General features: G+C 37.6%; 1 protein-coding gene and 2 long non-coding RNA genes across 4 annotated transcripts; all 3 read left to right on the plus strand.

Moving 5' to 3' along the window:
* Positions 1–28,036: 28,036 nt before the first annotated feature.
* Positions 28,037–51,244, plus strand: LOC120536244. The gene is made up of 3 exons (XR_005635083.1): positions 28,037–28,096; positions 28,573–28,701; positions 50,876–51,244. It is a non-coding gene; the product is annotated as an uncharacterized LOC120536244 (long non-coding RNA).
* Positions 51,245–80,967: 29,723 nt separating this feature from the next.
* Positions 80,968–90,471, plus strand: LOC120537305. Of its 2 annotated transcripts, none has more exons than XR_005635293.1 (5): positions 80,968–81,236; positions 83,429–83,482; positions 87,435–87,545; positions 88,349–88,445; positions 89,408–90,471. It is a non-coding gene; the product is annotated as an uncharacterized LOC120537305 (long non-coding RNA). The 2 variants fall into 2 exon arrangements; XR_005635294.1 differs by having other exon boundaries at positions 80,968–81,178.
* Positions 81,243–82,635, plus strand: sox3 (SRY-box transcription factor 3). The gene has a single exon (XM_039766148.1). The coding sequence runs from the start codon at positions 81,465–81,467 to the stop codon at positions 82,383–82,385; it is 921 nt and encodes a 306-aa protein (XP_039622082.1). The 5' UTR covers positions 81,243–81,464; the 3' UTR covers positions 82,386–82,635.
* Positions 90,472–144,179: the final 53,708 nt, after the last annotated feature.

The following is a 144,179-nucleotide window of genomic DNA, read 5'->3' on the forward strand; positions in this document are numbered from 1 at the left end:
CTTCCAGAGGATGATACGGTATCAGCTCGAGTTTCTTTATATCTAACTGATGTCTCAACCTGGAAGAGGGACCACCATGTTCAGCTTAACCTGGCAAAAAACAAGCATAATGTGATCCTGGCCAGCCAGTCTGATCAACTCCCCATGTCTGAACAGACTGACTCACTGTCGCTAACACCTGCTAGGTCAGTACACAACCTTGGGGAGGTGATTGATGAGCAGCTATCTTTTTCTAACCACATATCTACTGTTTCTTGTACATGCAGGTTCACGCTGTACAGCATCTGCAAGATCAGACCTTATCTGACAAAGTATGCAGCACAACTTCTGGTTCAGGCTCTAGTCTTGTAAAGTCTAGACTACTAAACCTCACTACTGGTAGGAGTAGCCGTGTGTTATCAAGCCGCTGCATATGATCCAGAATGCAGAGGCCCGTATCAAGTCTTAATCCAGTCTCTTTTCCTGTGTCGTTTCAAGTTGGTGGAATGAGCTACCCATCTCCATCCAAACTGCTGGCTCCCTCAATAGATTTAAGAAGCAATTGAAAACCCACCTGTTCTGGGAATATCTGTCTGATTGATTGAAAAAAAAACTTTGCTCTATGATCTTCCATATTCTTGGTTGATTTGTTGTTGCATTAAGTTAAATTGCTCTATCGCATGTTAATCTATGATTGTAAATATATTAGTTATTACATCTTTTCACTTGTGGCAATCAACTTTTGCTACCTGTCCTACAACACTTGTTGAACAAACAGGCCCTTGGCTAATGATACTCGATTACGTAACCTCTTTTGTAAGTCACTTTGAATAAAAGTGTCTGGCGAGCAAATAAATTTAAATGTCATGTAATTTTCCTTGTGTATTTCTTCCACTAGCAGTAATATTAATTTTGTCACATTTCTAAAATACAGTGAAATTCTCCTTAAATATCTGACCAACTTCCAACATGCAGCTCTGACTCAACAGTCTTTATGATCAGCAATGTCATCCTGCTAAATGAGCAATAAATTAGCACTAGACAGTAAAGCACATCTAGCACAATTTGAATGAAAGATCACCCATCAAAATATAAAAATATAAAAAATGAATATTAACTAACAATAATCAATATTTGTCAAAATTTCTTCACTAAATTTGCCTTTACATGATGATTACACAGAGTGTGAAGTAGTAACCTGTAATAACTCTTCTCGAGGGGCTCTGAATTTTGCAAGAAACAGCTCTGCTAACACAAACACACACACACACACCCCTAGCTGGCAATGATGAGGTAAAACAATACAAAGCCTGAGGAAAAAGCAAAGGTACCCAGGTGCCAAGAAGAAAAGACATTTAATTAGTGCCTGGTGCAAAGCGTTTGGGTCGGGGGTGTGACTATTTCTAATTAATAACAATTGCTTAGTTTAAGTGGCAGCTTTAATTAAATTCTTTTGGAACAAATGTACAGCTGTTAAGAAAGCAGAGGCAAACTGTGCTATGACAAATTATTCAGAGTGAGTACAAATAATTTTGTTTTGCATTTCAGATATAAAAATTGTGGTTAATACAATATTTAGACCTCATTTTGGCACTCAGACTTCCTTCTGCCCATTTTCTTACTCTGCTTGTCACAGTGCAGGATCATAGGACTTTAAAATGTGAATTTTGAAAACACAGCATCTTTAATGACAAGTGTTTTTTTGATAATGTAGTGCAGACCCAATGAACTTCCCTCTGATACTCTATATTAAAACAAAAAGTATTTGTTACTACATTTTAAATGTTTGATTATTAATTGGGATTGATTATTTTAATTATTCCAAATGAGGATCATGTACAGCCTAAAATCAGGATTGTGTTATGACAGTGGAATGAAAAAACAACGACTGGCAACATGAGAATGATCACAGATCATAAAGACTTGTGTTTAGTACAGCAACAGCCTTAGAATAATTCCAAAGAGGTAAGAATCTGGCCATTTCAATACAAACGAAGGCTGATCCAATATTTAAATAACTAGATTTTTCTACCAATGGCTGCACTTTCAAATCCCACGACTGGTTCACTAATTTCTCGCATTCTCAGTTTATCAGCTTATGATTGAAAGATTTCCGTGCTCACTTTCTTGGAATATATTGTTTAATGGTTTGACTTTTAAATGCATTTTTTGTATTTTTCTTACTGAGATGATTATTTTCTGGTGTGATCTTGCACTACACCTTATTCATGTGAGATGCTTTGTTTTGCTTTAACCAGGACTTCCCAACTTGGAGGACCAATTATGGAAGTTGGATTTCAATTTAAACTTTGATGTCTGATTCTCTGAAACTGTATACAGACTCAAAAATAGGCTTCAGTCAGATGGAAAGGGCAAACTATTTTATGAAAATCAAAGAGTATCCTGCCATCTAACCTTCTTTATTTTTTAATTAAAATGAAACTACTTAAACTATGCTATTGTTTTATTGGCCACAAATTTATTCAGCCAATAGAAAGTGAGAACTGACTTAGTATAACCCTAAAAGTCTCTGTCTGCAGTCCACTACACTGATAACAGACAAACGCAAGCTCATAAAAAAAGAAGATGAGCATGAAACCTACTGCTTTCAATGTGACTCATTTTAATAAAAGTCCTAAAACTAAATGGAATTAAAGACAAGACCCTCTGTAAATAAATGCATAAGTTCTAGGAATCTGCTAACAATGGAACATAAAGCATACTAATAATATAAAGAAGACATTGTATTATATAATTCATTATATGTAGACAGTATTTTAAAATATTCAGGTTTAAAAGAACATTTAGCAGTCCTGCCTTGCAGCTCCAAGAGATCCTGGTCTTGTCTTGACCTGTGCCATGTCTTGTATGTTCTTCTAGTTTCTATGTGTGCTTTTTGTCTGGGTTCTCCTACCAGATCCTTAAGCTGTGCCAATTAAATCAGTTAGTGGATTTAAATTGTGTGAGTGTTGGTGTTTGTGTAAGCATACCCTACACTGAACTGCTTTTTGCCTAGTGCTGCTGAGATACATACGGTATGTGTGCATAATCCTAGCTGGAAATTCTTCTTCGTCTTTCAGTTGCTCCCATTAGGAGTTGCCACAGTAGGTCATCTTTTTCCATCTCTTTCTGTCCTCTGCATCTTGTTCTGCTACACCCACCACCTGCGTGTCCTCTCTCACCACATCCATAAATCTTCTCTTAGACCTTCCTCTTTTCCTTTTGCCTGGCAGCTCCATCTTTAACATCCTTCTCCCAATATACCCAGCATCTCTCCTCTGCACATGTCCAAACCAAAGCAATCTCACCTCTCTGACTTTGTCTCACAACCGTCCAACTTGAGCTGACCCCCTAAAGTACTCATTTCTAATCCTATCCATCCTCATCACACCCAGTGCATATCTTAGCATCTTTAACTCTGCTACCTCCAGTTCTGTCTCCTGCTTTCTGGTCAGTGCCACCGTCTCCAACTCATATAACATAGCTGGTCTCACTACCATATAATCCTAGCTGCAACAATATTAAAAAAAATAGTTTACATTTCATTAGCAATTACTAAGGACATAATCCCTGCAACCCTAAACAAAAAGAGTGGGCTAGAAATTGGATGAATGGGAGTTACTTCTGAACACTATGAATGCTTTAAAATCAAATTTGAGTAATTAACAAATCAATAAAAGTATTTGATTGGTGGTCAGCATACTTTTCCGACACTGTAATGTTTAATTATCTGATTGTGGGTTTACTGAGGTGTGATTATGAATGGTTTACACTACTAACTTTCAGAAGTATTTAATTTAGGGACAGACATTATAAGTATGCTCTTTTGAAACTTTACATTCTTCAACTATTTTACTAAATGAAGAGCACATGCTCCTAAAAATAGCCAAGAGGTAAAAATTATAGTGCCATGGTATTTCTCAATCTACATGATAATATTATATCTGAGTATTATTCTGTTTTGATTAGGAGTTTATAATAATAATCTTATCTTTCAATACAGGTAATAAAGCTGATTGGAAATGTTAAAATTCACTCTTCATTTTACATGCATTTTTATTACTATTTAATTTAATATTGTTTTTTTGTATCAGTTGTGACAGATTGGGGGCACTATCACTCCCTTGAACCCCTGTCCACGACTCCAGCCACCAGGTAAAAGTCCAAACTTTGACTTTATTCAATCGCCACAGTGCACAAAGCACCCTCTCCTCCACTATACTCATATACAATCACTAACCAATACAATAAATCAATCCTCCACTCCCAGACGCGTTGCCACCCTTCCACCCAGCTCAGCTCGCCGTCTGGGAGCTCCCACAGTCCTTTTATATATCCTGACTCGGAAGTGTTCCCAATCTCCTGTCCATGTGATCTCAATTACTTCCGGGTCAGGTAAAAAGTCCTTTTCTTCACCCCGGAAGCACGTCATTCCCCTTGTCCATGTGTGCTTCCGGCGCGTAGGGAAAATATCTGTTGTTCCTCCCTGCAGCGTCCCCTAGTGGCCCCCACGGTATCCAGCAGGGCTGCGTATAAAAACTACAATGTCCATGATGCCCTGCTGGTCTTCTGTGGACCGCCATACTGCAAGGAGGGCTCCACCTGGCGACTTGGGGGTATTGGCCGGGATAAATGGCCGGCCATTCACCACACAGTATACTGCTGCTGGATTATGTGAATTTCCCCTTGGGATTAATAAAGTATCTATCTATCTATCTATCTATCTATCTATCTATCTATCTATCTATCTATCTATCTATCTATCTATCTATCTATCTAAATCTGAAGCCAAAGCAAAAAGCAGTGTGGCCAAGGCAGAATTTCACCTTTTATCTCATGTCACACATGCACATCAGAGGGTCAACTACTTGGCTCGTCAAAGGTAAACAGTACCACTCCGGGACACCAGGAGGCGTGATCACTGACTTTTCTGTCTCTTTTTCCACCCACAGCTCAGAGAAGACACCCATTGAAAGCTACTGACTCTGCCCCTTCTGTTCCACAAGCTATAAAAGCAAGGTGCTCCTGAAAGAAGGCATCTAATTTGTGAGATGTGTTACCTACCCAACGGAGCTCCGACCCTGAAGCCTGACCACTCTAGAGCTTATCAACTGCAGCTAATGGCTGAGTAGACCTTTTTCATCTTTACTGTTCCATCGTGTGGCTGTTCTTTTGCCTCACCTTATTATTTCAAATACAACATTTCATTTAGACTCTTGCATTATTACGGTCGACAACACCTGATACTTGATTTTTTCCGCAATGTTCACTTATTGTCTTGTATTCAATTAAAAATATAACTGAAGACAAATTACTAATCTCTTAATTATGAACTAATGAAATGGAATCAGCAATTAACATTTTATTATGTTTTTACCTGCAATAAAGATCAGCTTTTCAGCCAGCGTCCTGTCTATCTCTAGCCATCTTTATAAATGTGGTGCTGTTTAAGGATACTGTAATTATTAAGTAAATAAGAATGAGAAGTTGTGTGTCACTTCTTAAATTGTTGCTGTATAAGCAGTAAATTTTAGAAGGCAAAGCATACTCCTTACCTAAAAAACATTGATGCTTAATCTTTAACTTAAGTTGCTATAAAATTATTTTTCTCAGTCACTTTAAAATTTTCAGTCTAATACAGAATTTTAAAACAAAAAAAAAAACAAAAAGTGAATTCACCAATTTTAAAACTGAGAACAAAGAAATCAGAATTTGTGAAAAAATGATGTCAGAAAGAGCAAAAATGAAATAGAAGGGAATAGCAGGGAAATTATAAATTCAAATAGGAACAAAATTAAATTGATTTTATAAAACATTTTGCCAGATGCTAAATAACTTTTCACTTTAGCAAATTCACAGAAAATCAAGAAATAGAATTATTTGCATATTTTTCTTAGGATATTGAAGAGCTTAGCTCTGCGATTCTTTTCAGCTAGATGCCTGTTAGAAATCCAAATAGAAAAATGATTTTGTTTTGAATGGTGCAGAAGGCATGCATTCAGCTCTTCAGTCTTCCGTGCTCTAAGAAATATTAAAGTACACTTAAATTGAAATTACTAATGCAATTTACTTTTAGAAAGAAAAAATATTTTTTGGAAACCACGTTGCATATTCACATATACAGCATGCATTGTCATGTCATTTTTTCAGAAACAGAGGGACAAACATACATCTTGACTTGTTGGCCAATGGCAAAAGCAGCCATGTATGCAGAAATCATATTGCCTCTGCATTGTAGAACACTATACAGTATTGTTCAATTTCCCACAATTGTCAGGCTTTGTTTTCAGAACATTTAAGTGAATTTCTTCTGCCACTCTGCTTTAAAAGTTGCAGTATAGATTTCATTTGCCTTCATGTGGAAGCTTCCCTCTGTGTGTTTCTGCCTTCATTTTGATTTCCACCAGATAATCTCATTTAGAAGGAAATCAGATTTAGTTAAACAACTTGCAGAGAGAAATTCCCTGCCTGGAAAAGCCTTTTCACTTGACGCATATCTCTTAAAAGCCTTTAAATGACAAAATGATTTCAGAAAAGAAAGAGAAGCCAGGTTACAGTTTGCAGACTCCTAAAAGTAACATTGATTTTAATTATTTTGTTTTTTCTGCCTTGAGTGCATATTTAGTCGTGGTAATCTACTCAGAGCTGTATTAGATTGCTGCTTGCATGGTCCGGAGGAGAGGAGAAAAGGAAGGAGAAATGTTGTGACCACTGCTCCTGGAGTCCAGCCTGACTGTTCAGGAACAGCACCTCTGTTCCGGAAACATGAGAAGACCTGTCATTTTCCAATTTCTGTATAATGCATCACACTCAAGAATGAACGTCTCTTTCCCACAGGGCTGCACAAGTGCCACCAGAGAGGCAAGTGCAGAAAAAAAAGAAGATCTGTGTAATGCTAGAGCTAAATGAATGCTTTGATGCTGGCTAATAGTTTATGATAGATGGCCATGACAGGAAGGCTTGCGGGTTTGCTGGGAAGGGCACAGCAGGAGACTTCTGCCTCCTCAATGCTGAAATACCTGGTAAGATTATACCTGGCAGTCTGGCAGGGCCCCTGAAAGCTGCAATTTTACTGATGAATATAATTACACCTTCCCACTACATTGAAGATGCATAGAACCAGTTTTCAGATTGCTTTACTCTACCACAGGCTTCTTCATATAATGACACAAATCCAATCCGTGTCATCCAGTTAAAATGTCTGGTGGGCATGACCATGCTGTGTCTAGCCTAATTTTCCGATCCCTGCGCCTCTTTTAAGCCACCTAGGTAACTCATAAAGTACATGCTTTCTTTCTTTTACTGATCTCCTATATGAGTTGAGAAATAATAGCATGATTTTTTTTTAATTAACATTCTTGTGATGTGGATAAAGGTAGTGAAGAATGCAAATTGAATACGTCAAGCCTTATTAGACTTTTCAAAAGCTAGTTTAACTTTGTAGTCACTGTACAGCAAAGATTTTTATGTTAGTAAGGCTGCTTTGATATTTAATTTCAGATTTAAACTGACGATTTATATTGATTTTAGAAAAAAATATATTTTTATTCTTAAAGCAACTCTCAGGGTTATCTATTCAAGTAACATGGTTATAACTAAGGCTGCTTCTGGCTTTTTTTATGTCTCTAAGCCAGATGTTTATTTTGGGCCTCCTATCTCTTTTCCATCCACTTATTCTTCTGTGGTTTAGGTGGTCCCTTCGCTCTCCATGGGGCCACAAGCAGTTCCTCACCTTGTTTATTCTATTAAGCAGCCCTGCTGGGGTCCAGTGGAATGAATGAGAAAAGGAGTGTGTAAAGCAGAGAAAGACTGAGAGAAAAAAGAGGTCTGGCAGGGTGTGGGGTGTCATTAAAAATAATTAGTTTTCATTCATTTATCTTCTCAACCCATTTATTCCAATACAGGGTCATGAGAAGACAAATGTGGATGCAAAGCATGACACAACTGTGCTTTCGTAAACTACAGTTACGGCTGAAGACAGTGAGAATCAGATATCCTGTTATTCTAAAAAAATAATTCATTGATGAATTGGTTTTTAATATGGTGCCTTCCACAGTGAACATCTTCACAAGATGATTTAAAGGGCAAGTATTAAAACAAGACAAAGCATGGTGGATTAGAACATAACGTAAATTCAGGAGAAATCACAAGATCATAATGACAGAATGGTAAGAACCTGCCAACTGTATGTTCAATCAAGTAGTAATATACAAGTAGGTTTGCAGTAAGACACCATAGATAGCATGACAGAATTAACAGTATTATATTGTTCTGTAGCAAACCCCACAATATAAGTGAGGTTTCCCACACGTCTGTTATAAACACTACTCTTAAAAGGGTTGACAATTGTTCACTGTTCAAGGCTAACCAACCCCAATGACAATCATCACTCTTAGTAGCCCCGAGAACACAGATTCCAACATACCCCAATATAAAAAATATAACTCCAAAATAGTGTCAGAAATGCATTTAAGTATATATATAGAAAAAATAACCCACATTTTTGTAATGAGGCAAAACACGATGATAATCACCACTGAGCTTTAAACACTTAAACATTAAGTTTGAATTTCAACATATTTTATAAGCCCAATGTAAAGTCCCAAAGTACACTACAATTTCACCCAAGGTTCATCACACCCAGTAGGTAAAAAAGTTAGGTTCCAAGGCAAAAATATGAGACCAGCAGATCTAAAATGCAAAAGAGAAATACTTGACTTCTCAATTGGGATAAGAATATCATAATTATCGAAACATATAGACTGATTTCCACATGGCAGGAGTACAAGCAGTATTGGAAGAAGAGTAGTTGGGTTTCTGGGACTACCAGAGACCATAATCTCTACTTCTGGGGTGGCCATATATTGGTATTGATTCATTAACTGTTCCTGCTCCTTTCCTTTGAAAAATAGCCTGGGAAGAGGTTCTGAGAAATTCTGATTAGAAACTACGTGCCTCTTTAAAATGGTGTGACTGGGTGCCAATTGTCACCACCGTTACATGTATTTGAACTTTTAAGGACCTTGGATATTACTCAAGGATGAAAGTTTTGGGTAGAATAAGGCCTTTAGATCGGAGTGAGAGACAGAAAGAAAGGAGTTTGGATGCATCTTTGTGTTATGGACTGGCATCATTCTCTTGTAGTTCCCTGGAAGCTCCACGAGGTCAGCAGCTGCAATTTTTCATCTGCTTCCAGAACAAAATGTGTAGACTTTGTTTGACATGCAATATGAAGGTACATAAATGTAGATACCACATGGCCTGGACCAGCAATGCAGCCAGAAGAGGGAATGGTTCCTGACCCAGACAGGAGGCTTCTCAAAGGCAGACAGACATCCCAACCAGGGAAGAGAGATGAACTAGAGCTAGAAGTGATGGCCAGAAGAAATGCACAGACAGCCCACTGGAAGGTCACAGGGGACTTACTATTCTCCCCAAATGATAGATGGCAGAAGTCCTCCATGAAGCCTCCCATTAGGGAACCAGTAGGGAATTCTGGGAGATGTAGTCTGGCAATACAGCCTTGCTGGGGACCATGGGCACCACAAGGGGGTGCTGTAGGGAGATGTGCTACCCAATTTATGGGACTTCCGTGTGACCCGGAAGTACTTCCATTGGGCAATCACAGGAAGTATTCCCAGGTCCATAATAAAAGGGACCTCACTCCCTTATCCAGGCAAGTCAGAGCTGGGAGGATGTAGAGCAACACTCGACTGGAGGAGGGCAGTGTGGTGGTGAGAAGAAGAGAAGTATTGAGAAGAGAGATAAACTGTGTTTGTGCTTATGTGACTTTGTGGAGGAATTGATAAATAAACCTTCCATTATTTGAACCTGGAACTCGGTGTGATTGTGTTTGGGGGTTTGGGGCTCACTGACGCTCCGATTTCCATCACAATGTCTACATCTTCACTTACTTCTTTCAGTGTATAATGCATATATTAATGTATCCCCTTTGTGTATTTTTTGGAAGTTAAAACATCTTCATAACTATAAAAGATAGGATTTAAAGTAAATATTTTTTGTTGGTTGACTGGTTGATAAGCTTTGTCTTTAAATGAGAAATCTGGGCATCATTAACCATATGGTTTATACAGTTATGTCACACTGTTACTGTTAACACATGAGTCGTGTTATCAATCAATCAATCAATCAACATTTATTTATATAGCACATATTCATACAAAAAAATGTAGCTCAAAGTGCTTTACAAAATGAATAGAGAAATAGAACACACAATAAAAGATAAACATAAGTCAACATTAATTAACATAGAATAAGTAAGGTCCGATGGCCAGGGTGGACAGAAAAAAAAAAACTCCAAAGGCTGGAGAAAAAATAAAATCTGTAGGGGTTCCAGACCAAGAGACCGCCCAGTCCCCTCTGGGCAATCTACCTAACATAAATCAAACAGTCCTCTTTGTATTTAGGGTTTTCATGGAAGGACCTGATGATGATGGTCACGTAGACTTCTGGCTTTCAGTCCATCAATGTTGGTGCATCATGATGCTTTGAGTAGGTGGTGGTGGCGCAGGCCGCCACCACAAAGAAACTGGAAAAAGAAACAGAAGAGAGAGTTGGGGTCAGTACGGATTTTAGAGCCACCATGAGTAGTTATTATGATGAATTGAACATACAGAGTATCAGGATTAAGTTAAAGTGAAGTTATAAAAAGGCCATGTTAAAGTAATGTGTTTTCAGCAGTGTTTTAAAGTGCTCTACTGTATTTGCCTGGCGAATTCCTATTGGCAGGCTATTCCAGATTTTAGGTGCATAACAGCAGAAGGCCGCCTCACCACTTCTTTTAAGTTTAGCTTTTGGAATTATAAGGAGACACTCATTTGAAGATCTAAGGTTACGATTTGGAATATAACGTGTCAGGCATTCCGATATATAAGATGGAGCGAGATTATTTAAGGCTTTATAAACCATAAGCAGTATTTTAAAGTCAATCCTGAATGACACAGGTAACCAGTGTAGTGACATCAAAACTGGAGAAATGTGTTGGATTTTCTTTTCCCAGTTAGGATTCTAGCAGCTGCATTCTGCACTCGTTGCAAATGATTTATGTCTTTTTTGGGTAGTCCTGAGAGGAGTGCGTTACAGTAATCTAGTCTACTGAAAACAAAAGCGTGAATTAATTTCTCAGCATCTTTCAATGATATAAGAGGTCTAACTTTAGCTATGTTTCTTAAGTGAAAAATGCTGTCCTAGTGGTCTGATGAATATGCGATTTAAAATTCAGATTACAGTCAACGGTTACCCCTAAATTTTTACTTCCGTCTTAACTTTAATCCTAGTGCATTAAGTTTATTTCTGATAACCTCGCTGAATCCATTATTGCCAATTACCAAAATTTCAGTTTTCTCTTTATTTAGTTTGAGAAAATTACTATTCATCCATTCAGAAATACCAGTAAGACATTGTGTTAGTGAATCGAGAGAGTCAGAGTCATCAGGTGCTATAGATAAGTACAGCTGTGTGTCATCAGCATAGCTGTGGTAGCTCACGTTGTAACCTGAGATAATCTGACCTAACGGAAGCATGTAGATTGAAAATAACAGCGGACCCAGGATAGAGCCTTGTGGAACACCATATCGGATATCATGTGTCTTTGAGATTTGATTACCACAACTCACAAAGAATTTTCTCCCTGCCAGGTAGGATTCAAACCAATTTAAGACACTGCCAGAGAGGCCCACCCATTGACTAAGGCGATTTCTAAGAATATTATGATCAATGGTGTCAAATGCAGCACTCAGATCTAAGAGGATGAGAACAGATAAATGGCCTCTGTCTGCATTTACCGCAAGTCATTTACTACTTTAACAAGTGCAGTTTCTGTACTGTGATTTGTTCTGAAGCCTGACTGAAAAGTATCAAGAATAGCATGTTTATTTAGGTGGTCATTTAACTGCATAATGACTGCCTTCTCTAGAATTTTACTTAAGAAGGGTAGGTTAGAAATGGGTCTAAAATTTTCAAAGGCAGAGGGGTCAAGATTATGTTTCTTAAGAAGGGGTTTAACTACAGCAGTCTTAAGACAGTCTGGAAAGACCCCCGTATCTAATGATGAATTTACTATGTCCAGAATATTGTCAATTAGAACGCCTGATATTTCTTTGAAAAACCTGGTTGGTATTGGATCAAGGACGCAGGTGGAGGGTTTCAGTTGAGAGATTTTTTTCTCCAGCTTTTGGAGTTTTTTTTGTTGTTTCTGTCCACCCTGGCCATCGGACCTTACTCTTATTCTATGTTAATTAATGTTGGCTTATGTTTATTTATTTTTATTGTGTCTTCTATTTTTCTATTCATTTTGTAAAGCACTTTGAGCTACATTTTTTTTGTATGAATATGTGCTATATAAATAAATGTTGATTGATTGATTGATTGATTGATTATACTATGTAATTCAGGTAAATCTATCCTGGTGAAAGCATTTAATTTGTTTATAACGGAGTACCGGGGCTTTGGAGGTTCTGCAGTGTTGGGGAGATATACTATGTTATCTCTAATATCATTAATTTTTTGAGTGTTAGTAGAGGAAACAATATTTAATTATTTCGATGTTAAGATGCTGACATAATAAATAAGCAAAACGGTTAAATTAGCAGTGAAGATTTGTTACATATGGAGTGACACATGAATGGGATGCCAGCCACTCACACAAATCACCTCTTAAACTAGTGCACACATCTTTGGAATGGAGGAAAGTGTGGAAACTGTAGTATCTGAAGATAAAACAGAAGCAGGGAGAAGGTGCAAACACCACACAGAGAGTGTCCAGACTACATTCTGAAGCCAGACCAATGGAGCCTCAAAGCTCCATAATTCTGGGTTTGAATCCTGGCCAGGCATGCTGTGTGTCTCTGTGGAATTGTATATTGTTTCTGTTTTCACATTTGTATTCCCCTAATACTTTGGTTTTCTCTCACTTCCCAAAGAAGTACAGGTCAGATTATTTGGCAACTCTAAATTGAGTTGAGTATGAATGTGTGAGAGTGAGCTTTCTCCTGAGTTGTCTCCTACCTTGCACCTAACGCCAAAGTAGACTCTTACAAGTACCCTAAAATGGACTACATATCAAGAGTGAGATTATTCCATAGTGAAAAGGGTGGAAGTGTCCAAATTGTCTCTTCTGGGATAGCACAAAAGTGCCTATCCTGGAAGAATTGAGGTGACTCTGACTTGAGTCTGCCCATCAGTGGACCCTTAAAAGAGGTTCTTGATTCATCAAGAGCAGTCTGATGACAGAGGAGGGTGAAGAAAATGGCTCTTTGGAGAATAAAAGAAAAATATGTGCTGTGCTGAAACATGAAAATCTGCTGTGTGAGTTAATATGCTTTAAAGGGAAAATATCGATACAGGTTATTAAAGAATAGTTTTCCATATGTTTATCTTGTTTCCTGTTTTCATTTCAATATAATATAATATAATATAATATAATATAATATGCTTGTAGTGGTGGAGTTGGGGTAAGGGCTCTACTTGCAAGGAAGCAGAAAACTCACTTAGCCGCTAATAACACAAGCAGAGCCAGCACATCAGCAAAATGAAACCTCAGAAAAGAAAAAGGTGCTGAGCCACTAACATCGGCAAAATGGTACCCCTTTTACCTATCTATCTATCTATCTATCTATCTATCTATCTATCTATCTATCTATCTATCTATCTAATACACAACTGAGCCACGCACATCGGCAAAACAATACCCCTGAAGACAAAGTAGCTTAGCCGCTAACAGCAAAACAGTATCCCTTTTACTTTTCCTCCTGCCGCTAATGCACAAGCGATGTGAGCACGTTGGCAAAACGAATCCTCCTAGGAGAGAGATGCCCAGAGTAGTTCCTTTCAATTACCTGACATCTCTACATTTCAGTCTTTTTTCTGACGATTTCAATAGTTTCTGGGACCCTGTGCTTTTTACAGCACAGGCTTACACAGTTAGTATAATATAATATAATATAAAATAATATAATATAATATAATATAATATAATATTGTGCTGGGCTGGCGCCCTGCCCGGGGTTTGTTTCCTGCCTTGCACCCTGTGTTGGCTGGGATTGGCTCCAGCGGTCCCCGTGACCCTGTAGTTGGGATGTAGCGGGTTGGATAATGGATGGATGGATAATATAATATAATATAAAATTAATATAAAATAATGTAATATAATATTGTGTTGGCGGGGATTGGCTCCAGCAGACTCCCGTGACCCTGTAGTTAGGATATAGCAGGTTGGATAATGGATGGATGGATAAATTAATTATAACAGCCTTCCCCTCGCTCAAACACTGAACCTAAAATCACTAAATAAACGCCCTGATGTTAAGTCAGTGTTTTAATTTTTATAGTATGCGATAAAGGCGCTATATAGCGCCCGACCCGGCACAGACTACACAGAGGCACGTGTACAAATCACACAGTCTTTTATTTTTCTTCACCCGTGGGCACATGTCTTCCCCGTGTCCCACAGGCCTAACACAGTCCCAAAAACACTTAAACACAAAAGCAACAACTCTCCGCCTTGCACCACCACTCCTTTCAGGTAACCTCGTCCTCTTCCTCCCGATTCCGGCCTTTTAGTGGTGGAGGCTGGCCCGTTTTATACCCCACCCGGGAGTGTTCCAGGTGCTTGACCACCTGGTCCCAATTGCACCTCCGGGTGGGGCTGATGACTCGTCCAGCCGGGTTCTTGAGTCTCTGCAGCACCCCCTATCGGCCACCCCATGTCCCAACCAGGCTGTGGAGGACTCCATGTACCATGGAGCCACGCGGGAGTGTGGGATATGAATATTGGCCAGGGAGGCTGCCACCTAACGTCCCAGGGGAGGTATTGAGTTGTCCATGGTGGCTCCCCCAGAACATATGCAGCAGGGGCGTCCCAGCTGGGCATGGGACCCGGCTGTCCATCACAAGTATTTATTTAATTTTAACCCTACCTACAACAAATTAATGGCCTTTCCCTCGCTTAAATACTGAACTTAACGTCAATAAACAAAAGAACATCCATCCATTATTCAACCTACTATATCCTAGCTACAGGGTCACGAGGGTCTGCTGGAGCCAATCCCAACCAACACAGGGCGCTAAGCAGGAAACAAACCCCAGGCAGGGCACTAGCCCACCGCAAATAATATAATATAATATAATATAATATAATATAATATAATATAATATAATATAATATAATTCTTCTTCAGCTGATAATTGCATAAAAGACAGGTAAAAACAGAAGTGTAAAAGAGGCTTTAGGAAGTAATATTTCTTTTTTTTTCCACCCCCAAAAAAATAAATCTATAAACCCCTCCCCCAACCCTCTGTTAGTTTCGTGACTCTGTATGCAAATGGAAACGTACCAGCTTCACTCATTACTAGTCTTTTTTAAAAACTAAATAGTGGCCTTCTTATTGATCAGAAGTATAAATGGTTATCGAAAAGGGTGACACGAGGCTTTTAAAAGGATATGATTTAGGAAGTGAAAGTACCACAATCTGCAAAATAGGATATTTCTTTTTAGTACTGGCTTTCACTAGCCTTGCAATGTTTTTGTTCTGCCATGCTGATAATATGTCATTTTTGGGGTATAACCCTGAAAATTTCAACATCATAATTAATGTTAAAAAATATCTTCCTTAAGATTAGTAAATGGAGAACAAAACTATGTGCTGAAAAACAAAAAATACACTTACCATTCAAAATCTGAACATCCAGTGAAATATTTAGCTATTGCAATACTTTTTTTTGTAATTTCTGTACTTACTGTTGTGTTTTATGACCCACATTATCAAACTGCCCTGAAGACATGCAATGAAACTCCTCATCCATCAGAAAACTGATTCTAAATGAGTGAAGGTGGGTGGGGTAAAAGGAGAAACAACACTCCTCCCTGGCTGTCCGAGGGACTCGAAAACACATCACTCATTTGGGGCACCACCTTTGAGCTTGTCAGCTCGGTCTACGAAAGATGTCTAAAGGACACGTTCACATGGAAATACCCGTAAATTGCTGTCACTCACTTATCCTTCACTTGCAGTCTAGAGTTCCTAATAGCCAGTCTGCATGTGAATGGGTGACTGATGAAAATATCAAGTCAGGGATAAATATCCCGATTAATCTGAGCACAGGGTATTCTGTTCTCTTGAAGTGCAATGAGTGGCTGGTATAGGCTGAGTAAGATGATCACATTTGTGAAAATAGATCATTTATGATGAAGTGCTGAAGACTGATCCATTTAAATGTTAAGATGAACTTTTCACTCTTACTATGTTTGGATGTAAGGGAAACATTTTGCAGTATATGCACGAGTGAGGCAAGTTTAAAATGAAAGGATAACATTCATAGAAACAGATCAATCTTTGTAGTAAAAGTATACATCTCTACAAGGAACCACATCACTGGAACTGTATTATTACTGTAATATAATTTTTTTTTTTTAAATTAAAGTCTTTCTGTGTTTTCTTTATACTATTTATTGCTACTGAAGCTAAAACAAGACAGAGAAGAGCCCAGAGGTTATGAATTATGAAATTGTGGCCTGATGGAAAATTGTAACTACTGGTTCCAAGAAATTTCTCGATCTGACACCAGCTCTGATAATAACGATTAATTTTGTGTTTTGTGTTCGATTATCACTTCGTTTGATTTGCTCCATCCTGATAAATGTGGCAGTTTAGATTGTCTTAGAATTTCATTCTAAAAGCTTAAAAGAACAGAACAGAAAAACTTACGAAATTAAGCAAATATTGCAGAGGGACACTATGGCACAGATCTAATGTCCTATGTTCAGTTTGTGGAGTCTGCATGAGTCTGTGTGGGTTTCCTTCTAAGTAATCCAGCCTACTTTTGACATTCCCAGGACATGACGGTTAGGCTATTTAGCAATTCTGGCCATGTACTTAAGTGGGCCCTGCGATGGACTAATTCCTTGTCCTGTTTATAGCACATGAGTTGGAACTGGATTTAAGGGGGTTGGAGAAGTTAACGTAATGTATTTGGAAGCAGTATAGAGTAAGAGTTAGTGCTTCTAACTCACAGCCCCCGAATCAAATGTTTGAATCATAGCTCAGTCACAGTCTGTATGGGCTGTATGTTCTTTCATAGTGCCTGAGCAGGTTTTTCTCTGGGCAATCTGGCTCTCTGATCTCCATATTAAAAAACATGTGTACAAGAAAGCCGATTTGTGACTTTAAACTGTCCCCACAGACAACATTAGCTCCTGTCTCACTCCTAGTTTAACAAAAGCTGAACTAGGTGGAGTGAGTTAATGACAGGGTGCAAGGGCTAGATCTTTATACTGTAGAATCTGGGGGGCAGATAGCTCAATAAACCTCTAAAGAATCCAAAAAGTAAAAGTGTTATACATTGTGGTTTTGTTTTCTCAATTGCCTTACATGGTTCTCCCTTATTTACTAGCAGGTTTTCTCATATTTGATTTAAAAAATAATTAAAACCAAAACCACTTTGTTTAACTCTGATTTTAGGCAGCCATGGAAAGAGACATTTATTAATGGATAATAATTTTTTGTCAGTTTAAAACTCATTTTTATTTTATTCCGAAGAGCCACGTCTACTGTCTATCTCATCTGAGGAGGCTGTAGTTTTACACCATTCAAATGATGTTCTGGGGTCAATCTTCAGCATTGAAAGCTCAACATGAAGTGCAGATTGCTTCATTTAGAAAAGAAAGGCACCTAGTAGGAGTACAGATATAGAAACATCCAAAGGCAACACTTGAATAATAAGCATTGAAATTACTTTACCATATCATTGTGACTTAAGCCTTTATGCTTTTATATAACATAGATGGGTAGCAAATTTAGGAAAATAGAAAATACAGGAATATCAAAAAAGTACACTAATAGACACATTTTTAAATGTTACATCAGAACAGTTTTTTATTGAAACCTGAACCTTATATGATGCAATCAGAATGAGTATATTTAGTTAAAAACAGAAGTTTACTTAGTCACATTAAATTAGGTAGACTCACACTCACACAGGACCAGTGAACATAACCTGCATGTCCTTAAGTATGTGCGCAGACAAAAGGAGAACATACAGACTCAACAGGCAATGAGCAGGCATGTGATTCAAAACCAGCATGCTGACACCACCATACTATCCAAGCCAGGAGGTTAAAATAAATAAATAAATAAATACTTACAAATAGTTTCAAAATCTATTTATTCCATTAAACAGATGCAAGTAGCTTCAGCCTTTATTTTAAAAGACTCACTCCAATTGTGATGAACTGCTCTGAGCATAGAATATTCCAGATAGACATAATCACCTCCAGATGGCACATTGGATGCTGTTGAAAATATAAGCAGTATAAATGTATTGGAGTGACTGTCACCAATGAACTGATGTGGGCACAACATATTTCGATTCTTGTGAAAAAGGCTCACCAACGCTTCTACTTCCTCAGACGCACAAATTTTAATGTCTCTCCTAATGAATTTCTACAGATACACAATGGAGTCCATTCTTACTCGCTACATCACATTCTAGTACAGCACCTGCTCAGCTCAAGATCATAAAGCACTGCAGAGGGTGGTGAAGGTCACACCTAAAATTACTTCCATTTAAGATATATACAACATTCAGTGCACTGCTTCAGAAAGTCAAATAGTATAATTAAAGATCTCTGGTATACTGCACAGCTGCTTTGCTCACTCTTCCCTTCTGATAAATGTTTATGGAGTAGCCAGGTTTATGTTGTCCTTTAAATATTATTTTGTTTTAGAATATGTTTTTTGTCTAGTGTCTTATGCATATCATTTTGTTGATTAATCATATTTTGTTTTCTTATTGTGTCTGCTGTGTAATTATGTTTTACAGTTGTGCTTGAAAGTTTGTGAACCCTTTAGAATTTTCTATATTTCTGCATAAATATGACCTAAAACATCATCAGATTTTCAATCAAGTCCTAAAAGTAGACAAAGAGAAACCAGTTAAACAAATGAGACAAAAATCTTATACTTGGTCATTTATTTATTAAGGAAAATGATCGAATATTACATATTTGTGAGTGGCAAAAGTATGTGAACCTTTGCTTTCAGTATCTGGTGTGACCCCTTTTTGCAGCAATAACTGAAACTAAATGTTTCCGGTAACTTTTGATCATTCCTGCACATCGGCGTGGAAGAATTTTATCCCATTCCTCCGTACAGAACAACTTCAACACTGGGATGTTGATGGGTTTCCTCACATTAACTGCTCGCTTCAGGTCCTTCCACAACATTTAAGGTCAGGTCTTTGACTTGGCCATTCCAAAACATTAACTTTATTCTTCTTTAACCATTCTTTGGTAGAATGACATGTGTGCTTAGGGTCATTGTCTTGCTGCATGACCCACCTTCTCTTGAGATTCAGTTCATGGAGAGATGTCCTGACATTTTCCTTTAGAATCCTCTGATATAATTCAGAATTCATTCTGTTCACAGAATTCCTTCATTGAAGGCAAGCCGTCCTGGCCCAGCTTCAGCAAAACAGGCCCAAACCATGATACTACCACCACCATGTTTCACAGATGGGATAAGGTTCTTATGCTGGAATGCAGTGTTTTCATTTCTCCAAACATAACACTTTTCATTTAAACCAAAAAGTTCTATTTTGGTCTCATCCGTCCACAAAACATTCTTCCAATAGTCTTCTGGTTTGTCCACATGATCTTTAACAAACTACAGACAAGCAGCAATGTTTTTTTTGGAGAGCAGTGGTTTTCTCCTTGTAACCCTGCCATGCACACCTTTGTTGTTCAGTGTTCTCCTGATGGTGGACTCATGAACATGAACATTAGCCAATGTGAGAGAGACCTTCAGTTGCTTAGAAGTTACCCATGGGTCCTTTGTGACCTCACCGACTATTATACGCCTTGCTCTTGGAGTGATCTTTGTTGGTCGACCGCTCCTGGGGAGGGTAACAATGGTCTTGAATTTCCTCCATTTGTACACAATCTGTCTGACTATGGATTGGTGGAGTCCAAACTCTTTAGAGATGGTTTTGTAACCTTTTCCAGCCTGATGAGTATCAACAACTCTTTTTCTGAGGTCCTCAGAAATCTCCTTTGTTCGTGCCATGATACACTTCCACAAACATGTGTTGTGAAGAGCAGACTTTGATAGATTCCTGTTCTTTAAATAACACAGGGTGCCCACTCACACCTGATTGTCATCCCATTGGTTGAAAACACCCGACTCGAATTTCACCTTCAAACTAACTGCTAATCCTAGAGGTTCACATACTTTTGCCACTCACAAATATGTAATATTCGATCATTTTCCTCAATAAATCAATGACCAAGTATAATATTTTTGTCTCATTTGCTTAACTGGTTTCTCTTTATCTACTTTTAGGACTTGAATGAAAATCTTTATTTATGCAGAAATATAGAACATTGTAAAGGGTTCACAAACTTTCAAGCACAACTGTATGTATCTTGAATTACATATTGAACCCAAGGAGGCAGGGTCCCCTCACATTGAAGTAATGGGACATCTCTCAGCCCTATTTAAGGGGCTAGAAGGCCATAAGCTGTTCTGTAAATACTTCTCCTGTTCATTTTTCTTCCTGAATTATTGGATGTCATCTTTTGCAAGTGCTCTTTTGATTTTCTGATTTTCACTCTTTTTTGCAAGAGGGTGGCACAGTGGAGCAGCAGTAGGAAGGAGTTTGCATCCTGCGTGCTCCTTGTGTGAAGTTTGCATGTCTGTGTGGGTTTCCTCCATGTGCTCCAGTTTCCTCTCACTATCCAAAGACATGCAGGTTAGGAGGATTGACGATGCCAGATTGGCCCTCATGTGGGGTTGGGGTATGCATTTGGGGGTGTGTGTTTCCCTTGTGATGGACTGGCACCATGTCCATGGTTTATTCCTGTCTTGTGCCCTATGCTAGCTGGAACAGAGTACAGCACCCCCTGCAACCAAAGTATGGAGTAAGTGGGTTAAAAATATTATTTGACTTGACCTTTTTGCATTTGTTTTTGGCTTTTGATTTTTGTCTTGGACTGACTTTGAGGGTTACCTTTTAATACATATCCTTTTTTGTTTAACTTCTTGTTTGTTTTTGACATTTTCTGCAAAAAAGCCCATTTCTAGAGTTTGGGGCCATGCCAGTTTTCAGTTTCTAGTTTTCATCTGGATCCATAAAGCCTTTTTTGTTAAACGCCAGATTTTTAGTTTTCAGAGCTTGGCAGTGGCTGGACTAAACAACAAGTCACTAAAATGGGAAAGGAGCAGCCCTAACTAAAATGCCCCCCTCAAAGACACAAAACACTTTTAGGAACCTGCCATTTACACATATGAAAAATGCATTATGATGACTTGTCCAGTGGGTAACGACTGCTAGGTATTAAGTTTTGCCACAGGAGAATTTAAGGGCCCAGTGCTACTATAACTGAGAAAGATAGAGAGCGATAAATGCAGACTCGAAGTAGTAATGTAAATCTGCATGCTTGAGCAATAGGAAGGCCACAGTTAGGGACAATAAGCCCTATAAGTCTACTAGGAGTTGCAGAAATTAATAGGAAGTGTCGTGACCTGGCATTTGTTTTTGTTTTTTTATAATTTCACCTGGGCTTCTACAAATTATTTTGACTTTGTTTCAAGGATTTTAAAGGACAAGGAATCTCATGATCACAGTTGTTTTTGTACCTGATATGTTTTAATGATTCTGACAAATAAATAACATTCTCCAGTGACTCCATGGGGTTTTTCTTGTGGCCATCACCATTTTGAGAGCTTTTTGTAGACACTTACTATGCTATTGCTAGGTAAGGAAGAGTGTGCCATGTGACATTATTGGGTCATATAGGCATAAAGGTTAAGCTGTGCACTTAGTGTATGTCCATAATTATGGATTCTCCTAAAAGATCTTTGCATTCATTCTTTGCTGTTATTGAATTCCTGGTTACAAATGTTTTTGACCTTCTTTTTGTCTAGGATTTGGCTCTGGTTATGTGTTACTTTTCCACACCATTTCTATTTCCATTTCGCAATAAGTACTAAAGAAAAGGGGAGAGACAGCTGCGATTTAGAATTTAGATTGTTTTACCAATATGTTTATAGGCAAGGAAGCACAAAATATACCACAGGTGTCTGAAGTCAAGGACAGAAAGACAGAGACAGAGAAGTGCCAAAAGGAATTGGCAGGTCAGGACAACTCCTGACTAACAGAGGGCATTTTAAAAAAAATCATTCATTTTATGACTTTTTTGTGCATTTTAGGGTTTTAAACAATAAGAGTTCAAATTCTGATATTTATTTTACATTTGGCGTTAAGGCTACAAATTTTAATTTCATTAAAATCTATTATTATCTTTATTAATGTAACCCAACATGACTATTATTGTCACACTGGTGACATAAAGGAAGTGACGCTATAAATATGACAGCAATGACACGATATGATTGTTATGTTTATTCATGATTCCTTTATGTCAATATTATTATTTATTAACTATGTATTTATTAGCTTATTTAGTTTCTGTGTGCCTCTTTTTGCTCTGCTATGTGTGTTTTGTGCGAGGTTCCCCAAGGGGTGGGCCACCTGCCTATCATTGCATAAGGACTGACCGCGCCTTATAAAAGCTGGGGAAAACAAGCAGTCCTTTGTGGTTCATTGAATGTGCTTTGTGGTATTGGAGAATTCTGCTTTACTGTGCATTTAACTCTTTGTATTCCTGGATTTTGTGACCTTTTCGCTTTGATTTTGACCATTCATTCTGATTTCGTATTGGGATTTCTTTGCTAATGAATTGCCTATTTCAAACAATTCCTTCTAGGACCTTTGCGCTCCTCTGAGCTTCCTCTCTTTCAGAGAATTTTTGTAAGACAAATATTTGTATTTTTAAAGATTCTTTCTTTGCCCCTTTTACTTTAAGCCAATTTAGTTAAGAAGTACTCCTCGATTCATGAGAGTGTTAATCTTGGTAGATGAACCTTTTCTCAGACTCCTTAGTGTCAGTTAGCTTATTTTTCAAAATTGTCTTATTAGTAAGATTTTGTTTTTTGGTTTTTAACTGTTTTGTTTAAGACGTTCAGATGTTGTTTTGTCTAGGTTGCCTTTTCTGGATTGATCTTATGATTTCAACCTTTTTTGTCCTTGTTTTTCTTATTATCTCCTTGGTATTTTAAAGTGCTCACAATAATCCTTGGGTGTGTTCTTAACACACATTACATGCTGTTGGCTTACAAGAAAACTATTCTGCCCTGGCATGAGGGCAGGTGGTAACAAATAGTCCCCAAATATAAGAAAAAATGGACTGGAAGCTGCCATAGTTTATCTCTTTCATGGATATATAAGATTTACAGGGCACTGTTCTATACGCAGTCACTAGATGGAACTGTTCTAAAATTTTTCCACCTGCAACTGACCCTGGATATTACCCCAGCTTAAGGCTGTAAAGCCACTTGAAGTCATAGGCTTAAAGGGGTCTGCAGTTAGTGTACTGCCCAAAGGGAACTGAACAGAGGGTGAGAACACACAATGGAGTTGAAAAACAATTGGGTATAAGGTCTCAAAAAGAACCACAACTGGCAGGGCAGGATCTTTACTGTCCTTCCCAGAAGAGACACAACTTCAGCCAGAACTACTCGATGGCTTCAAAATATAACAAAAGCCCCATAAGTGGTGGTGTGACCATAAACCCTTGTTTTATATTAAACAGGGCAAGGAAAGAATCTTTATAAATTAAAGATTGTATTTAACCAAAAAATACAAAACTTTTGGGAAGTGCTCTAATAAGGAAAAAGGCACAAAATTATTTCTCGAAAAAGGAAAAAAGAAAAGTCCTGAGTCTTCCCAGCACACTTATATAACTTGAGGGAAAGCTCAGGAGTCGTGATATAAGAGATGGCCCCACCTCCTGAGGCTCCACCCACAATGAGCAAGGAACATAACATCATTTAAGGAGAAAGTACACAATTACAGAATTAGAATTGAAACCAACAGAAATAACACAAAGACATGAAAAATAATAACTCAAAATTATAAAAACAACAATAAAACATAACAAAACATTTTCACTGATGCTGTTATGGTGTAGTTAAGCATGAGAAAAGAAGAGAGGTTTGAGACCAAGAAATGAAAGCAGGTGGAATATGAAAGCTAAAATCATCACAGAGACAGAGAGATCAGAGAAATCAAAAATAACTAAGCCAAAATCATTAACCAACTTTCTAGTAGAAAAGCACATGGAGGAAAACTGAAATTAGAAAATCAGATCTACAGTAAGTAACGGCAGCACGGTGGTGCAGTGGTAGCTCTGCTGCCTCGCAGTAAGGAGACCTGGGGTTTGCTTCCTGGGTCCTCCCTGCATGGAGTTTGCATGTTCTCCCCTTGTCTGCATGGGTTTCCTCCCACAGTCCATAGACATACAGGTTAGGTGCATTGGCGATCCTAAATTGTCCCTAGTGTGTGCTTGGTGTGTGGGTGTGTGTGTGCCCTGCGGTGGGCTAGCGCCCTGCCCAGGGATTTGTTCCTGCCTTACGCCCTGTGCTGGCTGGGATTCGCTCCAGCGGACCCCCGTGACCCTGTGTTAGGATATGGAAATGACTGACTGACTGTGATCTAAGTAACATTACACTTTGAGGGATTTTAGATAATTAAATATGCATCATGTCAACTCAAGTCAAGTTGAGTCAAGCCGCTTTTGCTGGTGTATAATGTGTTGTGTTATGTCACATTGTGTAAAAAACACTCCCCAGTCACCAGAGCTAGCTAACAACCGACTCACCATATAGTCCTAAGGTACTTCATAGGAACAATATCATTTCCACAAGAAAAAATGTAACTAGCATTTAAAGAAGACCAGAACATAATTTAGAAAAACAGTGACATTCGAAACAGAACCGTAACATCAACATAACATGTTGCCCATATGATGAGGGCTCTGGATTCAGATACAGGGTAAGTAAATTCAAATGCTTCTATGATTTGTTTCAAACTTAAGTTTGAAAAAAATCAAGTTTACATTTCTTAAAGACAAGCCTATTAATATCAACTTCTAAACATTTTACCCTTTTGTTGGACTGGTTTCATTTACTGCTTTTCTGTAATTAAGACAGGATTACATTTGTTCCAGGTGTAACAGTCACAAGATGATGCTAAAGCCTGAAAAGGACGCCATTCCTCCACTTAGTTCTCTAGGCCAGTGATTCCCACGTTCAGTACTGGATGACCACTGTGGCTTCAGATTTACATCTCAACCTGTTTCACAATCAGTCAGTCATTTTACCTTGAAATGATGTAATTGTTTAATGAGCCAGTCTTCTTTTTGTTTTATCTTCTTTTATATAATATTAAAAAAAACACAATAGTGTGAAATTTTCATTTATAATACATTTACAGTAGAAACATCTGCGTTTTTGCCATAGCACATAAGTCTCTTTTGTCATTTTCCTGTTAACACAGTTTTTGCTTCCTTAATGGCATTCTAATAATGATAATTAACAATGAATGAAGTACACACCGGGACAGACAACAGAGAATGGTAAAAGGCTGAACTTATGTGAGTGTCAGACCCACTAGTGTGCTCATTAGTAAATACTTTAATAGCCAGGACAACTAGAAAATTGGAATGAAAATCATGATAAGGATGATGAACATTTTAAAATAAAGATACAAACATTATTGTGTCTCCATGTAACATACACAAATCAATACACATTTAGAAATCCAGTTTGGTCATCTTTGTAAACACAGATACAGTTAAATGACAGCTTGTTTAACTCTTTGAGGCCTGAATATTTTGTTTTGAAAAACCCAATCCTCCAAAAAGCACACAAAGCTATGGTTTGCTGTGTGCTGTGGCCACCAGTTCATCGGGAATGCATGGCTGGTTGGCTGCCAGGCTGTCTACGCATTAGGAGGGTGGTCGTTGTGCATCACAATCTGGTTTGTACCTCTTGTCATTGTTACCGTAGGTATGTCGGCTACACCAACCTGTTCAGCAACACGATCAGCTGGGAACCGATCAGCTGATTCTAGTATCTCACATTTGTTTTCGATCACAAAACTGGAGTCTGACAATTGTAGGTGTAATACATCAACAATATGCAAAACATCATCCACGGAGTATTTTGCTTTATGCAGTTTGCTTCGATCTCTCACCAGATGTCAATGCCATTTTCGCTAGTGTCTGCTCCTCTCAGGGAATCTCGGTCAAACCAATGAAGCTAACTTTCCTTCTAGCAAAGAGAGTCCAACTAAAACATAACGGTGGGCTTTGTCACCGTTTACAGTTGATTACCACCGTCAGCCCCTTCTTTCGACAAAAGTCGACATCCGACCCAGAAAGAGTTAATTAAGTAAGGAGTCCATCCATCCACCCATTTTCTAACCCGCTGAATCCGAATACAGGGTCACGGGGGTCCGCTGGAGCCAATCCCAGCCAACACAGGGCACAAGGCAGGAACCAATCTTGGGCAGGGTGCCAACCCACCACAGAAGTAAGGAGTCAGATTATATAATTTGAATGTGACAAATAAAATTTGTTTTAATTTGATTAAAAGCAAAGGAATAGATGGTTGATTGGGATGAAAACCTGCAGCTGCAGTGGTCCTCCATTACCGAACTTGGAAACCATTGCTCTTGCGTAATCCCCAAATTGAAGTCAATTTTATTTAACACAATAAGACGACCACTTCAATTCAGACTAAAGACTTGTGTCAGTAACGTTAACTGTTATTTCCCAATAACACCAAACATTTGTTGTAGCAGTCTTCAGGGACAGGCAGAGATATTTCTTTTTAATTAAGGTTCTGTAGATAAAGAGGGGTGGCACGGTGGCACAGTGGTAGAGCTGCTGCTGCTACACAGTAAAGAGACCAGGGTTCACATCCAGGGTCCTCCCTACGTGGAGTTTGCATGTTCTCCCCATGTCTACATGGGTTTTGTCCAGGTGTTTCGATTTTCTCCCAAAGAAATACAGGTTAGGTGGATTGGTGATCCTAAATTGGCCCTAGTCTGTGATTGGGGTGCGTGTGATCACCCTCCGATGGACTGGTGCCCTGTCCATGGTTTGTTCCTGCCTTGCCCCCCAGGCTTCAGAACTTCCCGCCACCCAGTTCAGTACCAAGCAAATTGTGAAACTAAAATCTCAGTCCTATCAAATGTCAAAACCTTATACAACAACCAAATAGTGAAATCAAAAAGGAAAAGTTTGGAAAGTGGGTGAAAAGATCAAAAGGAAAGAATAACAGATCTAAAGTAAAGATATCTACCCGCTTTCTACAAGACTTAGCTCAAAAAAGGGCTCTGCCTTCAATGTGGATCACATCAGTAGTGCATACACTCAAAGAAAATCCATGAACAAAAATAGCCAATAAAAGTACATATCAATTCACGAAAATAATGTTAAATTACAAAATAAACCATTTATAATATCTAATATTGTATTCAATCATTTTATTGCCTTGATATTCTGGCTAAATACTGTGCATTCAGGGCTGCAGTTCTCCCCACTTAGTTTTGCTCCTGCATATACAGCACAGATGCTTGTTTAAAAATGTACGTTTTTCACATGTGGGTAGACCCTGTAAGACTTTATAGGTATACGTGAATGGGAGCGTGGGAGCCAGTTTGCCCTGAGGCAGTCTGCCTACAGCCCATGGATTCCTGCTCCACAGGGTCTCACTCTTTCTCATTATTCTTTAAACAGTGAACTCCAGGTCAGATCCCCCAGCCGAGTTTTCCGGCCTGCCATATTGTCTCTTTGGCTCAGCTGTTTAAAAAATGTTGAATATCAACAAAAGCATTCAGCAGTGCATTGTCAACTTTTCTATGAAGCAATCTTGGTTGAATGAGATGGTCCCAGCTCTCATAGCTTTGTCTGTCAGCGCTGCGGATCCTAGACATTTCAGGGTGTGCTGTTTCTGCTGCTAGAAAATAAGGATAAAATAAGCATCATCTTGATATACTGTTATCCACAATAAATTAACAATTTCTTTCTTTTTTTTTTGTATTTGGTAAGTATCTATAGTTAACAACTTTCAAACAAGTGCTGCGGTTCACTGCCATATTCTAGTAAGGGCTGGAATGTTTTCTGTCATTGCAGGACCTTATTCAAGACCTGAGTGCCTTCACATCGGGGGGCAAATTAAGTGTGCATGCATGAGAGGTATGGTACATTATCTCCCTAGGAAAAGTTATTAAACTTCTAATTTTTAATTGGTGCACTAATCCTTAAATGTGCTCTGCATGTGTGTACGGAATGATCCATTCGGAAATGTCCTGTTCATGAAACTGTACCATTTGTAAACTACAGACATAAAAGGAAGACTTTAAAGCTACAGGCTGAGACGCTTTTTTAACTTTATTACACAGTGTATCATGTATGTTAAAGCCTCTAATGGAAGAATGTTATATCTTTTAAATTACTATTACTTTTAATTATTTTGAATATGATAACACATACAATAATTATAACTGTAATTCAGTAATTTCTTTGTTGCACTAATTTTTATAGGTTATCTTGTATATCCAAAAAAGAATAATTCTTCATAAAGAGACCACAAAAGCATTTATTTAATCTGAACTAAAAGGTGTTTACATATAATACCTATTGTAATAAATAATATCTGTTCATGTGTTCAGGGTAGACTGAGATTTTGAAAGTGTCACTAAATAGTTTGCCACGTACTTAACAGACGGAGCAGCTGTCGGCTGTCAGCCCTGCCGAGTCCTCGGTGAATGTGTCCATCTCTCCTTTTTCCACTGGCCACAGTAAGTAGCCTTGATGTTAATCGTGATTATCTTTTACAGTGCTCAGTTATATCTTCTGTGCTCAGCTAATGTCAATCATTCAAATGGGTGTTTTTGTATTTTCTAAAATGCATATGCACTTCAGGTTATATGTGCAGAAACCCCTCATCGCATTAAAGTTAGAAACTGACAAATAGGATGTGCATCGTAATTTAAATAATGCTTGCAATTGAGAAGAATATACTGTGTACCTGCACTGTAAAGGTGAGGAAGCCTTTTTGCTTGGATGACAGTTTACAATTAATAATAACAACGGTAATAGTATTAGTTTTCTTTTTCTTAAAACAGAGTTATTAATAGTATGTTTTAAAAAGGGTAAATACAAAATGAAACTGGACACAACAGCTAGTCTGAAGAATTGTGTAGAATAATATTGAATGAGAGAGCATCTGCATTAGCTCAACTGTATGATAAACACAAGCAAACGAGACGAAGACAAAACATTTTGCCAGTTTATGTTTCATCACTGTAGCTCTCGGGAGGCCACAATGGCTGCCTTTTTCAGTAGTCAATGCAGAGATGACCGGCTAGATTAGTGAATCGTGATCAGGAAGTATAATCTGTCAAAGGGCTTTGCTTTTTTTGGTACAACAAACACTGGAGCCTGCAGACATACAGCTGATAATATTAGTGTGTTTATGTGTGTGTAGATTTTTAAAAACATGTCCAGAAACTTTTTATTCTATACACGCTGTGCAATGTTGCTTTGTCTTATAGATACTTTGGCCTACGCTATTTTGAAAAGATTTGCTTATCTTTAGGAGATTAAGAAATACTACAAATCAGGAATAATTTAAGGAATATTGGAGATGTTACGTCCTAATGATGTTACTGTTTGTGTCTCCAGTTCTTAAAGTTCTGGCACCTAATCCTGCTCTTTGTTTTCACACACAAGGGAGTGCTGTAATAATTTATGCTACATGATTCAAAATGTTTTTTAAGAAACAACAGCATGTGTTGGTAATTCTGTTTTCTGCCAATATATTTCCTGTTCAGTCACTTTAACCTTGGCTTGGTCAAAATTATTATAAACCATAAAAGTAACAATAGGTGAAAAGAATCAACTGGCTAGGAACGTTTGAAAAGGCTGACCATTTGTGTTGTGAATAACATTTTACAAATTTGCATTGGTTTAATTAGAGATTTAATTAAAGCCCACAGCCCTTGGCGAATAATGGAATTACCCTTGTTGTATTGGAGTAAAATGATAGCCTCTTATTAATAAACAAGACATTCATTAATTCGTGGCCAAAGAGGATGCCACCCATGCGGTCATTTAGCAATTCCTTGATGGGCAGCTTTGTCTGAGAGCTCTAGTGGGCAGTTACCTCGCAGAACACCACTATGGTCACCGATTCAGTCTTTTCTCGGCAGCATTGAGATGTCAGTCTCAAAGCCTTTCAGCTGTCAGCCCCACAGTTTCTGCACTCGCTTCTTTTCTTTGCCACTTTGAAAAAGCCAGCCTGCCTGCTCTCTACGCCCGCGTCTACCAGCTAACAAAGGCTGCTGTTACCAACGCATGTTTGTATTCGATTTTCAATGCATTACAAATAGCATTTAATGGGAAACATGGCTATCCTGCGAAATACAAGATTGAAGTTTTGTTCCAGTGCAAAATAACAGCCATTACTGGCATTAAATTTTGCAACACATGAAGCACACTTGTTTCGATTAAAATTTCCATTCACCAGTAATTTCTTTTAATACTTGTTCATTATTTTAAATGCTCACTCAGTCCTTCTTTAATGGCCTTTATGATAATGTCACCATAATTGCAGGCATGTTCACTTCAGCTATGCAGTGATTATTGATTAATACTTTAGAGTCATTACAAAAAATAATACAAATTGATGAAGATGGATGTTTTTATTGCCTCATTCAGTCAATCAGTTAATGAGGCAGTTGGTATTTTTCATAAAAGGTATCCACGTGCCAAAAGCTTATCATATAAAGCTCAGGAGAAAATAAAGGAATCATTTCTCAGAACTGATAAGAAACTGAGCTCCAAAATGCATGCAATACAAAAGCCAAAGTCATAAAAACCACAAGAAGGTGCTATCACTGAAGTAAATTTGTCCTCATTTGTGTGCCATTATATATTTTACTGCCTTGGTACTGACCAGCCTATAGAAAATCATCATATCCATTACAGAGTTATGTGGAGCTGGAGTCTTTCTCTGTAGCATCAGGAACATGTCTATCACATGCTATGACAATTTCATCCATTTGTCTACAATTTGAATTATTGTATATTAAGATGGACAGTTGGATTAACATATTCCTAGGTTGTATAATTTAATATTCCACTTAATCTAATTTAGTGGCAGGGAAGGAATCACAGTTAGCTCCGCAGTATAAAGCACAAGGCAAGAACCAGCCCTGGATGAGGCTCCTGTCCCCACTCATGATAAGCACCCTGTTGCAATTCTGGCAACACAAAATAGTGAAAGACTTTCAAATAGACCCACAGATACATGTCAGAATCCTCACTGGCCTGCCATAATTTAGGTCTCACCCCAGGTAAGCTCGAACTTGATAGGTTTTTGTAAGTCCAAAATATATTTTACCGAGGAGAGAAACTGTAAAAACTCTGGATGTAAGACAATCCCAAAGTAAGAGTCTTTAATAAAGGAAGGATTTATTTAACAAACTAAAAAAAGTAAGAATTTGCCTTAAAGGCAATCTGGAGCAAAATAAGTTCAAAATGAAATCAAAAAGCAAAAGCAAAAGCAAAAAGCAAGCAGCAAAATTCCAAAACCAGAAAATTACAGATAATTCATTCCAGAATAACAATCAGACAATGAACTGCTTGGGGATTCATTTATAGGCCATAGCCCTCATGGGGTTCAACCTACAAAATACAAGGAACATCAGAGAACACATCATACATAGATAATAAATAATAAATAAAAAGAACAATATTAACGTAAATTATATAACACACATGAAAACAAACTTGAAAATAAAAAAGGAGAGACAGAAAAGGAAAATTCACATAAGCCTGTGAAAAATTCCTGGCAAAAACATAACACATCCACACTCACATGGAGACAATTTAAAATTTAAAATCGACTAAAGAGATATCAAAGAAAAAAAACAAAACAGAGTACTGAGGGACGAATGCACACAGTCACAAGGTGAATACGTAAATGTCAGAGAGACAGAGACCATCAATCAATCAATCAATCAACATTTATTTATATAGCACATTTTCATACAAAAAAATGTAGCTCAAAGTGCTTTACAAAATGAATAGAAAAATAGAAGACACAATAAAAGATAAACATAAGTCAACATTAATTAACATAGAATAAGTAAGGTCCGATGGCCAGGGTGGACAGAAAAAAAAAACTCCAAAAGCTGGAGAAAAAAAAAAATCTGTAGGGGTTCCAGACCAAGAGACCGCCCAGTCCCCTCTGGGCAATCTACCTAACATAAATCAAACAGTCCTCTTTGTATTTATGGTTTTCATGGAAGGACCTGATGATGATAGTCACGTAGACTTCTGGCTTTCAGTCCATCAATGTTGGAGCATCATGATGCTTTGAGTAGGTGGTGGTGGCACAGGCCGCCACCACAAAGAAACCGGAAAAAGAAACAGAAGAGAGAGTAGGGGTCAGTACGGATTTTAGAGCCACTATGAATAGTTATTATGATGAATTGAACATACCATGTGCTAGCGGGAACGCTAGGTGACATTTCTAAGCAAACGATGTGAGTGTGAGATATGTTACATTATACTTTTACAACTCTATCTTTATTTCTCTTGCAGTTCATTTTAATTCAACAGTACTTTTTCGCGAGAAGTAATATAGCATTGCCAAACCTTAAATGGCAACAGTAATGTAATAAACCTCTCAGTGACAATAAATGATAGCAACACACTACCAGAAGGTGTATGAACCTGGAAGAGGAGCTCTCTAGTTTTAACTGAAGCAGAAAATAAAATGGGATATTAATTAAAAGTCAAGAAATATGTCTGTTCATCTGCGGGCTCTTTGCTTGTGACACACTGTGACTTATTGTGCTGATAGTAAATGCATTTCCCTCTGCTAAAAATATTTCATTAGGCCCTTTTCATTGGGTTTTGAAGATTAGTAATCAGATATTAAAGTCTAATGAGATTTTCTCTTCTGATCTGGGCACATTTCTCATAAAGAAAAAGAAAATGTGTTGCATCACATCTGGTTATTTAATAAAATCTTTTCAAGTGAAAAGTATTTATATCATGGCATTAAATCTTGTTTTCCTTATTGTAAAAATTATCGACTTATCAAAAAAATTGTATTTTTGATTTTTCAGCTTTAAAAAATCTTGTCAAGTAAGTTTTGCTTGCCCCATTGGAAGGTATTTTTGCTAAATTTAATTTTTTTTCTCTAATACTTGTATCTGCATTTTTTGCAGTGTAGGCAGCTCATTTTAAGTAATCACTGGGAGTACTTTCAGTGTTTCAAAGGCATCGCCCGGGGACACTTCCAGGTAAGGCAGGAGCCCTGAAAAGTAGGACTCACTAGTCCCCACAGCACCCCTTGGCAGCATCCATGGAAGCCAACAGGGTTCAGTCAAAGATTTCCAACTCCCATGATGCCCTGTGGGAATCTAGGGTGCTGAGATAACACTCACTGTATGTTGTCTCCTCCTGCTCTTCCACGTTGAGGGTGTCCTGGTTGGCAATGGGTCCCAGCCATCCCTCACAACTTGAAGCTGCCAAAAACAAAGTGATACAGGCACTGGAGGAGTTGGTTATAACTATCCTGTAGACCCTCCAGGATGGATGAAAAGGTAACTTAATCAATGAAGAGTAACTAACTGGATAGACTCATTCCTTGAGTACAAAAGGTCTGTGCTGACCATCTTGGTGGTCTCCTCTGTCACCACAATAAAAAGCACAACACACTCCACAGCTCTCTGGGGTCAGCAATTTATGTTTCCTGCTTCTGAAGTTAGCAAAGATTTAGAGGACTGTGATGACATGATAATGAAAAAAAGGAAACACAAGAAATTCATTTGGTTGAGAGAATGGAAAAAACAACTGTAAGACAGTAAGGTAATCTAAGGAGTGGGTTTTATTCTGCATGGAGTTTGTTGTATTTTTTCAGTTCTTTTTCTTCTTTCCCTTGACCTAAAAGATCTCCATCATAAAGAAGGAAATACAGCATTGTCTGCTATATTTGGATGATTTCCTCTAAACAAATAAAAGCACAAAGTTGGCAAAAGCACAGAGGTATACACTTCCATCAATTCCAAATCTGCTTGGATCAGTGCTGCACTGCAAAGAATGCATATACAAATATTAGACAAAAACTGCAAGTGGTAGTTGTTTTTGCTTTTATTTAGCAAAAATATCTGCCAATGTAAGCAAAATTTATTTGACAAGATTTCTTAAACTAAGCTAAAAACATGTATATACAAATTTTTTGATAAGTTAATAACAAAACTCACTAATAAAATAAGGAAAGCTTCACAAAGACAGCAAGGTATCAAACCAGAGTTAGAGAAGAAGTACACAAGTAGAGCTAAACACTGCACCATCATGCTGCCACCACAATTTGGCAATCTCAAGAGATTTGACAAATAAAAGTACTATGATGCATTCCCCTTGTATTGGAAGGTGTGTTGAAGGCCTTTGTTATGTCTCTTTCTCTGTTCTATTTTATTTTGTTGCCTGGTTCACATTGACAAGCTTAGTTGTACTGCGTGACCTGATTGCCGGTGACTGACACCCATGTTATGTGAGGTATGTTTCCCTCTTGCTCCAAGGCCAGGATATGCAATTGTTTCCATAGTATTATTATTGGAATGAAGGGAAAAGGAAATATTTATGCATTTGTCAGTATTGCTAGTATGAAAAGAGCTTGTCAAATGTCTTAGAAATCTTTTTATTTCTTTCTACCTTTCTGTTAACATAGAAAACAAAATAGACCTTAATTCTTTATTCCCATTTTGGGAACAGGCATTTTAAACCAGCTAGATCAAATGGCAGCATTTAAAGAAAGTTCTCCTAGCTAAATTTTAAAAGTTTCAAGTTTTTTAGCCAAAAATCTAAAACATTATATATTTAGTCTTAATGATAACATTTTTTCAAAAGGTAGCATGATTCTGTGTGAGTTTATGCTGCCATTCAAGAAACAATTAAATTTAGAAGTTAATTTATTCAATTCTGGCAATACTGCGTTAGAAGTCCCCACCATTGTTAGAAATTAGAGAAATTCCTGTACACAGTTATTATATATTGGGCAAAATCTGTTTTTTTTTTCCACTTTAGTTTACTTACATATAACTCCATGGAAAGTATAATGAATGGGTGTGATTTTGCGTTATTTCATACAGGTACAGGATTTACGTATTTTACGTGTCCCTGAAAACACCTTGGCTGTTTTTGGAGCAATGTCTGTCTGTGTGTTTCTGGGTGTCAGGATAAGAGGCACTAGACTTCATAACTCACTGAATCACAAGGCTGGCATAATTGCTAAAATTGCAAAATGCGAAAAGTTGATTGATTGAAAGTAGCATCACACCGGACGGTGAGATAATGATGTTGTGTTTCATTTTGCACATATTTTGCTGCAAACTCAGCACAATAGAAAAATGAGAATATAACTTTTTCAACAAAATATGATTATTCTATTTCTTTTCACATAATGAAAAATACTTTACTATAAAAAAATCTCAGCTTTATTAAAGAAAAGGTGTGTTCAGGAAAAAAACAGATTTTTCCAATAACAGCATAATTTGTATGTGCAAGATCAATGATCTTACTTTTTTTTATACAGTTAAAGGAAAAAAGAAAAAGCCAAACTGTCAATGCCTCTCTCTTTAACTTCATCTGTCCATCCTTCCTTCCATCCATTGAAATGGTTTAATGTAATTCCTGTTTTTAGTGCCGGGACCTATACTGGTTATATCAAAAGAATGTACTGAGTAATACAACAGAGTAGCCTGTCACAATTAGCAGATAGGCAGAGTAGTAAAGTTTGTGTTTGTGTGTCTTTTTTGTCTTCAGTGAATAGCAATAATATAATTACAAATGTAAACTGAGTATATATATATATATATATATATATATATATATATATATATATATATATATATATATATATATATATATATATATATACATATCACCCAACATTTAAACAACAAACAGGTGAAGTAAATAGCAATTCATTATACAATGGCACCTGACAAGTGCTGGGATATATTAGACAGCAAGTGAACAATCATTTCTTGAAAATGAAGTGTCAGAAACGGGAAAAATGGAGACACATAAGGATCTGAGAGACTTTGACCATGGCCACATTGTGATGGCTAGATAACAAGGTCAGAGCATCTCCAAACTGGCAGGTCATATGGGGTGTTCTCAGTGTGCAGTGGTTAGTACCTACCAAAAACGGTCCAAGGAAGGACAACCAGTGAACCACTGATAGGGTCATAGGCGCCAAAGTCTTGTTGATGCATGTGGGTAGCAAAAGCTATCCCATCTTGCCAGAGCCCACAGAAGAACTATTTTAGCACAAATATCTTAATACTGGCCATGAGGGAAAGGTGTCAGAACACAGAGTGCATCACAGCTTGCTGAATTTGAAGCTGTATAGCCAGAGAAATTTTGAGTGACCATTTTAGTCAGATTGACCATGCTGACCCCTGTCCACTACTAAAAGTGCCTACAATGGGCAGGTGAGTGTTAGAACTAAGGACCTTGGAGTTCCTGAAGAAGGTGGCCTGATTTGCTGAATCATATTTTCTTTTCAATCATGTGGACAGTCATGTATGTTTGCGTTGCTCACCTAGGGAAGAGATAGCAGTGGGATGCACCTTGGGAAGAGGGCAAGTCGGTGGTGGCAGTATGATGCTCCGAGCAATGTTCTGCTGGGAATCCTTGGGCTCTGGCATTTATGTGGATGTTACTTCACGTACCCCTACCTCACCTACTTAAAGATTATTGTAGACCATTGACACCCATGGCATTGTAAAGTGTTATATGAGATGGGTAAGCAATCAAGTCATAACCATCTAGAAATTAATCTTGTGCTTCAGAGTAACTAAGGCAAAGTTTAATCCTTTAAAAATGATGGACTTCAATTACTTAGGTAATGAGGATATATATTACATTAATACTCGAGTGAAAGTGAAAGGAATGCATACATAAAAACTCTGGATTTCCTTAGGATGTAATAGACATATTGGAAGCAAGGATAATTTTTTAAGTAATCTCTAAGTAATATACCAAAACATGTTTGCATAATTCCAAAAATAAAATATACAGAAGAAAAATATTTTAACAGCCATCCTGTATGTAATGAGTTGAACCCTTTCATGTGCTTAGCTTGTTGAGGAGGCTGATGACCATGGGTAAGTGAGAGGATGCTCTGCATGATGTCAGATGGGACAGTTTTAAAATAAAGAGGACATCTGTGTAATGGCTATTCAATCACCCACTTCTTTGTCCTGGGTTTATGAACTCCTGCGATTTTCTTCAATGGAGTGATGAGTTTAAAATTCCATCAGCAGCATAAAAAAATGGTTATACTTCATTTGTACAATTATAATTTGGGATACATTCTTCCATCTACACACTCATCTATTCATCCAGTATGTGAAGGCACTTAATCCTAGTAGGGGTCACTGGATTGGACTAAAGATTTTTAAAAAATGTAACCAATGAATAGAGGATTTAAAAAGTTGCATACATATAAGGAAAACATTTCTTTTACAAGTAAGAGTAAAGTTAAAATGAAACAATTGAACAATAATTTATACATATGCTTAAGAATTTCAACACATCACATAACATTATCAAATCCACTTGATCCAAGAGTCCAAGGTCCACTGCAGGTCAGTCCACTACAGTACCCAATTCTCCTCCAAATGCCTACACAGGACAAACTTAGAGTCATAATTTAATTTAATACAAGAAATCTTTATAGATAGTTAGAGGAGGACCTATCAGACACAAGGAGAACATTCAGGCTCAATATGGGTACTAACCAGGTACTGGATTTGAAACCAGGATTCTATTATTAAATCCATGATGCAATGATGCCAACCACCAAATCTTCAACAAATATCCATAGCAAATGCCTGAGCCACATTTAGCAAACGTTGTTAGTTTCATTTATGAATTATACATTGTATCCCAAATTAGAAAGAATAGATATTAAAACATCCATCCATTTTCCAACCTGCTGAATCCGAATACAGGGGTCTGCTGGAGCCAATCCCAGCCAACACAGGGCACAAACCAATCCTGGGCAGGGTGCCAACCCACCGCAGGACACACACAAACACAATGTAGAATCGCCAATCCACCTAACCTGCATGTCTTTGGACTGTCAGAGGAAACCCATGCAGACACAGGGAGAACCCGGGTCTCCTAACTGCGAGGCAGCAGTGCTACCACTGCGCCACCGTGCCGCCCTAAATAAATATTAGATTAAATATTCGACTAAAAAGAAAAATGAAATGTAGCTGACAGTGTTCCAGAAAATTTCAGAATTATCACATTGAATTAAACAACTATGAAAAGAATACTTTTGTCCACCTTAAATATTTGCCCTGTTCCAATGAATGAAGTATGTTTTATAGATAGATAGATAGATAGATAGATAGATAGATAGATAGATAGATAGATAGATAGATAGATAGATATGGGTTTAACAGAAGCTACTTAAATAAATAAATACACACACACACACACACCCAGGCACACATACGCACACTATAGTAAGAACACAAATCACAATGTCAGCATTAAGTAGGCATATTGCTGTTAGTTTAAAGGAGCCCCAGTAGCATTACTTGAAGAACTTCTGCTGAATTAATTCAGTGGCTGAAAGCAAAAGCCTATTTGGAGCCTTAGGCGGGATGGACGGATGTCGCCCCACGTTATCAATAGCTGGTAGTTTGTATTATTAGACTTTGATGACTTTTGTCCCTCTTAGTTTCTGGAGCGCACATTCTTTCAGTAGCACAAACAGCACCCTTTTGTGTATGTACTGTGGACTTTAAAGGGCTTAATGTACGAAATGTGTGCACTTTTACTTTAATAAATGGTGTTTACGTCATCAGAGTTCATTAATATCGTCCTTCTGATAATGGCATCCTAGTACTCAGTGTTTCAGAGCGAGGATGTGCAGCATTGTTTAAAAAGGCAATCAGTTGTGTGTTCATTCATTCTTTCGCTACAACTTCCAAGAGGTCCAGAGTAAATCCCGTAACTCAGCCTGCCCTTTTAATTAACTTGTTGATTCAGAGGGCCTCTCTTGAACTGATGTTACCAGCCCAGCACACTACAGAACAGAAAATTACACTTGCCATCACAGAAGACCCTGCTCATCCCTTTCTTATATAGTTCCTTTGTTTTCCGAGACCAGCTCAACCTGTCATTAATGTAACAGTACTTGTAGGAGTGCACCACCACTACATCCATTCCATGAATATTGACCAGACACAGTCAATAACTAGTTCCTTGGTTTTGCTGATGTTAAGATATAGACAGCTCTCTTTGTTGTGGTGGGCTGGCGCCCTGCCCAGGGTTTGTTTCCTGCCTTGTGCCCTGTGTTGGCTAGGATTGGCTCCAGCAGACCCCTGTGACCCTGTAATTAGGATATAGTGGGTTGGATAATGGCTGGCTGGCAATTCTCTTTGTTCCAAGAAGCAAACTTCACTTGACATAGTCCTTGAGTCTCTCAAACTGTAGTCTGCTTGACAGATAGTCCATTATCCAAGATATTATATCCTCATCCATCTGTGTATCTATGAGTTTAACCACTGTAGAAATCAAATACATAATCCTCACATAAGCCAAGTTTTTTCAGATGAGACTAAGACTTGTGGAACAGATAGAGAACTGCATCCATCCTTCATTCCAATCTTTGTCCGATATGCACACTGCAGTGGTTCCAGGTGTTGAACCAAAAGAGGACTCATATAGCGCAGGATCAGTCTGTCAAAGGTCTTCAGGATGTGAGACATAAGTGCCACTAGTTTGTAGTAATTAGGTGAAGAGGTGACTGTCTTCTTTGGAACAAGAAAAGTACAGGATGTTTTTCCACAGCAGTGGCTCTTTCAGCAGCCTTAGGGAGAGACTGAACAGGTGACAGAGGACACCGCAAAGTTGGTCAATACAGGCCTTAAGAACTTGTCTCGTTTTTTTGGCCTTGCAAATTTTTGTAGTTCAGAAACTATATTTTTAAGGAAGTATAAAATATAGGATATTCAGACTGGAGTTATAACCAAAACAAGTAATTTGAATTCATGATAAAAGAAGAATTTCTTAGGTAAAAGGTTTATTGGCTTACGATCAAGTGTAGCTGATATCTGAATCAAATCAGGTGTCAGTTGAAGACACGTAAGATCTCTTGTAGGCTTGGGACAATGAAAGGAATGTGTCACATTTGAAAGAAACAGAGCCAGAAAACAAACAATGACAAACAGAGCTCCCAGTCTGGTGCAAACCATAGTGAACAATGTGTAGCTGTGAAACTACAAGAACAAAGTGTCTCACAGAATCTCTGCACAATGTATGAAGGCCATGAAGACAACAATCCAATTTCTTCCTTTGTGTAACAATAATGTTATCTTTTAATCAAATTAAATTAAAATAAAAATGCTTGGAATCATTTATAGAAACAGAAGGATTTATACAATATTGCCAGAATTGTATTATACTAAGATGCTCAAGATCATGTATGCAAAAAACTAGCAGCATAATCATAAACATTATTTTAACATCCAACACATATCAAAGTTATACAATTAGGAAATATACACTTGTTTTAGTTATGGTATATTGTTTATGTTGAGCTCTTTTAAGAAATACATAATTTTATTTATACAATATAAAATTTTCTGGTCATCCCTTGCCGCCCATACCACATTTCCAATTATTATCCTACTTTCTCTTCTCATAAATAATATTATACAATTCTAAGGTAAAATGCCATGCTGGGATTTTCTGTTTTGATGACCTTTATTTAGTTTTTTTTTTCAAATTTCATAGTAAAGCTACTGCAAAACATGCAGGGTCTTTCAAAACTCTCCAGGCCTCTGATTGCACAGTAAAGACAGACATCCTGTAGAGTGGAAGCTGAAGACAAAGCCAGAGCTTGTGGCCAATGGAGTCTGGAGATGAGTAGCATCTCTCACAAGTCAGACCCATTCCTGGGTAAAATTTTAAATGCTTAGCTCTGAGCTTACTGAGCTTTGAGAGGTTTCAAAGGTGTACAATCTGAAATTGTTTAAATACATGTTTATCACAAATTGATCATATTTTTTATTTGTAGGCAAAGTATCCTTCAACTCATCACTCATGACTATACATATAGGGGCTTCTTCAAAGTGTTGCTTCAACATATATCATTTTGTGTCAACCTCAGGGGGCCCTTGCCCACCTAATCAAACTGCTTGACCCATCCATTAATATTTTTTAATGACAGTAAAAAATATTCTTTTGTATAAATAAACTGTATGCATTTTTGTGGATTACAGGAAACTAAAAGCCATCCTGTATGTAATGAGTTGAGTCCTTTTATGTGCTTAGCTTGTTGAGAAGGTTGATAGTTGCGGGCAAGTGAGAGGATGCTCTGTTTGATGTCGGATCGGACAGATTTAAAATCAAGAGGATATCTGTGTAATGGCTATTCAATCACCCACTTTTTTCTGGATTTACAAGAAACTTAACAAGCAAGTTTTAATGAAATATATTTTATTTAATTTCAATTATTTTGAAATGAGTGCTTTCTTAAAATTGTTCCTCGGAGCCAAGAAGGAAGTTAATTTGATTTTATATTGGAAATTCACGTTGACCAGTGCCTGCCCACAGAAATGCCAATACCCAGTGTAAGATTAGATTGGCTGCAGTGTCTGGTCTACTTTAACTGAGGCATATTGCAAAGATAAAAATCTCTGATGTGTATTTCTACCTGTCACAAAGATGTTTGAATGGTGTGAAAATATCATCTATAAATAATTTACTATGGTCTTGACAGAAGCTAAATACTGGAATTTTCAATGAATGTTAATCACCTGATTTAGTTTATAATTAAAAACATCTAATCAAAACATTGTCTGTATCAGTATCAGACTCCAAGTGTGTTTTAAATCACTGGACTGATGGTTTAGTTATTACATTTTTTGAGGTAATGGGGAACATAAAACACCATAAGAAAAGGAGGAAATATTATTCTCCCTTTTCATGTTAATCTATGTAGAAACAAACTTCTTTCTGTCCTCTGCATCTTCTTCTGTTACACCCATCACCTGCATGTCCTCTCTCACCACATCCATAAACCTTCGCTTAGGCCTTCCTCTTTTCCTTTTACTTGGCAGCTCTATCCTTAGCAATCTTCTCCCAATATACTCAGCATCTCTCCTCTGCACATTTCCAAACCAAAGCAATCTCACCTCTCTGACTTTGTCTCCCAACAGTCCAACTTGAGCTGACCCTCTAATGTACTCATTTCTAATCCTATCCATCCTTGTCACACCCAATGCAAATCTTAGCATCTTTAACTCTGCCAACTCCAGCTTTCTGGTCAGTGCCACCATCTCCAACCCATATACCATAGCTGATCTCACTACAGTCCTATAGACTTTCCCTTTCACTCTTGCTGATATCCGTCTCTCACAAATTACTCCTGACACTCTTCTCCACCCATTCCACCCTGCCTGCGCTCTCTTTTTCACCTCTCTTCCACAATCCCCATCACTCTGTACTGTTGATCCCAAGTATTTAAACTCATCCACCTTCGCCAACTCTCCTCCCTGCATCCTCACCATTCCACTGACCTCCCTCTCATTTATACACATGTATTCTGTCTTGTTCCTACTGACCTTCATTCCACTCCTCACTAGAGCATATCTCCATCTCTTCAGGGTCTCCTCCACCTGCTCCCTACTATCGCTACAGATCACAATGTCATCAGCAAACATCATAGTCCACGGGGACTCCTGCATAATCTCATCTGTCAACCTGTCCATCACCATTACAAATAAGAAAGGGCTCAGAGCTGATCCCTGATGTAATCCCACCTCCAGCTTGAATGCATTCATCACTCCTACTCCTACTCCCACCTCACCAGTGTCACACTTCCCTCGTACATATCCTGTACAACTCTTACGTACTTCTCTGCCACTCCCGACTTCCTCATACAATATCACTGCTCCTCTCTAGGCACCCTGTCATATGCTTTCTCCAGGTCCACAAAGATGCAATGCAACTCCTTCTGGGTTTCTCTATACTTTTCCATCAACATCCTCAGAGCAAACATTGCATCTGTGGTGCTCTATCTTGGCATGAAACCATACTGTTGCTCACTAATCATCACCTCACGTCTTAACCTAGCTTCCACTACTCTTTTCCATAACTTCATGCTGTGGCTCATCAAATGTATTCCCCTGTAGTTACTGCAGTCCTGCACATCCCCCTTATTCTGAAATATTGGCACCAGTACACTTCTTCTCTACTCCTCAGGCATCCTCTCACTTTTCAAGATTCCATTGAACAATCTGGTTAAAAACTCCACTGCCATCTATCCTAGAAACCTCCATGCTTCCACAGGTACAGTATGTCATCTGGACTAACGGCATTTCCATTTTTCATTCTCTTCATAGCTGTCCTTACTTCCTCCTTGCTAATTAGTTGCACTTCCTGATTCACTATCTCTGCATCATCCAACCTCTTCTTTCTCTCGTTCTCATCATTCATCAGCCTCTCAAAGTACTCTTTCCATCTGCTCAACACATTCTCCTCACTTGTGAGTACATTTCCATCTTTACCCTTTATCACCCTAACCTGCTGCACATCTTTCCCAGCTCGGTCCCTCTGTCTAGCCCATCGGTACAGGCCCTTTTCTCCCTCCTTAGTGTCCAACTTCTGAAACAGCTCATCATATGCCTTTTCTTTAGCCTTCGCCAACTCTCCCTTCACCTTGTGCCTTATCTCCTTGTACTCTTGTCTACTTTCGACATCTCTCTGACTATCACACTTCTTCTTTGTCATCCTCTCCCTCTGTATACACTCCTCTATTTCCCCATTCCACCACCAGGTTTCCTTTTCCTCCTTCCTCTTTCCAGATGTCACGCCAACACCCTTCTTGCTGTCACCCTTTCTACATCTGCTGTAGTTTCCCAGCTGTCTGGTAACTCTTCATTGCCACCCAGTGCCTGTCTCACCTCCTCACTAAACTCAACCTTGCAATCTTCCTTCGTCAACTTCCACCATTTGATCCTTGGCTCTGCCCTCACTCTCTTCCTCTTCTTGATCTCCAACGTCATCCTACAGACCACTATCCTGTGCTGCTTAACTACACTTTCACCTGCCACCACTTTGCAGTCTTCAATCTCCTTCAGATCAACTCTTTTACATAGGATGTAATCTACCTGTGTTCATCTTCCTTCACTCTTGTATGTAATCCTATGTTCCTCCCTCTTCTTAAAATACGTATTCACCACAGCAATGTCCATCCTTTTGGCAAAATCCACTATCCTCTGACCGTCTTCATTCCTCTCCTTGACAACATTCCTACCCATCACCTCCTTGTCTCCACTGTTCCCTTACCAACATGCCCATTGAAATCCACTCCAATCACCACTTTCTGTCCTTTGGGTACATTGTTCATCACTTCATCCAACTCACTCCAAAAATCTTCTTTCTTGCCCATTGCACACCCAACTTGCGGTGCATATGCACTAACAACATTCATCATCATACCTCCAATTTCCAGCTTAATAATCATTACTCTGTCTGACACTCTTTTCACCTCCAAAACATTCTTGACATACTGTTCCTTCAGAATAACTCCTACCCCATTTCTCCTCCCATCCACACCATGATAGAACAATTTGAATCCACCTCCGATCCACCTGGCCTTACTCCCCTTCCATTTAGTCTCTTGCATGCACAATATATTAACATTCCTTCTCTCCATCATTTCTGCTAACTCTCTACCCTTACCAGTCATACTGCCAACATTCAAAGTTCCTCCCCTCAGTTCCACTCTCTTTATTTTCCTCCTCTCCTCCTGACTCCGGACACATCTCCCCCCTCTTCCTCTCCTTCTTCTTCTTCGGCCAACAGTTGCCCAATTTCCACCAGCACCCTGTTGGCTAACAGTACTGGTGGCGGTTGTTGTTAACCCGGGGCTCAACCGATCTGGTATGTAAATTTGTATTATTGTCCGCATATTGATTTTGCAAAGTTTTACACCGGATGCCCTTCCTGACATAACCCTCACCATTTATCCGGGCTTAGGACCAGCATGAAAAAACACACTGGTTTGTGCATCCCCTGTGGCTGGGAAACTAAGAAAGAAAAATAAATCAGTATAAAAATTCCATAAAATAGCACCAAATTTGCTATGTCGTAGATTTCTGACGTAGTGATTTCCGCAATAAGGCAATTTATTATTCCAAATAAATAATTGCCTAAAGCATTTTATGAACAGGAATACAGCTGCTCAGGAAAACCACTAGAAACCCAAGAGAGCTCCTCTGAGTTATAACCATTTTCATAAACCAAAAAATATACTCTTCCCCCAGCATGACAAAAATTAGGGATCTTCCGCATCACATATAAAAAATATCAACATTTTACATAGCTAAGAGATGTATAGAAGACTGAAAATGGAGAGAATTCAACAGCAACAGGTTTCAAAAGTGACACCTGGAATGATGGAAATAATAATAAAGAACAAGTCCATGTGCATCAATGAGAAGAACAAAGTGAAAAGCCTGACCCTCAGATAAAGAAACAAAGTCGGATCAGTCTACCACCTTATATCCTGCTCTTCTACAAATACATTCACACTGTGAGCCAAGTATGGCATGTTTTTCTATCATGAGCTTGTTCATAGTGCTTTACCGCACTAAAGTACAGAGTGAGAAGAACATTTTATACAACAGGATCATAAAAGAGGTACATTTAAAGTTTAAAGGAATGCTAACTCTTATTAACACAAGAATTTATTATAACAGTTACCAGGCTATCGTGGATAATTCTGAACACTGATAGCTTGTGCTAAAGATAAATTGTGACATATTAACATAAGAGGTTGGATAAACAAGAGAAGAACATCATCAATTCATCATGCCTGTGTGATCACCTAATAGTTAACTTGTCCTAATTTCTTATCCAGATACTTTTAGAAGTTGTCATTGTGGCGCACTCAAAAAAAAAAGAGTGTCCACAATAGTTTTTTTTTTTATTAATGTACTAAATCACCAAAAGTGAGGCTATTTAGGAAACAATAGGTTCCTATTGTAGAGTGGACCGTGAAAAAAGACTGTGGAATGGATTGCAGTGAAGGGCCGGGCTTCTATCTGCTCCTAAGACGCAACATGGACAATGAACTGAAAGCAGTGTGCTCTCATTGCTGCTCCACTTTACCTATATTTCACAGACAGAAGACTTCAGGGCCAGATCCCTGGATTATATCACCATTGAAGTATGGTGGGTTCAGTTTCAGACCTGGTTAACATAGCTTATCCTCTGGTGGAGGCGAAGTTTGCATACACTTCAGGATTGGTTGCTTTGTCATTTTTGTTGCTGTGGCTCACTTGTAGGGCCCATAACATCATGTTTTCCACTTCAGCTACATGACTGGATAGTTTGTCAGGCATTCCTCTGACTCTTTGTGTGAAAAAGTGCATTCTGGCTTCAGTCCTTGAGTACATGATTCACTATTTACTCAAAAAGAATTCTGCTGGTTCAACTTTATCGGTGCCTTTCAGAATTTTGAAGATCTGTATTAAGGATCCATGAAGCTCTCTCTGCTTAGTGAGTAAAGATGTTAAAATTGCATGTTGACCTTTAGTCATGGGATACACATAGATGGTCTCCTGTGCACAGCTTTTAGCGCTACTATGTCTTTTAAATAATATGAGAACTGCAGACAGTACTCCAGATTAAGTTAGTGTAATAGGCTATGATTTAGAGTCAACAGCTTTTATAATATAACCTAACATTTTATTTGTCTTTTAAAACTGAATAGATGATGGGAATAGTTCGGCAATATAAACCCCCAAATCCTTTTCAGAGGTCGCCTCCTTGCAAACCAGCATCTCTGACAATGTTTGAACACCTTGTATTTATAAATGAATGCTTCTTTAGTCTATAATGTTTCACACTTTTCTACATTATTTTGAAATTTCCAAGACTTCTATGGTTTTAAAAAATGTCCAAGTCTTTTGGAACTGTTTTTTCCAGCCCCCTTGGTATCTTCTATTTCTCCAGCTTTAGTTAGAGCTGCCAATACAGGTTACTAACGAAACCGAAATCAGAGTCCTTAACTGACACTCCAAAGACTCCACTGATAACCTCACTCCATATTCCACACTCTGTCTCTGGCCAATTGACCTGCTAGAAATTCAGTTTTATAAGTTACCTGTGCTGAAAATAGCTTCTATGCTTCACAATGAATATTTGGTGTGGAATTCTGATCAGGGCTTTTTGATTACTCTACTACACTGCTTCACATCAAAACCATAAACGCACTAGTCTCCCTCCTGTCATTTCAGAAGTCCTTGTAAACCAAGTCTTGTCCCAGTGTTTTTATTAGATAGATAGATAGATAGATAGATAGATAGATAGATAGATAGATAGATAGATAGATAGATAGATAGATAGATAATTTATTAATCCCAAGGGGAAATTCACATACTTCAGCAGCAGCATACTGATAAAAAACAATATTAAATTAAAGAGTGATAAAAATACTGGTATAACAGACAATAACTTTGTATAATGTTAATGTTTAAACCCCCATACCCCCCCACCCCTCACCCCCACCCGGGTTGAATTGAAGAGTCGCATAGCGAGGGGGAGGAACAATCTCCTCAGTCTGTCAGTGGAGCAGGACAGTGACAGCAGTCTGTCTCTGAAGCTGCTTCACTGTTTGGAGCTGATCCTGTTCAGTGGATGTGGATTCTCCATGATTGACAGGAGCCTAACTAATTAATTAATTAATTATGTTTATGGATTGAAACTGAGACATTATTCTTTCGCAAAAATTTTGAAAGGTAGAAAGAAACGATACATCATTATGACTTCCAGAGTGGGCCCATAATCTGGAAGTGAAGAACCTGCGACGCTGCTCCCTAGTGAGCTAATTCTTGTTTCCTTTTCTGATAAGAAAGAAAAAAAGATAAATTTTTATCTTGCCCTTGTGACAATAAGCAGATTTTTATTTTTTAATAGAAATGAATGCTATAATCAGTGCATCTTAATAGCATGGCAAACCACTGAGATTTTAGTGTATTCTAAGCTACTTCAAAAACAGACATTATATGAGACACATATTAAAATCAAGTAAATTATGTCAAATTACAATAAACTGATGTTAAAAAAATGTACTGACACAAGCCCTGTTGTAATTAATCTATTTGTCAAATATAGAAGTTACTGTTTCACATCTGTAAACTGTCAATAATTTGAAACACTGCACTCATGGCCACAGTAGCTGCAGATTTTTGTTCAAGTTATTCAAACCAGTTTGTTCAAGATAAAATTACCCATTATTTTTTTTATTACCAATTAAAAATGCGATTCAAAATTAAAGGTAACCAGCACACTGAATCTAATTTTGCCTGCATTCTGTATCCTCTTCAATAACATTTTCAGAAAGAAATATGCAAGAAAAATGATGAAGAGAGAAGCAATAGTATTCTTTTAGAATGCAAAACATTTGAATGTTGTTCTGAGAAAAGCACAATCAAAATAGTGAAAAATAAGTGCACTAGCAAATTGAAAAATTGAATTGTAAATCATTTTTAATGCTGTGTTACGGTGGCAGTTATTATCACATTTTAACATTGGACTGGTTACACACAAGTCACAGGTATCTGATGTGTACGCAGGTTAATATCTTATGTTGTCCTTGAGCACCGGCATTTGAATTTAAGTATCAAAGCAACTGAAACACAATTGTATTGTAGTCTATCAAGTAATAAATGTTTGTGTAGCACATGCTATATTTTTTTCTTTGATGAGACAGATGATGAAATACTGTAATTTTTTCATCTTTGCAATTTTATTATAAAGTGATAAAACTTAACATTGAATAAGTCAGTAAAACAAAAATAATTCAGTATTATATGAGAGTTTAGAGAAAGCTGAGGTTCAATAAAAAAAAAAGCTTACATCATATACCAGCATGGTAAATAATCAACTCCCAATTCATTACCTGCCCCATCCATGCACGTTTTTCTTTCAGAGATAAACAGTATGTTCTTTGTCAGAATCTTTTAAATGTGGAAATAAGTAACAAAGACTAGAAATGGACCAAAACTCTATCATAGGTTCAAGAAGCAGATGATTATTAGATCGACAGCAATGAAAAAGCTAAGTATCTGCTGCTCTCCGAGAACAAGTCTGCCTGCTTTTGTTCAGTCTAGGGTTCCACATATGGCCAGGTTGACACAAATCTGCTTTCTGTTTTGATGCATATCCTTGACTAAGACCAACTTTTTTGTAATTAGAAACTGAATGGTCAAGTTGGGTGAGTAACAGAATGTAAAAATGTAGTAAATTCAACAAGATAGAACCATGTGGTTTATTGCCATGAATTTCATTGCATATAGATTTATTCCTTAGCATACTCTTTTATCTTAAGCAACTTACAAAAGAGGTCAACATAATCCACTAAACATCTGTATGGGGGACTGCTGAGGGACAAGTGTTACAGGACACGGTTACAAAATTTTGTTCATCACAAACGAAGAGCTTTACACCAAACTAGTTATTCTTTCCTTTCCTTCCTTTCCTCCTTACACCACAATTCAGTTCAATGCAGACATCCGAAGACATTTGAAGTCCTGTTTTATGATGACCCTTTTATAGGATTATTACTTTTGTATAAATACATTATGCTTTACACTTTTATATTGTATTGCTGCTGAATGGAAGTGAACTTAATAAAAAAAATAATTAAATACATTTCGCTGAGGGGTCATTTGATTTGGTTTACTAGCTCCTTCATACATGATCTTCTGCTAAGTTAGTGGCACCATTATTTAGTACAAATTCAAATATAGGTGCCAACGGACATTGCAGGTGTGCAATAGTGAGAGAAAATAACACTTATGTGGCTTGGAATGAGGCATGGCTGTGAACATCAGACACACTCCATAAAGAACAGCTACCCTGCTGGGGTTGTCACAGGTACATGTTTAGCTTAGAAACGGAAATGTCAACACCAGTCATGAATTTGAAACCTTTCTCAGTCACTAGAACTCCGTTTAATGCAGCTATCATAGGACAGGTTGTCAAAGATTTGTTAGAAACTGACTTTCCATCGATCAGTTCATTCATTTTTTGCCACATATCTTGGTCTGAATTGCAGTGGCAGTAGTCAGATGCCCAGATGTCCCTTTTCTCTGCCACCTCCTCTGACTCCTACTGGGAGATAATGAGGTGTTTCCAGGCCAGCATGGGATATATAATGTCTGTAGTTTGCCCCAGGTTTGCCTACCAGTGTCCTCCCAGTTAGACACACCCAAAACACCTTCCCAGGGATGTGCCCAAGAGTCATCCTAATCACTTGCTCCTTTTAATGCAGAACAGCAGCTCTACTTTGAAGTCTTCTGAATGTCTATGCTCCTCACACTGTCTCTATGGCTAAGATAGTAACACACTTATTTTGATCTGGAATTTAATAATTAATACTTTTTTTTTTAATAATAATGTTTCTACTCCTGCAGGGTACAGTGTTTGTATTCCTTATCTTTATGTTTTGTCTTGACAAGAATGGGATTTAGCAGACAGGATACAATGAGCTCTGCGTTCTGTGGTTTCATTTTCAGCACCAGATTTATTCTCTGTTATTAGTTGACTGACTGTAGTTACTGGAAGATTATTAGTGGCAAAATCAAATGCAATCCAAGTTTAACACATAATATTTTTGTCTTGATGTTTTGGTGTCATAATTAAAAAGAAGATATGACAATGATTATTGCGTTTCAATATGGCATGCATTACTTGTGTGAATTTGCAAAGTAATACAAAGTTGTACTGTATTTTAATTCATGTCCATTAGATCGCACAGTGAATGTGCTTTAACTAAAAGCATTCAATAACAGAGATCTTTTCAATAAATCCTCCATCTATCTTTTTCATTAACAAATTGTTTTTCCATTACAGGGTTGCGAGGGGCATTAGGTGCAAAGAAAGTCCAAGTTCCTGACAAACTCCCAGGTCACTTTAGGCATTCGTAATCAGATTGGATCGATTTAAAGTCAGCAGCTTATCTAGCATGCATATGTTTGGGATGGCAGGAAATCACAGCACCTGCAGAAAACCCATGAGACTCAGGAAAAAACACAAAGACTCTCCATGGAACTGTAAGGCATCAGCTCCAACCTTTGGATCTCCATTCCACTGCTGCCTAGAGGTAAGAAAGAAAATAATAGTCCAGACATCAGCATTTCTTTCTAAGAGAAACAAAATCACAGTGGCAGCAGACAGAATCTCATGCTGCCTATAGACATTATTCCTGTTCTCCATAACAATTCAGACCACAAAGAACAACTTCAGAAGTGAACATATATTCATTGAGAGCAGAGTTTCCTGTTTTCATGCATTTGCTAAAGTTCTAAATGACAATGTTCAGTATTTAATTCAGTAACTTAAACTACATCTGGATTTTTTGATGTCATGTCCCCAAGATCACTTTCGGTTGCATTCACAATCATTGGCCAAGGTGAACGGACGACTGCTCTGGTCATATTATCCATTATCCTGTCAACAGACTGAATCTGACCCAGCTTTCCTATAAAGTAGGGAACCATGCTTAATTAAATCATCAGTAATCCCAGACTTATTATCTCAGACATAAGGTAATTAATGCTTTGGAGGGCAATGGCTAACACTTAATTTAATTAAGGTTCCTTTAATAAGACTTTTGCTGACACTAAATTTATGGCTACTATCGTCAGTATCAACTGCTGTATGTTGATATGAATTTGTCACTTTCACCTGAAGACTGCCAAGATGGAATTTTATAGATCTTATAATTAATCTATCAATTTATACTTGTTTGTTTCTTTAATAAAAGGCTTAATAAGCTTTGTCTTGTAATTAGTAATGTAAGTATTAACTTCGGTACAAGCTACTGTTTCCTCCATTAATATGCAAAGTATTTCCATTATATTTTAATTCCGGAGATAAATGCAGATAATGACTGAATGGTATTAATCTTTTTACAGAATTTAAAGATGTTAAATTATTTAATTAAGAATGAGCAAGGCAATTCATTACTGTTGTCCACAATGCCATATTATCTTTAGTTAAGGGAATTAGTTAATTCAAACAATTTTATTTTCAAACAAAAGGGGCGAAAGGAATGATAATATTTTTAATTAAAAAAATAACATTTTGTGTTAGAAAATAAGTTCATAGTTAATTTTTTAGAATGTATTTAGCATTGGACACACAGAAAGAATTCTTGCTGAAAGGGTACCAGTCCATGGAGGGGCCTACTCATGAACATATGAGTCATTGTGAAGCCATCTATGACATGCCACTTACACAAACCTGCAGGTCTTTGGGGATGTGGGAGAAAAACCTCAATGCAGGCAAGTGGCGAATTCACTGATGACACACGGGCAACATCTGGGCCCACATCTCAAACTCAGGATGCTGGAGGAATAACGCAGTAATGTGAACCACTGCCAGACCAGACACCCAGTTTCTTATTGCATGGGATCCAAATCCTTTATAATAAGTTCATTCCCAAATTATTCTGTATTAACTTAAGCTCATTCCTAAACATAATTTCATTAAAAATACTTTGCTGTTTAAAAAAAAAAAAAAACAGTGTCCTGCTTTTGCTTTATTGAACATTACTCCACAGTGCTCTGTGCCACTAACAAACCAAAAAATACTGAAAAAAGGCTAACAGTATCAATAACTAATGAATTATTAATCGGTTCTACTATTTTGTTTGACGTTTATTCCAAATGGCTTTGATTAGGATGTGAAAAGCAACAGGTAATACAGGCCAGAATTAAATATTATAAAAAGAAATAATATGCCAATAATTATTATAACTAACTTTTAATTTTAAACAACAGCATTTATCCATCCATCCATCCATTATCCAACCCTCTACATCCTAACTCCAGGGTCATGGGGGTCCGCTGGAGCCAATCCCAGCCAGCACAGGGCGCAAGGCATGAAACAAACCCCGGGCAGGACGCCAGCCCACTGCAGAGAGCATTTATTTCCATAGCATATTTACATACAATGTAGCTGAAAGTTCTTTGCAAAATGTCAGATTGGTAGTTACATGCAAAGAGAAACAAATTAAAATTAGAATAATAATGCATAAATAGTACACAAAAAAATAAATACAGTAATGTGCCCTTACATAAGATAGATATTTAATTAACAGAAGTGTCTGAAGACAAGGTCAGTTGGTGAGGGCACACAGAAAAAGAAAGAAAGAAAGAAAGAAAGAAAGAAAGAAAGAGACTCACTGGTCTAATGAGACAAAAATTTGACTCTTTCGGCAAAACACCAAGCACTAGGTCTGCTGAAGATGAGGCACTGCTCATCAACTACCTAATATTATCCATACAATGAAGCATGAGAACACTCAGAATACCCGAGGAGCACACTTTGAATGTTTTAAACCGAGGACTATGTGAGGCTGTGGCCCTAATCTCTTCACAACGGTGTCATTCAACTTGTAAATGTAAAGTTAAATATTTTTCATGTTTTACTCTACAATGTGAATGTACAACAAAATGGCAACTGTTTACAACTTTTAGTAATATACACTGAAGGACAGCTTATTAGGAATATCTGCCTCTCCCTGTCCTAACAGTTCAGTGACAGCATCACACAGATAGTCCATTCTAAAGCAAATAGGCAGATGCCTGGGTTTTTCACAGAACATACAGTTGCTGAAAAAGCAGTTCTTTCTATCCCTTATCATGCTGCTAGCCCAAAGCACACACTCACACACACTCTAAAACAGTCATTGAAAGATGAAGCATTCAAATTGTAAAAAAAAAACAAAACAGTTGACTTACTCTGACGTTTAACACTGATTTAAATTTTTAAGCAAAAAATTATTTTGGCAGAGGAAGGCAGCACACCTTTACAATGAGAGACTCTGGTAACAACAGCAGTATCATTAAGTTACTTGTATGTTACTGAGGTCTTGACTTTGTAGCTGTGACCAGATGCCTTGCTTTGGACAAAAGTTCCAAAGTCAAGATGAACCAATTAGTTTGCACTCATGTATTAAACCGTTGTGATAGAGAGAAAGCCTAAGAGTGTAAGAGCGAACATCAGGGTGTGGCGGATGCCATTATTAAAATATTATTTACAGAAATAATACATTTCAATGTTCCCTCCTTCCCTCTTTTTTTTTCCATAACCAGTCGCTCAGGTCAAGATCACATTTATTGTCATGTGTAGATAATACAATGAAATTCTTACATGTTTTCTTCAAAATAATCGAATACCAACAGCACAGGCAAAAAGACAATTAATACAATGATGTAAACTCAATGCACTTCTTGATAACATAAATTACATTGTGCTTTACTCTTCGTCTTTTACTTATTGCCAAGTCTGTCTTTGTTTGTTTACATTTGTAATGGACCTTAAAGCTTCTAACATTCTTACTGCAAGCCCAAAAACTTCTATTAGTGTGGCTGATTACAACTTCGATGTGTAAAATTTATAAATATATAACAAAAGTAACATATGACTATGTATTAATGATTATATTTGCACCATACTGTAGTGAACTGTGTGTAGGAAAGTGTAAAGATTTAAGTGACTTCAAACACATCATGGTAATGGGTAACAGTTTCTGATGAACACCAACCTCAATGGTGTACTCATTAATGAGACTGTCAATTTTGTGTCAAGAATATGAAGTCACAAAAAAGAAAAAACCTGAACAACAGACCTGTTGAAACACACAGGACATTTTCAGTCAACTAAGAGCTAAGCAGAACAGTGCTGGTGATTGTGTTCTATGAGATGGCATAACATAACTGAAATTCCCTCCCTCTATTGGATGGTGCATTTTGTACAGTATATATAACACTTGAACATACACAGAGTAAAACAAATACAATGAAATGAAAACAAAGTCTTTTAGTTAGAAACTGCTGAACAAAACAAAGCAACTATATGAAAACGGTAGTAATAATGCCGTGCCTAGCATCCTCACCAGCTGTGAATTATAACCAAAGCAACAAGTGATGGGTCGTAAGCGGTAGCTCAAAAGACAGATACTCAGGGCTCAATCAATATGTGTGAGAAAAATCATAGTCATATAAAGAGAGCAAGAATTCCAAAACTTATTAACACATACATAACAAGAGCAACAACAATAATCTTAAATCAAGGTAAAAAAAAAAGGGCACCAAAAATTCATTAACTGAAATATTTCTGGACAAAGATGGAATTATCATTCAAAGGCTTGGGCTGAATCCAATTAAGGACAACCATGACATGACTTTTATACTCTTGTCCTAGATATGATAAACATGACACACTTCCGGTTGACCCTGCCTACCTATGGCAGAGCGACCTTCCACAAATACTCCTCAAAATGGCATTGCTAGAGGTCACTGCTTATTTTTGACATCATTAAAAATGTATCAAACACCAAAATATTGCCTAAATAATTGCTAGAAGTCAGTGTGAATTTATAAAAAAAAGAGCCTGGTCATGACCACAGCCTAGTATAAACCCTCTGCTCTAAGTCATCGAAATTTGATGTTTCCAACCCCATGCCTCCTTATGGCAACCTTATGTAGCATTGTACATACAGCTATCATAGCACTGCAAAACAGAGGTGAAAATCTGATTCCATTTGTCAATATGTAAAAAGTGAGGAAGCATATTTTCTAGATTCTGTAGCTTTGATGGTATCTTTGCGTTGCGTTCCACCACACCGAGGGTTTGCTGATGTTCTGCGTTGTGCTGTTCTTTGGACACTGACAGAGGGTTAGCTACAGCTATCAACTGGCATGCATAAATGAGATACCTGCTATCACTCAGCAGTCCTCCACCGACAAATCTGTCATTTCTTGAGTGGAAGACATCAAGAGTAGACACAGGCCACTTTGACACAATACCTGTAAAAAGTCCTTGGCGATTCCAAATCACTTGTATGTTCAATGCAGAGTACCTTTACAATAGAGGACGGGAGTATGTGTGGTGGGCAGTTATAACCCAACACTCACATATTATAATGTGTCAATGTTGGATTCGTAAGGTGGAGGTCAGAGACACAGGCACAGAATGTAATGGATATTCCTCTTAGAAGGATGTCTTTGTTGCATTTGTACTACCTCTCTTCATACCATACTAGTAACCAATTCCTATTCTTCTTTTCTGAATCTCTGCATAACCAATTGAAATACACAAAACATCTCCCCTAAAGTAAAGCCAGCTGCCTCCATAGAACATACATTTTTCACAACATTTAAAGAATACAGTATATAAATATTATCTTATACATTTGTAATTATTAATACTTGGGATCATTTAAATTAACTTAATAATGTATTTATACAATATGCATTAATCCATTTCATGATACAAATTATATCATCTCAAGTATAGATTTTAGCATTTTAAATGTTCAGAGAACTTTTATGATCATAAATTTAATGTGCTATATCTGGCAACTGCTGTCAATCACTACTATTGGGGCAAGAAGCACCTGGCAATTAACGTGTGGATCAGAGAGAACATGCATTATGAAGAATTTAAAATGTTATTTTTTATATTATTATTTTATATTATTATGTACATTAATAGTAATATTTTTACTAGATATATAAATAACAAAAACATAACAGGTGCCACAATGTTTGTCTTAGTCTCCTTAGGCACTTGGGGCAAATGTTCATGTTGCATTAAAAGTGACATGGAAAATCATCATCACCAAGTATGTGAATAATTTCACTTGCACATCCATTAGCTAACCGGTGACATGAGAGAGCAGCATGCTGTGCTCACCACTGGGAGCTAAAAAGCAAACTGTGTAAAAACACAATGACCTCAGGCATGCTTGTACTTTTATAGTATTACAGCATAGCCAGAATATCTAGATGATGTATTTTGTAGGTTTATGATCAAACATGTCAGTCTAATAGGAACATAGTTGCTGGTTTTTCTTAGGAAGCTGGGGGTCAAATCGACATTGCTGGTTGACAATGGTTAATGGAAGACTCTCATTCCTGTTTGTAATAATGTAGAAGGTACAGAGATGCAACCTCAAGGGAGGTCCCCACACAAAGTGGATCTTGTGAAGAAAGGCTTTTATAAAAGCTATATCTAAATTCCCTATACCTATATCACCATTCATAAATCGCAAGGTTACATCTCAGAACATGAACCCATGACTTGCAGAGGTGGGATGCCATCCACGCCACCCAATAAGATTATTTTCTATTGTTGACTGTGTAGGGACTTGTTTTAAACTTGAGTAGCTTGACCAAGTCATCCTAGCCATCAGTCTCACTTCTACCCTGAAGGCTGATGAGCACTGAATCCTCACTTGAAGATATCATGGGCAACTGTGCAGACCAAACAACATTTCTGAATGACACACAGTTACCACAGTGAGAGTTGCCATCTCCTAATAGATACAGTATTCATTCCAGCTGTTTGCAAGGAATAGTCTGACTGTGCAAAGATAATCCAGGAAGGTCCTTTTAACACTACACAATGTTTCATAACAGACTTGTCTGATTTACTCTTTTACAATGAAATTGCTAAGCTTTATAGACTAGTCATTTCTTAGAAATACAGAACTTGTATAACAATATCAGCAAATATTCCTGGCCTGCTATGGCCATTTTCCAAATCCCAGCATATCTTTATAATTCAAACTTGTTATGCACTGTCACATTAGGAAAGGTAAACACGGACCAGAAAGAAAACAAATACAAGCAAATGCAGCAAAGTGTCACTTTGTGTTGGAAGTACATTTTTACATTCTGAGCAAGCAATGCTTTCTTCCATGACCTTTAATTATATGAAAGGCCAAGGTGAACAGTCAAGTATATTTTGGAATTGACTCCTGCTTAGTAACTTTTGATATTTACAAATGTCTTTATTTGTACATCATGAAGCTGAGTCAATCTAGGAAAGAAGTCAACCAAAAGGAGTCTTGCTCATTAGCTGTCTCTTGTGGAGTCTTCAATAAATGTGCAATTCCAGAGAAGCCATTTATTTAATCCAAAACCAATTTGATTGCTAACAATTTTGCCCCCTGTAATTAAAGCTCTTTAGGCTTGTGCTTGTGATGCCTTGAATTTTTGTCCCGCTGTTAGATTATTCCTACTCCAGAGGGACGCACCCAGAGAGCACAGAGCACACAGCTAAGAAGAAGAGTTTTCAAGCAGACAATGAGGGCCAAGGGAGAATGTGGAGGATTAGGCAGCTTAATGTACCATGAAGAAATTTATCATTGCTGACAATTCTCTCAGTGTGTAGATAAACAGTGGAGACTCTTGACAGTTTGTATGGTACACTACTTAGTTCTGTGCAATGTGAACAAATAGATCAGTAGCCTGTCAAAAGACATACTCATCACAGTATTATTGCTCTTCCCTTTCTGTGCCATTGTAGCTAGCTTTAGGTTACAGAAGTGTGAATGAGTTACACCATAGAGGTTTCAGAGTCTTCTGTGCCAGAATAAAAATACAGATTTGAATAAACCTGTCATGATTAATGTTACTGAAATGAAACTTGGTGGTAAAATCTTTTCAGATCTCCCACAACAATTGATATACATGCAGCACCATGACACGTGAGGGGCTGTAGTTACATGATAGTAATGCCCTTGCAGAAAAAAAACATTCCTGCAAATAATAAATAAATAAAAAAATAATCACACTGGGCAAAAATGTTATTGCTCAAAGCTTTGTTGTTTGGACATACATTGGCATTCCCCTCGTTTTCATTGTATTTCAAGGCCAAGCAGATTTTACGTTTTATGTTTAGCACCTTATTCTTTGCTTACAAAGATACTGCATGTATCAATAGGACTTCCTTCAAATTTCCATTAGCTGACTGAATTACTTCTGAACCATTATTATGCACTGGTTACTTTAGCCCAGTGGACTGAATGTATTTAACATACTCTTTTCCTCTTTCGTATCATTTTCATAACTGGAAAACATATGAGCTTATCTGAAAATTCACAGCATATTAGAAAACATAAAAAAATACTGAAGGAGGTCATCTGCTGCATGGGACAGGGTGCAAAGGTGTCAGATGATTTCAACAGTGATCTGTTTATAGAAAAACCCTACAACAAAGTTTCACATTTTAACTAGTTATACTACTTAATAACAAAGATTCCAAATTCTCTCTCATGACTGGTGATGTGAATTTCCTTTCTAAACGATAATTGTGCACTACATTTGTCTTCATTAATTTTAAAATACTCTGCGGCACTTTGGATGTATTGCTGTATTCATTTCAAAATTAAAATTCTGCATTTTAGTCCTAGATGCACAGATTTCTATAAAGTCACTTTATATTTTATTCAGCATGATGTTTATTGTAATGTGTGTACAGTACAAGAACATTCTTATCTGCATGTCTGCCTTAAATCAGTGACTGCAGTATAACAGATAGAAAGATGGATAGATTGATAGATACTTTATTAATCCCAAGGGGAAATGCACATACTCCAGCAGCAGTATACTGCTAAAAAACAATATTAAATTAAAGAGTGATAAAAATGCAGGTAAAAACATTAGACAATAAACACAAGACCACATGTAAAATGCAACCTCAGACAGTAGATGTAAGAAACCCTCATCAGGCACACTCATGTAGTTCTGACACTGACATTGAACATCAGTCAGTCCTTTTGCTAATTTGAATACTGATCACACTTTCTTCTATTTTATCTATTACATGACTATTCTACTGTAAAAAAAATTATATTTAATAAGAGTGATGAACTGTGAAAGTGACTATCACGTGCACTTTAGAAGAGTCAGATGTAATTTGTAGTAAGCTTTACATTGTGTTTTACAACTCCACTCATATTGAAGAGCAAAATGACATGAAGTGCATAGCACTGCCATGGACAGGAGCCTTAACATTCTCTTCTGTTTTGGTTGATGCAACCTTAAACACTAGGAAGAAGCACACTCATGTATGTTATATATACTGTATGTATATATATATATATCCATCCATCATTTAACCTGCTATGTCCTAACTACAGGGTCATGGGGGTCTGCTGGAGCCAAACCCAGCCAACACAGGGTGCAAGGCAGGAAACAAACCCAGGGCAGAGCGCCAGTCCACCGCAGTGTATATATATATATATATATATATATATATATATATATATATATATATATATATATATATATATATATATATATATATATATATATATATGTATATATATATATATATGTATATATATACTAATGAGGAACATAAGTATTTGAACACCCTGCGATTTTGCATGTTCTCTCACTTAGAAATCATGGAGGAGTCTGAAATTCACATTGTAGGTGCATTCCCACTGTGAAAGGCAGAATGTAAAAAAAAAAATCAGGAAATCACATTGTATGATTTGTACAGAATTTATTTGTATTGCACTGCTGCACATAAGTATTTGAACACCTGGCAATCAGCAAGAATTCTGGCTCTCAAAGACCTGCTACTCTGCCTTTAAGAAGTCCCCCTCTACTTTACTTAGTAATCTTAATTAGTAGCACCTGTCTGAGCTCTTTAAAGACACCTGTCCACCCCACAGTCAGTCAGACTCCAACTACTACCATGGTCAAGACCACAGAGCTGTCAAAAGACACCAGAGACAAAATTGTGGACCTCCACAAGGCTGGAAAGGGCTACGGGGCAATTGCCAAGCAGCTTGGTGAAAATAGATCAACTGTTGGAGCAATTGTCAGAAAATGGAAAAGACTAAAGACGACTGTCAGTCTCCCTCGTACTGGGGCTCCATGCAAGATCTCATCTCGTGGGGTATCACAGATGATAAGAAAGGTGAGGAATCAGCCCAGAACTACATGGGAGGAGCTGGTCAATGACATGAAGAGAGCTGGGACCACAGTTTCAAAGGTCACTGTCGGTAGAACACAATGCCATCATGGTTTCAAATCACGCATTGCACGGAAGGTTCCCCTGCTCAAGTCATCACATGTCCAGGCCCATCTGAAGTTTGCCAATGACCATCTGGATGGTCCAGAGGAGGCATGGGAGAAAGCCATGTGGTCAGATGAGACCAAAATAGAACTTTTTGGTCTAAACTTCACTCGCCGTGTTTGGAGGAAAAAGAAGGAGAAGTTGCATCCCAAGAACACCATCCCTACTGTGAAGCATGGGGGTGGAAACATCATGCTTTGGGGGTGCTTTTCTGTGAAGGGGACAGGACGACTGCACTGTATTAAGGAAAGGATGAATGGGGCCATGTATTGTGAGATTTTGAGCAACAACCCTCTTCCCTCAGTCAGAGCACTGAAGATGGGTCGTGGCTGGGTCTTCCAACATGACAATGACCCAAAGCACACAGCCAGGATAACCAAGGAGTGGCTCCATAAGAAGCATATCAAGGTTCTAGAGTGGTCTAGCCAGTCTCCAGACCTAAATCCAATCGAATATCTTTGGAGGAAGCTAAAACTCTGTGTTGCTCAGCGCCAGCCCCGGAACCTGACAGATCTAGAGGAGATCTGTGTGGAGGAGTGAGCCAAAATCCCTGTTGCAGTGTGTGCAAACTTGGTGAAGAACTACGGGAAACGTTTGACCTCTGTAATTGCAAACAAAGGCTTCTGAACCAAATATTAACCCTGATTTTCTCAGGTGTTCAAATACTTATGTGCAGCAGTGCAATACAAATAAATTCTGTACAAATCATACAATATGATTTCCTGAATTTTTTTTTACATTCTGTCTCTCACAGTGGGAATGCACCTACAATGTGAATTTCAGACCCCTCCATGATTTCTAAGTGGGAGAACATGCAAAATCGCAGGGTGTTTAAGTACTTATGTTCACTGTATGTGTGTGATAAACCCAGAGTGTCAGTGAGCCCCAAACCCCAACACGAACACACTTGTACAGTCTTGGGTTCATATAATTAAAGGTTTTTCTTTTAAATACCTCCAAATCTGACACTATATCTCCTTTCTCCCTACTGCACTACCCTCCTCCACTCAAGTGTTGCTCCACTACCTCCCAGCTCCGACTCACGTGAAAAAAGGAGTGCAGTCCCTTTTATTACAGACCCGGGAGTACTTCCGGTGCCAGGGCGACTGCCAGATGAAAGCACTTCCGGGTCGCATGGAAGTCCATAATAGGGAGCTCGTCTCAATTTAGAGAAACATGAGGGGCAATATCTCCACTGGTGCCCCCTCTTTAAACAAACAAAACACCTTCCATGGTGATTACTGAAGCAGGTAGGGAATGGATTAGATCCTACCTTTTCCTGCTCATCACTCCCCCATGAGCCTCCCGGACCAGTCAAAGCGTCACCGGAAGGTATGTAACCTAGGCGGGGATACACACCTACGTGATATAGGCTGGCAGCTCTGATTGGGTGTGTCATGGGCAAATGACTGGCTGTCCGCATTTCTGTGTGGCCTTCGGACAGTTTGAGACCTTCTTTTAATTAGAGAGGGAGCTTTCGCAGTCTGTGTGGCCTTAATTAGCTAAAACATATATTTTTCTACTTTTTTATGTTCTATGGGAGCACATCTTACTTGACATCCACTCACATTGTCATGAGTCGCATCAGACACTGTCCTTTTTTCTCTTCCCAGTCGGACCTCCTCTGGTAAGGGTTCCGTCCCCAAAGTAGTAGGTTCCACACTGGAAAACACTTCTACAGATTTTTCCATAGCTGTAGGGACAAGTGCTTGATGGATGTCATCAGTATTATCAGAGTCCATTTTGCACTGTGTTCCCGTTTCTTTTCCCGGCCTACTTTTCACAGACTGAGTACTGACCTCTGTGACTTGTGATTCAGAATGGGTAAACTTATCAAAAACACCAGATTTATCTGTTGGAGTAAGTGTTACTGTATTTCCCTCACATGAATCAGGGATTATTTCTCACTGCACTCCTTTATTATATACTACACAGGGTTCACTCACCTGTATACCCAAATCAGTTTTATTTATTTCTATATTGCGTAAGACAGATATCAGCATCTGTGGCATCTCCAACAATGTCGAAAGCTTTTCCCATTTGATCAGCTCTTCTGGATTTTCTGATGGTTGTCCTTGATATTTTGGCTATTTGATAGATATGTATGCATTGGATTCTCCATGATTGACAGGAGCCTGCTCAGCGCCCGTCGCTCTGCCACAGATGTCAAACTGTCCACCTCCATTCCTACAATAGAGTCTGCCTTCCTCACCAGTTTGTCCCGGCGTGAGGCGTCCTTCTTCTTTATGCTACCTCCCTGCACACCACTGCGTAGAAGAGGGCGCTCGTGACAATCGTCTGATAGAATATCTGCAGCATCTTATTGCAGATGTCGAAGGAAGCCAGTCATCTAAGGAAGTATAGTCGGCTCTGTCCTCTCTTGCACAGAGCATCAGTATTGGCAGTCCAGTCCAATTTATCATCCAGCTGAACTCCCAGGTATTTATAGGTCTGCACTCTCTGCACACAGTCATCTCTGATAATCACAGGAACTGGGAGGGGCCTGGGTCTCCTAAAATCCACCACCAGCTCCTTGGATTTTCTGGTGTTCAGGTATAAGTGGTTTGAGTCGCACCATTTAACAAAGTCCTTGATTAGGTTCCTATATTCCAACTCCTGCCCACTCCTGATTTAGCCCGCGATAGCAGTGCCGTCAGCAAACTTTTGTAAGTGGCAGGAATCCGAGTTGTATTGGAAGTCCAATGTATATAGGCTGAACAGGACCGGAGAAAGTACAGTCCCCTGTGGTGCTCCTGTTTTGCTGACCACAATGTCAGACCTGCAGTTCCCTAGACGCACATACTGAGGTCTGTCTGTAAGATAGTCCACAATCCATGTCACCAGGTATGAATCTACTCCCATCTCAGTCAGCTTGTCCCTAAAGAGCAGAGGTTGGATGGTGTTGTCACAATCACGGAGTCGGATGTGACAGGAGCATCTGGTTTAGGTTCTGTCAGTGCTACCGATGGAGAGAAATGTTCCAGACAATTGCAGACAGGACAGATCTGTCTCAGCGATATCATTTTGTTGCCAGGATTGGAACATTCATCCTGCTCTGTCCGGTCGTTCCCTAGAGGAAACGGAGAGTGTCTCACCCGATTTTTGCTTTGTTGTGTTTTGGCTGACGTTTCATTCTGCTCTTTTTAATTGGCTGCCTGTCCACCCTTTCCGATCCTTCCTTTCAGGTCTGCTCCCTCTACTGGCTGGAATGCCTGTCCAGCCCGTGTGGCATCTATAATATGTATATATATATACTGTATATATATAGTGGTAGCCAGCCCGGACACAGACAGGTAGACATGGTTTTAATTCACCCACACACGTTTATTTACAATTGCTAATATTTACAAATGCACAATCAACCTCCAAAACTCCCAAAAGTCCAGGCCCCCACACAATGACTCTTCCTACTTCAGGCTGCCTCCACTCCTCTACACCAAGACTTTGTCCTCTGCACTCCCGACTCCAGCCAACGAATGGAGGGAGGCAGCCCCACCCAGATGTGCTCCAGATGCCTCTCGATAATCTTCTGTCGGTACTCCCCAGTATGGTGGAAGTACTGGCTGCGCACCCGGAAAACTCCAGGTGTCCCTGGACTTCTTCCCCCCAGCACTTCTGGGTGTGGCGGAATTGCAGAGGGCCAGGGCTCCTCAGGTATTGGAGCGCCCCCTGGCGGTGACCAAGGGCCCCTATAGGGTTGAGCTTCCAAGCTCAGTTCCCGTGGTCCCCAAAGCCACCAGGGCAGTTGCCCCCTTGTGGTCTGGAGGAGGCGTAAGCCCTCCTCCGGTCCTCCTGGGTGTCCCAGCTGGGTACCGCCCCCAGCCACTCGCCACAATATATATATATATGTAAATATATATATTGTAGATTCCACTCGGGCTGGACGGACATCCTGGCCAGGAGAGGAAGCAGACCCGGAAGGAAGAAATGGACGGACAGACAGCCCCTATAGAAGCAGAGAGATCACTAGGGAACTGTTATTCCCCCAGCACACTAGATGGCAGCAGTCCCGGATATCCCAGTGGGAAGCATGCCAGGAAATGTAGTCTGGCAGGGCAGTCCTGCTGGGGTCACAGGGTGCCACAAGAGGGTGTTCCAGGGAAACAAGCTCCCTGCTTAAATAATGGACTTCCGTGTGACCCGGAAGTACTTCCATCAGGCAATTGCCCTGGTACCGGAAGTGCTCCCGGGTCTGTAATAAAAGGGTCCGCACTCCCTTACTCAGGTGAGCTCGAGTCGGGTGGAAGAGGACGGAGCTTACGAGGAGGAGTGGAGGCAGCCTGAAGTGAAGGACTAAGGACTAAGTATAGCGTGGTGATTTGGGCACTGTGTGTTGTTGTGTGTTGTGCGTGTTTTGAAGACATCTGGAGTCCGTGGAGTCCCAGCACGCTAGATTGCAGCAGTCCCAGATATCCCCACCCAGTGGGAAGCCAGCAGGGCATGCTGGAAAATGTTGTCTAGCAGGGCTGCCCTGCTGGCTTCCCACTGGGTGTTACATCTACAATATATATATATTTATGTAAACACATACACATGAACAGCTATAAAACATGTTCACCCGTTTTCTGATTTTATTATTATACAGCATTGAATTACAGTGGATTTAATTTAGCTCTGTTGACACTTATCAACTGAAAAAAAACTCTTAGATGTCAAAGTGAAAAAGGCCTCTGCAGTGTTTTCTAAATTGATTAGAAATATAAAACACTAAACAACTGATTGCATGAGTATTTGGCCCCTTTCCAGTATTTGGTAGATGCCCCTTTGGCAGCCATCTCAGCCTTCAGTCTATGTGGACAGGTCTTTATCCATTTTGCATATTTGCATACCGCAGTGGTTTGCATTCTTCTTTGTAAAACTACTGAAGGTCTGTCACATTGCATGATGATTTTGAGTGAACAGCTTTTTTCAAGTCTAGACACAAATTCTCTGTTGAACTGAGATCTGGACTCTGACTGTCACACCAGCTGTCCAAGGCTAGCTGCATAGAAACATCCCCACATCATGATGCTGCTACTTCCATACTTCACGGTGAGAATGGAGTATTTTTGATAATTTACAATGTTTGGCTTATACCAAACATGTCTGATGATCGAAAAATTCAATTTGGCCTCATTGGACCATAGACCCTTCTTCTAGTTGACTACAGGGTTTCACATGTGCTGTCAGGAAAACACCAGCCAAGATATCAACTGCATTTCCTTTTACTATATCTTTTTTTTTTTGCCACAGTCCCATAAAGCTGTGACTGGTGAAGTACCCAGGCAATAGCTGTTGTATGCACTTTCACTAATCATAAGTGTTGTAGCTAGGAACTCCTTTAGAGTTACCACAGATCTTTTGGTGCCCTCCCTTAACTGTCTTCTTCTTGCAATATCACTCACTTTTTAGATGGCCTGCTCTAGACAAATTTACATCTGTTTCATACTTTTTTCATTTCTTAATGATTGATTAAATGGACTTCAAGGGATGTTCAGTGATTTCAATATTAATTTTCTTGTTTCCATCCCCTGACTTGTGCATTTCTACTACCTTTACACAGCGTTTTTTGGATTGTTCTTTTGTCTTAATTTTGTAGGTTATTGCCCTTCCACGCACGCACTGCTGCCTCGCAGTTAGGAGACCTGGGTTCGCTTCCCGGGTCCTCCCTGCGTGGAGTTTGCATGTTCTCCCCGTGTCTGCGTGGGTTTCCTCCGGGCATTCCGGTTTCCTCCCACATTCCAAAGACATGCTGGTTAGGTGGATTAGCGATTCTAAATTGGCCCTAGTGTGTGCTTGGTGTGTGGGTGTGTTTGTGTGTGTCCTGCAGTGGGTTGGCACCCTGCCCAGGATTGGTTCCTGCCTTGTGCCCTGTGTTGGCGGGGATTGGCTCCAGCAGACCCCCGTGACCCTGTATTCGGATTCGGCGGGTTAGAAAATGGATGGATGGATGGATGCCCTTCCATATAATGTACACTTAGACTACAGTTGAAACCCATTGACTACACACAGGTGATTTCTATTGAACTATTCAAGGGACTTGTAAAACCAATTGGCTGCACCTGTGATGACTTAGTTGTGTCATATTACAGAGGTTGATACTTATGTGTTCAATTACTTTGTGCTTTATTTCTGTGATTAATATAGACCATTTTGCAGAGATCCATTCTCACTTTTACATTTAAGAGTCTTTTTGTTGATGAAAAATGTCAAATTAAACCCACTGTGAATTCAATGTTATATAGCAATAAAATATGAAAACTTCCCAAGGCAGTAATATTATAGGAGTATATATACTTAATGGAAAGGCAGTTTACTATGGGAAACACTCAAACTGTGCCAGTTTAGTTTCACCTATTATTTGAATATGCACAACATCTTTTAAATGTTGAAGAAAATTGCAATATCCACAGAAAATCTGTGAATATGTAAAGAATTTGCAAACTGACTGCAGTTATTGGAGAAAAATCAGACTTATTTCTCTGGAGATGATGAAAGGAAAGAAAAGATTTTTGACATATGGAGGAAGACAAATCAGCACGCACTGCTATACATTCAAGAAACTGAGGTGAAGAGAGTGGCCACATTTTAATTTCTTGGCATTAACATCTCTGAGGATCTCACTTGGACCTACAGCATCACAGACCTGGCAGGGAAAGCATGGCAGCGTTTGTATTTTCTTAGAAGCCTGTGGAGGTTTGGCATGCCAAGGACTATCTTCAGCAACTTCTGCAGATGTACAATTCAGAGAATCCTCACCTATTCCATCACAGTCTGGTTTGGGAACAGAGTAACATGGGCCACAAGGCTCTACAGCATCTGGTAAAATCAGCACAGAATATCATTGGAACAGCACTCGCTGCACTAGAGGACATTCATAACACCAGAGTTCTCAGGAGGGTCCATAACATCATTAAGGACATAACCCACCCTCAACATGAATTGTTCATGCTGTTCCCATCAGGGAGACGCTACTAGAGCATACAACAACAACAACATTTATTTATATAGCACATTTTCTTACAAATGATGTAAAAAGTGCTTTACAAGATGAAGAAAGAGAAAAAAGACAAATATATTAAAAAATAAAATTAGGCAATATTAATTAATATAGAATAAATAGAGTAAGATCTGATGGCCAGGGAGGACAGAAAAAACAAACAAAAAAACTTCAGGCAGCTGGAGAAAAAAAATAAAATCTGCAGGGGTCCCGAGGCCACGAGACCACCCAGCCCCCTCTAGGCATTCTACCTAATATAAATGATCTCAATCAGTCCTCATGGTATTCAGGGTTCACATGGAAGAACTTGATAACGCTGGTCATGTCGACCTCTGGCCTTTAATCCATCAATGTAGGGACATCATGGTGCTTTGATTGGATGGTAGTGGTGATGTAGATCGCCACCACAGAAAAACAGAAAAAGAACAGCAGAGTAAGCATGGGTTAGTATGGATTTTGGAGCCACCATGAATGATAATGATAATTAAATGCATATACTGAGAATCAGAATTAAGGTAAAATGAAGCTATGAGAAAGCTATGTTAAAATAATGAGTTTTACGCAGTTTTTTTTAACATGCTCCTCCATATTAGCCTGGTGAATTTCTATCAGTAAGCTATTCCAGATTGGAGGTGCATAACAGCAGAAGGCTGCCTCACCACTTCTTTTAAGTTTAACTCTTGGAATAATAAGCAGATACTCAATTGAAGATCTAAGGTTATGATTTGGAGTGTAAGGTGCATATAGGGATATGTATATAGGATGGAGCGAGATTAAGACTTTGTAAACCATTAAGAGTATTTTAAAGGCAATTCTAAATGACACAGGTAACCAATGTAGTGACATCAGAACTGGACAGCATAGCAACTAGAATAACAAGGCTAAAGGACAGTTTTCTCCCTTATGCCATCAGGCTTGTAAATAAAACCCATCCACTGCCTCACCACTCAGCACTGCACACGTCTAGTGGGAGGAAGGCCATCTTGAGACCATATACCTGCTGAGCTTACATTGAATCATTTATTTATTTGCATGTACACCCTTACTTCTGTTTGTTTTTGCATTTCTTTTTCACCTGAGTGTTTTTAGTTTATTGTTGTGTATTCTTGTCTATTGCTGGAGGACACGCAGAATAAGATTTCTATTGTACTGAGTACATTTGACGATAAAGCTGAAGTTCAATTTGAAGTTGGAGCCATAAGGCAGCACCACTAACCACACTCTGCTGTTCCTTTGCTCCAAATATCACTGCCTGATTTGTAAATGATTGATTTGTTCATTAATTTATTCATTTGATTTTAAAATGAGTACACAGTAGACAACAAAAGGTGTAAGCAGTGTTGAGAGTTCACAATAAAATTTCCTTCTCAATGCATTGGTCAAAAGGATGGAAAAAAGGAAAGAGCTGAAAATGTGTTCTTCTGTCCCACTGATGCACTTCCATCATCGGTTGGTCTATTGTGATGCCATTTTGTTGGTTTAGAAGAGTTAGTGTCACTGGCAAGATGGAGGCAGGCTAAGGGGAGCTTAGGATTAGTATTTCTTCAAAATGAAAGTATTATATGTTACCTACACCTTACCAGTATAAATTGAGGTCATTATGTTCAACTGCATTGTTTCAGCTTATGTTGTGTTGCAGACATACAGTAGAGGACTTTGACTGTCAGTGCACTTTGCCACCACAGGCACTTTAGTACTCAAACTCATTGAATGTTGGGTTCTCCTCACAGATCAACATAAAACGAGTCTCAGGGCCAACTTGGCTAAAGCAGAATGTCACTAGTCAGAATGACTCTTGGTGATTTTGACATTTTAGAGGTCTTATAAATTTGTGTTCTCTTAGTCTTTAGTATCACTCTTACTCACATAACACTTGTCACATACTGTACCAATGGACTGCCAGTAACCAGACAGCAATGATCTGTTGAACTTGCCTCACAGCGGCAATGTGACAGACTTTGACAGAGCTGCCATTTCACAACCACATTGCTCTCTGGTATGTGGACTTGAGTACCAGTGGTTACTCCCAGTAACAAAAAAGGAAGATGTTGGCTTTTGAGAGCTGGTAGCAAAATTACACATACACTTTCAGAGTCAGTTGTTTCAAATGACTTAAATAAAAGCCAAGGTCCACTTGAAATACTTGCCATGCCCTGAGAAACTAAGGTGCTGCCAGTGGACAGGTCATCCATACTACACCAAAAAGAAATGGACGATACACACTCAACAAATGAAGAATCATTTGAAGGATGGTCACCTTATATTATCTATATATTTGTTTAAAAATTTCCTGTCACGCCAGAAACTTTAAAATAAAATAAGGCAGAAGTTATTTTTGGTATTTGGATTTTGATTAAACAGGGAAAATCTGTTAACTATTATTGATAGACTACACATCCTTAAAATAAAGGGGCCTGCCAGAGTGGTTCTTCAAAGCAATGCCATAGGGGAACTATTTCTGGTTTCCAAAAGAAACCTCCACATGAAGGTTCCAGAAAGACCCTTTATTTATTTAGATTCATAACATGCTCCATACAGTCAATAACCATAACTAGATAGTAACAGCTTTGTGAAATACAAATGAGTCATGACTTTAAAAGGACTCTTAGTACCACAGGCTATGCCAAAGTTTTCATAATGTGTTAGTGTCCTTCTAGATAGCCACCTGTACATTAAAGATTTCAGGTTTCTTCTACATATTAGTATGTAATTATGCTTTGTCAACCCATAGTTCAACAAGAAACTACACCACACAGCAAAGAACCATAAAATGCCATTAAAGATCTATTATTTTTAAGAATGTAGAAAAAAATGCAGTGCGGACATCTGGAGTGCTGTGTGAGTGCAGAGTTCAGCTACTGAAGGAGGTCAGATGTGTCCATCCAGCTATTTATTATACAGTTTGTCAGGCTTTAGGACATGAATTAGATATTGGAAAATAAAATATATATGCAAATTGAAAAAAAACCCACAACAACCGAGTCTTGTGCAGAAGCAAATCAACAGATGCCCAGCAGTGATGAGCCCTGCTATACTGCAGCCGTAACGATCTGAGGCTCACATCCTGTTACAGTTACAGTCTGGGTGAAGTTTTCATAACCAGCCTTCAACTACTACTCTTTAGTTCTTCTAATTATCAGTGATTTATTGATTGATAGTATTCCTCGGGTACATTAAAAGCAATTGTTAACAGGAGTATATAAATTATACCAATGTAACTTTCATTACAGTTCTTGACATGTGATAGACAATGAAACTCATTTGCATTAAAAAAATAAATAAATCTCAATGCACTCCAGTCCTTAAAGAATTCTAAAGAAGTAGCAAATTTAAGAAAACTCACAATTTTGCTTTTTATTGAATTATTGTTTTCATTTTCTTTAAGGCTTTGGCTTACATTAGCTTTGTGTCTACATTGCTGTGTACAGTCCTCAAGGAGACTGCTATCATTCCTTTAATCTCTGACAGTACACCTCAACCTTGAATTAGATAATAACATAGCCGTTCAGCAGCATGCTCTCCCAATGCACGGGTTGCTTTTCTCCGGACGCTCTCGTTAATTCCTGCATTCCGAAACTGATTGACTCGCTAAGTGTGTGCGTGCCCTGCAGAGGACGGGCCTCCAGTCTGGAGTGGGTAGCTGCGACTCTGTGATGGAGAATCAGAAATGGCTTAAAATGGTAAATACAATAAATCACATCTTCTGGCAGGATTTCTTTTAAATGTACTATTGCTGATTTTACTTTTGCAGATTACTGAAAATTTATTTTTTTCGCAAGATGTTTTAATCCACTAGACCTATTTATATAATAATTATGTATTTGTTACCAAATGTTAAAACTTTCGCCTTCTTTAAAAAATATTAAAAAATAGGGGTGTTGTTTTAGACTTTCCCAGTTAGATTATGCAATGTCAAGATGTAGAAACGTATTCTGAAAAATACTGATATCATATTACGTTAACGAAATACGAACACTTAAAACTTTACAGGTTATTTTTTCAAGACAATATAAAGCAATTTTAAAAGTTAAATTTCAGTTAATTTAAGTAACTTCAAACGAATAATATATGATATACTTGCAGAAAAGTTGCAAACTGAAATTATATTTAAAAGAAGCCTAACCTGGGAATGATTGATAAGTAAAAAGGAAGAGAAGCTGCATCACTTGGGCCGCGCATTGCCTTGCATTAGAGAGAGACAAACGGGAGGGTCCCGATGCGCTGCGCGAATCACGCCATTAAAGAGTCGTTCATCTCAGAGCACAGCCGGACTCCCTGCGCTGTTCAGCAGATAACAAAGTCTCTCCTAGCCGACTAAAACTGCGGCTATTTAATGAAACAGCCGCTCCGAATCTGCAGCTTTCTGAGTTCTGGACAGGATGCCACCGGTATCTTTAAACCACAAAGATTTCTGACATTGAAAATAACATTTCAACGTCTTTTTACATGTGGTTGAAAAATACATGCCATCCAAATGTCTTCTGATTACATTTAAAATATTTACATTTAATATATACTGTACATTTGTTGACTGTGGATGAACAATAATGAATTTTCCTGTAAAGTAAAATGCTCTTGCATTACGAATGATTAAACCATACTGATTTCTAAATACCGCACATTATTTAACACTTTACTTAAATTTGGCCTCGATATGGGCTATAGGTAAATATTTTACAAGATTAAATTATGACTTTTTGGCTTGTGGTTGCCATTACCAAGAAATGAAAGACGGGAATGGGGAATTGTTCGTGGAGTGAGCTTAACAGATTCTGTGGCGAGTCTAAAGACAAAGGTGGAGAACGTTTCACCATATTTAAATACCAAAACAAATTCATTCATTAATTCATTCGTGATACTAAATCTAGGCGCAGACCGCACTAATTGTATATTTTTATTATACGTTTCACACTGTGAACGATTTGGGGAAAACTCGCAAAGGTATTTTGTATAATGTCAGCACTTATGAACAATGAAGTAAAATCGAATTCAATTATTTGACTGTGTAAATGCAGCAGTAACTAGGTCTTCCATGGACGTGTAATAATAACCAGGCTTAACAAATGTGCTCTCTTTAAAAACAAGTGTACGAGAATTTTGTTTTAAACGAAACTAAACTAAGTTTGTATTACACAAGAGTAGTTTGTGAGATTTCTCTATGCATCATTAATTCTATTTACATCACTTCACCCAAATCTTTCGAAACGCTGAGCCCAAGGCAGGTTTCGGTTATCCGTACACGGCTGGGCGCAGAGCCGCTGAGAAATACATTGAAGCAGAGAGCACTCGAGGCCACCGCACTGCGAAATCTACTGCAAATGTTCGGAATGCCAGGAGATAAGAAAGTGAGAAAGAAAGAAAGATACGTATGAGGAACGGGAAGAACCTTCAAACCCCAAGGACTTGACCCCATTTAAAAAATAGAAGAAAGAAAGCTAACCGCTGCGCCATCCCTACGTTCGGAATGACTTTTATAGTATGCTGCACATGCGCGGCCTCGTTGAGAGCTAAAATAAAAAGTAAACATTTTAGAAAAAGTTCACTTAGCTTCAGTTTTTATTTTAAAGTATTTATACATTGTAAAAAAACGTATTTATTAACCCTTTGACTTCAGAATGCAAGAACTTCTTGGCCATGCAGGGGCATTCTGTGTGGCGTTTGCTCCCTCTGCCCGGCTGGGACTGAGCTTTGACAAGGTCCTCCGGTTGACTTGAACTCGTGGGCACGGACAAGTATCCAAGAAAGGCTGACTTCGGCTTTTAACCCGAAAATGTCGAAATGCTTTGGTCAGTTAAAGAAAGTGAGATAAAAACTAGGCTTGTAAAATATACTCATGTATAATATAATATAATATAATATAATATAATATAATATAATATAATATAATATAATATAATATCTGCGGTGGGCTGGCGCCCTGCCCAGGTTTGTTTCCTGCCTTGCGCCCTGTGTTGGCTGGGATTGGCTCCAGCAGATCCCCGTGACCCTGTGTTAGGATATAGCAGGTTGGATAATGAATGGATGGATAATATAATATAATATAATATAATATAATATAATATAATATAATATAATATACATTTTGTGTATTCAGTTTCTGTCTACTATGGCACCATAGACCGAACAATAATTATATAAAACTCTGATATAAATTGTTAACATAAAAAATAATCTTAAAGAAGAAATAGTTTATTACGAACTGTTCATATTTATTTTATGTAAAAGGGCTATTTTAGGTGTTTATTTTTTCTCTTCCTGCACAATTATTTTGTCTTTATAGGTAATTTTACAAATATAAAACATTAACTATTTCTTTCGTTTGGATAGCTCAATACTATTTTATGACTATTTCGTTTTCTGTTCCAGAAAAAATAATATTAATAATAGCATGTATTAATGTTATAAGTGCAAAAAATTCACGATGATCCCCGAAAAAAATCAGTCACACTTATTTCATTCAGCCAAACGCTCCTTTAAGCAGCTTTACATTTAACACGCAAACTCAGTAGAAACTATTCCCAACAGATAGAACTAAAAGGTGATATTTCGTGCAATATTATGACAATAAAGGATAACTTAATTGAGATATACATAATTTAATAACCCCCAAATTAACACTTCTTTATCAAGTCAGGAAAACGCCGACTTGATCCTTTTTTGTGATTTTGTTATTCGTGGTATAAGGCATTGAGGTGTGATACCAAGAGCCATCTATCCCCTATGATTTTTTAAACTGATTTATACAGTCACTGTGGGGTTTAAGGACTAAAGCTGCAGGATGTTGTTGAAACCTTATTCTTTTAAATTGCTGGGGGAATCGCGGTGACCCTATGCGCTTCCCCGTGGCCTCTTAATAAAATGAATAGCATTTGGAAAAAAAGCAATGAGGTGGTTTTTCATGCAGAGAGGTGTTAAGAATCTCGTCCATTTCATTTCATTGCCATTGCAAGCTGTCTTTCTATTGTCCCTTCTGTGGGGCTAATTTCTTTTTCATCAAAAGCTCTATACAATTAAAAACTATCCATTCTGCTGCCCCCTAACCCACCATCATCCACCTTTTCTGTGCCGAAAACTTCAATGACAGAAAATGCATTTCCTTCAATTAATGTCGAATAAATTCTGTTTTAGTGAGCCTCTTTTGTACAGTGCGTTGCTCATAATGCGGTAAATACTTGTTGCAACAATATACCTATTACCATAATATCTGGAACCGTACAAATAGCGCACGCTTCTGCCTAAATTGTCCTTAATGAATGGTTTATCAGCAACTAATTATCAAGTTAGATTACTGAAATTATACTCCTGATTATACTAATAACATGCAAATAAATAAATAAAAATAAGCGAATCTGAAGCCGAATTGACCTTCTGCTTTTGTAACTGAATATATAGACATCCGCTTTACTTAGTAAGTATTGACATCCGCTTTACTTAGTAAGTATTGCTAATTATATATATATATATATATATATATATATATATATATATATATATATATATATATATATATATATATATATATATATATATATATATATATATATATAACGCTATATAAAATGCCATCTGAAATGCTTTTGATTTAGAGAGTTTGTCATTGATCGCAATTTTGAATGATATAAATAATATGTTATTGTTGTAATGTGAATAACACAAAAATATGAATTAATGAAAATTAAAGCATACATCGTAATTAAAAAGTTGTTGTTTAGTTCGCCTTCTATGCAGACAGCTTGAAAATAGGCTTAAAGCTGGGAGCATTGTAATAACAAATCTAACACGGAGTGAAATAAATTGCTCAGAAAGCAAATTTGGCCGAGCTAAACAGTACCGCTAAGAACTGTCATACGCCCCAAATGGAGTCACCGAATGGCATTTGCGCCGGTTACCGATCCTCCTGAGCTGCGGTGCCCTTTGCTGTTTCTTCACGTTATTGTTACGAATTTATGACTCGTTAATAGGCACAGGCCGCAGTCGAAAACTAAATATGCAGTTTATGATTAGCGGTTTGGATTGCTAAAAAAGTGACCTGAAAACCGCAAAATCTCTTTAAAATACTGTAAACATGTAAAAACTGCGTTGGCGATTTATACTGGAGTAGCAGTAATCGGTTCAATGATTTTCAGAAACTTTTCGGGTAACGGTACCGCAAAGAATAATAGTAAGCTTGCTACATGTTACCAAACTAATTAAGGCCATTCAAACAGAAATAATTTATATTCTGTTCTTTTTCTACCGCCTGATGTACACATCTAAACTTCAATTGATCGAATGCCGTTACAGTTTTTTCTCTTCATCATGGAATGAAAATATTTATTTAAGAAATCGAACAGAAAGTGGCCACTACATAAAATACCGATGGTTTCAATACGAACAGTAATGTGCCTTTTGAAATTAAAAAATACCTTCCGGCTAGTTAGGAAAACTTGAATTCTGCGGGGCCATCGTGCCTCACAAAAATCGAGAAACACATTGAATTTGTAATGTTCAACAATTATATGTACATTGCAGCAATTAGTCTCGTTCTAGTGATCTACTAATCATATGCGGCAAGAGTCAAGCTCCCTACGCCCAGCCCCCGCCCCTCACTCTCTCCCAAGACAACGTTGCTGGTGGTCCTCAATTTTCTGTCCTACTAATTAAGAGACTTGAAAAATGAAAGAAAAAGATTGCCATTAGTAAACCCTGGGGCAACACCCAGACTTTCCTTCCCGCTGTCAAGTCTGCTTCCATAAGGAGCTTACATGGAAAGCAGTTTGTTGAGCATTATGATAAACAAATCCGCTCAAAATACAAAACATAATCGGACGAGTTCTGTCAGTTACTAATTAAATCTGTGCTAAATACGTGACCGATATGGCAGAGACAGGGTGGTTTTTTTTTTCTTTCCGCGTTGAGCTTCTTACAAGTAGATATACTTTCATTGCTATGTCATTGCTTAACTTCGCATAGATCGTTGATTTGAGTTCCGTCCATTTAGCAAAACAAAGAAACTTTAGTTAAAGCTCAGTAGTTTCATTGTCTATAGTCTTCAGCGTTTTTCCCCTTTGATAACAATTTTCTTTGAGAAAGTCACCAGGAAAAAATATTTCAAAATGACTTGTACTGATTTACTTTATTAAAAAAAAAAACAAACACCTAAGCGAAAACTACCGGAGAGAGGTTTGCAGTTTAGGTGACCTAAAAGTAGTTGAGGCAAATATGCTAAGCATAGCATCGTTCAGTATAGTAAATAATACGATCGTATTTTTAAAAACTCTGCCTTGACTTACATTATCTTTTACTATATCAACTCCTCCGTAATATTTTACCAGATTATATCAAGTCCACTTCGCCATAAATAGGTAGAAAAAGGAAAAAATGAACAAATCAACGATCTCAAATGTGCGTCTCTTCAAGCCAGTCTATTTCTCCTTTACGTGCATTAGTTACACAGCTCCCGTTTTTCGATCATGCATTATTTTAGCTTGGATGTCGAGTTTTGTTAACAAGTTCTCACTATTACTCTACCTGTCAGAATAAACTACTCGGATAGGTCTGAGACTTTATGTATCAGGAAAACAACTTAATAAGTAATACATAGTTGGTGCTAATAATGACTCTTGCATTTTTATAATGAATAACTTTTCATTTTTTACAGTTTAACCGGCGTGATAATTGTCGGCATCCTTTAAAATTACAGTTAACGTACTGACATGGGTACCGGCTACTTACTAGTATTTTATTGTGGTGACGTTATGCGCCGTATCGTCAAATATTATATTGCCAACACATCGTTCTGTATAGAACAGTAATGCAGAGTTGAATGAAATGCGCGCGATTTTGTTCCATTAAATTATTGTTAACATTGTTTCATCAGTTTACCATATTGTACCGAGATCAGGAATCTCGAATTATAAAAACTGAGAAACACCCATCAGCTGCGTATTAGATTCTGGTAAATAAAATCAGACAGACAGACAGCGCTCCCGTTCTGCTTAGACTTTCTGCTTCAATTCAGCGTCTTGGAATAATGTTATAATGATCTTTATGTGCACAATGACCAGACATCGTGTATGGGCTTTATGAAAAATCCTATCTGTAAACGTTTTTCGTAGGATCACATCTGACTTGTACCCAAAAAAAGTTTTTATTTATTTATTGTTTTTTGCGTAAAGAGCAGGCCTATACACAAAATGTAAAACGGACGAATACATGCCAGTTGCATTGCTGTTGTTCTGCTTCGCTGCTTACAGAAAGATCTCAGGATGCATATGAACTGAGGTCAAGTCAGTCTTGATTCTGACGGTCACGAAAGAGTAAATAAGTCTGATTCAGATTCATCTCCAAAGGTAAAGGTGAATCACAAGAGACGGTAAAGAAAAGTAAACTGAAGACAAAATACAACAGAGCATACTTAATAGTAAAAAATATTTAATTGTAAACAACCCGAAACCTCGTATCATGATGTTTTACGGTAGGAAATGGCATTCTCTGGAAAAACACAGGAAAATGAAACTTACAAAATGAAGGTATTACTATTCTGATAATGTCGTAACTCACGTAATTAAAGCACAAACACGAACTATACAAAAGCACGATATTTTGCTAACAACTTGCCTGAATTTCGCATTATATATCTGAATTCCAGTTATATGTTCCAATTCCATATTCCTTGTAGAAAGCTTCATTGCGTGCTTTGTATTGTTATCCCAAGGGCTCGTTTCATTTTGCCTTGCAGAATTTACAACTAAATTCGCGGTAAAATACATCCATTATCTTGGCTGGTGCGTTGGTAATATGAAAGAGATTTTATACATAATACTTCCTGTCAGTCACAGAGTAAGAATCAACGGAAAAAAATAAAAGAAACGAACGAAGCATCAAAGTTTAAAGGATACTATAGCCTAAAGGATAAAATAATAAAGGCGACTGAAAAAAAAGAAAGAAACGAAAGACGACATTGTGCTAACTCTTAATTACTAAATAATGTTGTTTTCTTTAAGGAGAGTACTAAACAACGATTTTTTAAACTTATGCTCGTAATTTTCTCGTTATAGTTGCACAAAGTTATACTGACGAAGAATACAATAAGTGTTATTTGCTGCTAATCAATTAGAGAAGGCAATTGGCTTTTCCTGTAAACCAAACGTTTAATCAGTAAGATTTCCACCTCAAGCTTCTTTTCAGTGAAAGTCTGTGACATAAACACAAGAGGGCGCCAGTGTCTCAGTACTACTAAATCTTATAGTAGCGAAAGTAAAAATCGAATGTACTGGAGTTTTTAATAGTAAATAATTTTATTTTACCAAATAAAACATATGAATGAAAATCAATCTGTTGGAAAACAAATAAAAATCAAAAATTTTTAGAATGTCTTTATGAAAGGTTCTATTTATAAATATTATGTACAAAATTAAAATGCAAGTAATTCTAACCCTGAATATTTTGTCAATCATACCAAACGCTGAGAGATCGCAATTTATTTTTTCACTATTGATGAGCCCAAACATTCAATGGAAAATATTGTTAAGCAGTAATAAAATCGCAAATTGTACACTCTGAAAATAAGCGATATCTTGGCCGCCGCGGTAATAATTCATTAATATGGTTAATTAGGGTGATACCGACCGTTTGTCTGAACTCAGATTTGCAACCTAAAATATGATCTTTTTGGCCTCTCTTAACCCAATGTACAAGTTCGGGTATTAATTCTCTGTACGATTCTAAAAAAATACTTAAACGTTTGGAATTATTTTCGAAAGTACGTTATTTTGCCTTTTGTGAATAGGAGATGTTCTGAAATACATCGGCTAATTAAAAATACAACTAGAAGAACATCGTATTTCTGCATAACTGTCGGCTATAATCCCACTTTTTGAAGTAAGACTAGACAACCAAAAATTTCTTTCATACGGTATTTTACAGTACAATATTTGCATAATAAAAGAAAAGTCGACGCCAATTTGGAATATAAGATCGGAGTTTAAATTCGGGATTTCTGGGATGTGCTGGTAAATATACAATGCATAATATCTTAAGCAAAATGTCTCATACTGGATTTATAAATCATACACCCTGCGTTAACTTGCAGTTCTGGTTCTAGGATGAACTTTACTTGGTTTAATGCATCTGATTTAAAATTGTGCAAATATAACAAGGATTTGCAGGTGCGTTTCTGAGGCGGAGCAATGAATGGGCGGGCACAGGTAACATCTATACCAATCAGAAGAGACAGTAGTGTGTGTGTGTTCCTATTGGCTCTATGGGAGTTTCCTGTCAGGTCCTGGATGAAGGAGGGAAAGGTCATCTAACTAAGCTAGGCAGGATCCTTTTTGTTACAAAGGAATGTGTATATATTTGCATTACATAAAGTCACGCACTGATGTGTCCCAGTGAGTGAGAATATAATTAAGTTGGTCAATAGGACAAAGTACCTTTCATTGTTTTGTCTTCTTTGTATTTAGGCTCGAATATATACTTGCGCTACTTTTTGTGTTATTTGGGCAAGCAGTCTAATCAGGTTTTAAGCAAAAGAAATGTTAGTTTTCAATAAAACAAAAGAAGTTGTAATGTAATTGTTGCCAATGAATTAAACTATTAACTTCAAACACCAGTTTTACCAATTGCACTAAGTGTGTCTCACTCGCTTTCAGCACGCTGATTGTCGACCTAAATCTAAAGAAGACCTATGACGCGAGCATTACCCTTTCCCAAACTGATCCCGGTATTCAATGGCTTGCTTATTTAACAAATTATCTTCATGATTGTATCAAATTAAAAAAGTGTTTACACATTCGGTGTTACTTATAATTCTAGCTATTCGATGTATTGAGTTGGCTATTTTAATTTTACAAACACTACCGTTAACCAGCAACTTAAGGTAAATGTTATTTACTTCGGCGCCTGAAACCTACAACAGAAAGGGGGAAAAACACGCAAAACTGTTTCAAATGGGGACAACACCGATGAATTAAAGCCATGCAGACTGACGCATAGCCAATTTTTATATACTGTAGTTGTAATAACTTTCAGTTTCACTGTTACCAGTACCTTCCAGTTCGTGTTCGCCTCCCCATGCAGGCGCTAACATCAGTGTGTAAAATAACTGCATGATTTAATGAGTAGCAAAAGAAAAATGTGCTTCTATGTATACTTCGTGTGTGTGTTCCGTGACCCACCAGAAAAGTAGAAAACCTGTCCTCGATTTGTGTCAGCCAGTCAGCGATGGTGAGGGGGGGAGATCGGAAAGCAGCGCTGATTGGCTGAGAGGAGCATTGTGCGCTTGTCAATCTATCTCGCATGTTGAGGTGACTATTAACAGCTGGGCCGGAGGACAAGTTTTTCAGAGTTACCAAGCAGAGCGACGTGAGTAACAGTAGGCAGGTAGAAAGCAGACGAGGGGTAAAGCTAAAGTGGAGGTAAAACCGTCCCCGCATTTGTTGACGCCAAACATCGGCGGGGAAAGTTTTATGTTTCGCACCTTTCTGAGTTCGTTTGCCGCTTTCGCTTGAACTTTAAGGCTCACTGAGTACTTCTCGCTCGTTTTAGTACTTTACTTTTCCCGGGCGGAGGAGAAACACGAAAGCCAGGTGAATGTATAGCATGATGGAAACCGAGATTAAAAGCCCGTTACCCCAGTCGAACACGGGCTCTGTGACAGGAGGAACCGGCGGCAAAAATGCAAACGGCAACAACGACCAGGACAGGGTAAAAAGACCCATGAACGCTTTCATGGTGTGGTCCCGTGGACAACGGAGAAAAATGGCTCAGGAAAATCCCAAAATGCATAACTCGGAGATAAGCAAACGACTGGGGGCAGACTGGAAACTGCTAACGGATGCTGAAAAGCGGCCTTTTATCGACGAAGCTAAGAGACTACGAGCGATGCACATGAAGGAGCACCCGGATTATAAATATCGACCCCGCAGAAAGACCAAGACCCTGCTGAAGAAAGATAAGTACTCTCTACCTGGGGGGCTGCTAGCACCCGGGGCTAACACAGTCAACCCTGCTGTGTCGGTAGGGCAAAGAATGGACAGCTATGCACACATGAACGGCTGGACCAACGGTGCCTATTCTCTGATGCAGGACCAACTGGGATACCCACAACATCCTAGCATGAACAGCCCACAGATTCAACAAATGCATCGGTACGAGATGGCAGGACTGCAGTACAACCCTATGATGTCTACTGCCCAGACCTACATGAATGCTGCTTCTACCTACACCATGTCCCCCGCAGCCTACACCCAGCAGACGGCAAGTGGCATGGCTTTGGGTTCAATGGCCTCCGTGTGTAAGTCTGAGGCCAGTTCGCCACCACCAGCCATCACTTCTCATTCCCAAAGAGCGTGTCTTGGCGATCTGCGAGATATGATCAGTATGTACCTTCCTCCTGGTGGCGACGGCGCAGATCATTCTTCCCTGCAGACCAGCAGGTTACACAGTGTTCACCAGCACTACCAGACGGCCGGGACTGGTGTTAACGCCACGCTACCACTAACTCACATCTGAACAGTCCTTGGAATACTGTGTCTCTAAAATGGGGGAAAAAAACAAACTGAATGGAGAACTTTTTTAAGTAATGCAATTATTTTTTTTTTCCTCGGATGAAAGCATTTTAAAGTCCTTTTTAAAATGACACCTCTTGGGCCGGACTCTGTAGAGCCCGAAAAAATATATGAAGTTTCTATTGTAAAGAGGCTTTTACTATGGGCACAAAAGCGATTAAGTTCTGTAGAAGCATCGAACTTTTATTTTTAAAGTGTATTTGTTTTTTAAAAATTTATTTTACAGGGGAGAGAAACTGTTTCTTAAAGTTGGCCACCCTTTTGGTAATGTTAACAATGGGTCGAGTTTATCCATTCTGAAATGTTTACATTTGATTTGTAGATTGTCGACGTTTGCGCTGGGGTTGTCCAAAACTGTAGATTGTGTGTTGTGTATGTGTGGTCCCCCTCCCCCCTCCTTACTTTTTGTGCAGTCATTTAGATTTTAATACATTTTAATCCAAACTGTGCAGGTCGCAAGCGCCTTTTTTTTTTCTTAATATTTTATTTATAGTCAGCTCTGTAATGTTTGCATTTTTTTAAGCTTGTGAACTTCTGTACGTTTTGTTAATGTTCCTCTTTTGGTTTGTGGGGGTTTTCTGTGAAATGTTTTTGGTCTTATCAGTTTTCAACCGATATTACACCTGCAGTAAAGACAAATTTAATGACGTTTCTACAGAATTTAAGACCATCTCTATTCCAAAAGGATAAATAAATTTTTTGTACAAAATATGCTAATTGAGTCACGTTTTATTCTATTTACCTAAGAGAGCTTATGCTGAAATACGTAAATGCTTGTTTACACCGTTTTGTGCGGTGCTATAAAATGGGTTTATTTACAAAGCATTACAATTTTGAGTGCAATCTTAATGATGGAATAACTTTTTTTTTCTTTGTCCTGTTTAAAAGGTAAATATATGGTCTTTGCTTTCTGGAAATAGATCTTTGGTTCAGGTTTGACACGTTTTCTTATTCTCTGATCATTTAACTTTTTTTTTTTTTTTGCAGTGTGTGACAAGTGCAATTCTAATACGACTGTCTTAACCATTTCGATTTTGTCAGGTAATCAAACTATACTTGAGTGAACATATTTAGTAACTCTTGTTGGATTGAAATTTGTAATTCACTTATTTATCCCCAAAGGAAAGACGTATAAAGTTTCACTTTTTAGATGTTTTGGGAATTGCGATAATTTTTTTTTTTTTTTTGTAGATTTCCTTTTAAATATACTAAGCACCCTCATTTAGTACAGGTGTACATTTAGCTTTGTTAGAACTTATTTCTGTTCATAGCTTTTGCCGTGAACTTTTTAGACTTCCTAAATCTAACCGCTTCAGGGGAAATGTTGCCTTCCCTGTTATCTTGTGTTTTTGATTTTTATTCCAAAGGACCTTGCCGGTAGCAACAGCAGCAGACCCGCAAATTCAAGAGGTCATCTTTTGGCAATAGTATTTACACGTTTTGCGTATTAAGATTTTAATATTGTGGACTTCATTTTACGTTCACCAAAATGGTTCGGCGACATTTTTTTTACGATAGTACAGACGTCTTTCTAGTATGCGCGAGATTCTATTAAAAAAAACATGAATTCTAGCGCCACTTAACCATCCCATGTAAGTTCACTAACAGCAAGGGGAATGGGCTCGTAGGGAACGCTCTTCGTGTCGCGTTTGAGGTGCAACTATTTAAAAAATTAAATGGTATAGCAACATACTCTTGTAAACAAGTTCAGAATCCAAGAGCATCACCACCATGCACCTATCAACTTTACATAAATAGTGAGTGCGTTTTATAACTTTTTTTTTTTATACAAAAAAAAATCGGTTCTGATATTTACCAGTTCATACATATTTTTTTTCAGTCCCTTAGGTATTGCAAAGAATATCGCCGGGACTTGCGTAAGTAGCTGTTTTTCCAGCATAAATGTATGGAGTTGGTGAGGGCGCAGTTTATTTTCTGCTTGGGCTGCTACATCGCTGGTGAGAAATTCGCTTCACCGAGGGACCCCTCATGCTATCTGAGTAGCTGAGATGCTTCAGGCGAAGACAAAGTTCCGTTGGGTCATTCGTAAAGACGGAGCTTGGTACATATTAGGTTCGATATTTTGTTAGTACTGGAGGGGTCTGCGGCGATCGTCCCTGACCTTTTATAAGAAGGGAAAATACTTCTAATCTATTTGGAGAATACTCCTAGTGATGCCAAATATATACAAGCGCATCTGATGATGTACGCAGGAACTTTGGCAACATGCGTTAACTTAAATTCCAGTTTTAAAGGGGAAAGGTGGTAGCAACAATGTTTGATTTTTGTCTAAAACGAATTTATGTACTCGACAGCAACCATTCTCCAAAGCCTACCTTTCAAATCGGGCAAACGGCTTTTTAACGGTGACGAGAGTAAATCGCCTTTTATGTCTTTCCAGCACCGACCGTAGAGATGATCGTACCTTTTGAAACCAAACATTTTAAATGCAGTCACTTTGAATAACAAGTCGCATTCCTTTTTAAATCTGTCGGTTGCTCCCTCGTTTCCAAAAGAGGATTTTAAGAAGGCAAGAAGTAAAAACTGTAATACTTTGCAACGTATGAGAAAGCGATTTTCAGAAGGTAGGTATCTGTTGCTTGCAGTAGTGGGATAACATTTATCACCTGTGACAATCTGACTTTTTTTTTTTTAAACCAAAAATCCTATTTATGAAAGTGGCCCTTTGATACTTGAACTGCATAACTTATTGTAGCCTGTGAAGACGAGAATTCCAATATTAAAGTGCTAATATATATAAACCACTCCATCTGCAGAAAAAAACCTGCCAAATTTGCAGATTCAAAACACACACTAGAATGTCACCTATCACACGCACACATGGACGTCCTATACCATGGACGTCGCCAGGGTTAAATAAACTCTTAATGTGGAAAGAATGTTGCTATCTATGCACTTTTAGTGTTCAAGCTGATGTTTGGTCCGTGTGCTCAGTCAGTTTAACTGAAGCATAAAAAACACTTTTTTTTTTTCTAAACATATAAATTACAGCAGATCCTCTTCACATTTGTCTGCAGTACCAAGTGCTTATAGCCGATGTCGTTTCCTTGTACTTGCACATTTTTCATATTGTTTAATTTCTTTAAAATCCGTAGCTGTAACTTTTGTGAACATATGTTGTAAATTGCGCTTTCTTTCTAATTGATACAAGTTGTACCAATTTTTGAAAATTTGTTCAGAATTGGAGAATTTAGTGCTTGAAACGGGACGTTTTAGTGCGCAATGCAAAACTGTAAAAATTCGTTAGTCCTTGCTAATGAATGCTCTGAAACTTCCAAAGTTTTTAGTAAATTTTAAAGCTTCGACCCCCTTCTTTTTTTTTTTTTTTTTTTAAAGACTGAACATCTAGCTCTAGCCCTTTATTCGACTGCTGTTCCATGGGTTATAATAAAGAACTGTGTACTTCTCCATCATTAAATTAAAAGGAACGCTTTGTTGTGTTTTTGGCCACCGTGCAGTAATATATGCCGAACCAAAAATTTAATAGTGCACATTTTACCAGTCATCTAACTAATTTGCAATATTTTATTGTAAACTCTTCAAGCTTGTTTTGGTTGACGCCCTCAAAGAAACTTCACTTAAAAAAAAAAAAAATACTAAACCCTCTGCTTCATGTGGTTATAGTGAAAACTTTACAATGATTTGAATCCGTACAGTTAAAACCATTCTAAATTGACTTTTTTTTTTCTACACACACTACTCCTGAACGACTGTAGAGACACGATAACTATAATCTTGTCACTGTTTAGTAAATGTAAGTTCATATCTCTATACTATTTTGTAGCCAAGTAGTTACTGTGATACAGAGCATTGCTTGCTTCAAAGATTTAATTAACAAGACATACCTATGAATGAAAGTACAGCCAGTATACAGGGACAGTATAAATTTATGTATGGTAAATATACTACAGATCTCCTGTTGGTGGACAAAATAATAAAATAGACTAACTTTATTGGTCAGAACAACAGCATAATGGGAAATGGGGATTGAAATGTGACTACTTTTTCCCTACACCACAGCAAGCATGACCAAGGTGATCTAAGGGGCCTTTCATGGCTCATGTCTCCTGTTTACCATAAGTGGACTTTAACATTGTCAAATTTTACAAGTTAATATCTAAATTTTGCATTATTAATCCATATTAACATATAAAACATGTCTTGGGAAAGGGAAACTGTAAGGGTAATAAGGTGTTCACTTCAGCTGTGTTGTTTAAACTAGGAAAGTCATTGTCTTATTATAAGGTACTAAAAGTCTTGCACATGAATCTAGAACACCATAGCTCCTTTACACAGTAGAGTCTTCTATTGTGCCACCACAATTTCAATTTATATTTCTGTACCCTTAACGTTTGCTAGCACAAGAAGGCTTCAGAAGGTTAAATATGCCTTTTACTATTTTTTTCCTTTCATTTGTATCCAAAATAACAAACATAATAAAAATTGATTCCACATGAAAGAAAGACAGTGTGAAGCAATGACTGTTTTACAAATTTCAAAATCATGACAATGTTCACCTATTCTTCAGGACAATGTCACTGGTTCACTCAGTCAATTGGATATTTCTCCTGCCTCTGCAACATGTCTTTTGTTAACTGTGAAAGGCACTCGGACAAGATGCCTTGGAGTAGCAGGCAATCTTCAGCCTTTATTTAATACCTTCACAGCAGGATATTGGGACTCTTGGCAGGTTGGTAGCCACAGGGTATCATAGGCTACCAAGTGGGACAGGAGAGCATCTTGCCTGCTGATTTCCTTCCACTATAGCAATTAGGCTTTAACATAGTGCTCAAGGAGAAACTGAGCTGCATATTAGAATTTGCAGAGCACACTGTTCTGGGGAAAAATTAATTCCAGTTTGTCTGTACAGACAGATTCTTAATTTAGTTTCAGGTTTCAGCTATTAAATGTGGATATAAGCAGAGGAAAGAGCAGTGAACATAAGTGTGGAAATGACTTTTTATATTTACAGACTGAGAAGTATGCAGGTGCAGTGCGGTGGCTAAAGTTGTCAGAATCACTGCTCCAGGTTTGAATCCCGTCTTCAAGATTGTACAAATTCCACCATCTAATATTTTAAAAGGTATCTTTAAATTAAGCTGTTATATTAGTCATGCCCTGCCCAGGATTGATTTTCTGCCTCGTTCCCAATGCAGAATGGATGTGTGTTGATCCCAGTAACCAAGAATTGAATTTTAAGTGGTTATTCACACATTTCCACTTCTCTTTGGTGAACAACACCTGTGTATAACTTTGTGTATGTTGTACGGTATATTTCATGCATTCCTTTCTTAGATCATGCCAGGAACTGTTGTTACCTCTAATGTGCCCACACTGGCTTTGCTGCCCTCATTAGGAAAGGGTCAGAAATCCCTACCAGCTGCTATGTTACCTTCTCCCTAGCATCTTGGGCAAGCATTGCACGTGCTTTTGCCCAGGCTGCCACTTTTTCTTCCTTGTGTAGGCTCCTGGCATATGCAAGATGTCTCTTGCTGCAGCTGTGTCTCTCTTTGTTATGGAGGTTTTCTGTGTGATACATTTTGCCCTGGCAATGTCTTACCAGAGTGCCCCCATACTACCTCACAATATATACATATTCTAAAAACAGTATGTTATGTTTTGTGTTTTAAAATTATCTGTCTGTTCTTGTAAATATTGATTTCATACCTAATTTGGGCTGCGCAAAGTTTGTGGATGGAGGAAAAAAAAAAGTTTCCTTCTGGACACCAATAGAAGAGAATCAAAGATGTCTGAGAACAAATACTGCAGTCACCCTGTGCAATGTAATTGATCAGCCTTAGTGATAAATAGTCTGGTGTCACCGGAATTTGAATGAAAGGGTTTATGTGTTGTAAACTATTTTCTTTTTTTTTTTTTTTTCCCCAGATAAGGAAACCTGAAGTTTCAAGGTAAGGTTGTTCTACTTCCTAATTATGGGACCAGAGAGTGGCGACATGTCGCATGCTGATTTAATACATGAAATGTAAGAATTTTACTGTATTTTGTACATGTGATAATAGGTTTAGAGAGTTATTGTTTAAAGTAATAATAAAAGTAAACTAAAATATGCTGGTTAGAGCACCATTAATACAACTATTTTTAAATAAAATTACCTTCAAAAGTAAGCATATTCAGGTGTGATGCTCATTTGCTTATGTTAATGGAGGGATCTCTTTACATGAACTAGTGAGAAGTTGTATTTTTAACATTTATATTTATATATATATATATATTTTTTTTGTTGTTGAATATTTTTCATTTTTGGGCCACACCTGGGGACAAAAGGCTTTGAAAGTACAAAGGCAGCCAGTGCATATGGGTTATTATTCTTTCCCTATGCTTATTGTGATAATTTCACTGTAAGCCAATAGATTCAAATGCTACCATGTCGAAAAGAAACCTGTCTAGCATTATCTATGTGAATTATCATAGTTTTTCATTTTTGTCGCACCATATGTGAAGTTCAGGTTATGTAAGTGTCCTAATGTACCATTTATCCATGTGTTTTCCAATATTTTCTCTCAAAACATCCTCAAATGGGCCCTTTTTTGCAGAGTCTAGACTAGGGAAGTTCTTTGAAGGTTATTGGAGTATAACGCACTGAGTTTTCCTTGCTTGGCACCTATCTCAAACCAGTCACGTGTCTTTAGGATAATTTTAAAATGAGAGTTATGAGATATGTTGAAACTGGCATACACCGGGGACTTTTTGGCAAAATTTGGGCACCTTGTTGAAAGCTTATCTCGGAATAATGCAGGCTGTTTAGGGAGAAAATAGGAAAACCGATTTGCTGTTTGTTCAGTGTGCCTAATAAAGCCAGCAATCTAAGTACATTTATTAAAGACTGAAGGGAAAGGTTGTTACAGAAATCATGTAGTGTAGGTACTGTATCTGACAGCATGTGGACTTCCATTTTAATTCTTTTCAACTTCTGAATTCTTACAGATTCACAAGAAGCCAGCACATATATCAGGATTGAGGTACGAAACAACTCTGGAAGGAATGCCAGTTCTTCCTAGATACACACCCAGAACCAGTTACACAGGGTCAAATTACCATTGTTAATTGAGAATATAGCTTGCAGGTTTGGGATGTGGGTGAGAAACTGGCTGCCTGGATAAAGCTCATGGATGGTGGGGATTGTACGTTCTCCAAACAGAGGCTGGAAGTTGATCTGTGGAATTGTAAGATGGCAGCCTAACCAGTGTTCCTCCTTTGCAAGCCTCACCATGTAATGGGTATGTTCAGTTTAAACTAGTATTGCCTCCTGAGTTAAAGTGAGTGCACATGCTTCCAAGTTATGAATGCAAAAGGTTTTCATTTTAATGTACTGCTTATCCTTAAAAGGAGGTTATATGATCACCTCTGGACTTACAGTGAGCATTCTTCTTTTTTTTTTTTTTGGGGTGCTAGGTAAAACTTCAAAAATGTTGTGCCACAATATTTGATAAGGTCTTTCATATGCCAATATGTTTTAAAGGCAACATTCTAATAGCATTGCTTTTGAAAACTTTTTGGTACGATAAACAAAGCAAAAATGACAAAAGTCCAACTGCACAAGCTTTTCCTCAGACATCACATTTTGTTTCCCCTTCCCTTATTTTTCTAATTCTGACTTTATTCCCCCCCCTCCATACGTGACATCAAAACTAATTTCCCTTTACCTACTGTAGTTAACATGCTGTTTACCAGTAACTGTCAGATTATCCGTGTATGATGGGCTCATTCCAGGAGGTGTCTGTTTTTAAGTTTTACTTCAGAGTGTTTGATATTTTCGTGAGCTTTTATCTTTGTCATAAACAGGATTATGATTTTCTTCAGTCCAGGAATTCAGCCTCAGAGAAAGAAAGTTGCATTTGTTTGTTGTCTGAATGCTTGCTTGTCATTAGATCTTTCATTGTCATGGGGATAAGACATTTCAGTTAAAAGGTACAAGTATGATTTTCACTGTTCAGTGCAAGTATGGACACAACCAGGTTCACAATTTTTAATTAAATATATTACGGGATGGTGTTTGTTTGTACTTTTTATATTGCTATTTAGGTTTTCTTCAGGAAAACAAAATGCCATGTATAGAATTTTATAACTGTACCATTAAATTAGTCTCTTTTGCCATTTAAAATTATGAATCCTGCTTTTCCTGGATGAATAAGGAAAAATGCTTTCTAAAGTAAGTCAATGTCCAATATAGACAAGTGAAAAACTGTTTACTTCAGTGCTCCATGTAATGCTTCTACAGAATATCCAGTTTTTTGTTCTATAAGCTAATGAAATTCTGAGAGTGTTAAGGTTTTGATTCAATCATCATCTTGACACTATGTAATGACACACAAGTCACATGACCTCCTTCAGTCCAATTTCAGAAATAATTATTTTTATGACAAAATGCTCTGTTAAGAGCTTTGGCATCTTGTTCACTATAAAAAGATTTATGTACCGTCATCGAGAGAAAACTAATAGCTGTTTAATCCCATCCTCATGACTCTCTAACTTCCTATTCAACGGCCAACCCAATCTTATGCTGATAGGTTCCAGAATAAGTTCTACCACCTCAGAAGTCTAAAGAATAAGAAGGAATTTATGAAATGTGAGACAGGCCATAGCTTGATGTGAAGAAAAGATGCTTTAATGTCTATTTGGCATTTGTGTCATTACAAACCATCTGACACTTGCACTAAAACAAACCTACCTTATGTTCTTTGAAGTGTTACTGGCTCAATGTTGTTTATTATGTGATTGATACTATAACACTGTTGGGTGCCTAGTCTATGCACCGCTGTGTAGAATCTTAGCAGGTTTTCCTTTGCTTTGGCCTACAGTATTTTAAAAGTCAAATTATCCCCCTTTCAGTATTCACATATAGGCCACATAAACCTATTTAGATATTGTCAATTTGTGATGTTTAATATCCCTGTAAATCTAACACATTAATATGCAGATGGCTGTGACTAGAAGTTATTCCTAAACTTGTATTAAGTTTTTGCACAGATATGAACAGCAAAAGAAATGGGGAGAGTATTAGAAAAATACAAATGTGCAAGCTGCAGTGGGAGTATTGCTACTTATGATTTTCTATGTGATGTAATAACTGAAAATTGGCTGTATGTAGGCAATGTGGCACAGATACAATAATCTATACATCCACGGACTGAATTCATTACACTATAACAGAGAAATGAAGACTCTTCCAGCAGCAAGAACTAACTCAAGATGGAAGATCAGTTTACTGCCTAGCACACTCCTGTACATGTCTAAATTTATCTTCACAGGACCAGCCATCAGTATATGGGAAAGAACTGAAATACCAGGTGAAAACATAATGAGTGTTGAGAATTTCTTTACATTATAATAGAATGCATTTTTCCTACTATGTGCATATTTAGCCTATAGATAAGTACCACATCAATTTATGATCTTCACAAAGACACAGCATCAAACACTTTTTGAGGAGTACAATTTTTATTCTCCAGATTTGCTTAGCTCTGCAATGGGCTCCTAAGAGAAGCAGTATTTTTATTTACTGTATGTGGAAGATGACCACCCTTCTCTGTCAGCAGGGCATCTGTCTAAGGAGAGAGTGTTGACCTTGTCGACAGGTTTTCTTACCTCGGCAGCGACATTCATGTCTCTGGTGACTCCTTCCTATGAAGTCAGTAGGTGGATTAGGAGAGCATTGGGAGTCATGAGTTCACTGGAAATAGGGTATGTGGTCCTCTCTCTATCTTTGGAAAAGGACGAAGGTCCAAGTCTTCAGAGTCCTGGTGTTTCCTGTTTTGCTATATGGTTGCAAGATATGGACTCTAGCCAGTGACCTGAGATGAAGACTGAACTCTTTTGCTACAGTGTCTCTTTGGAGAATCCTTGGGTACTGCTTGTATGACTTTGTATTGAATGATCGGCTGCTCATGGAGTCCCAAATGCGGTACATTACCTGCATTGTGAAGGGAGCATCAGTTACTGTACTACGGCCATGTGGCGTGATTCCTTGAGGGTGATCTGGCTCGCAGGATCCTAATTGTTGAGGACCTGAGTGGCTGGACCAGGTAAGGAGACACCTACATACCACCTGCCTCAGCAGATAGATGGTCATTTCTGGAGGGTGGGACTAGACCGTGTGTCTCCCTGGGGGGGTTGTCAACCAGGATCCCGATCTGCTTCATTGTGTGGTGGGTGAAGCAACACGCTATACCAGTGCCTGCTCCCCAACCGGACCTGACTATGTATAGGCAAGAAGGGAACTTTCTATTAGTCATGTCCTAGAGCTAACACCTGGGATAAGACGATTGTAGGTATACAGCTCGCAACTAAAGGAACTCCTCATGTCAAATACCTAGCTGATAATCAGATTCTAGTTCTGTGACCGCTGAATTTTCAGCAGGAATGCCACACACCTGAAATGTGTGACTCTAAGGATGCATGAATTAATATTTAATACAGTAGTATGTTTTATTCTTCAAATGTGTGTCAGTGCCTAAGTGTTTGAAGGATACTACTTTTAATGTCATAATACCAATACAATACTTTATATTTTTGAAAGCTCAGAACTGCTGAATGAAAGGCACAACCCTAAATTTTGTCCATAGGAAGTAAGCTAAAACACTGGGGAAGTTTTGGAGAGGCCTAAAGAATGTTACTTTTACAAATTTAAAAGTAGGGTTACATATAATATGGAAACTGGCTGTGCAGTGTAGTGTCCTCTATGACAGAGAGAAGGTTAGATACTGTATTAATTGTGTGAGTGTAAATACTGTGAGTGGGTATGTCCTGCAAGCATCTTGTGCATTCCTCTTCAAATGTTATCTCCCTGTATTGTTGAAAGATGGGTTCAGAAAATAAACAATTGAGAACATGAAGTAAATGATCTAAAATTGTTCTAGCAAAATTTGAAGCAAGTTTACTGTATTATTCTGGCTGGGATATAGTGTTTCAATGGATATGTAGTATATAAAGTAGTTTTATAGGTAGAAAAAAAGCAGTAAAAACATACCTGGCCCAAGAAGTAGACCTTCTGGTGGTTTTAATTGAGATACTGCAAATGCCTCATTGCTAAATGCTTGCAGGAAAAAGTTTTAATTTAAAAAATGTATTATTGTGCTATAGTATCTTAGACAGTTTATTTGAAAGCAAAAGGATGAAGACTCTGTTATGATACATTAGTTAACTGCAGCTTAAATACAGTCTCAGATTTTTATTGCCAGGCTTACTTGAAGCAGCACTAAGTGCTCTAAAATCTGCTAATGGAATGACTTATGGTTAATTATACTCCTGTCTTAATGAATAAATGACACAATTCTTATCCCCACAGCTGTTTAAGCTTGGTGTGACACAGTAAAGTACCCTAATGCTTCAGTTCAAGGGACAGATCCCTCCACAGCTCTGTAATACCTTCCTTCATGACTCAAGGGATATATGACTGACTAAGTCTAATCTTCTTTAGCTGAGCAGATGTTTGGTACAAGCCCCTTTCTGTGGTCTGCATAAGACAACAAGAATGTACAGTGGAATGAAATCATAGGTGCAGGGTCTCCTTTCTATTGCAACTTGCCCTTTGTTAAGAAAGTATTGGCAAAAAGTTATAACTGGGTGTCAGTCTAATACGTTCACTTTTTGAGTTTGGATCTGTCTTATCATTATAATAGTTTCCTAGTGAGTGTTCTCAGGTTTTGTGTTTCTAAGTAATTTGTTCAGTGAAAAGTTTGCCAAACATGTCATTGAACAGCACAAAAGTGTGCATGTTTTTTAATGGATTGCAGGCAAGTAAATGAAGTCAGTTTCAACACAGAATAATTTGCAAGTTTAAACATTGCAGCTCAGATAAGACTTTAACTGATATTTTTTTTTATATTTGTTTGTTTCTCCTCTCTACTAGAAATAAACAATTAAGGAGGAGCTGGCTGAGTAAATGCATTTGAATCAAATAGAAAGTTACAGGCACCCAACACAGTTTGCAGCAGCATGAAGAATGTTGCTAAAAGAAAATTTAACAGGCTTTCAAAATTGTAAAGTGCAAGTATCTCCTGCCATTCTCTGGTCTTGGTCCTGCTATTATTTCTTAGTTAGCAGCCATTGTGGCAAAATCAGTCATCTGTCAGTCTGGGAGGGTTATCAATTATGTAGTAGATATTGCATTGCACTGCACTAGTCTTTTATGAAGTGCACTAAACTTGATCTAAATGGTAAACTCGGCCTGAATCCACGTGCTTCAAACATACTGTATAGGCCAGGGGTGGCGAACACTCCAGGCCTGGAGTGCCACAGTGGCTACAGATTTTCATTCTAACCCTTCTCCTAATCAGTGACCCGTTGTTCACTGCTAATTAACTTTTTCCCCATCACTTTAATAGCCCTGTTTAGAAGAGTTTAGCTCTCTGAATTGATTCCTTTCTTCATTATATGACAGCCAAGCAGAAGTGAGATGTGAAACGAGCTTCAAACTCCAACCAATTTCACTCCAATCACTTTCTTAATGAGATTCCAATTCTTGCTGTTAATTAAACCCGTTATTTAATTCCATGGCTTGTTGCTGCTCTCATTCTGCCACAGCACACATTTCAAAAACTGTTGTTTTTCTGTTCTTTCTATGAACAACGTCAAAATGTTTTGGTGGCCTGAGAGATCAACCTTACCAAGACCATCACCTCTCTAATTTCAAATATTGTGTAATGGGCACAGGGGAGCTGGTCGTGTGGTGGCTTGTTTTGTCTCATTTATTGTTTGGCTGCTAATTAAAGAAAAAGAAACTATGGGGCCTGAGTCCAGTTAATTTAAAAGAAGTAATCGGCAGCAAAAACTGGTAAGAACGAAAACCTGCAGCCACTGCAGCACTCGAGGCCTGGAGTTCGCCAGCCCTGGTATAGGCCCTCACTCCAGAACCATTTGTGTTCATTTGATATACAGTAGGTGTATGCTATATCAACTTGAATTAAATAATACTTTGCTAGTAATGATAAAATTGTGCAATAGTTTTTAGTGATGTCAATGCTTAAGAAATAATGGGAGCATTTATGTTTTACTCAGGGTGGTGCAGTTGATTATTCGCCAAGATTCAGTATCTTATCTTTGAATCCCTCAGTTGTTGTTGCATGTATGAAGGTCTCTCTGTGTCTACACATGTTGTTCTCTGGGTACTACGTGTTTCCAGCCACACCCGGAAAACGTTTGTTGGGTTAGCTGGTAATCCCAAACTGACCCAATGTGACTATGAATATTCAAAGTTCGTTCCTGCCTTGATGGTTTTCTTCACTGTTATTATTTCTCTGCACTGTATCAAGTTAATTAGTGTACACCAATACGCTGGCAGTCTCACTGGGTGCCCTTTTATGTGCGGCATTGTTTTCACCGCTCATTAGTGTGATCTTTTTACTGTGGAAAGTACTTTGAGGTGGTGTTTGCTTTGAAAGGTGTTGAGTAAAATTGAGATTGATTGATAATCAGTATTTACAGGACACTTGTCCTAGGAAGCTCCTTTCCAAATGAAAGTTTATAATTAACAGGTGGTAATAAAGTACATATTTAGAGATTAAATAAAGAATAAATAATAAAATAAATCTCTTTGATTTTCACCTAATATGTTAAAATAATAAAAATGGGGGTGTAAATAACAGAAGGGGCATGCTTCAACTAGGGCACAAATATTGATTAGTGGTCAGTGTAGATTGTGTTCAGGGGCTCTAGGGCTTAGACAGGTCATGACAGATGCACATTAGATTGACGGCAATGCAATTTCATCGAAGAGAATGACGTGGATTGCGTTCTAAATGACAGACTGACTTTCTTTATATTGAGGAGCAAGAAAGCGTTAAGAAAAGATCCAGTCTAATTTCTTTATACTCTATCTTGTGTTTTGCCGAAATTGTTCTGTAATCAGTTTGTGGAAAGTAATTGAAAGAAGCCTGGGGTAAACTGTGTGTGTAGCTAAGACTAGTGCGGGTAGGGATGAGCTGAGTTCAGCTACTTCGGTAGTATTAAAATACTAAAATGCGGCTAATGGCCTAACACTTCAAGTCTGGGGCAGTATATCTTAATGTGACACACTTCAAGCAGAAAGCTAAATGCAGTATATGGTCACTTAACTAGAGCTGTCCTCGTGAACAACCGTTTATTTAGAAGCTCGTCACTGTGAATTCTGCTTCTCTTCACAGCTGTACCAACTTTTGTTCGCAGCAATGTATTCCTTTTCTCTGTGACTGTGCGCCCATTTCCATTGGTTTAGGTTCAAATTTGGTCCATTTTTGATGTTTAACCTTGACTTTTACCATTTTGGCAATAGATAATTGTTTAAAAATAAAAATATTAAAATACAAATAAGTGAAACCTTTTTATTCAATGTGTGTTTGATCATTACATTTATTTTTATTAATTCATCTTTCAACTAGGTTTATGTAATACATTCTACCTCAGTGTTTTTGCTGTGTTATCTTGGGTAACAGTTACACACTTTGTCATTTATTGATTAGTTGCCATTGTCATTTTGTCATTTTTTTTTTTTTCTCTCATAATTTGTCCTGGAGGAACACTGCTGGCCAGATGAAGCACCACATTGGCCTGCCATCTCTTGACACAAATTTGACCCGGGAACCTTCTGCCCAGTGAAAAGTCTTTGAATTTACTTATTGAGGATTTTTTTTAGTAAGACAACATCTGGCACCAAAGGCAAAATATATACTTTTTTTTTTTTTTTGGTCTGAGAAGTACTTCAACTCTATCTTCAGAAAAAAAAAAAGTAAAATTTTCTTAATTTGGTTTGTGGAACTGTGCTAATTTTATTTTTTAAAGCTCAGAGCCTAAAGCCTTTCATCCACTCATTAATTTTTTGCTTACATTTTGAAAAAGCAAGCCTGATATTAAGAAATTCAGTAAGATATTGGCTTCAAAATGTAGGTATAAAATTGAAAGAATGGACGGAGGTCTTATTCTTAATTTTTCCAATCCCTTTTCCTTTACAGTTTTTATATGGTGCACTGAAGTGTAATTCATAAAGGCAGTGCACTTATTGTTTTATCCTGTTTATCGTTTAAATTGTTTGTAGCGTTCTTTGATACAGTGCTTATTACAAAATTCTTTGTATTAAATAAAATTGAGTCAATAGATAATTCTGAAGTCACACCTTATAGTTAAGAGGGGGAGTTTTTATATAAAAAAAAAAAAAAAACTTTTTATAGGATTAGTTTACTGCATCCGAACAGTAACACTTTATTCATATATTTTTTTGTGCTCATTTGCTAAAGCAGAAAATCAATTATGACTCTGTTTAGTGCAAATCTTTTTTTTTTCGTTGTTAATTGGCCAATTCACTAGCATTTTCACATGTTTAATTTATCACTGTAAGATCCACAGCTGCTTCAAAAAGACTGTTATCTCTGTGCCAAAGAAATAAGAACTGTCTTAGTAACTACTGTGCAGTGGAATGAAATGCTTTAAGAAGCTGATACTGGCACATATTAAACATAATATTCCAGCTACTTTGGATAACCTCCAGTTTAACGTCATCACAATCTACAGAGGATGTCATATCTCTTGAAATTCATAACATCCTGATTCTTAGAAAATCAAAATTGTAATTTCAGAGTGCTGTTTTAGACCATGTCACATTATTTATTCTGTTATATGATAAAAGCTGGTTATTATGCTCGAAGACACAGTGCCACAAATGGATGGGAACAAGCATATGCAGTAGAATTGCTGCCTTCATGCTGATCCTGAACTCAGGCAACTACTTCTGTATTTTTTATTCAGTGCCTGGCCAAACATACTCTGTTACAATTTTTTTGACAACACATGCATCATAAGTTTCATTATAAACAATAGTGAGACAGATTACAGAAAAGAGGTTTACCTTCTTATAAAGTGGTGCCAAGAAAACTAGTCATAGATTTCAGGAATCGGGAGGAAGACCACACTCTCATCTACATTAGAGAGGATGCTGTGGTGAGGGTCATCAGCATTACGTTTCTTGGAGTAAAACAAACTGATAACCTAAAGAGTGCAAGTCGCATTTCAGTCATCTTCATGAAGGCTTATCATTGCCTATACTTCTCAGACATTCCCACTGGTCTCCAATGTGCTCAACAAGTTCTACAGAGGCACAGTTGAGTCAGTCTTTAAAGGTCGCTCATCGTCCTGTTACAGCACTTGCTATGCTCAAAACCGTAATGCACAGTGATTAAGGCAACACAGGATCATCACTCTTATGTAAAATATATAAAATACATGCTGCCTTAGACAAAAACAGTATTATAGGTCTCAGTATCCCTGCAGAATCAAATTTCCTCCTCCATTCTGGCAAATGGTACAGAACAATTAGCACTCACATCACTACATTTAGAAACCGTTTTGGTCAACTGGTCATAAGCTTGCTCAATAGCTGTTTATACTGGCTATTATTTTATATATGTTGTATTCCATGCATGATGTTATACTGATTTGCCTATTTTTCTCTGTTATTGGTTTTGTATTATTATCACTAGTCTGATGGAAGTTATGCAAGTAAGAATTTCATTGTTCTATGTACACATGACAATAAACTTAATCCTAAACTTCATGCTTCACTTATTCATACATTTAATTTAGTTGTGCTTGAAAGTTTTATTTCATACAAACTAGAAGGTGGTGTTTCACTATGAAAAAAATCCCATTTAATGTTTTAAACATTTTTCTGTTCATCTCTTTTCTGACATGTTTCAGAATAAGGGTTAAAAGTTTCTGGAAAATGTCCCATTAGCACTGAAATTAATGCAGGACCCTACCCTAGACTGGACACAATTCATCAAATGCCACAGGCACGGACACACACCCCCTCATTCAAACCATGGATGATTACCTGCACAACAATATACTGAACCATCCTTAGAAGTGCAAAATCCTATCAATAGAGTAGACCTAATTTAGGGCTATGGTCAAAAAACAGGTTTTTTAGAAACCATTAAGAAAAAAAGTGGACATAAACTAATTGATAGACAGCTGGTAAATGCCAGAGAAATTAAATGAGTGGACATGGACCCCTATTAATGTGGTAGTGTTATCTTCAATAGGAGATTATGAAAATATCTTTTCATAATTTCTCCAAAACCTTTAAATTCATGAATGAACACTTACCCAATAATCACATCCCTACTAACATTATCACATATGAGACCAAATACATACTGTAATACATCTGTAAAATATTACTTTAATATATTTTTGTGTTTTCAAAGAAATAATAATGCTACACTGTTTGCTCTTGCAATAATGGGCTCTAAAATCGTCTGTTTTCTATTAGTAACAATTGTCTAGAAAGTGGTCCACTTTGAAATTTTACCGGTCAAAAAGACCAAATTAAACCAAGCTGATAAATGAAGTCTGTTTTTCTTTATCAGGTATTAATATTTTAGTAGTGTACAAAAGCACAAATTCCTGTGATCCATAACAAAAGGGTTTATTGCCCTAATGAATATCAACCAAAGGAAACGTTTAACCAAAGAAAGCAGTGACTTTTTCATTTTCAGTCAAACTGTACATGTATTTCCTCTTAATCTTGTTAGTACAGAAATTTCCGGTTAATTTCCATTTGGATTGGTTGTTGTCTACAATATATAGTCTCAAACTTCAAAACCCAGTATACTGTGTGATTAAATACAAGGAGCACGTGCAAGATTTTTATCTGCTCTTTAAAATTCTAAATCAGTAGACCTTTGAGAACTTGATTTGAAAAAAACTGTGTTGCTTATACTGTAAAAAGCACAAAAACACTTTCACTTTGACTAACAGCTGGGTGTGTTAAGACAATACCTTTAAATATTTATTACTGAACCAACCCAAAATGTTTTGACAGGTGGCACCACCATATATTAAGGCTACCCAGAGACAGGATTGGTAGGACCACAGCAAAAAGGCCCAAGCCATGCGAGTATTGAGCTGTTTTTACCATAAAGTAGAGTCTGTTGCTTTAAATTAAAAGCCATTCTGCTTACGTTGTTGTCCCTTAACACTCTGACTGCTGTACACCTCATTAACTCACTGCCTACTACATATAATTGTATTATATACTGCAACTTGTCTTCTGTATTATATTCAAAAAATTACATTGCATAAATCTGTTTCCATATCTTCCTGTCCTCTGCATCTTGTTCTTGCATGTCCTCTCTCACCACATTAATAAACCTTCGCTTAGGCCTCTTTTCCTCTTCCCTGGCAGCTCTATCCCTAGCATCTTTCTCCCAATATACCCAGCATCTCTCCTCTGCACATGTCCAAACCAACACAATCTCACCTCTCTGACTTTATTTCCAAACCATCCTATCTGAGCTGACCCTCTAATGTCCTCTGATTTCTAATCTTGTCCATCCTCGTCACACCCAATGCAAATCGCACATCTTTAACTCTGCCACCCCCAGCTCTGTCTCTTGTCTTTCTGTCAGTCCAAGCAGCCAAAAGAAGAAGACTGCATAAATGTTGCATCGGATACTCAGTAGAAGTGTTTTTTAAATAAACTTCTAAGTATTTGTTAAAATTGGATATCTATATGTGTCCATTTTTGAAGAAAATGTTCATTTCATTGTGAATTAATTTTTCCACTCTTGTATAAAATTACACCTAAATTGAAATGGAAAAAAAACACACTTATCGTATTTGAACTCTACTGACAGTACCCATTACTGTTCAAACTGCATTGCTATATCATGTCAATCATTACTAATTGTTCATATGAATTATAGAAGAAATTAAATAAATGTTATTTTAAAGAGAAGTATTGTATTATTATATAGCACTTAGGAATATATCATTAATGCAACTGCAGTGCAAGATAAAATGACATTGAATCATTTTCTCGGCTGTAGTTCTCAGTCTTATGCTTCCACAACTTTTGCAGGCATTTTGAATAATTAGGGCTAATTTGTCACAATGTGCTCAGAAGGTTGAGTCAGTAAGGAATATAAGGTGAATTCAGAATAAATGTCTGAGAAGTTGAGAGGAGAAAACAAAAGAAAATACAAATAAAACAACTGGAAGAGCATCAATTCAGGTCGGGATCCTCCAGTTAGGGTAGAATGTCAGTAAGGTCTTCCAAAATTGTTTTCATTACTTTTGGGGATATATATTTTATATATATATATATATATATATATATATATATATATATACACATACACACACACATAATATATTATGTCAATCACAGACTGTAAAATTGGCCTAATATAGATATGTATCCTATAGCGGGCTACCGCTTTGTCCAATGTGAGTTAAAGACTGTCCCTGTAGCTTTTCATATAAAGGAAAAAATGTATTCTGAAAGTGGTTAGATGGCTTGGGTCCATCAATCAGTTGCAAGATCTGAAAAATGTTAGACCAGGCAATGGATTTTCTGTCTCCAGTGTTCGGGAACACACTACACCATCTTGATTGTTCCTAAATAAGTTGGAAGTTGGTTGGGATGATAGCTGCACAATGTCATCAGTGACTGGTACAACATCCAGTGCTGTACACTCTTTTTGTTTCTAATACACTCATACCAGCATTCCTAGCACCCACTTTTGGGTCACATTCAAAGCCAGTTAATCTTTATACTTATTTCTCTCTCTAAAATGGGTACCCACATTATTTGTCAGCACTTCTTACCTGTTTAAATGGCGCTGTCTGCACATATGATGGATGGGTCTAAAAAGTTGACCATTCCATAGAAATCTGTCAAATATTTTTAGAGGTTGGAAACTTTTGCTAAAAGATTTCCATATAACGGAGTTGTGTGTTTTGTCAATATAAATGTTGTCTTAACAGTAAAAGTTCTTAAATGAAGGCATAGGATCCAGAGGCTTAAATAACTAATTAAATAAATAACAGGCTTAGGAACTCTGCACTTATTAATATTGCTGATGTGGTTGTTCATTTTCCATTTTAAAAAGTGTGGCAATCATTCAAATTTTCTTTTTCTTCTTGATATCTTGCTGATATGCTTGTGGCCATTCATACTTTAAAAAGATTAGCCGTTTTGCCATCTGCAGTGAAAGCATGGGTAAGACATTTTACCACCATCACCATGACTGAACAGGCTGAAAACTTCATTTTATTCCATTAAAATGGCCTTATTCATAGTACATTGTAGAATGCCCGGGGAGGAGTGGGTGGCATATCAACTTGATTCTTATTTAGCATTTCCTAAAGAATTTTGATCACTTGTGTAGACTACAATTTTGAATCCTATATTTTATAATAAACTTGCTTGACTAAATGTTGCATTACATTTTGCTTTAATAATTCTGATTGTGGGCTTAAGAACTTTTATTTTAAAAGTAAATCTTTATGTATAATACCAAAAATGTCATTTGTGTTTCAGGTTTTATATTTTTTTAACTTGGTAAATGTTATTTTGTATTTTTCCTATAATATATTTTATAGTAGTATGTGCACTACATAAAAATGGAATAAATAATCCTCTGTAATGTTTATTGTTCTGTAAAAGTAGAGATTGTCTTTGTAATAAATCATGCATTGCCTTGATCGGGAAAAATTGTTAATTTATTTCTCAGTTACCTAAATTGTAGTTATTTATTTAGTGCATGAACAAGGAGTGTTTTATCCAAAGGTATGAAGGAATTATTCAAAATGAAAACAGGAAAAGTGTAGCACTAGAAAAACAAACTGCTTTAGCCACACTTCCAGGAAGACCATACTTGTACATTATTGTAAAAGAGTAAGTACAGAGTGTATACTGATGTAAATGTTTTTCTTATGAATGGAAAAATCCTATCCTAGTTTTCCCAGAATCCTTTGACATTGTGGTCTATCTGTTTAAGAAGTTAAGAAGTGAACATTTCAATAGTGGCAGTGGATCTTTCTGATTTCCTTGCTTTACATACTTGAACTGCATTAACAGGTAAAGTTAATAACATGGAACAGCAAACAGAAAAAGTCATGGATTTGGATTAGTACTTCTGTGTTTACCTCAACCCATTTTTTTTCCTTTTGCAATTCTTTTTTGCTCTTTCCTTAAGGGTAAAGACCGTAGGTGGAGACACGGGTCTCTACACCCATCTCTAATCAGAGGTAAACAGGAATTGAATCAAAACTATTTCACACAAAGAGTAATTAACATATGGAAGGGGTCACAAGGAAGGGAGATTGAAGATGGGAGATTGAACAGGTTCAAGAGGGCTCTGGAGAGAATAGAGGAGTGCACCATGAAAGCTCAAAACAGGAGAGAAGGAAATCGGCAGAAAGGGGAAGCTGGCTTTGTTCAGCCTAATGGCTTTCTCTTCCTCAAATGTCCGCTGTTCATAGGCTGAAGCCTAATTTTAAAAGCTTGCTAACATGCTCTGAGTGCCTCCTCCTGAATATGGTTCTGATTTTAATAAGACTGAAAAGGGTACTCTAATGAACACAACAAGATTTAAGTATGATTTTACAGAAAAAAAAGTTAGTTTACTGAAATGAAAAGTAATTATGTTTATTTTGAATTCTTCTGATTGCAGCTAAAACTGAAAGGGCCTGAAATCCTTCCAAGTTTTCTTGTAAACTTCATCCCTCTTTTCTAAAGTCAGTGAAGCTTCACTTTCATTAGGAACAATAAGTAAAAGTTCATTTATTACTCCATAAATATAATAAACTTGCATTAATCTGAAAGCTTACCAATAGGAAATACAATGGTTGGAATTACATTTTAAAAACATTTTGAAATCTCCAGGCAATTTCACCCTAAAGTTTTAAATGTCACTTATTAATTACAGAAATTAATTATAGCCAAGAAATAATATAAATGCTATTTCTCTTACTTGCAATAATTACTGTTTCTTGATTAATTTGCTTCTTTTGTTTATTCATTGATTTGTATTAATTGCCATATTTGCAAACTGTTTGTCATAATAGTCTGCTAATACAGACTGCATGGTAATCCTGTTTCAGTATGCTCTTCCTAGATGTGCAGAAACATGACCATTGTTCTGTTCTGCTTGATAACAACAATCTATTGTTTACAATGCTTTTGTGCTAAGCTCCAGTCTCTTGCACTGTGGCCTTCGTGTGTCAGAAAAAATGTTGAAAAGGTGGAACTTGAGTGTGCTTGCATGACAATATTTACATGAATTTCTTTATATGGCTTTTTTTCAAATGGATTTTCCTGCAGCAGGCCAAAAAGCAGTTAGGCATGCTGATGATGTTCACAAACAAGGACACGAATTACTAAAACTTTAAAAAGGTTAACAGAAAGCTGTTTCACAAACTCATCCATTAGAAAAGCAAACTTAAAATCATAAAAAGTTTAAGGATGTTAAAGATTTGCTTTCCAGTTTTATAACGGATATTAAAATTGATTTTAACAGATATATATCTGTCTAATATTTCCAAATGATTATCTATCTATCTAAACTTTCTTTTGTCACTTTACAAGATGGAAGCAACAATCTCTCTCCATTTTTTAAATTTTTGCTGTAGAAAGCTATAGAAGTCAAATTCAATATTTAGAATTTTAAATCAAATATCTTGAATTAAATTGTTCAATTTACATATACAAGCATTATATTGTGACAAACGGATACACTCGATTTATCAAGAAAACACTTTTCCTTTGTTTTTTTCTTAATACTGAGAATGTAGTACAATCACTCCAAATGGCAATATTCAAATTACACTCATTCTTCAGTCCCAATACCAGGACTCGTACACCAGGCAGCATCAGTTAGTGGTGGCAGGCAAACTTGAACCCCCCACCCTCCCTCTTTAAACTTCAATCAAACGCTCACATTGCCAAAAGCTATAAACCAGCATTAAACACAACTGTTTGAAACCCAACATGAAAGAAATCCAAGGTAGCAGTCTAATTTTAGGTGCAGCACTGCAGTGACTCCTGGGACATCAGTGCAGTTTGTTGCTACTATATATTTGTCAGTCTGGTTTAAAGTTTGGCATGATCCTTCAGTATAGCAATGGTCAAATATGGAATGAAGTTACTTAAGCTTTATTGAGTTCAGTATCACATTATATATAGCTTTGAGACAGAAATAAAACTGGTGCTTCAAAAAGTAAGAATGAATGATGAATGTAATGCTAAAATATAATAAAAAAAAAAAAGGCTTTAAATATTTGGCACATTATCTATTTATGTTATCAACTGAAATTAACCCAAGTCAAGTGTGTATTATTGTCATACTGTTCATACACAGTAATGCAGCTTACAGTGGCACAAAATAACACTCCCCAGGGCCACCATGCAAAAAATATAATATATATATATATAATAAATAAATAAAAACACAGGACAGGTGAAGAACTATGCTATAAACAAATGATAAATCAGTAAATAGTAATACATTGTAATAAATAAATAATAAAAGCTAATAATAAAACACCATAAAAACAAATGTAACAATTGTACAGCATATAAATAAGCTACTATGAGCAGATTTGGGGGGAGTGGTGCAGGACAGGATCCTACTACTCACAAAAGTGGGTATAAGTTCAAAATCGCAGTAAATTAAAGAGACTAATAAATAAACATAGCCTTGAAATAGAAATAGAAATAGACAGTACAGTGATGCTATTGATTACACCCATCCATGCATTATTTCCTGAATTGCTTTCTCAATTACTTGGTTATCGGGTAGCAGGAACTCAGCAGCACTGGGCTCTGAAGGTGACAGCAGTCCATCAGTCCAATCACATGCTTGATCTTATAGAACCAACACAGCAATTCTAATTTACCAAGCATGCAAATGTTTAGTTTGACGTTGAGACTGTGTCTAGTTTTGGTTCAGAATCCTGGCCCAGTCATTATTAGTACAGAGTTGGCTTGTTTTCTTTATGCCTGTGCATTTTCTCTGTGTACTCCATTTTTGTAAGTTTTATGTTAATTGGTGACTTTAAAATTGACATGTGCTTGAGTGTGTCCTCTGTTGGGTTTGCACCCATTGCTTCCAAGATATGCTTCAGCTCTCTGTAATGGCAAAATCAGATTTAGGAATAGATACATCATAAGATTTCAAAACTGGGGCATATTGAGTTATTTTTAGAAAATGCATGTATGTTTAACTAGTATGTAACACATAAAAACTTTTAATGTTTGCCAGCAATGCTCCACTCAAGCACCACACAAACATGAACTTTCAAATAAAAAAAACACAATATAACTTTGTTGAAGATTTAAATTAAAAACAGATTCTACAAATGATGCTGTACTTTAAGTATCTTACGAATAGCACATAGTATTAAACTATGTTGTCCATGGTAAACCTCCTATAAAGCAAGCATTGAAATAAAGAGCAAATATTTTTAACAGACTACTCCGTGTGGTACTACACTGCACTGTGGTTTAACAAATGTTCTTGTTCAACATGTTTTCTCTCTTACAGGGTCTTTCTAAATACAACATGTATACAACCGCCCTTTATAAGTCTTTTCGTTGCTTACATAGACAACAGTTTTCTTAAGCATGTAGAGCATATAATGCAGTACAACTGTGACTACTGTAGGCACACAGAGTCATTTTTGTTGGGTCTGACACCCTGCTAAAGCTCACACCTTCTGCCCAGTAGCCATCAGGAGCACACATCTTCATGCATGCCTTGCCGTCTTTAGTTAGCGTTGTGACACCAATCAGTGGAGATTGCAGCCTCTTTGTCATGGTAATACTCACAGGCTCTATTTCTTATTCGAATGCCTCCCCCCTGCCTCTCAAGTCCAAGTTAAGTCAGGTTGAGTTGCTCTCCTCGCCCTGAGGGCTTGGGTCACTCAATTCCCTGCTGGGAAGGGGTGAGTTGGGGGGGTTAGGGGGTAGCGGGGGTAGTGCATCTTTGGGATCCTCTCTGCATTTCTCCTATTTTCATGCTGAACAAGAGTCATTTAAAATTCAAATTGGTCAATCGAGATTCCTATTATTGTTGGTTATTTATGACAGGTCTAAAGGTTAGAAGGGCATGACCATTTAAAATCCAAAGAGGCAAAAAGGAGTTTTTGCTTTAATTCTTCCCTACCAATTAATGCGATTCATCCAATTGCAAGAAAGACACAGTGAGTGAAGTTTGCATTTCATACACTGCAGGTGTACTTTTGATCTTTGCAAGTTAATCACCTCTGCAATACAGCATTGCTATATACTTATGATTAATTCATCCCTGTTATACACGTTAATGTGTGCATTTACATATTATATACATCAATATATAAAACCGTGCATTTCTCTCACAGTACAAATACAAGATTGTAATTAATGCTTATACCTTACAGATAAAGATATAGTTTGATTCTCAGCCCAATGGCTGTCTATTTAGAGTGTACGCAATTTCCCAATGTCTACTGCAGTTTTTGCCCGATATTGCAGATTCCTCCCATGTGTTAAAGACACTCCTTTTAAGTTTTATTGTTAACCTTTCATTCACCTGCCATAAGTGAGCATGAGTATTGGTTAGTGTGTCCATTAATGGAGAGAATATAACTCTACAGTTGGCATCTGCCATGTGTCCATCCAGTGCCTATACATTGTCTCCTACAAGCCTGCAATGGATAAAGCAGGTTCAGAAAAATAAATAGCTGGTGTATAGTAATGTTTATATCTGTGATTAATATAATTTAGAATGATTTTACTTTAAAATATTTATATTTAATAAATATGCTATTTAATCAAAGATTAAAACTTGAAGAAAGATTCCATCAGGTAGCTGTCAGCTGTGTAAGGCTCATTTGTGAAACTAGTGTGACCGTCCCGGTCCTCACATCGTACAACTTACCAGGTAAACACATTTCGGTGAAATTGAAAGAAGCCTTTATTTTTCTTAATTTATTTTTATTTTTTTTTTTGGGGTCCTTTAACACTGCATTTACTGTCTTAGTATTTGGAAGGTTAAAAGCAAAGTTTGAAGTAGTTAGAATGAATATTGTACCTGAACGAAAAAGATTAAATGTGCTATAATATTAGTGTTCATAAAAATAAAAAATAGCAATATTTTAATAAATCTTTCAAACATTTTTGGGTTGTGTAACCCTAGAAAACTGCATAGTCTGTGTCTTTGAGACATATATCAATCATATCACGTTAATTGTAAACTGCCTAAAACAAAATTAGGCAGGTAATAAGGTGTCCGATTTGAATCTATGGTGCTTTCTAGCTCATGGTTACCTAAGTTTTCTCCAAGGACTAAAGTAAATATGCTCCCATAATCTAAAGATTTGTTCTAAACTTAAATAGTCATGATAAGGGTATGTATTCAAGTGTAGACAGTGCGTAAACCTAGTGCCTTGAGCGTTGTCTCCAAATGCATCTTATGTTACTCCTCAGCCTTTAGAGTTCTAAAGCTGAATGGATGCAAGATTGATGAACAATTTATTTAAAAAATATCCCAGTACTGTCCATTCCTATTTATGACATCTCTCTGGCATTTAATAAATCTCATTTCCCATTATTAATGTTTATTTTCACAGCTCTTCAAAAGAAGCATAGTGCTTGTGTTGGTGATCTTTCTGAGTCACCTGTTGATATTATACTTTGGTAAAAGTGATGGAGTCAGATGGTGTTGTAAGAATAAAATGGGGGTACTGAGGTTTACTCTTTTGAAACACACTAATACAGAGCTGTGCCGAGCCGTGATGTTAATCTGCACAAAGCCAAACTGGATATGACATACTGTTAATATGTATTTAAATAAAGCATGACTATTAGTTCAATTTATCCATACTGTATGTTTGTCTGGTCAATGGAACATAACACACAACACCTGAAACTCTTCTGCACCAGCCAGTTTTTATTCACCAATGAATTTAAATTGCATATATTTTGGATATAAAAAGAAGCCAAGTTTTCATAACCTGGCAATGTAACTGATCATTTATTTTTTGATAAAACTATAGATAGAATGGGATTACCTTTTTTTAAAGACTCAAGGGATATTAGTTTGACTGGAACTTAATGTTGTTTGTGTGATGTGGACATTGTTCCACTTCTTAGTGTACAGAGAATGAAAGCCATTATGCTAAATAAATACCAACAAAGTCAAAATGGCTGACAGAAAGATTCAGTTTATAGTTGCACAAATAGAAAGATTCACATTTATGTGACAAATAAAAGGCCACAGTTTTGGAACTAAATATTGTCACTCCTCATCCACCAGTTCACAGACAAACACTAGCCAAAATTGCATTTTTCCTTGTACTCAAAGCATATGGTAACAGTAAACTGTGTTGAACACCACCACTTGTAAATTTAGTTCCTTCGGGAATTACGACAATGGCTACAGGATTAAATCCTACCACTGACTTCCTATATAAGTGCTTTAACACATGTATGCTCAAGTTATAAGAATTGTAGCATAAATTAATTGGTACCTTACATGAAAATGTTTTCAGATTGGGGCAGCATGGTGGCACAGTGGGTAGCGCTTCTGTCTCGCAGTTTGGAGACCCGGGTTCAGTTCCTGGGTCTTCCCTGTGTGAAGTTTGCATGTTCTCCCCGTGTCTGCGTGGGTTTCTTCTGGGTGCTCCGGTTTCCTCCCACAGTCCAAAGACATGCAATCCTAAATTGTCCCTAGTGTGTTCTTGGCGTGTGGGTGTGTATGTTTGTGCCCTGCGGTGGGCTGGCACCCTGCCCGTAGTTTTTCTTCCTTGCGCCCTGTGTTGGCTGGGATTGGCTCCAGCAGACCCCTGTGACGCTGTAGTTATGATACAGCGGGTTGGATAACAGATGGATGGATGTTTTCAGATGCAGTGCACACCATGAACGACACTATATACCATACAGTTAAAAAGACTATATAACAACAATGATGTAGTGGGTTTGCTCAGTCAGTAAAGTTGTATTTATTTTATGCAGTCAGCTTCTTTTATTATGGACAGTTTAACATAACATTCCCAAACCTCCTTTAAGCAATTCAAAGTCGTGGAAGCTCATTCTGACAGAGGTTTTCAGATTCTAAATTTTTTAAAATCTCTAAAATGATACCTAAGACAAATAAAATGAGATTTTAATAAAGTGTTGATAAATCTGAATGATGAGGAGTAGCCTATTCTGGTGCCAGCTGCATTTAGAAAATGCTTCTAGAAAATAAACCTAGAATCTTGGTCTTGCATGTGCTATATTTCTCAGGTGGCCCATGATTATTCATTTCACAACCCATGTGTCAACGAACTGAATATTAACCATCTTGATACAATAGGGCTCATCAACCTGTAATTGCAGCAGGTGTAAAGCATGTGTTAAGCGCCCTGGCCCTTCTTTGTTTCAGAACGGCTAATGGTACTGGAGTTTTTCAGATCATTGACACTTCAGCTTGTAAATGTGTGCTACCATCAAAAATGCCACAACTGTAGACTTCTGACTCAGTCTCAGCCTACGTTATTAATATTCACCAAATTCTGCCAAAAATATCAGTTTTATATCTATAATACAGCTAAATCAAATTGTGTTGCCTGGTTTGAAACAGAAAACTTAACAGTAAAAATAACCTTTCTTAAAATATTCCAAAGGAGTAATTTTATAAATATTCAAATATATTTTGTAGTTTGCATGAATTCAAATAGGTTGAAAGACAGTCCTCATTTTACATTCATTTAAGACTATTTTGTCTATATAAACATGGACCTTCAAATAGTGTACCTAGAGAAAGTTTTCTAAAACTATATATGAATTATTAAAAGGGGGCACTAGGGTATTAGCTGTCAGTGATCATTTGAGTCCATATAACCTGAGGTAATTCTGTTCAGGACATTTTATTTTAGATTGCAAAGTTTAATAAAAAGTATCTAGAATTAGCAAAGTTGTTTATAGTGTGAAGATGACACCTTTATATAATGGGGGAAAAAAAACTTTTAATACTTTTTAAAATCATTAAATAGGTATACATCCTAAAACAAATAATACAAAGTGGAAAAATACCCTAATTTAATCAGCTAATCATCTCACTATTTTCATGTTTTTGCTCATGGCACAGACAAGTTAGCTACTTGACAGCCGCAGCATAAAACATCTTGATAAAAGAGAGTCAGATTTTTTTTTCTGGTATTATTTTTGCAAATTTTAAACAAAAAAATTATGATTTTACCATATATATACAGATTCATATCTTGAAGCAATAGGTACTGCTTCTTAAAAAAGCGTCAACTTAAAAGGAAAGATCTCTGATTATTTTGTTTCTCACTAGATCAATTTCATTCTAAGTCAACTCCAAAGTTAATTATTCAAAGACATCAATTTATAGCCCTTTCCACTTGAATTTTATCCAGAACATGTCTTCTTACCTCTCTTCTGTGTTCCTTTCCTAGAGTTGTGACAACAAATAATATAACTTCCACAATTAATCAAATACAATATTGAGAATAGTTAGTAGAAAAGTTTTTTTTTAGTGAAATTGTAAAAAAATAAACAGAAGTGTTGAAACTTTATGGCCAGCAAAGATGAGTGGTTATCTTAGTAAAGAATGAAAAATTCTATCTACATAAATGGGCTTTTGTAGACGAGTAGGGACATCCACACATGCAGAATACCTGAATTAACAGATGGAAAAATTTGTACTAATTTTACTGAATTCTCAAAGGTTATGCATTTTATGTTGGCAGTTAAGGATCAGTTCAATAGTTTGGTAATTCATTTAATGAGAAAAAATTGTTTTGTCTGTTTCTTAATTATTTTTATTAATTTATTGACCATTTTGGTAAAAGGAATAGGTTGAAGTGTAGCCTGACTGACAGATGCCCATCATGCCCTGCAGAAGAAGCAATAAATGAAAGATAATGTGAATTTATTTGTTGACAGATTCCAAGGATTTTTAAACTTTTCCTTCAGATTTTCAGGACTTCTGCCACTTGTTAATTGACATTCTGATTTTACTGTGATTATTTTATGAAATGTAAGGAAGAAAGAGGAAAGAAAGTTCACCAGCACAAACATGTAAAGTGTTTGTAATACCATGTGATTATAGTTCTTGCTGTCTTCACTGTACCATTGATGCACTATGTCTGGCTTAATATAAATTACACTTTATATAAACCAAGTATGTTTCTTTCAGTAGTATTTTGGGATCATTTTGGCCCACTAGTTCTGTTAATGTATTGTGCTGGAAATCCTTAAAACTCTCTGAAATCAGTGCAGGTAGAATGGATCTCCTGGGGCACTGTGCATTAGTGCTATTCTGGTGCATTAAGAGAATGGAGCTTTTTGTGGGTGACCTGCCTCTGGCAGAGTGTTCAGCAGGTGACTGGCAAGTAGCACAGCAGAGTTTAATTTTCTATCATTCTGTGCAGAAATGGGAAGGAGTGCATGTGGGGCATCCCAGAGTACCTAGTAATACTAAAACAGGTCCTTTGTTTCAGTAACATCTAACAGTAATATAGTCTAATAAAAGCTACAATTTTTAGTTGTGTTTTTCTAACTTAGAATGAACTCACTCAGAAGGTGAGAGGAAGGTAACCCTAAAACAACAAGAACATTTTCTGAATCACACTTACTGACTGCAGTCATGGAATGGGATCCAGAGAGAGAGATGCCAAAAAGAAATTTTGTAAAACTGGCAGCACACAGAATTTACCCAGAACTCATTCTATCAGCCGGCATGACTTACACTCAACTTTTCTTTCTTTTTTCACTTGACTCTTACCAATTTCCACAACATGTTGAGCCAGCTTTGTCTAGCTCTTAGCAATTTCTCTGTACCTGTTGGCATAAGCAGAACCTGATATTTTAGTTCCTGATGGTTTAGATGGTAATTGTGAGCTGTGCTGCAATGTTATAAGACAAGCAAGTGTTTTTTAAAGTTCAATACAGAAAGAAGTTACAAACCAGTTATACGTACATCTGACTGACTGATGGTTCTGAGCATGGGGTGAGCTGGGCTATCAGGCAGAAATAGTTCTACAAAAGGAACATGATTTTATAAATTGGCAGTAACTGTTCAGGGGTAAAAATTAAACATAGCCAGCAAATTGAACGATAAACACTATTTTCTATAAGTTTATACTTTTGGTTAATTCAGTATTTCTTACTCAAAACTTGTAGAGTTATATTCTTCAGCTACATGTGTGTGTAGATTTAAGCATGTTGATCTAGGATATCAGAAGTACTTCTCCTTCAGAAATGGATTTTGAAAAGATTTTTTTTACCAGTATGCTGAAAATTGGTGAAAACATTCGAGAAAATAATTGAATGTAAAACATGACGTGTCACAAAATGTTTAAAGCTGGGTATGCAAAAAAATAAAGGAAATTTGATTTTAATGCTAGTGTATTAAGACTGTGTCAAATTAGATAATGTTTTATCAGACATTTCCAGTCATAGCCTTCATTTAAATAATCTCAGAGAGTTAGAAGGAGTTTGCTGCATGGTCAGGTGAAGCCAGTCACATAATTTGGCATTCCCAGTTACTCACTCCATGACTCCTGTTTGATTCAATCTTTTGTCTTAGGGGCAGGGTCTGTGGGCATGAGGGCTGGAAATCAACGAATGGTCATCCTGAAATGCAATGGATAGAATTCAGTGATGAAGAATAAGGAGAGTTGTTTAAATTCACATGGTCCAGTGATGAGATCAGCAATTAGTCATCAAATCGGACATACAGTGCATCCGAAAAGTATTCACATCACATCACTTTTTCCACATTTTGTTATGTTACAGCCTTATTCCAAAATGAATTAAATTAATTTTTTCCTCAGAATTCTACACACAACACCCCATAATGACAAACTGAAAAAAGTTTACTTGAGGTTTTTGCAAATTTATTAAAATAAAAAAACTGAGAAATCACATGTACATAAGTATTCACAGCCTTTGCTCAATACTTTGTCGATGCACCTTTGGCAGCAATTACAGCCTCAAGTCTTTTTGAATATGATGCCACAAGCTTGGCACACCTATCCTTGGCCAGTTTCGCACATTCCTCTTTGCAGCACCTCTCAAGCTCCATGAGGTTGGATGGGAAGCGTCGGTGCACAGCCATTTTAAGATCTCTCCAGAGATGTTCAATCAGATTCAAGGCTGGGCTCTGGCTGGGCCACTCAAGGACATTCATAGAGTTGTCCTGAAGCCACTCCTTTGATATCTTGGCTGTGTGCTTAAGGTTGTTGTCCTGCTGAAAGATGAACCATCGCCCCAGTCTGAGGTCAAGAGCGCTCTGGAGCAGGTTTTCATCCAGGATGCTGCAGTCATCTTTCCCTTTATCCTGACTAGTCTCCCAGATCCTGCCGCTGAAAAACATCCCCACAGCATGATGCTGCCAGCACCATGCTTCACTGTAGTGATGGTATTGGCCTGGTGATGAGCGGTGCCTGGTTTCCTCCAAACGTGACGCCTGGCATTCACACCAAAGAGTTCAATCTTTGTCTCATCAGACCAGAGAATTTTGTTTCTCATGGTCGGAGAGTCCTTCAGGTGCCACAGAGTGACCATTGGGTTCTTGGTCACCTCCCTGACTAAGGCCCTTCTCCCCCGATCGCTCAGTTTAGATGGCCAGCCAGCTCTAGGAAGAGTCCTGGTGGTTTCGAACTTCTTCCACTTACGGATTATGGAGCCCACTGTGCTCATTGGGACCTTCAAAGCAGCAGAAATTTTTCTGTAACCTTTCCCAGATTTGTGCCTCGAGACAATCCTGTCTCAGAGGTCTACAGACAATTCCTTTGACTTCATGCTTGATTTGTGCTCTGACATGAACTGTCAACTGTGGGACCTTATATAGACAGGTGTGTGCCTTTTCAAATCATGTCCAATCAACTGAATTTACTACAGGTGGACTCCAATTAAGCTGAAGAAACATCTCAAGGATGATCAGGGGAAACAAGAAGCACCTGACCTCAATTTGGATCTTCATGACAAAGGCTGTGAATACTTATGTACATGTGCTTTCTCGGTTTTTTTATTTTTAATAAATTTGTAAAAATCTCAAGTAAACCTTTTTCACGTTGTCATTATGTGGTGTTGTGTGTAGAATTCTGAGGAAAAAATGAATTTAATCCATTTTGGAATAAGGCTGTAACATAACAAAATGTGGAAAAAGTGATGCGCTGTGAATACTTTCCGGATGCACTGTATCCCACAACAGAAGTCGCATAATGTGACTTTAGTGTCTTAAAGGCAATGTCTTTGTGTAAGGACTTGTATTTGAACTGTGTGTAATAAGTGAGCCTTCCCTTTAAGGATGCAGTCCAGAGTGATGTGTGGTCCAACCTGACTGGTGAGTCGATACTGGCTCTGGCTCCCTACAATTTTGCATCGCAATAAGAGTGTTTCACAATGTATGCCTGTTTAAAATTGGAAATTTGTAACAACAAGACAGGACAGGAAAACGTCTTGTCTTCTTTTGTTTTTGTTAGACGATGGTGTGAATGAGACAGAAAGAAACTGTAGTTTTTTTCAGTAGAAGCAGGACTTTTGACCGATAAAGAGACACGCCTGTGTATGCAAGTAATCATTGTTAAATTTATTTGTTTAACTGCAATAGTTAATACTAACAAATGGACTGATATTACTTTTAGACTTAATGAAAGGGAATGCAGATTGTGGCCTAGTAAATTGCACAGTACATCTCCTGTCTTTACACAATTTTTGCCTTCATCACATGATCACATTTTTAATTTATTTATATATTTTTTGTTTTTTTATAAAAATTAACAATATCTTTCCCTTACATAAAACCAACCTCAAATGGTGTTTACTATTTGTGTGCTTTTGTCACAGTACACTTTTGACATGCCACCTTCCTGTTATACGTGTGTAACTGCCTTAGCCCTTCCCGGTTCCATATACCCTAACCAGGACCACTGGGTAAGCCTGACCTTGATTTCAGGCAGGTTTGAATTGTGATACTGGTTGTGGGTTGTTTCCTTTAAAGTTTCTGTGAGAAAATGTTGTTGAATTCATGGTAATTTCACTTTGAGTCTGTCTTTTGCTTTTTGTGTTTCTTTGACCTCCCAGTACATTTTTGTAGGTAAGCAGGAATGTGAAAATTATTTTATTTTTAGTATATCATGCTTTTGTGTCTATTATACAGTACATTAATGATATCAGATTGTTATGATTCAATGAAAGTGAAGAGATAACAAAAGTGAATTGTTGGGTTCATTAACCTTGTTCTTTTTAATTCCCAAAAAGACTCATCTAAAGAATTTCCACATAAAATACACAAAAAGTGAAAAACTACATCCCAAAGAAGCATGGATGAAATCATAGACTTGTCTAAGATTTAAGATATCTAAATTGATACACTGTACAGTTTGGCGAGATATAAAAAGGGGTTCATTCATCAGGCATGGCTCAAACGAGAAATGGACATTGTTGTAACTAAAATTGTATTCTACATCTAGTTTTGTTTATACTGTATTCAGCACATACAAAGCATCTTACGTTTTAATACTTGCCTTTTTTGAAAAAGTAAATTTTGAATTTTTATGCATTTATTCTTGCTCCTTCCTTAAAATGGCAATCTTCTGACTTCACTGTCTTTATCTGTTTGTATTTAAACAATGTGCTATGGAATGCTGTAATGATAAATAATTTGTCAAGCACTTTCTGACAGAGCTATTTAAATTAGATGCTATAAAAGTAGCACTAATTTATTACTCTCATTTTAGTTCTGTTTTTCTTTTATTGACATGCTTTATGTGGCACTGGTCAATCTGGCTGAGGTATAGCCAAGTGACAATAGCTATAACTTCTATGAATCTAGAATATTGCATTATAATGTCAGTTGAATGTAAACATAACAGCAGTTTCATTTTTGGTTAATGTAATATACTCATGCAAAAAGGAAGACACAATAGATCTCCTATCGATCTTCTTTCACAGTAAGAATTAAAAATAGTATTCTGATAAAGTTCCAGAAAAAAATCCCATAGATAATAGGGAATTATACAATTTTTTAAGTACCAATAAACAACAAGAACAGACTACTAAACAGTTTTTTCATGAAGCAAATACTTTATTTCTTGTCACAGTACTTCCACTATCCGTTAACATGAAAGACTAATGTTATCCAGAAACTGGGCAACTCAACCCAGCCTGAGGAAAAAGGTGATAAAAAATTAAAAATTTCTCAAACCTTCTAAGTCCAATTCAGGTTTCCACAGGACTCATTTTTAAGATGTCACTCAGATTAATCGGCACATCTTTGGGAATGTGGAGTACCAAGTGTAAAACCAATGCAAAGCAATGAGAGAGCATGCAACTCCACATGGGTGGGTTTTAATCACTGGACGCTGCATTTGTGAAGCAGTGGTGCTATTCACTGTGCCGCCATGCTGCCCCATGATCAAGTATGGTTTAGCTGTAACTCTGTCTTCTAACACTTAGTGATTAAAGCTAAAGGATAGCCTTCCAGCTTCACAGATTGCACTGTATGTTTCTTCATTTATGTATGTATACCATGTACTGAGAATCACTTTCAGAAATTGTATTTACTTACCAGGACAACGTGCCTGGAAAATAATTAGATACGTCAAGATATGCTAGTTTGGGTGTGGATGGGATGGAAGCATCAAAAAGAGAGCAAAGGTTCTGTTGAAAGGTTGTATCTGTGTTCCTTCTATTGGAAAGTTATCATGTCTATAACATAAGCCAATTCATTCTCTAAACTTTAAGCATAGATTGAAATAAGAATGTAGTAACTTAAGTACTATTAAACACAGTAGAACAAATAGAGTGACTTCATTCTCACTTTAAGTAAGTTGTACTGCAAAAAAAGAAAAAAAAAAACACACAAAAACCCCGTCACTATCTAAATTGCATGAAATAGCTTTAATTCTGTAATTTAGCCGCCCCAAATCTGTGGTTCATTTCATTCAGTTAGTAGTCCATATTCAGCAGCACAGAATAGAGCGGGGAAACCCGCTGTGAAAATGGTGTCGTAATCAGACGCTGGCAATTCTGTACGATCAGCCGAACTCCTGTCCCGCTGCCACCCCCCCAGTAAGGAGATCTTAATGAAACGATGCACACACAGGGAGGGGGGGACACTCTCTCTTTGTTCCCACATTTGATTATTCAGGTTGGCTGAACTAAATTCTAAACCCATAAAAAAGTCTAATCCCCTCTGGGGACATTTGCATACATTTCAGGTTTCTTTGAGAGAAAGTAAGAATGCTCCCGTACAAGCTGCTTTACGATGTCACTCTGCTGTGAAATGCAGGCAGACAAGTTACAGCTTTGAAAGTTCCACTGACACCACAAACCCAAGTCCTGTCAGTTCTGCAAGCAAACTCAACATGTGCACAGCAAACACTTTCAGAGGGCTAAATTAAGCTGTGTATAAACGAGCACTGCTGCGAACCCAAAATCAGATGCATAACCTGATTTCTATTTTTTTGAGATTTCTTTTTATACCACAATGGAGTTTCTCTGTGTTATGGTTGGAATTAACGTCAATTCATTCCCTATTTGCACCTATGGCCATTGCAAGCTTGATATCAAGGAGTGCTTTTGTAGACTGAGATGAAATTTCAAATCCTTTTCTTATAGTGAACTCACTTGTAGTCTGCCCAGGTTCTCACGTCAAGATTTTGTTCTGCTAGTAATGCAGCTTCCAACAGTCTGACACAAAAGCACACTGATTATTCAGATTTTCTTCGAAGTGCAAGAAAGATAAGGAAATGTATTACCTTGTGTTTCCATAAGGCAAAGCTGGGGCAGATTTATGCAAGTAAAGTAACTCCGGAATCTTTAATAGATCCAGCGTGATAAACCAAAAAAAAAAAAAATAGAAAAGAAAACAAGTAAAATTTAAATATGATTGTTACAGATCTTCAGCAGTCCCTTATTAAATATATTTATGAAGACAAATAATTATATATACTGTACATATTTTGTACACAATTATAATATATTTACAATTTATATTATAAAAAGAGTCAAAGGAAGTGAAAAGAACTGGAATTCCAAGAAGTAAAAAACCTGATTATTGTATTGATGAATTGATGCATAAGAGCACACCCATAGTCAAGTTGCATTACATTATAATCTATGGTATAATACTCCCATTCAGTCATTGAGACAAATTGATTCACTTTCATTTCATTGATTTCATTTTAGTTTATATGTATACAGCGCCAACTATGATTCAGAGTGGAATTACCAATAAGTAAGACCTGAAATTGTCTCCCAATCACAAGTCTGTGACACAGCCACCCCCTCAGCTCAGACTCATCAGGTCAGGAGATATGAACCAAGTGGCCATGTACACAAGAGAGAGCATTGACATTAGTATGGAGGGAGCCCATGCTTTGGCTCATCATGACACTAAACCTGTGTCTAAAGTGTTGGTCTGGAGAATGAAATGCAAGGAGAAATTGGGGGACAAAAATTACTGATGTAAGGGCCTGCATAAATTCACAGAACTCTGCCTCCACTTTGTCATTCCATACTACCAGTTTGCGAGCTTTTCTTTTTGCTAAGATTAATCAAAGACATGGCTCTGTCAGAGAAATGGAGCACACAGCAGGGGAAGTACCCCAACCACAAGAAACCCTCAATCTGCTGCATGGTTTGTGGACTGGGCTAGTTTAAAATGTCATTGATTTTGGAACACTGTGGTCTGAGTGTCCCTCCACCCACTACATATCCTAAATATTTGGCTTCTGTTTGCACAAGAAACATTTCTTTGTATTTATCCGGAGACCTGCCTCACATAGGGAGTGAAGAACAGCCTACAAATGCTGATCCTCTTGATTTTTGGCAAATTGAAATGGAGCTTAATCCTCTCCAAAGTCTTATCAGATCCTAGATGGGCTCGTAGGAGGTGGGTGTGAGATAGTTCGCAAACCTGCTGCCATTAGGCTTTCGGTACTAGCACCAACAGGTCCACCTCTCCCTTATGTTCAGCTACCCAATTCATTAGGTCATTTTTTATTATAAAATGCAACCGCTGTGGCATGGGATGAGTGGTTCCTTGTTCGTCAATAAGAATGACTGCATTCTTTGCAAACTTTAGGGATTCATTAGTTCACTGTTTTTTTTAAACAATACCGGTAAATGCCAGAACTGAAAATAAAGATCAGTAAGAGGATCTGGCATGACCTCCTGGGTGGGGTTTCCGACCAAAACTTCTCCCCTTATGCCCCAATGGAAGAGTCATGGGTAGACACTCTGACATCACCCACCTCACAGTGGGTGGCCTTAACAAGATATAAACACAGCATGGAGACAATTTGAGTTGGAGATTTCCTGTCCACTGCCAGCCCATTGATTTAACAGGAGGTGGTTGTACTTGACCACTTCTTCGATTAGACCAGTCACAACCCAGTATGATGGGATAAGGTGGACTGCAGATGACAGCAATTGTCAAAGCTTGGTTTTCCCTTTGGAAAGTAATCACAGTTATGGTGGACCTATTGTGCATGTGTGACAATACATACAGTCATGGCCAAAAGTTTGGAGAATGACATAAATATTAATTTTCACAAGGTTTGCTGCCTCTGTTTTTATGATGGCAATTTGCATATAATGTTATGAAGAGTGATCAGATGAATTGCAATTAATTGCAAAGTACCTCTTTGCATGAAAATAAACTTAATCCACAAAAAAACATTTCCACTGCTGTTGTAAAGAAGGATTCAGGGCACCCAAGAAAGTGCAAAAAGACCCAGGACTGTCTTTTAAAGTTGATTCAGTTGCAGGATCGGGGCACCACCTGTGCAGAGCTTGCTCAGGAATGGCAGCAGACAGATGGGAGTGGATCTACACACACAGTGAGGCAATGACTTTTGGAGGTGGCCTGGTGTCAAGAATGTCAGCAAAGAACCCATTTCTCTCCAAGAAAAACATCAGGGACAGACTGATATTCTGCAAAAGGTGCAGAGATTAGATTTTTGAGGACTGGGGTAAAGTCATTTACTCTGATGAATCCCCTTTCCGATTGTTTGGGATATCCAGAAAAAAAGATCGTCCAGAGAAGAAAAGGTGAGCGCTATCATCAGTGCTATGTCATGCCAACAGTAAAGCACCCTGACACCATTCATATGTGGGGTTGATTCTCAGCCAAGGGAGTGCAGGGCTCACTCACAATTTTGCCTAAGATCCTGAGCCATGAATAAAGAATGGTACCAAAACATCCTCTGACAGCAACTTCCCAACCAATCGAAGAACAGTTCGGCAGTGAACAATGTCTTTTCCAGCATGATGTAGCACCGTGCCATAAGGCAAAATTGATAACTAAGCGAGAACAAAACATCGAAATTTTGGGTCCATGGCCAGAAAACTCCCCAGACCATAATCCCATTGAGAAGTTGTGGTCAATCCTTAAGAGGCAGATGGACAAACAAAAACTCACAAATTCTGACAAACCCCAAGCATTGATTATACAAGAATGGGTTGCCATCGTGCCAGGGCGAATTGCAGTGGACTTGAAAAAGAAGGGCCAACACTGCAAATACTGACTCTTGCATAAACATAATGTGTCAATGAAAGCCTTTGAAACTTATAAAATGTTTGTAATTATACTTCAGTATACCATAGAAGCATCTGTCAAAAAGATGTAAAAACACTGAGACAGCAAACTTTGTGAAAACCAATACTTGTGTCATTCTCAAAACATTTGGAAATGACTGTACAGTATGCTTTTAACTTTAAAACATATACTTTGTTGACACAAAGCCCATTGCATGATTGAAAAGTGATAACAAACAATTGGTAATGATCAATGACATAATGAGTTAACTGATTCCTTCTACACCCGTTTCAGGTATCAGTTTGGTTTAAACTAACAATACAGTGTTTGTGTGTGTGTGTGTATATATATATATATATATATATATATATATATATATATATATATTATATGGAAACCTGGGCAGTACCACATTGCTCAACATGCTTGTCAACCCCTAGGAGGTCACCAAACAGGAAGTGGTCAGATACCACTGATTTTGTGTTGGATACAGGAAGTACTGGGCTTTCTTCTGTTATACTGTTGCAACTGGACATACCAGTGAGAGACAATGGGAATATAGCTGCCGGAGTCATACAGTGTGATCATGGCCTATCTATTTGCTCCAACTGTGCCAGTAAAAGGAAAGACAAGAGGGTTAGACATGGTAGCTTTCCAGTACTGGCTTGTCAGTTCATGGGCCGTGGATCACAATGTGGTCAGGTTCCTCACATTGTAGCAAAGCAAGGGAAGAAGTGAGTGGTGTCTCGTGCAGATGCCTGGAACATGCTCCTTCATCAGTGCTTTAGGGTTTGTGCAGTTCTGGAGCATTTCCACTCCTCTGGCTTTTGTGCTTGAACTGCAGTCCTTTGTTGCTCGACTGTATCACCCGTTTAGCTTGGTAATCGGAGAGTGCATGCACTAAAGAAATCACACGCTACCAGCTTGACTACTCACTCCACTGTGTTATACCCTGAGCGCAGCCAATGAGTGAGCTTACCCCACAGGTCGAAAGTCTGAGTCTGGGTGGGCTGAACTTCATTCATGGCAGCCCAGAACCTGGTATCCTAGGGGTAACCCTGTAGAAAGAGAGAATAACTTTTTTTTATTTTTAGAACAGCGCACTTGTCTGCAGCAGTCTCTTCAAGGTCACAATGGCCACGCTACACCTCACCAGTCAAAAAGGCAGCCAGATAACTGAAAATTACTGAAAAACACTGCAGTACAAGGGTGTTGTACCATGTTAGCCATTATGAACGTAGTGAGAAGAAGAGCAAAATGACACCTTTTATTGGCTAACTAAAAGATTACAATATGCAAGCTTTTAAGGCAACTCGGGCCCCTTTTTCAGGCAAGATATAATGTAATCTTTTAAGTTGATCAATAAAAGGTGTCACTTTGCTTGACTTCTGAAAAACACTGAAAATAAAGTCTGTATGATCAAAGTAGCTGATGTACAGTACTGTACAGGTTAAAGGTTGGTGCAGGAAGCCCACTAAAAATAGAATTTTAATAACCTGACCATTAAGTAATGAAGTGTAATGAAGAAGGACTTTTATAATTTTTTTTATCAATGTTACAACAAAGTTTGAGGTCCCAAGATGTGCATTTTCAAAAGATCAAGGATCTTTTATTGTCATTCCAACATCAATGCCGAAACAAAATTCATTACTCAGGTCCCAGTAATTAAATAATTCCCATGACCCCATAAAATAACTTCATAATAAAAAAGTACCCCATAATTAGCCCTTTAATCCCTAGAGCATTGTGATAAACGTATCACATATAAACACAAGAAGACAGAATTAAATTACATTTATACATAAGTAAAGTAACTATGGATAAAAGAAATATTACTGCAGTATGCCCTGTAATTAGCAGCAAGCAAAAATGGTAGCAGCAAATAGTTTATTACATGAGACTATTAAAACAAAATGCAAAGTGCAGTACAAGTCACACAGAGTGCACAGTCAGATTTAGTGATGTTGTAGTATTTAGTCCAATAGCATCCAAGAATGAGAACAATTCCAAGTTTAGTGACAGAAAATACATGGATTTACAGAATTAGATGGGTGGACAAACTTATTGATATGGGAGATCCAAGATTAAACATTAAAAAAAGCCCAAACATTGCACAAAATGTTGACTTGTTTTAAAGTAATAGTTTCAGAGAAGGCTAAAGAAAAAGTTAAATAGTCAGCTTGGTTCAGATCAGAAATAAAAAGAAAGATAAGCAATAACAATGGAAGGGACAAAAGTCGGAAGCTACAAAACAGTTGGTAGGTTTGATGGGATAAATATAATAATAATTAAAACTACTTGAAAAAAGTTGAAAGATACTTATTTCTCATCTTTTCATTTTTACATTTGTTTTTAAACCAGTGCTGCAGTTTATAGCTCTTTGTTTCACAAGTTCCTAGTTTTCTTGTCTGCTTGAGCTACTTATGGATTTAAACCTTCCACTATTTGATCTATTTAGTGCAACATATCAAAATGTACACATGAATTACATAGTTACATGTGTCTTATAAACTGACAAAACATTTATTTAATATCATTATTATAATTTTCCTTTAATAACATGATTAGTTTAGTAAACACATTATCCAGATACTAGTTTTTTTGGTTGATGTAATGCAATTGTTGTAAGATCTGTTATTAGCTGCAGTATATTTATATTAGACCTTGTATGGCTCTACTGAATGAGTTAACATCTAATAGCAACTTTATTCTTTAAATGATCTTTACAATTTTTTAAATATCCTTCATCCTTCATCCAGAAACTACTGAACAATTTTCTTATACAAAAGGGACTTAACCAGGAGACATAATCTTTGTCTACAGCACTTTGGTACATGGCAGAAACTCATATTCTAATATAAAATCATTTATTTTCCTGAATTATAAGGATGCAGGATAAAAGATACATAAATAATATACCATGGGCAGCTACACCACTTCAAATACTACCCCGATCTTTGTATTAATTGTTACAATAAAAAAAGAAATAGTATAATGTACTGTATCAAGTAAACTGTTTTGCATATTTCATATGAAAGAATTTTAGACACCAGTTTTTACATTTTCATTTGCATATTTGGAAAAGTGCAGCATCAGAATGCAAAGCCTCGATCATACTTTTATGTACTAAATAAAGCATAAATAATGAGTGACAACAGGAGGTGGGAATGGCTCCAAAAATATGTGTGCATGTATGTATACTTGTGTTCAACTGCTGCATTTCAGTGTTAGCTTAACTTCCACTACTCATTAAAGATATCAAACCTCTAATGAACTAATAGTTTAAAATCAAACTATAGCATTATGTCTAGTGGTTTAGTGACAACAGGAGTCACTGAAGATAAAAAAAAATGATCAGCCTTACCTTTCAGGCAATGTCAAAGAGCTTCTCCACCAGTAATAGTCTACTTAACAGTATGCAATCCAACATTAAAATAAAACTCTGTGAATTAGGTGAAATTTAAAATCTAAAACTTAGCACTACGTGAACTGGTACTAAATGGTATGCACAAAGTTATTAATTAGGGAAAGAAATCAATGGTATTTTGACCATAAATGTTCTGCCAATAGTGAAATAATGACCAGCAGATGAAAACAAAACCAAGGATAGGAAAGGATCAAAACTGGAAAAGCAAGAGTCCATCAGATAAACTCAAAGTTTAGAGCCTTGCAAAGAATCCAGAATCTAAGCTGAGGAGAAACAGTACTGCACGCAAAAAAAAAAAAACAAGACTGTTTTGTGTTTATTAGCATAGTAATTTTTTCATTTACTCTGTTTTGGCCATTTTGCAACATAATGCTTTAGGGAGTAGTTTTGCAAGGGAACTCAATGCCATATACAAACAAAAAAACAGTGAACGCTTTCACATCTAGTGCAGGAACAGCAGTGAAATATGTTAATTCCTTTCTTTCTTTCTTTCTTTCTTTCTTTCTTTCTTTCTTTCTTTCTATACTGAATATTATTATCAAAGGATTATTTGAAGAAACATAAAGAATAGTAACAAGGTGCACTAGCCTGTCTTTGAGAAACCATTCACTTGTGACATGGGCTGCTACTGACTGCTTTTAAATATCAACTCGATTGTTGACACTGTAACTGAGTTTTGACAAGCTGAACATTATTTGCTAATCCTTGCTTCCTTTGTCACACATGGCTTTATATTTCAAAATGAATAGTAATTGATTGTACTGCTTTCTCATGTCTGTATTCCTGTACTTCATAAAGTCATTAGAGACTGTAAACATGCTACTGATAAAGGTCACTCTGTTATATAATGAATAATAAGATATATTTCTTTTTCATACGTGGCTTCTGTATATTAGGTTAAATAAATAATTTTGAAGTAGAATCTGTTCTTTTTGTTCTTTTATTCATGGTTGTGTTCTTAGGTAAAATTGTGAGTGAGCCCTGCACTCCCTTGGCTGAGAAGTAACCCCACATATGAATGGTGTCAGAATGCTTTACTGTTGGCATGATACAGGCTCTGATGGTAACACTCACCGTTTCTTCTCCAGACAATCTTTTTTCTGGATTCCCCAAACAATCAGAAAGAGGATTCATTAGAGTAAATGACTTTACCCCAGTCCTCAGCAGTCCAATTCCTGTACCTTTTGTAGAATATCAGTCTGTCCCTGATGTTTTCTTAGAGAGAAGTAGCTTCTTTGGTGCCCTTCCTCCAAAAGTCATTGCCTCACTGTGTGTGCAGATGCACTCACACCTGCCTGCTGCCATTCCTGAGCAAGCTCTGCACTGGTGGTGCCCCAATCCCTAGCCATGAATACAGAATGGTACCAAAACATCCTCCAAGAGAAACTTCCCCCAACCATCCAAGAACAGTTTGGTGATGAACAATGCCTTTTCCAGCATGGTGGAGCACTGTGCCATAAGGCAAACGTGATAACTAAGTGGATTGGGGAACAAAACATCCCAGACCTTGATCCCATTGAGAACTTGTGGTCAATCCTTAAGAGGTGAATGGACAAACAAAAACCCATAAATTCTGATAAACTCCAAGCATTTATTTTTGCAAAAATGGGTTGCCATCAGTCAGAATTTAGCCCTGTCAGGAGGTTGACTGACAGCATGCCAGGGTGAATTACAGAGGTCTTGAAAAAGAAGGGCCAACATTGCAAATATTGACTCTTTGCATAAACTTAATGTAATTGTCAATAAAAGCCTTTGATACTTATAAAATGCTTGTAATTATACTTCAGTTTACCATAGAAACATCTCACAATAAGATCTAAAAACACGGAGGCAGCAAACGTAAAAACCAATACTTGTGTCATTCTCAAAACATTTGGCCACTACTATAAGTGTGCTTTTTCAACCATATCTAGAATGTACACAAAGAAGGTGCACATTATATTTGATGTCCACCTCATTAATATATTCTGTGATATTGCGGCTCTAAGGATAATAAAAGATTTAAAAAGTTACTTTTCATTAGTGGGGTAGTGAAAATAAAAAAATGTATTTGTTATTAGTTTACTCATCTGAATAATAAATTTGGTGGTTTATCTCTAACAGAGTGCTCAGAATAGTTGCTCTAACCTCTGTAACACAAGATAAGAAAGACTTGACAAGAGTTGGCATTCCAACTGGGAATACCTTGTTTAACTGATATAGGCAATGGAAACAGTAGTTTAAAAAGGGCCAAATTGTAGTCCATGGATTAAGTTTGTTTATGATTTAGCTCTGAAGTAAAGATTCTGTAGTCTTGAGTAGCTGGTCCATATTGAATGCCATCATTTGTTGGTGGTGGTTTTGGAGGCAAAGCAGAAGTCAAATCCTATTTATTTTTTTTAGAAGTGTCCCCCTCCACTCTAAGCCTAGAGACTGAATCACCCTTAGTCTTCCCCATGTATTTCTAAACAAGATTCCATAAGGCACTTACCCAACATACACATTTGTTACACTTTAAGGTTCTACTTACACATAAAAGATTGTTAATAGACTATAAACAGTATAAACTAATTACAATCTGTGGTTATTACATGTAGTTTAAACTCATACATGTTACATTTACTTTACTGCAATATCTTTTTTTGCACATTTGTTTTATTTTTTCTCACGTTTATCTTAGTCTGCAGTCTTCTTTTTTTTTTTTTGAAATTTTATTAATTTTATTGCAATCATTCCATACAAATCAATCAATTTTTACAAAAAGTAGAATTGAGAACAAGTCGACCCCCACCCCTGAGAGAGAGAGAGGATGGCAAACAGAGTAAAATTTAAGGCTTGTAAACATACCTAAATTGATAAGTTTGAAAAGCCAATAGAGATGAAAGGAGAAGAAAAAGAAATACAGAAATAATTGCGTCCTCTGTGCTTAAAGAGCTTATCTATACTAATAAAAGGCAAAGCCCTCACTCACTCACTCACTCACTCACTCACTCACTCACTCACTCACTCACTCACTCACTCACTGACTCATCACTAATTCTCCAACTTCCTGTGTGGGTGGAAGGCTGAAATTTGGCAGGTTGATTCCTTACAGCTTCCTTACAAAAGTTGGACAGGTTTTATATCGAAATTCTACGCGTAATGGTCATAACTGGAAGCAGTTTTTCTCCATTTACTGTAATGGAGATGAGCATCAACGCCGTGGGGGCGGAGTTTCGTGTGACATCATCACGCCTCCCACGTAATCACGCAGTACATAGAAAACCAGGAAGACCTCAAAAAAGCGCTCAAGAAAACATGCATTATATAATTGAGAAGGCAGCGAAACAATAAGAAGCGAGTTCTGCTACTTCGGAAACAAAGCACGATGTAAACCTACACTTTAAATTAAGTTCATAGACAGGCTGCCGCTGGCGTTTGTAATTTAGTGCCTGCCCATATAAGGCCATCCGTCAGCGGCAATCCAATAGCAAACTGCCACGGGTAAATATTCACGGGTGAAGGACTGTGCTTATGGAGAGGAAGATGAGATGGTCAGGGTGGTGTTTGACACAAACTCAGCGAAACTGCCAGAGAAAGTTTTAAGTGCCAGGACTAAGGTAACATTAAATAAAGCTATGGACATAGCACGAGATGGCACCAGCACAGCTGGGAACCTTCGATGCAAGTACACCGAGTGGCTCACGTGAACTGATGCAGTGCACAGATAAAAGCAACAGTTCCAAAGAGCTGAACAAAACCGAATTACACAATTGAAAAGGCAGCAAAAAATATGAAGCGTCTGATAAGCATATTCATAAATGCAGCTACTGTGGAAACAAAAAAGTCAATGTCCCGCTAAAGGAAGACAGCGTAAAAAAAAACCCGTGCATGCAGTTTGTCACATCACAGATAAAAGGAAGACGAGCTGTTTATTGATGCAGTAAGGAACTAATCGATGAATGAAACCTCTTATCTTTACAACGATTGACAAACACGGAATGTAACTTGAACACATCCTACAAATACGAGCCTGATTGAAAGAAATAATGATAATCAAATCCTTGATGACAGCAACATTCAATAACACTCACAAAACAATTACTGTATATTGACAATCATGTTACGTTATTTTTAAAATGTTCCCTTTTCTTTTTCATAACTTCTACTTCTCCACTGCGATACACGGGTATATATATATAAATGTATATCTATAGCCCGATCTACAATACATACTTTAGCATAGACAAGCGGTGGCGCAATTGTAGAGTCTTGCCTCTAACGCCGAGGTTCGATTCCGAGAGGGATGTACTGACTATGTACGCGCCTACCCGATTCATTTTACCTTCGCATCTCCTTGGTTTGGGACGTATGAAAAAATATTAGGTTAACGCAGAATCATGTTACGTTATTTTTAAAATTTTCCCTTTCTTAGCACAAGCACAGTTGAGAAGCTTCGATGCATGTACTCCATAACGCGTTAAAAAATAACGCATTTAATCACACTTTCAATTCCAAGCAAACGGGAACTTTTGTCAATGCATGATTTCCTGGTACATCCATTACACTGATGCACACATCACAGCTACAAAAATGTTAGAGTCGGAATAAAGCGCGTTCCTACGACTGATCATTTCGACTACCCGAGCAAAGCCTTGATAAAAGCATGGTTTTGTGCACACTGAAAAGCAAGCAAAATTAGATGCATTACAGAAAGCGGACTTTGTGGCTCTTACTGGGGATCATTGGACTTCCGTGACCGTTAGTAATTCTAAATACATCTAATTACAAAATGTTCAATGATCACACTGTTTTAGCCTAATGTACAAAATAATTTTGGCTAATGTTACTCAGAGTTTAAAGAGTAAGCTGGTCAAATTACCTTTTATGTTTCTGACTTATTTTTTTAAGAAGAAAAACTGCACTTTATGGTGAAATTTTGGTTATTATTATTTAAAGACAATACTATTCTGAAAATGTACTTAAAGTACTTAAACTACCACTTTATTTTTAAGTCTGCCCAATTTTAACCAGGGATGATATTTTTGTTTCTGTTTTGAATTCAAATGCAGTTTAAAAGCTTTTTTTCAGAAATTAAAACAGCTTCAGTTTACAATATTCATGTCCATGTCTATTATTTGATTCTGTAAGCCCACTAAAACCGTTTTAAATAAAAAAAAAACATTTGCGATTTGGGGCAAATTCGTGTGCGATTACATACGATTAATCAAGATTAATTCTTACACAGCCTCTAATTAATTGGATTAATTTTTTTAATCGAGTCCCACCCCTAATATATATATGTAGATTTGTATATATATGTGTATATACAGTATATATGTAGATATGTATATGTTGTATATACAGTATGTATATATGTGTATAGATGTGTATATATATATATATATATATATATATATATGCCAGCAACACTCATGACAATGACAAAACAATTACATTAACAATCATCTTACGTTATTTTTAAAATGTTTGCTTTTCTTTTTCATAACTTCTTTAACACACTACTTCTCCGCTGCGGGTATTCTGCTAGTTTTAAAATATTACTGATTAGATCCTGCCGTGTTTTGAAAAAAATCTGTACAGATCCTCTAATTGAGTATTTGATTTTTTCCAATTTCAAATAGTGTAAAACATCAGTTTCTGATTGACTTAAAAGAGGAGAGTTTGGATTTTTCCAGTTTAGCAGAATAAGTCTGCGTGCCAAAAGTGTAGTGAATGCAATCACAATTTGTTTGTCCTTCTCCACTTTAAACCCATATGGAAGAACCCCAAACACAGCTGTTAGTGGATTAGGAGGGATTGTGAGACCAAGGCTGTCTGAAAGGTAATTAAAAAGTTCGGTCCAGAATGATGTTAATTTGGTGCAGACCCAGAACATGTGGCCCAGTGAGGCTGGGACTTGATTGCAGCGTTCGCAGGTTGGATTTTGCCCTGGAAACATTTTGGAGAGTTTTAGACGAGACAGATGTGCTCGATATATAATTTTGAGTTGAATAATTGTATGCTTTGTGCATATGGAGCTTGAGTGAATTCTCTGCATTGCTACTTTCCACTCCTTTTCTGATATATTAATTGAGAGATCTTTTTCCTAGTGTGCTTTTGGATCTTTGAAAGGGAGGGATTGTAAAATGATTTTATATATTGCAGAGATGGTGTCTGAGTCCTTGAAATTGAGCAATATTTTTTCCAGCATGGATGAGGGTGCAAGATGAGGAAAATCGGGAAGGTTCTGTTTAACAAAGTTCCTAATTTGATGATAATGAAAGAAATGTGTAGCTGGAATGTTAAATTTGGAATGTAATTTTTCATAGGATGCAAAGACATTACCTATATAAAGATCTCTAAGTAAGTTAATCCCTAGTATTTTCCAGATATTAAAAACTGCATATGTTTGCGAAGGTTGAAAGAGGTGGTTCTCTTGCAGAGGTGCCACAGATAGAAGCTTCTCCATCTTAAAATGCTTTCTACTTTGGTTCCATATTCTAAGTGAGTAAAGCACAATTGGGTTATTAGTAAATTGCCCATAACTTGTATTTATTAGGGCACAAAGCAGGGAATACAAAGAAGTACTGTAGGATTTGATTTCTATTGCGGACCAAGCCTATGTTTGTTCTTCTATTTGTGCCCAGGTTTTTATAGCTTGTATGTTTGCTGCCCAGTAATAAAACTGGAAGTTAGGTAGAGCCATGCCACCTTCTGTCTTTTGTCTTTGTAGGGTCACTCTTTGGATATGTGGATGTTTTGAGTTCAAAATAAATTAGGTTATTGTTGAATCTAATTTCTTAAAAAATGATTTATTGATGTATATTGGGATGTTATGAAATAAAAAAGGAGCTTAGGAAGAATATTCATCTTAAAAGTGTTAATTCTTCCAGCTAGAATAAGATGAAGGGTTGACCATCTATGCTAGTGTCTTGCTTAATTTTTTCCATGCAGATGACGAAATTTTGTTGATAAAGAGCTTTGTTTACTTGTGATGTTTACCCCGAGGTATTTAAACTGTTCTGCAATGATAAAAGGTAGGATATCTAATCTAATATTAGATGCTTGAGAATTCACTGGAAAGAGTACACTTTTATTCAGATTAATTCTGAGACCAGAGATCTTTTGAAATTTTGTGAGTGCTGTTAAGACTGCAGGCACAGAATGTTGTGGGTCTGATATATACAGTACCATATCATCTACATATATTGAAATTTTCTGTTCCAGTCCTTCTCTGATAATCCCCTTTATCTGATCAGTATTTCGACAGTGATTCAATGGCGATTGCAAACAGTAGCGGTGACAAGGGGCATCCTTGTCTAGTACCACGTTATAGTTTAAAGTAGTCTGAACAAATGTTGTTGATACAAAATGAAGCTTCAGGATTGGTATACAGTAATTTGATCCATGCACAAATGTTCGGGCCAAACCCAAATTTCTCCAATGTAGTAAAATGGTCTTTCCATTCAGTTTTTTTATTTTTAATTATAAAACTAGCTATACGTTATGTTGTAATTATAATCGTTAAAAAAGGCTAATTTTTTCTTTTTACAGGTCCTCCCTGCGTGGAGTTTGAATGTTCTCCCCGTGTCTGCGTGAGTTTCCTCCAGGTACTCCAGTTTCCTCCCACAGTCCAAAGACATGCAGATTAGGTGCATTGGCGATTCTAAATTGTCATTAGTGTGTGCTTTGTGTGTGTGTGTGTGCGCCCTGCGGTGGGCTGGCACCCTGCCTGGGGTTTGTTTCCTGCCTTGCCCCCTGTGTTGGCTGGGATTGGCTCCAGCAGACCCCCGTGACCCTGTAGTTAAGATGTAGCAGACTGGATAATGGATGGATGGATGGATGGATGGATCCTATATACAGGTCTAAAATAATATTTGAATTATGTTGACAGTTGTAAGCAATAAATTCTATTTAAACTCACTCTAATTAAACTGTGCAAAAAGATTTTCAATGGAGTAAAAAACAAAATTTATCTAACTAAATTTGAATATGTAGGGGATCCAAAACTATATTTTAAATGAAAAACCAAGAAAAGACTCGCTTTCACCAAAGAAATAAATTCAAGTTATTGACTCTTTCTTTCTCAACTGCAATTCTGCTCTTGCACATTTGAAAAAGTTTGTCTTATCAGTTGACCCTGCATGTCTTTTGGTTTAAATTTCTCTCCTTATCTATGACAGTCAAATCATTTTAAAATTCTGAGGGACATAAAGTTTCTGATTATATGACAGTACTACATAGTCAATCGCTCATCTTTGCTCCAAAGTTCAGTTGTACTATGCACTCTTCTCAGCAACATTTTGCTAAAGTATATGGTGTTACAGTTGCAACGTAATGCAATCAGCCTTAAAAGAATAATCAGGAAAGAACAATTAAACAAGTAAGAGACTGAGACAAGGAACCTAAGATAAGCATCAAGATCCATTTTGTAAAATCTCATATTTGTTACTCACAATTACATTTCTGCAGGCATTTCTGCCACAATATCACTGAAGTCTCCTTGCAGGACTACAGAGTGAATAGACTGAGGACTAAATCCAGTGTCTCTAAAAAACAGAAAAATATGAAGAGTGGGTAGGCACATTTATACAACAAGCAGTTTCTTCTGAGCAACTCTAAGGTATGCCCTCCTCTTTTTTTAGAACAAATAACAGCTGTACAGCACCCAGACAGAGGATTCTGAGTGTACCCACATTCACCCAAGGACTCTATCATTGAGCAAATTTGCCTTCCAGATGGTGAGCCCACATAATGGCTCTTAGTAACTTTCTTGTGCTAAGCCCAATAGAAGCCAGGTGGGTAATCTGGTCACCAGGGGCCTCATGCATAACGCTGTGCGTAGAATTCGCATTATAACATGACGTAAGCACAAAAGCCAAAATATACTTACACACAGAAAAATCTAGATGCAGGAATCTGTGCGTACTCCAACTTCCCTGTTCTTCCGCTACATAAATCCCAGTCAGCGTAAAAAGTAATGCTCGTGCACGTGCCTTCTGTCCCGCCCCAACTCCTCCCAGAATTACGCCTCTATGAATATGCAAATCAATATAAATAGCCCTTAAGCTCAGCCTTCTGTGAAAAGACAATAGTAAAAGCACGGGGGAAAATACAGGTATAAGAATTTCAGCGAATACCAAGTGGAGGCAAGGAAAAACTTACTATTTGTTGTTTTAAACAGTGGTATAATCAACAAAAGAAAGTTGATCGAGTGACATAGCATGTCGGAGAAACTCAAAAGTTCAAGTCCACAAAGTCGTACAGTACCCAAAATAAAAAAGAAGTTGTCACATATCCAAGTCGCTGTGAAAAGGCGAGTCATAGCCCAACGTCTGAGTGTCGTATGAAAACTTATTAGGGTACAGAGAAAAAAAAATAGACACACAGTGGGGAAAAAAGCAGGAAAAATCAACTCAAATCTCCAAATTTCCACTTTAACCACATAGTTTATTTTGTCATTAAAGTAGAACATCATAAACTTCATCTTAAAATCGATTAATTTACTAGTTTCTCAAATCCCATCGTAACTAAAGTAACACGTTAAATGCTTTGTTTTGTATTTGATCTTCTTTGTACTCTGTGTGTGAATCACTACGTGGTTCTTAAACCGGCTTTCTTTTTTCCCGAGAGGACACAGAATCCATTACATTCGTGATATTACAGCTGTCTGAATAATTAAAATACTAAGATGTATACGTGATATCTTTTTCATGATGGTAGGAATGAAAGCATGTTATTAAACTTGGGAACACGGTGGCGGTACTGTCTCTTTCAAACGTACTAACTCCCAATTTCTGTCGTTATTTTTCTTTCTCCAAATACCCAATCACCAATCAGCTCTGTAATAGACGTTAAGCCATCTGTAAACTTACAACAACAATTCTTCAAAACTTTTAAGGAACATTGAAATATCTTTGTAGTACGTGTTTAATTATTCTATCCATCTATCCTTCCAGCATACAGCAATCAATCAGGATCAATCTGTGAACTAGCTAGCGCTGTGGCACCGTGTCCTCACATGTTTAATTATTAACAATACAGATTATTTAAATGAAGTTAGTTTTATCTGTATAATATAATCAACATATTTTGCTGCATTTCATCTTAAAAATGATATCGTCATCATATGTAAATACAGGCTTTATAAAGTGGCATAGGTTGTGCAATATTATAACTGAAGTGCAAGTTTACAGTGAGGTTATTGTACTTATAAGTACAAACAGTTCTACAAGGAGCAGTTGATGGACAGATTGACTGTGTTTAAAGTTCTTGGGTTGAAACTGTTTCTGAACTGCGAGGTCCGTACAGGATAGACTCTGAAGCGTTTTGCCGTGATTGAGGCAGCATGTCCTTGATGCTGTATCCTGATAATTCTCTTTTGATCGGCTGCTGCTGTGATTCACCACTCAGATACAGTGATATCAATACTCTGAGTGGTGCAGTGAGAGTAATATGGAAAAAGATGACCCGCTGTGGCAACCCCTAATGGGAGCAGCTGAAAGCAGAAAAAGAAGGTGCAGTGAGAGTAACAACGCTAAAGCAGCTATGGTATTTAGAATAGTTTGACCATTCTGTGGACCGTTATATTGTTACAGGTTAATTACAATCAGATACATTACACTAATAAACAATATGCAGTTAGTTTCAGTGTATTTATAAAGCCACGTCAGGAATGTGCATCTAAGAAAGAAAGGGTAACCACACAGGAACAGTAGCACTGCTTTGACACTGGGTGCCGCCAGTCTGCAAAACCGAGCAGAGAACTTACGTACGACAGGGTATAAGGTACCATGGAAATGTGTGTGGCTTTATGCCAAGTTTAGGTTTTATACATCGCGATTTGAACGTGGAAACGTTCTTACACAACATTTCTGTGCGTACGCACCATTTATACATGAGGCCCCAGGTGATTATAATGGAACTTTTCTACCAGGATAAAAACAGCAGACCATAAAACACAAGACCAGTGTTATAAGCTTCCCTTAGTGATGTCATGATTCCTATTTTTTAATGTTTTGTTATTATAATCATTATTTGTGCAATAACAAATTCAAACATTATGTTGGAGGTGTCTTTGACTCCATTTTGTGTTGGAAATGGTTGCATCTGCTGCCATTTTGTTTTGTTTGACCGTGGTCGCAGCCATATTGTTTACTGTTGCCATGGCTGCTGTTGATCATATGACACGGAGGTTATGTGACATATTAAGTCATCTTGAGCTGCCCATAACTGATGGTGGTGCACAAGCCCACATATCCTTACTTTGGGTTAAAAGTAAACAATTTAAAAATAAACTAAAAAAAAAAATTAATGTTAGAGATTGTAAGTGGCACGAAAATCAGGATAACATAAGGATTATCTAGTAGCTAACTTTTTTTTTTTTTGGTGAACACTGAATTTGTCTTTGTAGTTCTTGGTTTGACAATCTTTTCTCTTTTGTCCTTTTGATTCTTTGACCTGACCACAAATCTTTACTCTTTGTTTTTACATTTTTGTCTTCCTTTTCCTTACCCCTGAACACTTAAAACTCTACAGTGTCATTAATAAAAACAATGATCAATATATGAATAAACCTGAAATGATTAACATTCATGTAAGTGAAACAACTCCAATTAAATCAGTAGGGTTTACAGGGGAAACTTAACAAGTACAAGTGTTTATAATTGTTTAGTGGATGAAATTATCCATTTAACCTGTAAATAGAGACTTCCACTGATGATCATTCTCAGAGTAATGGAAACACTAAGCCTTGAGAAACAGAAGGCATTGACTAATTATTTCTAGTGTTATTTAAAAGAGCAGAGTTAAGTCCTAGTGAAAAGAACAGATATTTTACTGAAGGTGTTTTATTATGGTGTGTGTAATGTAGTTTCCAAGTTTCCAAAATTTTAAGTGTAAATCAGTTCACCTGTTCTATTTTGGTCTTAATACAGTATTACAGTTAAAAAATAGAACAGTCTTGACATTACAGCATTTGTAGATGCAGGTTTAGCAGAAAACGTTAGTACTTCTGAGCTTATTGTGTTATTAGTTATCCCAAAGAATTCCCGCAGAAAGAAATATCACCTATTGTCTTGTGATGGGGGCTTGATAGATAAAAGAGCTTATCAAGCATATTTCACCAGTTTTTAGAATTACATTGTTTTTTTTTTAATGTTTTATCATGAAACCCTAACCCTTTATTTTCTAGATTCCCCTTGGAGCCTAAGGTGACTTTAGGGATCCTGTGGCTACAAAAGACTTGGACCTTCATCCTTATGCAAAGATACCTCATGACCTCCCAATCTGTCTACTGACTTCATAGGAAGAATCACGAGCGACATGAATTTCACTGCCGAGTTAAGTAAACCTCTTGATAAGGTCAACATTCTCTGCGCAGACAAACACAATGCTGATGGCTATGCCCAAGAGGTCATTAAAGGCATGAATCTTGGTTTTAATTCAGGACACTTGCAAGCCCAGACACTCTGACTCCTCGCTTAGTCTCTTGAAAGTCCTGATCAGAGCCTCCATTGACTTAGCGAAGATCACAGTATCATCAGCAAAGTCAAGATCAGTGAATTTTTCTGTACCAACAGATGCCCCACAATCCTCCCCAACACCCAGTCCATGCAAGCATTGAACAGAGTAAGGGCAAGAACACACCCCTGAAGAACCCTGGAATGCAGAGGTTCTGCCTCCACTCTGCACAGAACTCACAGTAACAGTGTACAGGCCAACCATGATATCCTTCAACCCGGGGGGATCTCACAAAGTCTCAGTATGTCCCACAGAACAACTCAACCGAATGAGTCGAAATCTTTATGAAAATCAAGAAAGGCTGCAAAAAAAACTCTGCCAATATTCAGATTTGTACACCATGGGAAACCTCAGTGTCAGGATGCGGTTGACTGTAGACTTCTTAGGCTGTGACCAGACTGCTCTGGTTGCTGATAGGTGAGCAAGTGATCACGGATTATATTGAGGATCACCCTAGCAAAGGCCTTACCTGCCACAAAAAGCAGTGTTATCCGCCTGTAACTACTTTGAGCAGGTGTTTAATGTTGATCCTCTGAGTAGGATGTTGGACATCTCTGGGTCCACGGTTCTTGGGATAATCCTCCAATTAGCTGTGAACCGCCCAGTCTCACTAAGATTGCACAGGTAGTGTACCAGCTGAGGAAGGCTGCAAGGATCTGTGGTTTCTGCATTTAACCTCTTTAGGCTGGTGGTAAGGCTGTCCACCTGGCATTGCAAGCAATCTTTGCTTCCATTTGGGAGATGGGCGTTGTCCCAACTGACTGGAAAACAGGACTTCTTGTCCCTATCTGGAAAGGGAAGGGGGATCACCTGGTTTGCGACAACTACAGGGGGATGCTCGACAGTGTATAAATTATTTACAGATTAATTTAATAAGTAAAACTCCTTGTAACTGCTTCCACACAGATCACATGAATGTGCAATGGAATTATTACCTGATTCTGCTTTACTCATAGGTACTATTTATGAGTTGCAACAGAAGAAGAAACAGTAATATCAGTCTTGTCATATCTACAGCGAACAGTGAAATTCTTACTTGCATGTCTGTCCAGCATTCAACATAACGTTATTTTAAAAAATGTTTATCATTTAAAAAATGATTAAAAAAAAAAGCTGTAAAGAATGGTTCATACAGTACTTCCATGTAATTTACACATTTGTGATACCTCTAGAATCACTTAATGTGCATTATCTAATATATTTGTTATGTATACTATGTAGCAGTAGGGGGCACTATCGCTCCCTTGAACCCTCAGGTACCACGTCAAACACGAGGTAAAAGTGCAATAATTCTTTTATTATAATAATGTGCACTAAGCACCCTTCACTCCACACTATACTCGCAAATAAACACAATAATACCAACAATAATCAATCCTCCACTCCCAGACGCGTTGCCCTCCTACCACCCAGCTCAGCTCGCCGTTTGGGAGTTCCCACAGTCCTTTTATAGTTCACGACCCGGAAGTGTTCCTTAACCTGCAGTCCATGTGACTTCCTAGCACTTCCGGGTCAAATCAAAACTCTTCTTCTGTACTTCTGTCCTCATGACCTGCAAGTACTTCCGGGCTGTAGGAACACCAAATGACTCTGTGCCTCCCTGCAGCGTCCCCTGGCGGCCCTGATGTTATCCAGCAGGGCTGTGTATTACAACTCCAAAGTCCATGATGCCCTGCTGGAATTCGGGGCATCTCCTCATTGCAGGGAGGGCTCCATCTGGTGGCTTGGGGGTCTTGGCCAGGATAAACTGCTGGGCACAGTCCACAACTAATAAATGTAGAGTAAAATAAACAGGAAATTGAATCATATGAACAACTTGAATAATATTTGATCTGAAACTAAACATATTGAGTCAAAGGAAGTAAGCAAGAAGTAGAAAGTTGCTGCAGTTGTGGCTTAATGCTTTTGGCCACACCAACCTTTACAGACCTAGTTGTGTGTTTTTTACTGTGAGTTCATTTCATTTTTTTTTTATCTTATAATGAATTTATTAAAAGCATATTACATTTCATACAATAAAGTCAAACTTAACAAAACAAAATTCAAATGAACCCCCACTTCTTTCTCTTCACTTTTCAGCATATGCTCTGGTAGGACAAATAAGCTGTCAGTTATCTTCACTTACTGTATAAATTTAAATGTGTGTAAGTGTGTGTGTGTGTTTGCTTGCATTTATGAGTGTATGTTTGGGCAGTAGTGTGGACATGTGTGTATATTTATGTGAATTTCATATCTCAATATTTATGCAAAAATTCTGCAAATCAATAGGCCTGGTCCCATGACTAAATTGGAGCAGACTGCAAAAATCCTGACAAAATGACACAAATTCTACAGCAGTTATTAATGGATAAAATGCAAATGTTTTTTGATGTATATGTGGAAAGCAAGTGAACCAAACTGGACCAACAACAATAGACTTAGAGCCTGTAAGAAAGCGAGCATGATACAACTTGTTTGAAAAAGACAGGTCAATTTTTTTGTAAGTTATCATTCTAGATAGTTTTTTGTCATTCAGGGAGGAAGTCTTGGAAACCACTTGTTCTAAAATGTTCTATCTTCTCAGGAATTTTAGTTATCTGATAAAAATTGTTGTTTTAAGAAATGAATATCGATTCCAATTTTCCACAGACACACACACACTGTCACCATGCTAAAATCAACTTATCTCAAAGTTTTGAATATCGTTGAATCTGAATTTTTGACCCCATCACTAAAATTCCACTTACCGTACATGGATGTAAAAGAATGTATTAAAATGTAAAACTTCATATAATTTAATACAAATTACCTGATGTACTTACCATTAACACTCTTAGAGGACCAGTTTAGATAATTGGGAATTATGTTTGTCTATCCTTTATAACTTGTGGTGAAAAGCTCGAAGGCTCTGGATGTTGTAGGACTGTCTTGGTTGACACGCCTCTGCAACATCGGATGGAATTCAGGGACAGTGCCTCTGGATTGGAAGTCCAGGGTGGTGGTCCCCCTCTTTAAGAAGAAGGACCGGAGGGTGTGTCCCAACTACAGAGGGATCACACTCCTTAGCCTCCCTGGAAAAGTCTATTCAGGGGTCCTGGAGAGGAGGGTCTATCAGATAGTCGAACCTCGGATTTAGGAGGAACAGTATGGTTTCTGTCCTGGCTGCGGAGCATGGACTAGCTGTTCACCCTTAACAGGGTCCTGGAGGGTGCATGGGAGTTTGCCCAACCAGTCTACATGTGTTTTGTGGACTTGGAAAAGGCATGTCCCTCGGGGAATCCTGTGGGGGGTGCTCCGGGAGTATGGGGTACCGGACCCCCTGACAAGGGCTGTTCGGTCCCTGTACAATAGTTGTCAGAGCTTGGTCCGCATTGCCATCAGTAAGTCAAACCCATTTCCAGTGAGAGTTGAACTCCATCAGGGCTGCCCTTTGTCACCGATTCTGTTCATAACTATTATGGACAGAATTTCTCTGCGCAGCCAAAGCGTAGATGGGATACAGTTTGGTGGACTCAGGATTGGGTCACTGCTTTTTGCAGATGATGTTGTCCTGTTTGCTTCATCATGCCGTGATCTTCAACTCTCTCTGGATTGGTTCGCAGCTGAGAGTGAAGCGGCAGAGATGGGAATCAGCACCTCCAAATCTGAGACCATAGTCCTCAGCCGGAAAAGGGTGGAGTGTCCTCTCAGGGTTGGGGACGACATCCTGCCCCAAGTGGAGGAGTTCAAGTATCTCGGGGTCTTGTTCACAAGTGAGGGAAGAATGGAGTGTGAGTTTGACGTTCTGATCGGTGTGCGCTCTGCATCGGTCTGTCATGGCGTAAAAGGAGCTGAGCCGTAAGGTAAAGATCTCAATTTACCAGTCAATCTATGTTCCTACCCTCCTGAGCTATGGGTAGTGACCGAAAGAACGAGATCGCAAATACAAGCGGCCAATATTAGTTTCCTCCGCAGGGTGTCTGGGCTTTCCCTTAAAGATAGGGTGAGAAAATCGGTCATCTGGAGGGGCTCAGAGGAGAGCCACTGCTCCTCCACAGCGAGAGGAGTCAGATGAGGTGGCTCAGGCATCTGATCAGGATGCCTCCTGGTTGCCTCCCTGGTGAGGTGTTCCGGGCACGTCTAACCAAGAGGAGGCCCTGGGGAAGACCCAGGACACGCTGGAGGGACTATGCCTCTCAGCTGGCCTGGGAACACCTCAGGATTCCCCTGGAAGAGCTAGAAGAAGTGGCCAGGGAGAGGGAAGTCTGAGTATCTCTGCTCAAGCTGCTGCCCCATTAACCCAATCTCGGATAAGAGAAAGAGGATGAATGGATGAAAAGCTAGATTTAAACAATTTTCATCATGGTTCATTTTAAAAACTACAGGCTCAAGACTCTGATATTATGAGGCAGCAAAATTCACCACTGAGTCACCAAGCTGCCCCATCAGAGAAGGTAAACTGCATTACATATAAAAATCAATGAAAGATGAAGTACAAGCCTGTTGTAAAGATCTGAGATGTAGGCAACAGATGACTACATTCAAGAACACTTAGCCATTGGGTTTATTAGATTGCCCAGTGGTCCTATAGGGCCTGTCTTTTTTGTTGCAATTGGGAAAAAGAATGGTACCCTATGTTGCAAACAAAATTGCACTACAATCACAACTATACCCCCTATTTCATCCCTACTTAATCAAGAAACGGCCTCCAAGGTGTGCACAAAAGTGGATCTGAGGAGAACTTGCAATTTTACCCTTATAAGGGAATGTCACTTCAAGTACCTGGCCATGCCTTTTAAATTAGCCAGCACAGTTTCTCAATCATACATGAATAAAATCTTTAAAAATGTTTTAGCGGTTTATCTATATGGTATACACTGACAATATTCTGATTTTCTCCCAGAACTTTGAATTACAAAGTCCTGGTTGGACTTAGAATGAACTCTCAGTATATAAAATTGAAGAAATGTGAGTTTCAGAAGTCACTGGTTATATTATTAGGCTATCAAATAAGATGTTCTGGGTTAAGTATGGAATATTCCAAGGTGTACGCCATCTTGAATTGGAAACTTCCTGATAGTGTTAAACAGGTGAGCGGTTTGTAGGCTTTACTAATTACTATTGCAATTTTATTAAAACTTTTAGTACCATTATTTCTGCCATTATGTACTGGTTTCACCAAAAACTCATTGCAAAAGCTTCACTGGACACTAGAAACCCAAGAGGTATTTGAAATGTTAAAAGAAATGTTCACTAATGTACTCATCTTGTGATATCCTGATGCATCTTGGCCCTTCAAAGTTGAAGTAGATCAATCAATTTTAGGGGTTGGAGCTATTCTGTCCCAATGATTTCATGATACTTGTAGACTCCATCTGTGTGCTTTCTATTCTCAGAGGTTCACTTCTGCTGAACAGAATTATGAATTAGGTGACAGGGAGTTAAAAGCCATCAAACTAGTTCTAGCAGAGTGGTATTACTAGCTTGAGAAAAAGAGACAGTAAGGCATGGAATGCTAGGCGATGATCAAAAGCTCCCCCACTGACAGAAGGCAACACATGTTGAATAGCAAGGACCAGGTTCCCCTTTGAGTGGTGAGGTAGCAAGAGTTGTGCCACTCTGAAGGTGACTGATATACAGTATGAGGTTGCCATGACAATGTGGGCTGCTCAGAGCACTTTTAGTTTTGTGTCCCTGTAGGAATTCATAAGTGATTACATGGTTTGCCCAGAAATAACCTTACACAGGGATTAAAGACACTTCACACCCTCTGGCATTAGAGGCATGAGGTTTGTTAACATAAGGCAGAAGGGGTCAGGGGAGAAAGAGTGGAAAGACAAAGAGAAAAGGCAGGTCAGTGTTTTTTTGGCAATTTGGCATAGGCAAGTGGGCAAGCCAGCACACCTGATATGAGTCTGGAATCTGATAGTTCCGACCTGAAAGTCATCGGGTTTGCATCCTTTGATTTTGGTTTCTTCATAAATTAACTTATCTATTTTTATATTTTGGTCTATTTAGCCAAGAACTTTGCCAATAAATACATAGAAGATGGTTTTATAGAAAATGCTGAAATATGTTAACATTAAATAAATATAAATGCATTTTCTTTGCACAAAAAATCTCTGTAAAAGTCTCTGATTTTCCAATGTCTCCTCAAAGTAAATTCATTTGCAAAGTCTCTCAATTTTGGGGCTAAACCTGAGGATATGAATTTGTTATGAGAAAATTTCTGCAAAGACTATATATGTTTTATTATTTTAGTGATCTATTACTATTGCACACTAGCCAACAAAATGCTGTAAGACAACAGCATAAGGAATGTATTGCATGTTGCAATGTATTAAAGCAGAGCACAGAGCACCATGTGCACCGTAATGTGTGAGTATGCTATGGCTGAATAAATACCATTGGATGTATGGTGACCTGGTTCATTTTAAGTCTCAGAACATAAAATCAGTCCATTTGCAGGACTTTGCTGTAGGAAAAAGTAAGGCTTTTTCTGATTATTGTCTGAAGTATTGCATTCTTGAGAGCA

Source organism: Polypterus senegalus, chromosome 10, assembly GCF_016835505.1.
Source record: "Polypterus senegalus isolate Bchr_013 chromosome 10, ASM1683550v1, whole genome shotgun sequence".
Classification (NCBI taxonomy): domain Eukaryota; kingdom Metazoa; phylum Chordata; class Cladistia; order Polypteriformes; family Polypteridae; genus Polypterus; species Polypterus senegalus.

Bases quoted from the DNA above. Each gene is read 5' to 3' on its own strand.
- sox3 (XM_039766148.1), top strand. From the start codon at position 81,465: ATGTATAGCATGATGGAAACCGAGATTAAAAGCCCGTTACCCCAGTCG.